The 131626-nt window shown below is 43.2% G+C and overlaps 3 protein-coding genes across 12 annotated transcripts; 1 reads left to right on the forward strand and 2 right to left on the reverse strand.

Moving 5' to 3' along the window:
• Positions 1–2224: 2224 nt before the first annotated feature.
• On the reverse strand, positions 2225–41101 carry CIP2A (cellular inhibitor of PP2A). Of its 6 annotated transcripts, none has more exons than XM_084843329.1 (21): positions 40623–41101; positions 37588–37735; positions 33959–34071; positions 32291–32385; positions 30247–30343; positions 28150–28272; positions 27733–27878; positions 24769–24844; positions 23567–23791; positions 21502–21661; positions 20585–20726; positions 17065–17164; positions 16119–16237; positions 15724–15916; positions 14984–15058; positions 14782–14892; positions 14046–14242; positions 12297–12410; positions 8057–8139; positions 5741–5880; positions 2225–3878 (listed from the first exon to the last, which is right to left on the reverse strand). In XM_084843329.1, exons 1-21 carry the CDS (start codon positions 40722–40724, stop codon positions 3708–3710), a joined length of 2730 nt encoding a protein of 909 aa, XP_084699455.1. In that variant the 5' UTR covers positions 40725–41101; the 3' UTR covers positions 2225–3707. The 6 variants fall into 6 exon arrangements, with proteins under 6 accessions (XP_084699455.1, XP_084699458.1, XP_084699459.1 ...); XM_084843332.1 differs by having other exon boundaries at positions 37575–37735; positions 40623–40823; XM_084843333.1 differs by having other exon boundaries at positions 37575–37735; positions 40334–40651.
• Positions 40797–61215, forward strand: LOC146349700 (uncharacterized). Of its 5 annotated transcripts, XR_014789059.1 has the most exons (8): positions 40797–41002; positions 47360–47430; positions 51514–51660; positions 53908–53966; positions 55601–55654; positions 56591–56647; positions 59224–59292; positions 59979–61210. XR_014789059.1 is itself a non-coding variant. In XM_084843337.1 (5 exons), the coding sequence occupies exons 1-4, from the start codon at positions 40878–40880 to the stop codon at positions 53949–53951; spliced, it is 387 nt and encodes a 128-aa protein (XP_084699463.1). In that variant the 5' UTR covers positions 40797–40877; the 3' UTR covers positions 53952–53966; positions 59979–61215. The 5 variants fall into 5 exon arrangements, 2 of the variants coding, with proteins under 2 accessions (XP_084699463.1, XP_084699464.1); XR_014789061.1 differs by lacking the exons at positions 56591–56647; positions 59224–59292 and having other exon boundaries at positions 59979–60316; XR_014789060.1 differs by lacking the exons at positions 55601–55654; positions 59224–59292 and having other exon boundaries at positions 59979–60315.
• LOC146349701 (SH2 domain-containing protein 1B-like) lies at positions 48506–60175 on the reverse strand. The gene is made up of 6 exons (XM_084843335.1): positions 60044–60175; positions 59206–59473; positions 57967–58284; positions 56609–56672; positions 55979–56153; positions 48506–50689 (listed from the first exon to the last, which is right to left on the reverse strand). Exons 3-6 carry the CDS (start codon positions 58098–58100, stop codon positions 50649–50651), a joined length of 414 nt encoding a protein of 137 aa, XP_084699461.1. The 5' UTR covers positions 58101–58284; positions 59206–59473; positions 60044–60175; the 3' UTR covers positions 48506–50648.
• Positions 61216–131626: the final 70411 nt, after the last annotated feature.

A 131626-nucleotide genomic window follows, 5' to 3' on the forward strand; every position in this document is an offset into this window, starting at 1 on the left:
AGACGAATCTGATCTCATTTTTTGATCAAGTAACCTCCCTTGTGGACCGTGGGAATGCTGTAGACATCATATACCTCGACTTCAGCAAAGCTTTCGACAAAGTGCCCCATGATATCCTGATGAGCAAACTAGCTCAAAGTGGGCTAGATGAAACAACGACCCAGTGGATCCACAGTTGGCTACAGAATCGGATTCAAAGAGTGTTTATCAATGGGACCTTCTCAAACTGGGGAGAGGTAACGAGTGGGGTACTGCAGGGCTCAGTCCTGGGCCTAGTGCTCTTCAACATTTTTATTAATGACTTGGAGGAGGTGCAGGGAATGCTGATCAAATTTGCAGATGACACAAAATTGGGCAGGAAAGCTAATACTCTGGAAGACAGAAACAAAATTCAAAGTGATCTGGATAGACTGGAGCGCTGGGCAGAAAACAACAGAATGACATTTAATAGGGATAAATGCCAAGTTCTGCACCTAGGAAAAAGAAACCAAATGCACACTTAAAAGATGGCAGATGCGTGGCTCAACAACACTACAAGCGAGAAGGATCTTGGAATTGTTGTTGATCCCAAGCTGAATATGAGCCAACAATGTGATGTGGCTGCAAAAAAGGCAAATGCTCTTTTGGGCTGCATTAATAGAAGCATAGCTTCCAAATCCCAGCAAGTACTAGTTCCCCTCTACTCAGCACTGGTTAGGCCTCATCTGAGTACTGTGTCCAGTTCTGGGCACCACACATTAAGAAGGATGCAGACAAACTGGAGAGGGTTCAGAGGAGGGCAACAAAGATAATCAGGGGACTGGAAACAAAGCCCTATGAAGAGAGCCTGAAGGAACTGGGCATGTTTAGCCTTGAGAAGAGAAGACTGAGGGGAGATACGATAGCGCTCTTCAAGTACTTGAAAGGTTGTCACAGAGAGGAAGGCCAGGATCTCTTCTTGATCATCCCAGAGTGCAGGACACGGAAGAATGGGCTCAAGTTACAGGAAGCCAGATTCCGGCTGAACATCAGGAAAAGCTTCCTGACTGTTAGAGCAATATGACAAGGGAACCAATTCCCTAGGGAGGTGGTGGGCTCTCCCACACTGGAGAGACGAGGCTGGACAGCCATCTGTCAGGGATGCTCTGACTTGGATTCCTGCATTGAGCAGGGGGTTGGACTCGATGGCCTTGCAGGCCCCTTCCAACCCTACTATTCTATGATTCTATTCTATGATTCTATGATAAATATCTATTTCCGTTACAAAACATTAGTTAGTGCCAGTCAACGGACTGAGGATTGGACTTCAAACTGAGAAAAACAGCTTTCAAAGCTCTGCTCAGTCATGAACTCATTGGTGTCTCTGGATTAAAAACAACATTTTACCTTAAAATCAATTTATGGCTTCAAGGTCATCGTTAATCTAATTCACCCCACCTTTTGCAACATCTTCCCCATGTATTTATCTCTCTTCTTAAATATCTCCAGAAACAGACATGTACCCATTTTTTTCCTCTATCTCCTGCTTAATTATCCATGTAGCTAGTTTCTCCAAATGCTAACTGTTTCTAATCTCTTTCTTATGCCTATTCTCACAAATAGCTGCTAGGCAGACATGAACTCTCATGATCGAATGCCTGCTCTCACTGAACGAATTATATTCATAGAAGTCTAGCATATCAGAGAGAAAGCAAGGCTAGAAAATCTCTCGCTCTTTCTCAGACATTTAGTTTTCTAAGCGCAGGAGCCTTTCAGGTAGATCCTGTACTTGTGGGAACAATCATGTCCAATCCTACCTACAATATGAAGTATAGTCCAGAAACAGATTTACCACCTCATCTGCTGTTTGTGAGAACTAGGCTTCAGTGACCATGAAGAACAGCTGTTCACATCATTCTTTAAAAAGAAAGCTTATTTTATCATCAGCACGTAACAAATGTAGCTTAAGAGAAAGTGGAATTTTTTATCATCCCATCATGTTTGTGTAAATCAAGCACTTGTGCTTTATAGCATATGTTAACTCTGGATTTGTGTGTGCTTATTTTTTATTTTCCTTGTGAGAGGCAAATGAAGACATCTACAACAAAATTAGAAAAGGACATCTATAAATATGAGCCTATAATAAATATTTCATTAAAATCTCAAAGGCCACTACTGAGCTGGAGACAACAGAAGAAACTTTCTGTAATGTAACTGATAGCATCAACTGCACATCATAAAAGCAGAAGATTGACATACAGAAGCTCCAAGTAAAATTTAAATATATTTATTGAGATTTTGGCTTATCACTGCATTCAAGCGGAAGTAGTATGAAAAGTTTTGAAATTTTAATGTCTCCAAACATTAATTTGTTTAATTAAAATGTACATGAGACATAAAGTATACTATATTTCAGCAAAATACATGCATTTGCCTTTATATCCCAAGTTAATTTTTTGAATGTATATTCTCATTAAAGTTAAGTACTTTAATAACAGACAAGTATAGGTTTAAAAATGTACAGAACTATATCTTTTCCTAAATGTAGCAAAATATAGGTATAAAATGAAGTTTCAAAACTTGAATCTCGATAGCGTCTTTATACAAAGAACTAACAGCGACAGCATGTGAACTCCAGATAAAACTGACAGGTATTTTTCGAAATCAGGCACAGCAATTCTATGGTCCCTGGGAGAGCATCCTCCCCTCCCGAGACTGTAGACACTGCTATGACCTCAGAAGGAGGGTCCAAATTCGGATCATTCCCCCTCCCTAACCCTCTTGCAGCTGCTGCAGAAAGCACTGCAATGACTGCTCTCCCAAAGTTGGAACAGCGACATCGGAGGAGCTCAGGGAGAGGAAAAAGGGGGATAGGAGGGACAGAGAAGAGGCCAAGATCCTGAAGCCTCTTTTTCACCCATCCCACCCATGACAAAGTAAGTCAGTTAGATGAACCGAAAGACTGTGTAAAGGAGGGAAGGGAGGTGTTTATGCCCCCATCTCCTGCTGGCAGGGGATGGGATAGACAGAGGGCTCCACACTTGGAGCCCTCTGTATATCAAATGGCAATCCCTTAGGATTGCGCTCTAAAGAGCTGAAAAGCAGTGAGCAGATCTAAATGGGATTCAACACTAGAACATAAAATGAAAAGCTAAGTAAATGTCTTTTTTCTGGAAACAGCATTTTGGAGCAACATGCTCTAATAGGCTGTCAATTTTAATTGCACAATTCCTTGAATACATATTGTTGTAAGTTAAGATCTGTCCAATACATTACTTTAAAATTTTATGTCTTGGTATACATAAAGGTTTTGTATATTTCCTCTCTAATCTCTGGGTTTATATGTTAGACACCTGGATTCTACAATACAAAATGTTATATACATGGAATTTAAAACATAAAAATCCATACTTATAAAATCAGCCCAGAAGAGGTGCACCACCCACCCTAATCCAACTCCTATCATCAGTGACAATATGTGCACCAAAAGAACCTCATTCTGCTCTTTTCCAAATTGTCAAAGAAATTCTTATTAAACCAGTAAACAAGACTCCCCACAGCACTGATAGCTATGTGGACATTAGTGTCAACATGAACAGAAGCTGGTTTGTATCCTGTAAAAAGGCACAAAATCTTCAAGAAGAAATCGTTATCTACAAAGTGGAATTTCTTTTACAAAACAATACTTAAAGCTCACATTAATTTAGGTTTGCTCTTTTTACTGCAATATAGTACTAAGTAATCAAATTCTACAGACTAAGATTAACAGCTTCTGTGCTTAGTTTACCACCACTCAAGCTGTGTATCATTGCTATCATATGAGAATGTTTGTTCAGCTCTTCTTGCTGGAGTTTGACTACGGCCTCCTTTTCTTCCAATCGTCCTTCCAGCTGTGACTTCTGAACTTCCAAAGAAGATGCCTAAAGATAAATATTGCATACGATTCAATCATCTTTCTCCAACATGCATACTTGCCATTGTCTAGCAAAGTGGGTGAAACCTTGGTTAAGGACATTTAATTGATATGACATCTAAATTGACAAACCACAGTTGCAATCGGACAGTAAGCCAGAATCAAAAACTATGTTCTGAAGCACTGTTAGTGCTAACTATATTTTAGGGCAGTGTCTCAATTGACAAACCATAGTTATGACCATTGCTCCCCCTCCAGAAGCTGCTGAACTGTGAAGATGGGTGTGAGCTTATGAACTGCGGAGAGGGCAGAAAACAAAAGTAAACAAGCAGCTTTAAACCACAGTTTGCTTGTTGTATATTTGGGTGGCTAGAACAAGCCATGGCTTGGTGTGATATCTGAACTGAGTTTATGGCTGTGTGTCTGCCTTAAGAAAAATACTAATACACATTATTAAATGATACAGAAAATATGTTTAATTAAAACACTGAAGCTGGAGAAAGGGTTTGGTACCAGCTGTTGGCTACAAGGCCAGAACAAACAAAGAAGATGCTGGCTAAGAGCATCACCTTGCTCAACTGATCCTTCACTCCATACAGAAGGATCTAAAACGTGAGATCACGTATCTGTACAACTGAGGCTTGTTAAGACAGACTGCCAGAAAAAGCATAGTTTTTCCAATAATCCCAGATGTGTTCAACCATAGGCAATGAAGATACACTTCAAGTTAAAATCCAAAGTAATAAATATATTTCAAGGAGCTCTAGGGGACATTTTTGCCTTAAGCTAGGTTTCAAGCAGAGAGATGAGGCCTCAGAACTTTTGCCTTCTATGGCATAGAACAAGGGCGAAAACCTATTCCAGTTGCTTCCAGTCCCATTCCTTGCTAGAAGACTGACAACACAATCCTATACATGTCTACGGACTGCTTTCTACCAACTTTGGTTGGTGGCCCAGCTACACCCCTATCTGGACAGGGATAATCTGGCTTCAGTTGTCTATGCTCTGATAACCTCCAACTTAGATTACTGCAATGTGCCCTACGTGGGGCTACCTTTGAAGATGGTTCAGGAGCTGCAGCTCGTGAAAAATGCAGTGGCCAGATTGATAACTGGGACTAGAAGGTCCGCACATTTAAGACCAACTCTGGCCCGCTTCCACTGGCTGCCTATATGCTTCCGAGCTCAATTCAAGGTGCTGGTTTTAACCTATAAAGCCCTACACAGCTTGGGACCACAATACCTGACGGCATGCCTCTCCTGAAATGAACCTACCCATACTCTACGTTCAACATCTAAAGTCCTCCCCTGACTGCCTCCTCCAAGGGAAGCTTGGAAGGTGGCAACAAGGGAGAGGGCCTTCTCAGTGGTTCCCCCCCCCCATCTGTGGAATGAGCTCTCCAATGAGGTCCACCTGGTGTCAACATTGTTATCTTTTCGGCACCAGGTTAAGTCCTCTCTCTTTTCCCAGGCATTTGGCAGCACATTATGAGTTTTAATTGGTCCAGGATGTGTCTCTAGTTATGACTGACTGTTCAAAGTTGTTTTTAGTTATATTTGTTTGTGTATCTTGTCTGTGTGCTTTGATGTAAATGGCTTTTATACTTTTTATATTGTATTTAATGTTTTAACTTCTGTAAACCACCCAGAGAGCTTCGGCTATGGGGCAGTATAGAAATATTATTATTATTACTCCTCAGAAGTAAGTCCTGTTGCGTTCAATGGACTCTTTTCCCAGGTAAGTGAGTGTAGGATTGAAATATGCATCTACACCATTTACTCAGTAATATTTGCAACTGTGGAGTCGAAACTCTTCATCCTTCAACATTTTTTTTTCTAAACATGGCATAAATTTCTAAAGAAAACTTACCTTAATGCTCAGTTCTTTTCTTGCCTGCTCCGTTTTACTCAGTTCTTTTCTGAGGATGTCTACAGTCTCTTCCATATCTTCTTTTTCCTTATGCCTGGCTTTCAGTTTTTCTTCCTGAACCTTCATCTTCTGTTGTAAACCTTTTGAAGAATTGTAAGAAAAAGCCATATGTTCTGCAAAAACACCTGAAGACTCTTAGACATCAACATTTCTCCCCAGCAAGTATTAAATATGTTATGCAGCACTGCCATCTACTGAACATTGCTAGATTGTGTTTTACAGTCTTTAGTGTTTGCCTGCCTAAGCAAAGATACATTCTGTAGTCTGCTGCAGAAACATATTTCAGATTGAGACATTTGATCTCAGAGGAGTAACTTGAAGCTTTCCCTTATCAACTTTTAAAGAATTGCTTCACCTGCCTGAACAATGAACATATAACGGAAGCTGCTTGCCCTGGACTAGCTACTGAAGCCACTAGTTGTTCACCATGACCTGGCTTGCGCATAATGGCAATTTGTGGGTTATTTAACCTACAAATTGCCAAAATCTAGCGGCAGTGAGCAAGCTGCCTCCGGCATGCTTGGCACTTCCACTTTCAATTAATAATCTATGATCGCCCCATTCATACGTTGTTAGTATGACACCCAAACTTTGGCACTTTGCGTTGTTTAGGGGTTAAACCCAGAGTTAACCCAACAGCATGGCAGCGTACTCAATCTCTCCCACTTGTCCCTGACAACCCATGAGTTAAATAACCCATTGGTTGTCGTGATGTGTGAACATGACCCATATGAACAGTACTGACTTGTAACTGCAATGGTTACTGCTGCTTCTCAGACCACGACCACGCACCTGCTGTCTTTGGGCCAGATGAGTGAGTGGTGTATTCACTTCTCACTTGCAATCTATGCTTGTGACTTATACACTGATGGTTTGATTGGGAAACTCCCAATTAAACAGCACAAAGTAACAGCACAAATGCACCATTACAGGCAGTTGCAGGTTTATTTTGAGGGTTTGCCTCTGGATACAGAACATGCTGTTCTTCAAACATGAGCAAATTCCCAATCAGCAAAGGAATCTGAATTGTAATCATATCAATTATGTTTCAGGGCTGTAATTATAACCTCCAAAGCAAAAATGGTTGGGGAATCCCATCTAAAGAAAGAAGTTACAATCTTTAAGCATGACCTGAACTGTGATGTAGTTTGAACTTGATACTTGCACAGCTTTTAGAATTTAGGGAGCAAAACTATGGAGACAGCTGGCAGCCTCTGAAGTTGGAGGCTGCCAAGTATACACTGCAGGGCAGCCGGAGCACGGAGGCGATCTTCGCCTCTGTACTCTGGCCGCCCTACATTTTTGCTAGATGGGTGATTTTGCCTGTCTAGCTGTAACACTTCTGAGAGGGAGGGAAGGAGGCTGGTGCGAGGATAGGAAGCTGCATAACAGCTTCCCTGGTCTCCTCCTCTCCACGGGACCACCCCCTTTTCCCTGTCTCTGCGCATGTCAGGGTTGCCTTTGAGAACATAGAGTGGCAGAGCAGTTCAGATTCTGAGGAAGAGCTGCAAAATGTGGAGGAGGAACTTTCCCAGGCTTCAGAGGCACAGCTGGATGGAGAGGGGCCCCCTTCTCACATCCCTGTGATAGATAACGAATAGGGGAAAGTGGGGACACGAGAACCTGAACTCTTAGATGTCAGGTGCAGATGCAGACACAAGCGGGAGATGGCAGGGGCACAGCTTAGGCAGTCTGCCCGATTAGCTCAGCGTCAACAGCTGCGTCTAGAGGTGTCACAGGAGAGAGGGAGATCTTCCCTTCCCACCCCTTAAGTTAGGATAGTTTGCCGCTTTTTCCCAAATGGTGGCCAACTTTCGTAGCTTCCCTTTGAACTCCTTGAAGGCTTTTCCTTTGTAGTCTGGGAGTCACTAGCAATTTGCATCTGTATACCTCATTAGAGTAAATGGATTAAAGCCATGGAAAAAAAGCCTCTTGTCTGTGTTTTGATTTGGCGTTTGGAGTTCTCAGCAGGGCAAAAAGGGAATCCTGACAGCGCTCCATTTCGAGCATGGAGATGTAGCCAGAACCGCTCTGGCTACAAGGGGGAGTGTAGTTTCTGGGGTCTGAGAGACTTAGATACTAGAAACCAAACAATCCTATGTCCCCCCAGATGCTGTCTAGGGGGCATAGGATTGCTCTCTCCAAGGCTTTTAAAATTAGAGTAGCAGGATAAATACATTTTCCAGTCTTGGTCTATAAAGCAAGATGCCCGATGAAGCTGATACAGGAAGTCAGAATTGTTTAGCTTTAACTTACCTGATATTTTTCCATCTTTATCTTGCAACTGTTTGTGCAATTCTTTTCGATGCTCTTCTGTTTCTAGCAACTGAGTGACCGTTCTAAAAAATTGAAAGGTACAAATATTAAAGTTCTTCCAAAGAACATTGGAGGAGCCTCTTTCCCCATGTCTTTACTGTGTCATACTACAGTGACATTTAAGAACATAAGAAGAGCCATGCTGAATCAGACTAAGGGTCCATTTAGACTAGCATTCTGTTCACACAGGGACCAACCAGCTACCTGTGGGAAGCGGACAAGTAGGACATGAGTGCAATAGCAACATCTCACTTGCATTCCCCAGCAACTGGTATACACAGGCATACTGCCTCTGATCAAAGAAGTAGTATACAGCCATCAAGACCAGTAGCCATCGATAGCCTTATCCTCCATGAATTTGCCTAATTCCCCCCTTTTTGTTATTAATATCTTATTTGATTTTTTTCCCTTTTCCAATACAAACAGTAAATTCTGCCCTTCTCCTCCCTTGTAGGTTTTCCCCTCCCTTTTTCATATTGTCCTGTATTTAAACAGTAAAACTTGAATAAATTAATAGCTACATAAAAATAAATAAAATAGTTGTATCAAGCACTTTTCTTTGCTGGCCTGAACTGGTTTTGTGGTGGACCACATTTGAGAAAATGTCCCCATATTAATAGGAATGTATTTTCTGTTATTGATTTGGTGTAATATACCTTTTCATGGGCAGCTAAGGTCAATAGATCTGAATCCAACTGTGTATATTTAGGGTTTTATTTGCATTCCAGTGTTGTAGAATAACATGCTTAGTTGTCTGTCTGGCCTTACTAAACCATGCAGCATGCTCCCTGCCAAGTTCCAATTGCCTGGAATGTATCCCACTAAGGCATGGTCAACTTTTACACTGGGTAGGATTCCAGGACCATGTTGATCCTGGTTAGGAAAGGCATAACTATTGGGCAACTCCTTAACATATGCACTAGATTAGCCTGCAGACTGTTAGACCCCCAACACATATCATCCTGGGGCATCCCCAGGCATTTGAATTATACTGGTGTCCAGTCTGCCCCATATGAAATCTGTATAAACTGAAGCCTGAGATTTAGATTAGATGGTTTGACAGATTTCAAATGGGAGCTTTTCAAATAGGGCTTTTCCAATGGGAGGGCTTCAGTTTAGTTTCTAACTGCTTTCTATTTAATCGGGGGGGGGGGGGGGACACACTCAAAATCCAGAGCAAGGTATCTCAAACCAAGCCATGCAGGAACTTGTTGGTCTTAGTTAAGTCTGTTACAGCCTGCACCATTTGAAGTAGGTCTGGAGCATCTGAGACAGCCAATGCATCTGGGCTGAATTTGTTAGCAACACTATGCTTAAGTCGTAGTTACTGCTATGCTGTTGTGGGAGGTAAGCCGAATTTATCTTGTAATACTCCAAAGGGGCTGAAAACATTTTATTTGGAGAGGAACTGTGATATGAGTCAAATGCCCTATTAAAGCTATCCAAACTAGTGGCTATCACAACATCTTGTAGTAGAGAATGCCATAGTTTAGCCAGGCACTCTGAGAAGTAGTAATCCTTTTATCTCTCCTAAATCATTCAGCTTCATGGGATGATCCCAGGTTCTAGTATTACAAGAGAGGGAGAAAAAAAGTCTCCCTATCCTCTTTCTCTGCACCATGCATAATATTGTACACCTCCATTATGTCTCCCACTATTCACTTTTCTATGCTAAACAGCCTCAAATGTTGTCACCTTTACTCACAGAGGAGTTGGTCCAGTATCTTAATAATTTTGGTGGCCTTTTTTGCACCAGTTCCTGCTCTACCATATCCTTTTTGAGGTGCGGTGGCCAGAACTATACAGCATTCCAAGTGTGGTCATACCACAGATTGTATAAAGGCGTTATGATATTGGCAATTTTCTTCTTAATTCCTTTCCTAATTATGCCCAACACAGAATTTACCTTTTTCACAGCAGTCACAAACTGGGTCAACATTTTCATTGAACTATCTACCACAACTCCAAGATCCTGATTCCTTGGTCAGTCACTCCTAACTTGGATCCCATCAGCATTTATGTAAGGTTGGGATTTTTTGCCCCAATGTGCACCAGTTTACATTTGCTTACAGTGAACCCTATTTGCCATTTAATGCCCATTCTTTCAGTTTGGAGAGATCCTTTTGGAACTCTTTGCAATCCCCCCCTTTTTTAAACCACCCTAAAAAATCTGATGTAACCAGCAAACCTGGTCACCTCACTGCTCACCCCTAAGTCCAGATCATTTATGAACAATTGAAAAGCACTGGTCCCAATACATATCCTTGTGAGAACCCACTATTTACATCCCTCCACTAGGAGAATTTACCATTTATTTCTATTTTCTGCTTATTGTTATTTAACCAGGTGCCAATCCACGAGAGGATCTGTCCTCTTATCCCATGGCTGCTAAATTTGCTCAGGAGTTTTTGGTTAGGGACTTGGTGAAAATAATTTGGAAGATCAAGTAAACAATGACTACCAGATTACCCTGTCCATACGTTTAATGACATGTAGCTAGTAAAACTGAGTGACAGGTAAGAAATTTGAAGTTTTCAATCATATACTTCCTGTATTCAGTTATCTTTCTTTATTTTTAGTCAAACAATGTTCCTTCATACAGTCACTGAAAACAGACATTTCACTACACAAGTAATAACAAAACACCCACTACAGGCATTTGCAAAGTAAAACCTAGTATTAGAATGTGCTATGTGAAAATACTGGCAAATTTGTTTTTGATTAATTCTATTTACACCATCCTGTAGATGGATATTTTTTCTTTATCTTGCTTGACATTCACACACTATGTAGTAGAAAAATCCCATAAAATAACCACAGATTGTATCTCTCAGTTTAACTGAAAAACAAGAATAAGGCATTCTTCCTACCCACCACCACCATTAACGTCAGCTGGGTTTTCCCCCTCCAATACCCATACCAGGAAATGCTGAATGTGTCTAATTCTGAGTTACCTATATGAACACAGAATTTCACTTGAAAAAATGTTTGTTTGGATAGGAGTCAGGGAATATACATCACTCATGGGATGGAGAAGGAAAATTCAATTTGAAATGACTACCTTACAACAGAGAAGTGAATGGATCCTGAATTCCCAGACTACTCTTTAAATTCCCACATATGCAAAAATCAGCTTCATGATTGGATCCTAGAACAATGTGTAAGAAAATTTACACTACTGTGAGACACACACACACACACACACTTCCTCCCACCACCCGGATTTCTTCTTTACAAAGCACCTATACCTATTCCCTAAGAACTAGTTTTGAATTTTGTATGCTGTTATAAAAGTAGTTTGGGTATTTTCTGAGGGACTTTCAGAAAATACGTAGTTACGTGAGAATGCCATTCTGGTTTACAGAATTGTACCTCCAATGCTGAATTAGACCAAATTTAAAAAATTGGCTTAGGAGAGTTCTCCATCTCATCCTACCCCTGCAGCCCCCTGCTCCCACTGAAAAGCTGAGGGGCTGTCCTGAACAGCATGGGATGATGTATTGGGGGAGGGGGCTGCAGGGGGAGGAGGCAAGTGCGCAAAATTGGGTGGAGGGACCTTGTGTCCACATCTGTGAGTTTCCTTTTGTTTACACAACTTAGGACCCAAGCCATTTAATTCTTAGTTGGTGTGGAGACAACTAATGCAGATAAAAGCTAAGTAATGACTATCACTTTACTGGACTAACTTGTGATGTTGTGTTTGTCTAAGTTTCACTGTTAGCCTTGAAAGTGCAGTATATATCTTAAGTATTCCTATATAAACATAAATTGGAAAGCTTAATGTTCATGTCCTTCCACAGTGTCAAAGGCACTGGTTAAATGAAAGGCTGAAACTTGGGTCAGAAGTGTTAAACAATCTTAAGACAACTTCAAAATGCCCTAAAAACATTACACTACAGATGCAGAATGAGCTTAATAGAGCAAAACAAAATTTGAAAGGTTGTAATAATTGAGAAGTTCACTTTTATTGCACGTCATTTGGCCCAGCTTGTTTATAATCTTTATGATTGTTCTTCAGAAAACTAACACCACACAACCTTTGAGGAAACTGAGATCAAACAATGAAGTACACACTTCAGAATATTTCCAAGTAGATTAAAATGCTACTTTAAGGAGTTTTGATTCAAACTGAAGCATTTAGTTGAAATGGCATCATTTAACTATATAAAAGTGAACTTACTTGTCATTCTGCTGCTTGAGTGATTCATTCAGCCTTTTACAGGTTTCAAGTTGTTTATTCAGTGAATTACACGTTAGCTGCAGATCGTTATATTGTTTTTCAATGGTTTCATGCCTAAAATGTTCAAAGTGTTATTAAATAGAATTAATGTTACACAGTTTTTCACAATGTAATATTTTGATAGCACGTGTTAACCTTCCAACTTTCAAAATTATAACATTGCAGTATTTGCTCACACATGTTTGGTGTTGTGTGTGCTGCAATTCAAGTACAACTTTCAGCATAAACCTCAAGAAATCCTGATTACAGATTTCAAAGATTTTTAAATATTTTAAGGTTAAATTCTAATCAATTCATTTCCTAGCAAACTAATTCTGCTTTTTCACATGGCTGTAGTAATATGAACCGCTGCACAGGAGGGACCAACTAAGTATAAGCTTATTTTCTGGCAGCCAATTGTCACCCATGAACATGTTACAGAGAGAAATGGTTTGCAGACCATGACAGCCCACTGTGGGTTAACGTACCCATGGGGGTTGTTGCGTTGTGGTGGGTGTCCATGGGTGTTCGGGCTTGCTGTGTCTTGCGAACCCAGGCAGCAGGAGTTGTTTGAGGGTTAATTAAATAACCCATGGCTTGTTTTAGGGTTATCCGAGGGTTGTCTCAAACATCTCCTGCCACCTAGGTTCACACTACAGAACAAGCCATGGCAAGCTGGGTGCCCGCAGGTGCCTGGCACGACACAACAACCCCCATGGGTAAATTAACTCACGGTGGGCATTCCTGATGTATGAACAGGCTCAGAGACTGCAGAACCCAATTTGAGATATCATTATACAAGTGTAACCTGCAATGAAATGATGTACCATATTCCTCCTAACAGGAGTGCTCCCGTTCACCTGCCTCCCCAGTTTTCCTTTTCCAACTGACGCATTACATTCCATGGCTACTGAGCATTCTCAGTCCTCACTGGGCAGGTTTTTTTTTTGTGGGGGGGTTGCACTCATATAGTTTTCAAAGATTACTGCAACATTTTCGGTTCCCTTGAGCATGTTGATACCTCATTTCTCAGTGGCACTGTTTTGGCTCCATTTCTATTGGCACTTAACTCCTGAGTTTGTGATTAAAGGAGTGATAAGATGGTTCCCACACCAAACAAGAGTACAGAAATTACTAAAATGATTCCTTTCTGAGATCAATCACTGACACCTAATTTGGCAAGTCAGACATTAATCTGAACATAGACATCAGTCTGAGTAATCTAACCTTATGAGAAAACTTTTTACTCACACTTCTGTGAGTCTTACTTTGAAAATCACATCAAGTTATGACCTAAACTCTCAAATTGTGGGTCAGGAGTCTGAGTTATCTGCTGCTTCTAAAATACTAGAAGTAGCTAGAACACCAGGCCCTTATCTAATACAAAAGTGCTTCTCCTAAGATGGATCATGCACCAGACTGGCGTTGTGCTCCGAATCCCAAAATCTGGCTTTTTACTGATGGATAAGGTAGTTTTCGTTTGGCAGCTCTCCCTACCCCCCACCCACACATAAACAAATTCTGTAAGCAAGGGGGGGGGGGGAATCAATCTCCCCATTTGTAAAATACATCAGTTTGGAGAATATGCATATTTGTATAATCTTTTCCGAATATAAATTAGGTGGGAGGCTTTGCTTTGGAGGAGGAGGAGGGAGGGATTTTCAAAACCCTACTTCCGTACACATCGTTCATAGCAGTGCAACATCTTACTTTTGAAGAAGGTCAATGGAAGATCTTTTCAGTATTTCATGTTCTTCTGCTATTGTCTGCAGCTTCCTATTATGTTGAAAGAGTTGTTCAATATCACTCTGCGCCCGTTCAGATTCTACCTGCTGTGCTTTCAGTAATGCCTCAAGATCTTCATTTTTTCTTTCGGCATCCTTCAACATGGAAGCAAGTGTCCTAGCCTTTTGTAAAAAATAGGGGAAATATCATTAGAGGCTTAAACATTTGCTTCACCATTCCATAATACATATAGGGGTTGTATCCAATGGTGTCTGTCTGCCAGGGGAACAGACGCTGCAAGTGAAACAGATTCCTCCCCCTGCAGCCCCCCATATCTGTTCTGGAGGCCCTCTGGAGCAGATCTGGGGTGTATGTGCAGATGTCTGCATGTGCAGAGCGCCCAAGATACATCCCTATTTGGTTTATGAGGCTTCTATATTAGATCAGTATCTTCCAAAAGGCACCGAGCCATTTTTAAATGAATTTTCTAAGGCCTGTTAAAAAGGCTTTAGAAACTTCAAGTACCCAGAATGTAAATCAATCTTAAAAGTAAGGATTGCAGCTATGCAAAAATTTAGCATCAGGAAAGTTGCACTGAAATATTTTTCCAATTAAGGATAACCTAGTCCAATACTGATGCATATTATGGTAAGCAATTTTGCATTAGTAGCAATGAACATGAAGCAAATAGCTCTTGTGTGAGGATTTCAGTTTTACCCACCTCTGACTCAGCTTGAGCTCTCTGGCAACGATACTGGGCAATAAGTCTATCAGCTTGAGCAAGAGCCAGTGCCTTTGCTTCCAAAAGGTCTTGCAACCTAGTTTCTTTGGACTGATAAGAAAATGGGAGCAAAATAATTTCACATACAAGTGTAGACAAAGCATGCACATGAAACAAATATGCATATAAAATATGTACTCACTGCTAATGCAGATAGTTTCTGCTCATACACATCCATTATTTCAGACACCCTTACATCTGTGACTGATTCCTTCATCTGTGGGAAATGTTGATAGCATGAGCTACAACAACATGCAAACCTGAAGTCAAAATTGTATCTACTTGGACAAATGAAAAGCTTGACAAGAGTAATAATGTATTACAATATTGGCAGATAACACAACATTTGTTAGCTTTCACATATTCAGAAAAGAATAGCATAATCAAGTTCAAGTCTGCTTTAATGGAACCCATATAATTATATTGATATCTCATAAAACAAATCCCTCATGTTCACCATAAATGAGTTATATTTCAAATGGAACTAAGTATTTCATATTTACTTATGTCATATACTGATGGCTCCTATGAAAAGCATATTGATTTCAAGGTACTGTAATTAGGAACAATCGTGTTCTGAAGTGTCCAGTTACACTTAATATACTTCATCTACTTGCAAGTAAGTCCCCCTGGTTTCAGTGGAGTTTGGCCAAATCCCTGGTTATTGTAGGTTCAAGTCCCATACTGAACTACTGCCTCCAACCTTCCTCACAGTTTACCTTGCATAGTCCCCATCACTCTTATGTGCCATGCTTCCTATAGAAACTGGTATGACTTGACCCCAGAAGCCTAAAACGTCAGGGATTGGAACACACTGTTGCATTTTATATAGAACAGAACAAAGATGCTTTTATCTTAAAACTATATGTTAAAACCATTAACCTCCAGGCCAGATTGGAGTTTCTGTATCAGGTCCTGAATGCTGAGAGTTGCAGCATCGTCATTTTGAGGGCAAACAATAGAGCACTTCATTGAGTTAACGGAGGTCATGGATGCTTGCATGTGACTCCTTTTAGATGCATGCTCTGCTTCCTGTTGTCTGTAAGAATTATTGGCTGCAATGCTTTCGCCAAGCCTGCATTAAGAATAGACACAAAAGAATAAACCAACAGGAAGGAATTGCAAATAACATACAAACATCAGTATTTTGAGAAAATGGGGGCAAAAACTGGCAGCAACAACAAAAGCCTGCAGTAGAATTTAAAAACAGCAATATGGAAAACAATTTACATATCTATGTCTATATGTACACATAAGAATAAATATAAGAAACTCACACTATAGCAGGGAAATCTGGCAATGGTGCTGCTTCAAACAGGATTCTAAGTCCTGCCTGGACTTGCTCTCTGTGGTCTGATGTTAAAGCAAAAGCCAAAGGTGTAACCAAACGTTGATCCTAGACACAAATTACTTGTCAGTTCAAACAAGCAATTATTTAAGGAAGCTAAACAGCAGCATACAAATGCATGTGCATAAGAAATATATGCAGTATACATTTTCATTTCATTTTCTGTATTTTATGATATTCAAGTACATCTACTGATCACTCCTAAGGAATGTATCTAGTGAAATGTTCTTCACCTTCACATTCTTTCATTCAGCCTTTTTAAAAATGTCTCCGGTACTTCTTGAGTTGAAGCAGATGCTGCATAAGGAAGGTATCAGATCTGCTAGATCTCATAGGAATTAAGACTTTGAATATCACCCCTGTATAGGTGTACTCCTATCCTGTAGAGTTGCACTTCTGTACTATAAAAATGATCTTTAATACAATTATTAATTTTAATTAATTGTGCTGGGTTCATAGAAGCATGAATGAAACTCCACTCATGCAGGAGGGCTTTCCTGGCTCTGCAAAAGCTATTCCTGAAGGGACATCTGGAATGGCATGTGGTAATTGGGGGCTTCAGTAGGATGGGGGATTGGTAGAACTCAAGGGCATGGTGCCTTTCTGTTTGCACAAAACCCCTTTAATCCAAAGCATTGTTGAGTACATTTCAGTTTATTAAATCTACAACTAAACTAGGATCTATTTGTATCTGATTTTCAAAGTGCTGAGTACAGAGAGGACGGTTAAATTACCTTTCCTAACCAAGTAAAAAGTAAATGCTTGCATGTTTTCAAATGTTATGATAAAGGTTAGTTTGATAATACTGTCAGTCACTACTACGGAACATGTGTACTGTTTGTTCAGAGGGATTTAAACAATGCAAAAAAACTCACCTGAAGAACTTTGTAAAAGTTGCCTTCCATGCTAGGAACTAGCTGTTTAAGCTTGCTCATAAGATCCAGTGTTTTTAAGATTACATCAGCAGCAAGCTTGCTGAAAAGAAAAGTAATGAAAAGAGACCATTTTATAGTTACTGTGTACATATACTGAAACTTCTAACACCGAAGAATTCATTTCTCATGACAAGTCTGAAAAAAGACAGGAATCCCTTTTTAAAACAGAAAGAAAATAAGACAATTTTTCTGAAAATGTAAGCTGTAAACTCTTATCCACAGAATACAGTCAGGGCCAGAAATATTGGAACAAGGATAACTGTTTTGGCAGTTGGCCTCTGTACACCACCACATTGAAGTTGAAAGGAAACACACCCAGAAGTCAGGACTTCCAGCTGTAATTCAAGGGGTTTGACAAAAATGGGGCACTACGCATTCAGGAAGGACAGCCAGTGGCATACACACACACCCATCGTTGGTGGCTCATCAGTAATGGAACAAACCAACATCATTTCAAACTTCAGGATTGCCTTTAATACCTGGATGAAAATCCTTTGCAGTCAATGACTGCCTGAAGTCTGGAACCCATGGACATGACCAAATGCTGAGTTTCCTCCCTCGAGATGCTTTGCCAGGCCTTTACTGCAGCTGCCTTCAGCTGCTGCTTGTTTGTGGGACTCTGCCTTCAGTCTTGTCTTCAGTAACTGAAAAGCATGCTCTATTGGGTTGAGATCAGGTGACTGACTTGGCCATTGAAGAACATCCCACTTCTTTGCCTTCAGAAACTCTTGGGTAGCTTTTGCTGTATGTTTTGGGTCATTATCCATCTGCAATATGAAGCAGTGCCCTATCAGTTTGGCAGCATTCGGTTGAATCTGAGCAGAAAATATAGCCCTATACACTTCAGAATTCATCCTGCTGCTTTTCTCAGCAGTCAGGTCATCAATAAACACCAGTGACCCGGTTCCATTGGCAGCCATACATGCCCAGGCCATAACACTGCCTCCACCATGTTTGACAGATGATGTGGTATGCTTTGGATCATGAGGTGTTCCTTTCCTTCTCCATACTTTTCTCTTCCCATCATTCTGGTACAAGTTAATCTGGGTTTCATCAGTCCAAAGAAGCTTATTCCAGAACTGGGCAGGCTTTTTTAGGTGTTTGCTGGCAAAGGCTAATCTGGCCTTTCTGTTCTCGAGCGTTACCAGTGGTTTACACCTTGTTGTGAAGCCTCTGTATTTACATTCATAAAGCCGTCTCTTGACTGTAGATGTTGACAATGACATGCCTACCTCCTCAAGAGCGTTCTTGACCTGGCTAGATGTTGTGAAAGGGTTCCTCTTCACCATGAGCAGAATTTTGCGGTCTTCCACTTTAGTTGTCTTCCATGGTCTTCCAGGCCTTTTGCTGTTGCTGAGCTTGCTAGTTAATTCTTTTTCAGGATGTTCCAAACTGTTGTGTTGGCCGCTCCCACTGTTTTTGCTCTCTCTCTGAGGGGTTTATTTTGTTTCCTCAGCCTAATGATGGCCTCCTTCACTTGCACGGACATCTCTTTGGACCTCATGTTGGGAGTTCCAGGGAACAGCTACCAAATGCAAATGTAACACTCAGAACCACCTCCAGGCCTTTTATCTGCTTGACTGGTCATGGGGTACCCAGGAAACAGGCCATACCTGGCCATGCAGCTGCTTGTCAGCCATTTGTTCCATTACTTATGAGTCACCAACGATGGGGTGGGGGTGTATGCCACTGGCTGTACTTCCGGAATGATTAGTGCCCCACTTTTGTCAAACCCCTTGAATTACAGCTGACAGTCCTGACTTCTGGGTGTGTTTCCTTTCAACTTCAATGTGGTGGTGTACAGAGGCCAACAGCCAAAACAGTTATCCTTGTTCCAATATTTCTGGCCTTGACTGTATAAAAGCTACAGCTAACAGATTGCATTACAGCTTTTACCTGGTAGCTTCAATTTTTTCCCCATTATATTTGTCAAGAAAATGACTATACAAGTGCAACAGTTATTAAAGAAGGCTTTAACTTCCTTAACTCTTCTCTATGAATGCAAATAGATTCAGATAATCACCAACCATGCTTTAGACATTTTAAAAACTTAAAAAAGTAGGAACTAACTACAAAGATCCTACCATATGCTAACCTTTAAAAACTTATGGAATGTGCATGAGCGGGCATGCTGCTTGCAGCATGCTCACCTCTTCGGCTTTTGCACACAACCCACAACAATCCATGGTTTAACCTGTGTGTTGTTTAGGGACTAAATGACCCAGCAGTCCAGGTTTGGATGTCATGCTTCGCAACCTACAAAGGAGCCAATCGTAGGCTGTGCAGTAAAAGTGGAGAGGCACTACAACCATCAGTTTTTAAGTGTGGTTATGTATAAATGAGGTCCTGTCTTCAGAAACAACCTTCACGATGCTTTCCGTTTTACCTAGCCTTTGGAATTCTCTGCAGAGAGAAATCCATGTAACCCTATTATTATTGTTCTTCTGATGACAAGGGAAGACCTCTTACCTATAAAAAGCCCTCCCTAGTTACTGACATTGATTTTTCTGCTTTTTAAATCTTTATCCTAGCTGGTATATTTTGAATTGTTTCTGTATTGAATCATTTATATCCTGCTTCCAAGGATACAAATCCTTCCAAAAACAGCCTACAAATAAAAATATAGTAATAATATAAGACCATGTCAAAACAAAAATTCATCAAGATGATTAAAACTGCAATGGGAGTTTCAAGCACTGAAATGAAACTAATGAAGCTATAAATTAAACTGCTTCTGCACTGGGCATCTTTAGAATAAATTTTTTTGCTCCAGGACTTTTTGCATTCAGAACCAAAACAAGCAACATTGCCTCTCTTTAACTTAGATTGGCTTGCGCACAAGGAGAAGGCTAAGAAATTGATTAAATAATGTTGTGTACTGTAGCCTTGTACAGGTATTATGCCTGAATAGGGAACGTATATAGGGAACATGGAGCTGCCCATGCTGATCCTACCCTCAACATCTCCATCCTTTCTGTCCCCACCCTTCCCACAGAGTGGGAAGGTATCAAAGGTGCTTGAACACAAGTAGAAGCCTCTGCACAATCAGGAACCCTGACAAAGTAGGGTTCCCAATCACACAGAGTCTTCTACATGCATTCATGTGAACACATGTAGAAACCCCCTTCAGACATCCCCATTCAATGCAGTGAAGCAAGGCCATCACACTCCGCCCTGTAGCCCATACATGTGTTGCTATTCCCTGCTTAGACCTAGTGCCTGAACAGGGCTAATCCATCTTACATACTAGGATGCCTTGAACAAAACATGTTCATCTCTTGCAAATAAATATTCATATAAATAGAAATGTCAGATTTCAAGGATAGCTTGTCAGCTACTAGGGCTCAATGACTATATACTGGGGGGTTTCTATTTCTGCAGAAAAAAAAATAAGTTTAGCCTTGCGACAATAGGAAACGTAAGGGAATGTGCTAGGGATTTAAAAAAAAATACCACTTACCTCAGTTCAGAGTCAATTACCTTTGCCCCAAAGCCAAAGTCAATCCCACTGCATGTAAATTGGTGCTCTATTAAAGATGTACATTTGGTAGCTGTTAGAACCTTAGTAACATGCATTTTTAGCATGTCATCTGCACAAAGCGGTATGTTCTGTTAAGGATATAGTCTCTGATTTATAAAGTTTCAGATTACGAGCAAGTTCACTAGTGAACATTGTTTACCTATGCTTACCTCATAATAGCTGGCAAGTGAAGAATGCTATTCTGTAACTGTTTTTCAGCAATTCAGATTAGGGCAATTTCTTCAAAAGACCCAGACAGTACTAAGCAGTTATCTAAGCTAGACTAATTGGCCTTAATTTGTGTCTGGATTCCAGATAAGTTCTTTTCACATACAGATAAAACCATGATATTCAGAGCAAGTTTACACTTTGTAGCCAATATTTTTGCTGAATGTACATCATGTGTCTTATAGTAAAGACCCAGAGCATGAAGTGCACACAGGATACAAGCCACAGGACGATGACTGTCTGATTTCCTGACATGTCTTTTTCATGTTTACAGACACATCTCTTCACGTGTATATTGTTTACCAGGGCAAACATCAGCCTTCATGCAGAAAATGTATCTGCCGTGTAAACTATAAGATAGCCCTCAGAGAAGCTTGATTAAGTAGGTTTCAACTTTCCAAACTCAGTTTTAAGAGTTACATTGTACAAAATGTAAACCCAGTGAAAGACCATATTTTATCCTAAACCATTTTAAGAGAGTGCCCTTTTGTATAGTTTGTATGTTTATCCAACACAGACTTGGGGTCTAAGTATTATTTAAATCAAATGCATTTAATCTAGTTTATTTCATACGTGTATGGTTTCATAGTAAGCATATCATGATAACAAAGAACTTGCACCAAGGATATTTATCAAGATATCAATGGCTTTGATCATTCTTTCACATTTCTTCTTTGCCAACGGGTCTTCTAGTACATGATCTGGGAAATGAAGATGGTCGAGAAGAACAGGCAGAAGAAGATCCACAAAGCGCTCAGACATAGCACTGTTGCCTGTATCAATAACATCCTATAGCAGAAACATTACACAATTGTTGGCATCCAAACCATGGATTAAGAAGTTATCCTACTCCCTTCTGCAAACCTGCTTTCTAAGTTCAAAGTCACTCAGCCTTCATCTCAGGTCCCATGACACACATGTCGTTCCATATATTCCAGATATGTCATATTCCAGATATGCTAGTATGTTTTAACTACTCTGTCTTTACTTAGAATTAGGAACTTAAGGGATTTTGTATCCGATTGCCATAGTTGGGAGTCAGGAAAGAATTTTTTTCCCACTCAGCACTTCCCCCTGCATTTAAATTAGTTAATAATTATTCATGAATGTTTTTAATACAAGAAATTACCAAAAAAAACCTATATAGGCAACTGAAGATACAAGAAGATGGAACAAGGAGGAAGACATGGAGGAAAGTGGAACAATAGGGAATAGCTATGTGAACTGGTTGGAATGAAAGGCTCTTTGTACCTTGGTCTCCTATCCCTCCTCCCATTTTTTTCACCCAGAACCTAGCCAGTCTACCTTTTTGTCATGGCATTCATTCTATAATTACACCCAGTTCCTCGATGCTGCGTTTAATCCCTGTGCTCTTCTCAGTTGTGCGTCTACTCCACTCACACTCCCTGGTGGCTTCTTCCTTATTCCTCTCATCCACGCTTCTCTCAAAGCGGCAGTTCCACTGCATTATTTCATAGCCACTAAATGGCAAGTGACAATAAGATTTGTCTCCAAAATTGATATTGCTGTTACCAGCATTTCTTCTTGCAGAAATTCCATGTCATTAATTTTAAGATGTAACTAAATTCTTATTAGACACTGACATAGCACTGACAACAGCATTAATGTAGCCCATAATCCTCAAAGGAAGAGGAATTGGAGCCAAAATACAAAGATGAAGTCTGGGTCTATTGAGCCTAATAGTGCAATCCTATGCACATTTACCTGGGAGTAAGTCCCACTGAACTCACAGGGACTTGCTTCCGAATAGATCTGCACATGATTTTCCTGTAAATTGCACAACATCTTTATTTCTTACATGGCACAGAAGTTAAGGAAGGCACCATAACTTTGAATGTCCATGCTTTTGAGATATTGAATGAATTTGTAAGAACATTAATTCTTTTCTTAAAATGAAATATTTTCAATTCTAGACTATAATTATGCATACAAATAATTCTATTGGTTTCTTATAAACAGATGCAATCCAGCAGTTATAAAACCAAGGATGTAACCTGTTATAAAACCTTAGGTCGTTAACAATAAATTTACAGATGAACACCAAGGTAAACCTGAAACACAGTAATTAAATTAAAAAGCCCATTAATGTTTTAAAACCTGAAAGCAGGATCTAAGATCATGTAAGTGAATTTATACTCATGCAAAGAGACTTTTCTCCCTCTCTCCTTACCTCTGCAATCCCAAGTTTCCCTGAAAATCTGCTCTGGAGGGTCAACCAACACCTGGAGCAGATTTTGAGCATGTGCAAGGTGTTGCCAGGGAAATCACCACCCCCCAAATTCTGCAGAAAATGCAGCTCCATCAGGGGAAACCTGCATTATTTTACCCAGATTTACAAAAGCATGTGAAAATCTAGAAATAACCTAATGCAATAGCCATTTTTTTTCTAAATAAAGTCAAATATGGAGCTTTGAGATATTACTTATAAAACATAGGAACATTCTTTATATTGGCTCCCATTTGTTGTTTTCATACAAAGCAACCAGCAACAACAAGGCTAGATTGGCTGCAAGCCAGGTGCTTAATATCTACAAAATGGCTAGGGCTAAAAGCGAAACAAGTTCCTTCTTTTGGAGACACAGTTATGATACTAGAGCAAGTAACCCATCTGCCCTATGGATGGATTAGCTGACTGAGAAGCCATTTCAAACCTATTCTAGAAGAATTGGGTACCTCAAATATCTCCCTGAACAGCTCTAAGGCAAGAGTCGAGCAGTTTTCAGATGCTTCCAAAGGCTGGTTTGACCAATGTACTAAGACAATAGATGGCTCTGAAGGCTTAGATCGAGTTGCAAGTCTTGTACTTCCACAACTTGCCGTATTTGGTTCCAATATTGCTTGACGCAAGACATGACGGAGTTCTGTTACTGAACAGAAGGCAAGTAGTAACTCTAACACCTGAGCAGGAAGTAGAAGAATACATGTTTTCTATTTTCACAAACAATATACTCTTTATGACAGTATCTGTTTCAGTTCCAACTGGAAAACTTCATTTCAGGGCCAAAATACTATAGTAATGAAAGTTTTAACAGATGGTTTATTTTACCTGTTTTTCCAAGAAATGTTACAGAGCTGAAAATGTTGGTTTGCTATTAGTTTAAAAAAGGAGTTGCACAAAACCCTACCTCCTTAGGGTACGAATGGAGTCTTCCATATAAAGCTGTCTTACACTGAAACATACCACTGATCCATTCAGCCTAGTATTGTCTACTCTGACTGGTAGCTGCTCTGCAAGATCTCAGTTTTCTTCCAACCCTGCCATCCAGGACACTTTAACTGGAGATATCAGGGACTGAGCCTGGAACCTTCTGCATTTGAAGCATGTGTTCTACTACTGACCTCTGGCCAGGCAATCCCTGTTATCAGAGGAATTTTGTATAACTGTACAGTGGACATAAAGTTCACTAAATATGGAGTTAAACATAGCATAATCTTCACAGCTGGACTTCAAATATTATCCAAGTAATAAATACATATTTGCTCAGCATTACAAAGGCTATATACCTTACTACACAATTTAGAATAGATGCAGTTATTTGCAGAACTACATTTATCTGTGGAAAAGGAAGGTATGATTTACTCTAACACACTGCTGATATTTATAGAAGTTTATTCTGCAAAGGTTTTAGAAGAAGTAAAACACTATAGTGGTTAAAGCACAACATTATGAAACACAGGCCTAATTGCCCAATACCTGTAGGTATGAATACTTATTACTATATTCCAAATATCACTATATTTATCACTATATTCCAAAGAATGGCATTGACTTAAATTCCTAAAGTTAAGGACAGAACTGGGGCTAGATGTCAGAATGATGGATGTCTAGATCCTATTAAGGTGTACCATTATGCAGCTGTTCATCTGTAAAGTACCTTTTCTGATGAATCTGCATCTCTTCCATGAAGGAGGCCTAGCACCTGATTGAGGCAAGATGTAAAATGTTCATACCTACATTGTTGAAAGAAAAAAAAATGTTTAGATTTCTTTTATTTTGGTGTAATATAATCAAAATGGGGATTTCTTAGTGATCTGAAAGCAGCATTATTCATCCTTCATTTTAAAATTTACAATAGTATACTTTTAATTAAGAATCTTCAATGAGTCATGATAGAGATGGGCTGATCCCAAGGCTCAAGGTGCCAGACAACACCAGTTCTGTTCAGATGATCATATTCAGGTTTCATGAGCTGAGATAGGAACAAGCCTTTTTGCTTCAGCAAGCAGGTCCTTCGCCTATCCCTTCATACAAGCCATGTTTAAAGCAGGAAGCCTCTGAACTATATAGTTTTGTGTTTTGACTGAACCAAAAAACTATCGCTCCCAACTTTGGAAAGCCAGGATATTAAACCAACTTCAAACTATGGTTAAATGTCCCGGCTTGTTCTAAAGCAGGTAACCTTTCCGAGATTGGATGGAATAATTATTATTGTAAGAGGCTTCCTAGTTTAATCGTGGCTTACACAACAGAGCAAAGTATGCAGGAAAAGGCCTGTTTATATCTTGGCTTTTTAACTCAAGATACGATTGTTTGAACATGGACACTGTTTTCAGGGACTATACACCAAGTGTGAATTAGTAAAATGGCACAAACACAACATATCAGTACTGCAAGTAGATATCACCAAATAAATGCTTGGGATCTGGGCATCAATGTGCAATAAGTCAAAAGCTAGTTCTTACACATTACTTAACAATGAATGATGTGAAGGCCTTGGGGGAAAAAAAAAAGCCATTAGGAAGAAAACATTTTCTTCCGTTTTTTTCCCCAAGGACCTTTTTGCTCACCCACCCCTAAAATTGAACAATTTTGGATTATGATTATTTTTGAATGATTAATAAAATGTTTAAGGAAAGGTGTTCATATATAACTACTCAGTCTTTACTCTGCCAAAATTATTTCTAAAAACTACCTAACAGTAAGATTTATCTAACACTTCAGAAGTAAAGTTTTTGGAAATGTTGAATCCATGGCGGAATAGTGTTTTTTAAAATCCTCTCTGTAAGATTGCCAGCATCGTTTTGAAATAAAGCTCCCAACTAGACCTCACCATTATGGAATGACGGCTGAACCTACACATTGCAGTTATACCGTTATCATAACTATTGGTGCCCATTGGTGTCATGTGTACCAATAGTTATAACGGTATGATAACAATACAACTGTTATGTGTAGATTCAGCCTACATCTGAGCAAAATAAACCCTCTAACCCTAAATAACTCAGTAGTTTTCTATGGCATAGGCATGGGACTGACACCACTGCTAGAGACAACTTTTAAAATGAACAAAAATTAAGATGGTAAAGGCACAACCCTATCAGGTTGCCACACACGCACTAGACTGAAGCCTCCAATCTCAAGTTTACTTTAAAATATTTTCAATTTTAATTATAATTTTATGAGCCAATCAAGTTATATGTAATACATTAATAAGTAATTAATACATTAATAAGTAATACATTATTTTATAATACATATAAAATAATGAAGTGATGTAAAGTGCTCTGTAAAGAGCACTAAAAAAGGCATATTTTTCTATTTATTATAAGTAATAATAGTAATAATTTCCCCAAAATGTCAATTTTTCCCATTTACATCGCTATTGGTAATACAATTCGAATTAACCAAGACGGCTCAATGAGCAGATGTTTATTTTATTTTATGCATTTCTGTTCTGCTCTTCAGCTAAAAAGGCTCCCAGAGCATATTTCATCAGACCAATAAAACAACAATAAAATGGTCCCTTCCTGCAGGGTTACAATTTAGATGACACAACACAAAAGGAAAAAAGAGATGGGTAGGGAGTAAGAAAGTGAACTCAAGCACCAGTTCTTAAAAGTTATAAAGTTCTTATAATGACCCACTTGAATGGAAACATTCGAAGGAGAGGAGCCAAATGCAACTAATCTCTCAGCAGAGCCAATGGAGTGGTCTCTCCCACTGCTTTACATTAAAAAATCCATACACCATCATTTCTTTAAAAGTCCATTTAAAAATCAATTTTTAAAACATGGTTCTGCCGCTTTTGAATACAGCTAGAGACTTGCTGTTGATTCCAGCGTTCTAGGAAGGAGCCATTATCAGAATAATAGCATAATTTCCTGTTCATTCCGCTCTTGTGAAATTTCAGATCCCGCAGTTGCTGAGGTAGGCAAAACCAAATATGTTTCACGTTTGTTGAATGGGCACTGCTGTTGTAAATTTACCTGCTGGTGGAAGGAGAATAAAGGTATTTCTTGACACATTTCTCTGGGCAGAGCATTTCATAAAGTGGGTGCCAACATTGAAAAAGCCAAGAAGCTGGACAGTCTATAGCTCTTGCCTCTATCCAGTGGCAACCCCCTGCAGTGAAGGGGTGGGGGCGGGGAGATGGAAAATGTCCACTCTTCAGGCCTTAGATGTTGCTGTTTCAACTATTTCAGGGAGAGAAGGGAATACCTATTCTAAGATGGTGACTTCCGCAACACATGCTTTCATCATCTTTCAATACACGGTGAAATTTGATAGAGCCCAGAAAGCATTGCTTTAGAAATCAGATCCAGACTGCTTGTTGTCAGTCACTGAAGGCAGGATGGCCATAATCCCAATTCCCTCACCATCCATAGGCTGGAAACTATGCATAGAGCTACAGGGGAGGACTGTAAAATGCAAGACAGAGCTTATGTTCTGTCATCTGTAAAGTGTTGAAGAAATGGTTGGGAAACTATGGCAACAAAATTCTCCAACATGCAGAGATTAGGACAGATAACATGTAGAAAAATGTACACAAGAATTAAGGAATATACTGGAGATCCCCAAAGAAGAATACGTATAGTTGAGTTCATTTTGTAAATCATACTTGGTAAGATAATCTGCAATCTTGGGATTCTTCAGGAGATCCATGAGCAGATCAACAGAATACTTTCTTGTTAGTGTTCCATCACCATTCACAAGTATGTTGAATATTAGCTGGAAAGTCTGATGAATGTTTCTGGAATGGAAAAGCTAAACAAACAAGCCAGGTTTACGATCATTTGAACTTTGCAGCCATCACATACCCAGCTATATCAAAGCAAACCTACAAACACAAAACATGGTAGTAATAAATATGATTCAATGGGGTTGTAAAAGATATGCATAGTAGAATGGATCCAGATTACTTTACTTGTACAGGATGCTTGTGTAATTCCACATCTTACCACAAATATTCTTATCTGCGAGATTAACATGCCTGATGAGGAAGCTTCTTTCAAAACGAAATAAAACACATCCTTACCTTTTCTCCAACTTCTTCATTTAATGTAAGGCTTGATAATACTGAAAGTGCAAATACGACCATCGTTAGGCTACTGTGGGCCAAGAAGCTGATCAGAGTGCGATAGAAACCCTTCACGTTAGGCTAGTACAGAGGAAAAAGAGAAAGCAGTCCAAGAAAAAATTGCATTTGAGAAGATCGCATACTAAGTCAATACATTCTGAGCCATAAAGTTTGACTAGAATATTAACCCCCTGTCAACAGAAAAATTGACTGCATCAATCTGGTTTGGAGGTCAAATGTACTCAAAGAATGCCACACAAATAGAATATCTGGTGGAAGGTATTAACCCTCACACTATTTGTAAGTAAAAATCACGCCTTCATTGAGAACTTTCCTTTTCCAATAAAACATATAGTTACACATGAATAATTGGGACCAATAATACCTCACAATGCAAAGTACAAAAATCTACAATAACAATATGTGGGTTCTCACCCCCGTTTCTAAAACATTAAAAAAACCCTGTGCCATTAGCATACATATAATCATAAGAGTTACATAAATATAAGTGCAATTAGCATGAGTTGTAAATTACCTATAACAAAAATAAAACTCACACCCTTCACAACCATAGCATATGCTACTCAAGCAGCCTATATACAATCACAGAGATGACACATGGCTCTGTTTTCCTAGTGTCAGCAGTAGTAGACCCTACCAGTTTTGACGCTGCCTCTCTTGATGTCCCAGGCAGGTTGGCTATGTTTCTAGATCAACCCAGGATTTGTCCAACTACAGACCAAGGTCTATGAGGAAGAGATGCTCTCTCCATAGTGCAGCCTTCCCTATCCTGGTGCTCTTCAGATGTGTTCTACTGCAACTCCCATAATCCCCATCCACCATGGCCATTGAGCATGCTGGCTGGGAATGATCGGAGTTGCAGTCCAACACATCTGAAGGGCACCAGGTTGAGAAAGGAAACCATAGTGCATTATTCAGCTTTCAAACAATAACCATTTAAAAAGCAATGTCAACTATGTCTTTACATACCACCATTGGCCATTGTTTGATCATGTGCTTGGAAGAGTATGTGGAGACCATCCGGCCACAGGTGTCCATGCTACTTTTAGTTTTATTATAATAAAGAATGGCACCAGGCTTGGAATTCTGGTCTGAGATTGCTGCATTGTTAGGCATTGAAGAGAGAATCACCGTCCTTACTTTCTTTGGCACGCAACTTACAAGTATCAGATCTGGTGTTTGTTGAAGTGACCAAAAACAGGAGTTCTATCCAAAAGTGCTGTGGAGAATTCTCTTTGGATACAACTCCTCTTTTCTTGATTTCTTTTTTGTTTCAAATTGGTGTTCTCTTCCTCTGGTTTCATTAACATAAGATTGTCTTAATAACGTAAGATAAACAAGATATGTCTTATCACCTATGCTAAGTTTCTAAACATGGAAGCAAAGCGCCCCAGATTAACTAAAGATTTTCTCCAAATTCCATTTTCTTCCATGTGCTTTGAAAGCAATTTTGTGCTCATGCCGCTACACAGAACCAAGACAAAAAAATCAACTTTCACTTAAAATCACTTAGGGCACAATCCTATCGAGATAGATGTCAGCCTCCGAACTTGGAAGCTGATGCCTACACAATGCAGGGTGAACAGAGCACCGAGGGGATCCTCTCCTCTGTGCTCCAGCCATCCTGCATTTGTGGCTAGATGCACATTTTCACACATCTAGCCATGGTTTTGGGAAGGGACCCAGAGACCCAACAGGAAGCCGTCTAAAGCGGCTTCTGCAGTCTCCTCCCCTCCCCACCCCTGAGACTGCCCTCCTTTCACCCTCTCCACGCTCCTTTTATGAGTGCAGAGAAGGCAGCAACATGGAAAGAACCACACTGGCTACAAGGGGGCGTGGAGTGTGGTTTCTGGAAACCAAGGTCGGATGGTTGACCTCGGTTTCCAGAAACTGTAAAATCCTATGGCAGTCTAGACAGTGTCTAGTATCCATAGGATTGCTCTCTTAAGATGTGAAGGCTTCAAATGCTCAAATAATGAGACTCCCCCATTCTTTCCTTCCATCAAAAAGCCTTCAATAAAGGAAGATTCCTACCAGTGACTTGATGTGTGCTTGAATGGATAGATTGTGTCGACACAGATTTGCCATAAGTCCTAGGCATGGTATAGTTAGCCCATCTTCTGTAGACTGACTAAAATAAAAGTCAAAATAAACAAATTGATTTGTTGTTTAAATGCATTTATAGAATTCAACATTTACTTTCTTGTATAAGCTGATTCTTTCAAGTTAATTGTTATTCCCTACTGAACCAAATATTGCTATATAGTTCAGTGGGATGGTTTCATATATAAGTAAATCAGCATATTATATTTACCATATGCCTAGATTCTGTCCCTTATTGAGCTTTGTGTAGCTCAGTGTAAAATAAAATGCTTTAAGGCAGTTTTACAGATACATACAACCCACTGAACTACCCAAAACACACACTATCCTGCCCATCCACGTACAGCTCTGTCAGAATGGCTTTAGTGTTGGGACTACAGAATAACTTGCTCAAGAATAAACATTATTAAGGCAAGTGGAATGCAAGGCCATGTGTAAATATCTTTATGATACGTGCTGAAAGAAAAAGGTTATTTGTACTATTTCATTTATTTTTTTCATTTATATGCTGCCACTCTGGCCTAGATAGGCTCTCAAAGCAGCACTGAAGCCCTAATCAATCAAGCATTGTGCAAGTTAAACTCCAGCTATTAAGACCCAATACCACAGTAGAACTATACTAAATGAGGGCACCTACATAGCATAAGAAGAAAGTTGGGCCTCATTTTGGGGCCTCTTGTGCAGAGTTGCCTTGCATATAGAGTTACCAGCTGAAAGATCAGCATCAGCAAGAAAATTTGGTTTACAGTTCTATGATAAAAAAGCTGATTGAGGGCCAGGCCAACCACTCTTCTTTTACTGTCTTTTGGAAAATGTCCTGAAAGTGCCTGATGAAGTCCTGTGCCTGAAACTAAAAAGGTCTGGGCATAGGCGAATCTGCATAGAAGACCACCAGGGAACATGTGCGCATGTGTGAATGTCTCCATATCTTATTCTTTAGAGTACACATGGCAAGAAATGCTTACTGTAAGATCAGGTCCCTGCCTCCGATCTTTCTGCTTTCATATCCCAATATACCTCTGTTGGAGGAGCTTTGGACCTACAGCTCCACCACCCTAAACTGTCAAAAAGCCTCCTTTTTTCCCCAACAAATCTGTCCTTTCTCCCTTACTGCAACTCCTGCCTGGAACTATATCTGAGAGGACCTCTCTCGCTTCCTTTGAATCCCTCCTCAAAACCTAGTTTTTTCCATGAGCCTTTGGCACAACCCCTTAGTCCCCATATGCAACTGCAACCAAGCCTAAGCACAAGTAACTGACAAATGCATTTTTTTCTCAGTTACCCTTCTTCTGTTGTCTCAATTGTGTTGAATTTCAGATAGTAAGCCCTGTCCTCTTGTGGTTTGTAACTGAGTGACTAAACATCTCACAAGATGCAGCACAAACCAAGGCATGTTTACTCAGAAGTAGGACCCACTGTGTTTAATGAGGTGTACCCCTTAGTTGATCCACATAGTGCAATTCTGTACAAGTCTACTCAAAAGCTCAATGAGATTTACTCCCAAGTAAGTGTGTAGAGAATTCTTGCCTTAGGGCACAATCCTATGGGGATAGGCAGCCGCCTCCAAACTTGGAGGCGACCGCCTATCCAATGCAGGGCAGGAGATGCATGGAGGGGATCGTTCCCCTCATGCTTCTCCTGCCCTGCATTTGTGGCTAGACAGCTGATTTTGGCTGTCTAGCCATGGGGAAGGCAGAGCGGGGGAGGAGGCTACCAGATGACACATAGGATGTGTTGTACCGGCATTTCCACCTTCCCCGCCCCAGAATGCCCTGTTTTAGCTGCTCCACGCTCCTCTTCTGAGCGGGGAGTGCGGGGCTGTTCCGTTCTGTGTTCTGCGAGGCAGTGCACAGGAGGGGAGAGGGAAGGTCAGTTCCCGGAAAACCACATATCCTATGGCTGTCTAGCTGCTGACTAGTGGCCATAGGATTGCTCCCTCTGTTAGCTAAATATTTAACCCTAAGAAGGTACTTACACCCGAAGCATAAGGAATGAAATTAAGTCATCAATATTAGCACTGGCATGGAACACTCTTGAATTGTAGGTCAATTTCTGTAGCAGTTGAATACTCTGAGAAACAAAAAGAAAACCAATTAAGATAACTGAGGATTCAATTCAATACCCACTTACTTGGGAGTAAGCCTCTCACTGAACTCAGTGGGACTTCTTTCTAAGTAGGCATGTACAGAATTGCACTGTAAAAGGCACAGCTTGCTGAACTCCAAGTTAAGAGGAAAATATTTATTTGCATTAGAACCATTTGTGCTCCATTTTCAGATCTAGAACTAGATTATATACAATTTCAAAACTGTACTAAAATCATAACATATAGTCTTATTTTTGTTCCATTTATAAAACAAAATAGTCATATTGGGATATTAAACCACTCAAGTGCAGATATGAAACAGAACAAATATTAGTATTAAACCAACTCAGGGTGCAATCCTATGGCTGCTAGACAGCATCTAGATGGCCATAGGATTTTTCAGTTTCTGGGCACCAAGCTCAGAGCTAGAGCTCTGAGCTCAGTTCCCATGAACCTCATTCCCCACCCCCTTGTAGGCAGCGTGGTTCATCCCCGGCACTGCATTCCGAAGAGCAGCACGGAGTAGGCAAAAAGAGGGCACTCCCAAGCGCCATCTAGCCGCAAAGGCAGGGTGGCTGGAGTGCAGAGGAGGGGATCCCCTCCATGCTCTGCCCACCCTGCATTGGATAGTCACCCGCCTCCAAGTTCGGAGGCAGCCAACTATCCCCTCAGTTTCTCCCAGGAAGCCTCGTCAATCAAGTTTTGGTTTTAATCAAACCTGAAAAAGGCAGTCGCTATGTGGTTGATATTAGTATGCACCCATTATTTTACATTAGGGATGCTGGAGAAATTTGAGATGGACTAAAATGAGCTCAGATTTCTAAGAAAATTACCTGCAGAATCCACTGCAGAGTGACCCCCTCAGGACATGCAGAGTCCGTGGACTTTCAGATGATTTTTTTTTTACTTTCCTGAAATGTATGCATATTTATTTGTAGGAAAATATGCAAGTTTCTGCTGAGGAAAAGTTGAATGGAATGGGGGATAATGTGCTAAATATTATGTACTAAGATAAATTATGTAAATTGTTACGAAACCTCTTAGGTAATTATTTGCATATTTTTCTTCATGATGAAAAAAAAATTCACATCCATCTGTGAGCAGATGACGGAACAAAAGGTGCCTGACAATCCGTGAAACACAGACGGAGCAGATTTTACACAGTCCATACATCCCTATTTTAGACCATGAAGAATGGAAAGCAAAAACGGCTGTATAGATGCAAATCTAGGCAGCCACCAATACATATTTTCAATTTAAGTCAATTAAGAGTATAAAATTACAGCTTCACATATTTGTTTGGAATCAGTAGAGTGGCTGGCACTGTACATTGTTTTGGTCACTACATTTGCATTTCAGCATGGTCTGAAGCCAAATGAAACAGCAACCTTGTTAAAGCTAAGCTGGTTTGAGTCAGCATAGTGCCTGGATGGGAGACCACCTGGAAATCCTATGAGTTCCAGGGAAGAAAGGTGAAACATAAATAATAGAAATAATAAATAAGCTTTATAAGAATAACTTTTGTTATGTAAAGCATTAAGCTTTACATTTTCTTACCTGTAGTAATACTGGATCAATAGGATTGACAGAACTTCGAAGAATCACACCTGCCAGAACACTACACAGATTGTAAGTATTCTGGAGGGCTTCTCTGGTCTCATTGTCTAGAACTAACATGCAAACACACATGTAATTAAAAATATGTGTGATCATTAACACGAGAAGTAAAATATCTAGCAAAGTGGGAATTAGAAAATATTTCAGAAATGATGAGCCTGAATAGCAATATATTTCCCCTCCCTACTATCAATTATATCTTAATCAGACCCCCTGAGCCTACATGTTTAATTTTCTTTAAATCTGTCAGGACACAAGGTAACTAAATTCAGCAAATCAAAGAAGTTCCAGTTGCTTCTGAATTTCAGCTCTTATACTTTTGAGGAAAGTTAATTTTAATCTTAGAACAAAAAACTAGTTTGATCTTTCATCCCTCCCACTTTGGGCTTCACATGTTCCCTCCAAGTCTGTTATATCTGCAAGGAACCACATGATGTTGCCACATTTCTAGGGATGAAGTACATACACTATGTCGCTGCATGCACACTAGTATTCAATTTGCCATGCCAATTTTGTATTTGTTACTATTCCTAGTTTTCTTGCAAGAACTAAGGTGTTATGTTCATGCCTGGCTCAATAGCATTACATTCTCATCCAAGGAAGTATTGTCCCGAAACTCATACAACTCTTTCAGATTACATTTTAGTGGGGTACCTGACAAATTTTATCATCCAGTTTTACTGGATGAGTTTCAGTTATAAATTTATTTATTTATTAGATTTATTAGCCGCCCATCTAGCTGGCTACCTGGCCACTCTAGGCTGCATACAATACAAATAACACACAATACAACAAATTTACATGATTAACTAAACAAAACATTGCTCTAAAAAACCCTAACCCACCCCAAACACCCGCCTGAACAGCCAGATTTTCAAAGCCCAGTGGAAGCTCAGCAAAGAGGGGGCATGGCGGAAGTCACTAGGGAGGGAATTCCACAGAGCGGTGGCCACCACAGAGAAGGCCCTCTCTCTAGCCCTCACCAGCCTAGCTGTCTCAGCTGATGGGACAGACAGAAGGCCATCCGAGGTTGATCTTCTAGAGCAGCATCCCTGGTGTTGCTGGAGGAGCTCCTTAAAAAAGACAGGGCCGGAACCGTATAGGGTTTTAAAGGTCAATACCAACACCTTGAATTGGGCCCAGAAAACAACTGGTAACCAGTGCAACTCCTTCAGCATTGGAGTGATGTGGTCTCCCCAATGGCTGCCTTTAATCAGGCGAGCCACCGCGTTCTACACCAGCTGGAACTTCCAAACCATCTTCAAGGGTAACTCCACACAGAGTGCATTACAGTAGTCTAGGTGAGATGAGACCCAGGTATGAACTACTGATGGGAGCAGATGGTTAGGGAGGTAGGGGTGCAGCCGCTGTATCAGATGGAGTTAGTACTACACTGCCCAGCTCACAGCTGACACCTGAGCCTCCATGGACAACTGGGAGTCCAAAATGACCCCCAGGCTGCGGACCTGGTCCTTCAGGGGCAGCTGCACCCCATTCAACACCAGGTCAACATCCCCCAACCTCCCCTTGTCTCCCACCAAAAGTACTTCGGTTTTATTGGGATTCAGTTTCAACTTATTCCTTCTCATCCACCCACTCATTGACTCCAGACACTTGGACAAGGTTTCTACAGCCAACCTGGGCGAGGATTTAAATGAGAGGTAGAGTTGCGTGTCATCCACATACTGGTGACACTGCAACCCAAACCTCCTGATGATAGCCCTCAGCGGCTTCACATAGATGTTAAATAACATCGGGGAAAGAATAGAACCCTGTGGCACCTTGCAAGTGAGCAGCCAAGGATCTGAAGTCATCTCCCCCAGAGCTACCCTCTGGTACCTGCCAGAGACGAAGGAACGGAACCACTGTAATACGGTACCCCCTATGCCCAATCCCTCCAGGCGGTCCAGGAGGATACCATGGTTGACGGTATCAAAAGCCACTGAGAGATCGAGGAGAACAAGGAAGGAGCATTCACCCCTCTCCAGAGATTTCCTCATTTCATTCACCAAGGTGAACAAGGCCGTTTCTGTTCCATGCCCAGGCCTGAAGCTTGATTGAAATGGATCCAGATAATCGGCTTTTTGCAAATATGCCTGCAACTGCAAAGCCACCATCCTTTCAATCACCTTGCCCCCAAATGGCAGATTCAAGACCGGGCGAAAGTTGTTCAAATCATGGGGATCCAAGGAGGGCTTCTTTAACAGTAGTCTTATTACTGCCTCCTTGAGAGCTGATGGCATCACTCCCTCCCGAAGGGAGGCATTCACCACCACCTTGATCCCATCCAGGAGTCTCTCCCTGAAACTCATAATGAGCCAAGATGGGCAAGGATCAAGTAAGCAGATAGTCGGCCTTAAAGATGGAAGCACCTTGTCATCTTCATCAGAAGGAAGAAGCTGAAACTGATCCCACACAACTGGTCTGCCACTGACTGCCCCTTGCTCACTAACTGTAGTCACACAGCACAGAATAGCACTCCTGATCCGGTTGATTTTATCCGCAAAGTGTTTTGCAAATTCATTGCAGGAGGCCTTAGAATTCTCCACTGGTTCCAGAACAACTGGACCAACCAGGTTCCAGACCATTTGGAACAGCCTCCTGGGACAGCACCCTGCGGACGTGATAGAGGCAGCATAAAAATTATTTTTTGTTGCTCTTATCACCACGTGATAGGCTGAGCTACAGCTCCAACCCATTTCCAATTGTCTTCGGAGCGAGATTTTCACCACCGGCACTCTAGCTGTGGCACCTCCCGCTTCTGAGCTCGCAACCGTGGGGTGAACCATGGTGCAATCTGAGTTTTGTTCAGGGGGAGAGGGTGTTTCGGAGCCACCCGATCTAATGCCCCAGTGATTGCAGCATTCCAGGCTGTACATCCCAAGGTGATGTACAAGATAAAAGAAACAGTACCAAAGTAATAACATTCAATAAAAAACAGCAATCACAAATAAAACCAGCAGCCTAAAAATTAAGGAAAGGCCAACAAGAACAAGTGGGTCTTCAGAGCTTTCCTGAAGACCTGTGAAAAAGGGGTCTAATAAATCCATGATGGAAACTCCTTCCAGATGGGTGGGGCTACTACTAAAAAGGTCTTCTCCTTTGTACTCACAAACCTAACTGCCACAGATGGCAGGCAAGTGAGAACGGCCATTGTTGATTACCTCAGTGTGCATACATAAGGATGTATGCACACTGAGTAAGGATGGGTAAGGATGAAGGCAGTCCTTTCAAATAACTTAGTCCCAAACCATTTAAGGCTGCAAAGGTTAAAACCAGCACTTTAAATTAGGTTTGGAAATGTACTGGCAACCAGTGCAGCTGGTGCAGTATTGGTGTCACATGAGCCAACTGCCCAGCTCCCACAAATATCCAGGCAGCTGCATTCTGCACCAATAGAAGTTTCCAAACACTCTTTAAAGACAGATCCACGTAGAGCACATTACAGTAGTCCATACAGTATAGAGCAAAATACAAAGGAAATCACACCCACACATATGCATTATACCACATTCTTCCCCTAGCTATGTAACATGAGGCATATGAACTCAATTACCTTCAGCGCTTACCTAGGTGAGAGAGCAAGCCTACCACATTCAGGGTTAAGGGAGGGCTTATATTTGGGTCTTCAATGAGTTCTACTAAACAGCTCAGACATTCGCTTGGTAAAATCTGGTTTGATGCAAAAAATTTTGTCAGCTTCAAGCCTGAGATGATCTGGAAGAATAAAAAATACTTTTAATAAATATAGCACGTACTAGCTGAAACTTAACAGTTTTAACACACACTCTGACCCAGATATTCCCTATGCACATGGGAACTCCAGAGAGTACTTAGTGCTCTTGTACAAAGTCTTAACCATTCACTGAAATGAAAGGGTCAGTTCCATGTGCACATACTATTAATTTTCTTTCTCAGTAAAACCAATAGAATTAGTGTTTAACAACACTCCTAATTTGCTTTTCTGGGGCTGCTACATTTAGATTGTTAAAATATATCATAGGCAAATGCCTTTTCTTTCTCTTTGATTTGCCTGCCTTCTGCTACTTTGCCTTTCTGACTGGTTTTTGCTTAAAGAAGCTTGGAATTATTTCCTTGTGCAACAGGATCATTGAGGAAATGGTCACTTTAAAACTACAACATGATGTACATTTGAGAGAAGCATATGATATATATGCCTGGCTTGCATATACTGACTATGGATTAAACAACTAATAGGGCCGTGCAGCAACGAGTGCACCTGCTGCACCCACTCACCACTACTTCCCACCCACTCACCACTTCCGCTTTGCATCCACTTTCATTAACAACCCAGGAATGCCCCCCCCCCCCCGATGTGCAAACCCAGAACTCTGGGTTGCTGAGGGACAAACTACCCAGAGTTTTAGCTCAACAACAAACCATGTACTCAAATAATGAGACTCCCCTATTCTTCCCTTCCATCAAAAATACTTCAATAAAGAAAACTTCTGAAACAATCCATGAATTGGTGTTAGGCATGAACCAGGGCATGCTAAGCTATTGTGTACATGTTTGATCAAACTTCTAAAAACAGCTTCTTCATACACATTGGGCTAGAAAACATGTTAAAAAATCCTCCAAAAATGTCCCAGTTAAACAACAGGAATTTTGAGAATGCACCTGAACATGGGACGCTTCTGCCTAGCTGCTTACACAATTGGGGTGTAGCAGCCATATCGGGGGTCAGACTATGTAGCCTCATGCAGTCTCATGCTTCATGTTCTTGCTGAGCTCTTTCTCCCTTGAATATATTGTTGTAAGCTGACGAGACACAGGAATTCCTTATCTTGTCAAAGGTCATACAATTGTATATCTTGTTCTCTGCTGTTCTCTTCTGTTCTCTCCTTATCATGGCTACCCTATAACCCAGTTCTTGTATTATAAACAATGGTGCTAAGAGAAGAAATGTTGAGGACTGCAACCCCACACTGGAGGGGGAGGAGGAGCCGTTTCATATGTGTCACAATGTCTATAAAACCAATGTGCTGATGTATTTCGGGGCTTCTGGCTCTTTGGAAATGATTCCAGCCTTAAGCCCGCGCGTTAAATAAAGAATCTCTTTTTCCTTCACTCCGTGGTCTCTCTGACTCTGAGTTCTGCAACAGGGGCTCTTAAGAAATAGCAGAAGGTGGATTTTTTCACCCAGTTCAGTCAAATTTACATGGAGAATTCTAATACTTGAATGCAAAGACAAGTTCAGAGAGCTAGAGGGTGTTCTATATGAAACTATGCATAATAAATGGCTTTTAAAATGTTTGTATCCTACATTTCAGTTAAAGCTGGAAACTATCAACATGGCATTCAATTTAAAATAGTCAGTATAATAAAATATGATCAGATCCAAGGAGTATGAGCTCATGAAGGCTCTGTTACTAGGATACTTGCCAAAGGGCAGCATCTACAAGCAATTCCTTCCATAGTTGTAAGTATTAAATGTTCACTACTCCCCACTTCCTTCCCAGGATGGGTCAGGGCTAGAATTAAGCAAAATGTGGCTCAGATAAAATAGTGAATACAGCTGCCTTTAAGACACCTATCCTGGCTTTAAACCTCAAAGGGGTCCACAAAACAACTTCACAAACACTTTTAAAATTCAAAAAACATTGTCAGAAACAAAACTGAAACAAGAAAACAAAAACACTCAGCAGCGAAACATAATTTCATAACTCAGATAACTTTCAATTGGAAATAAAATTCTTGCAACCGGATGAGTAGATATTAACAGAAAATAAGCAGGCAAGACTCCCTAGTGAGTGGATTCCACAACCCAAGTGCCACCACTGAAAAGACCTTGTCCCATGTCCCCACCTTCTGCACATCTGGCAGAGGAGGAATATGGAGCTGAGCCTTCATAGATGACCAAAGTGTACAGATTCAGATTTAGAGCCATAAGGGACAGAACTATTAACATTTAGGGGGAAGTGTGCAGTACAGTAAATTTATAGAGGGTTTAGACTACATTCCTGTATCACAGATGCTTGGCAAATAGAACTTCTTCCCTGTTTGTTAACAGGTCTATTGTGTGCCTCTGAGTTATAGAACCTGTAGATGTTTAAGGGGTGGAGCACTAACCCCATCACTACACCTCTACGGAATTTCCTCTTATCATGCAGTTAGAGAAGGAGCATCAATTTATGGTGCAATCCTGTCCGTGCGTATTCAGAAGTAAATCCGACTGTGCTCAGTGGGGGATTAGATCCAGATACGCGTGAACAGGACAGCAACATTTTATTTGTATATTGCTCTTCCATATGCGTCACTCTCAGTTCAAAACAAGGCATGCCAAAAACAAACCGTGCTGTGGGGCGGGGAGATAAACGCAAGCGAATCCTAACGGGAAGTGGCATTCAGAACAGCACAAAAGAGCTCTGCCAACGTCCAGGAAACAGCGACCAGTTGAACGCTCGAGGAAAGAGCTTTTAAAATTGTTGTTGTTCAGTCGTGTCCGACTCTTCGTGACCCCATGGACCATAGGACGCCAGGCCTTCCTTTCCTGCGCTCTCTCCCTCTCCCCCCGGCCCTACAGTATGAGGCCGGAGGCGAAAAGGGCGCCGAGCAGGCCCGTCCCACCGGCGTCTCTCACCTCCAGGCTCCGCTGCAACAGCGCCGCGTTGGGCTGGGTGCGCGCAGCCCGGTACTGAGAAGCCGCCAGGAGCAGCGACTTCATACAAGCCGACGCGTCCATCTCGCTGCGGCTCGCGACGGCGACGGCGACGGCGCTCGCCTTCGTCTCTCAAAAAATCGTATTTGGCGCCCTGGCCGCCATTTTGATGCTGTCACCCACTCCGAGAAAGCGGCACCGGCCGGAAGCCACCTCCGCTCCGCCGAACCCCGGTGCATGCTGGGAGCGAGCGAGCGGGAAGACGCAGGAGCGGGGGGAGGGGGTGCTCTGCTCTGCTCTGCTCTGCTCTGCTCTGCTCTGCGGAAAGCGTTCACTCTTGTGGGAAAGAAACCAAAGTACCCGTACGCTTCTCTAAGGAACGTTGGCTAGGTGTATAGGAGCAGCCGGCCAGCTGTGGGGTTCTAGTTAGCGTCGTCTGTGGTGAAAGCCATCGCTCGTGTGGTGAAAACTGCCCCGGCCACACGAAGCGTATCCTTGTCTCTCTCGAGTGGGGAAACCATAGAGATAAACAAACCGCGCACGGCCGTTGGTTGGGACAGGAGGCGGTTCGGAAACACGGTGCCGTAGAAGCGCCTCCTGTTCGGTTTTCGGAGCGGGAGAAGCCGCCCTGCGCGAGCGCTTCTCTTTTGTTTCGGTTCCTTCCTTGAGGCGGATATTTCCTCATGAAACCGCCGAGTACGGCTGGGCGACAGCTTCGCTGATCGGAGTTGATCAACGTTGACCGTCTACACGGGCGGGTTGGGGGATTCAGGGCGCGATCCTATGCTTATGCTTACCTGGGAGTAGGTTCCCTTGAATTTAATAGGGCGAAACTTCTGAGCTGTGCTAAATTTCGAACTGTGGTGCTGGAGAAGACTCTTAATGAGTCCCCTGGACTGCAAGGAGGTCAAATCAGTCCATCCTAAAGGAAATCAACCCTGACTGCCCATTGGAAGGACAGATACCGAAGCTGAAGCTCAAATATTTTGGCCACCTAATGCGAAGAGAAAACTCCCTGGAAAAGACCCTGATGCTGGGAAAGACTGAAGGCGAAAGAAGAAGGGGACGGCAGAGGATGAGATGGCTAGATAGCATCACCGATGCAATGAATATGAACTTGAGCACACTCCGGGATAGAGCGCAGGTCAGGAAGGCCTGGCATGCTATGGTCCATGGGGTCACGAAGAGTCGGACACGACTGAACGACTGAACAACAACAAACTTCTGAGCAGGGCTGGGCTAAGATACTTTGCTGCCTGAGACGGAGTATCAAATGGCGCCTCACCCCGCAACAAGCACCCAAACCAGGGTGCATCGCGACATAGTACCCAAAGCCAGGGAAGTTATTTGGACACATGAAGCAGAAAATCCCACAAGCACCTCTCCCCATACCTGGCAGTAAAAATATAATAATATCTAATTAACTAACAATTAGTTGCTCGCCCCAAATCCTCACCTTGCCTAATAGCAGGGCTAGCCCTGCTTCTAAGTTGATATGTGTAGGATTGTGCTGTTAGACTATCTGGGTCCATTGGGGAGTGTGATACTCAGGGAGCGAAGTATCGAAAAACCATGATGCGAAAGATGTGCCACCATAAAGAGTCTGTTGTGGTAACAGATTCTACAAACACAGTATTGTGAAACTAGAACCTAAAATACAGGAATGGTTTTCTCACTAAAGATAGTAATTTACTCACTTCTAGTGTTATGTAGCTTTATATATGCAATACCAGCCTTCCCCAATCTGGCGCTCTCCACATGTGTTGGACTACATCCCTTAGCCAGCATGGGCAATGGTTGGGGAAGGTTGTGCTATAGTAACTTTTCGAGGTGATCTTTATGCTTACTCTGATTGGGTCTTGTATTCTTTTGTGCTTTCCACAAAAGCGTGATATACCCATTGATACCTTGTGTTAGTCCCACTGTGTAACCCACGCACCCCATCCCAAATACCCATATATATATATATATATATATATATGTCTTCCTACTTCATGAATCTCCCATACATACCTGTCCAGACCCTAAGATCATCTTCAAGAGGTAAAGAGGTAAGGTAGGTGGCTACCAGGGAGAAAGCATTTTCTGCTGTGGCACCCCAGTTGTGGAATGAACTCCCTAGAGAGGTTCACCTGGCGCCTATGCTGTACTCTTTCCAGTGCCAGGTGAGGACCTTTTTATTTTTTCAGGCATTTGTAGCATTTTAGCATTCCTTTTTTTTTTTTTTTAGCTCTGCTGTCTTAAATCTACTCTTGTGTTTTAAATATCTGCACTGATTGTATTTCATTCTGCAGCTTTAATCTATTATATTTTATATTGTATTTTTTGTTGTATTTTTGTGGTTTTAATTTTGTGAACCGCCCAGAGAGCTTCGGCTATCGGGCAGTATAAAAATGAAATTAAAAAAATCTAAGGAGGTGTGCACTAGTCTAGAAAAGCTGATGCCAGAATAAATGTGTTAGTCCTTAAGGTACCACAGGACTCTTCATCACTTTTGCTACAGCAGACTAATGAAGAAAGAGACCATGTTCATTCCCATCCGCCAGGCCATGCACAATTATAATCTGATATCTTTATTACTATTTTCATCCAGAAACTGTATATTATCTATGCGTGGTAATCCTGTGTGGCCCAATACAAATATGATAGGTTCAGAATACTAATTTCTATAGGCTGACTAGAGGTCTGCAGGAGTTAAACTGGGGTCTACTGATAGATTTCTGGATGATTTGCAATAGATTCTAGCAAAGGTTTCTGACTTCCAATTGTTTAACAATAGCAACAACAAAGGGCTCCCCTCTTCCCCCAACATTAGGCTGTTAGAATCCTTAAGCACTTGTTAAACACCCCCCTTCCAACCCTGTGATTCTGTGATTGTGTTAACTGGCAGTGCTAAAACCCACTTGTTGTTCAGTCGTTAAGTTGTGTCCAACTCTTCGTGACCATAGCACGCCGGGCCTTCCTGTCCTCCGCTCTCTCCCGGAGTGTGCTCAAGTTCATATTCATTGCATCGGTGATGCTATCTAGCCATCTCATCTTCTGCCGTCCCCTTCTCCTTTTGCCTTCAATCTTTCCCAGCATCAGGGTCTTTTCCAGGGAGTTTTCTCTTCGCATTAGGTGGCCAAAATATTTGAGCTTCAGTATCTGTCCTTCCAATGAACAGTCAGGGTTGATTTCCTTTAGGATGGAATGATTTGATCTCCTTGCAGTCCAGGGGACTCGTAAGAGTCTTCTCCAGCACCACAGTTCGAAAGCATCAATTCTTCGGCGCTCAGCCTTCCTTATAGTCCAGCTCTCACAGCCATACATTACTACTGGGAAAACCATAGCTTTGATTAGACGGACCTTTGTTGGCAAGGTGATGTCTCTGCTTCTTACTATGCTGTCTAGTTGTGCCATAGCTTTCCTCCCAAGGAGCAAGCGTCTTTTAATTTCATGGCTACAGTGACCATCTGCGGTGATCTTGGAGCCCAAGAAAGTAAAATCTGTCATTGCTTCCATTTCTTCGCCTTCTATATGCCAGGAAGTAATGGGGCCCGATGCCATGATCTTAGTTTTTTTAATGTTGAGTTTCAAACCATCTTTTGCACTCTCCACTTTCACCTTCAACAAGAGGCTCTTGAGATCCTCTTCGCTTTCTGCCATGAGGGTGGTATCGTCTGCGTATCTGAGGTTGTTGATAATTCTCCCAGCATTCATAATTCCGACCTGTGATTCATCCAGCCCGGCGTTTCCCATGATGTACTCTGCATATAAATTAAATAAGCAGGGTGACAATATACAGCCTTGTTGTACTCCTTTCCCAATTTGGAACCAATTGGTTGTTCCATGTCCGGTTCTTACTGTTGCTTCTTGACCCTCATACAGGTTTCTCAGGAGACAGGTGAGGTGGTCTGGTACTCCCATCACTTTAAGAATTTGCCAGAGTTAGTTGTGAACCACACAATCAAAGGCTTTAGCATAGTCAATGAAGCAGAAATAGAAATTTGTCTGGAATTCTCTTGCTTTCTCCATGATCCAGCGAATGTTGGCGATTTGTTCTCTAGTTCCTCTGACTCTTCGAAACCCAACTTGTACTTCCGGTAGTTCTCGGTTCACATACTGCTGAAGCCTAGCTTGTAGGATTTGGAGCATCACCTTGCTGGTATGTGAAATGAGCGCAATTGTGCGGTAGTTTGAACACTCTTTGGCATTGCCCTTCTTTGGAATTGGAATGTAAACTGACCTTTTCCACTCTTCTGGCCACTGTTGAGTGTTCCAAATTTGTTGGCATATTGAGTGCAGCACTTCAACAGCATTATCTTTTAGGATTTTAAATAGCTCAGCTGGAATACTGTCATCTCTGCTAGCTTTGTTGTTAGTAATGCTTCCTAAGGCCCACTTGACTTCACTCTCTAGGATGTCTGGCTCAAGTTCAGTGACCGCACGATCATGGCTATCAGGGACGTTAAGATCTTTCCTGTATAGTTCTTCTGTGTATTTTTTCCACCTCTTCTTAATCGCATCTGCTTTTGTTATGTCCCTGCCTTCTTTGTCCTTTATCATGCCCGTCTTTGCACAAAACGTTCCCTTGATATCTCCGATTTTCTTGAAAAGATCTCTAATCTACCCATTCTATTGTTTTCCTTGATTTCTTTGCATTGTTCATTTAAGAAGGCCTTCTTGTCTCTCCTTGCTGTTCTCTGGAACTCTGCATTCAGTTGGATATATCTTCCCCTTTCTCCCTTGCTTTTCGCTTCCCTTCTTTCCCCTGCTACTTGTAAAGCCTCATCAGACAGCCACTTGGCTTTCTTGCATTTCTTTTTCTTTGGGATGGATTTAGTTGCTGCTTCCTGAACAATGTGACGGACCTCAGTCTATAGTTCCTCAGGCGCTCTGTCTATCAGGTCTAATCCCTTAAATCTATTCGTCACATCCACTGTATATTCATAAGGGATATGCTTTAGGTCATACCTGAATGGTTTAGTGGTTTTCCCTACGTTCTTCAATTGAAGCCGAAATTTTGCAAGAAGCAGCTCATGATCTGAGCCACAGTCAGCTCCAGGTCTTGTTTTTACTGACTGTACAGAGCTTCTCCATCTTTGGCTGCAAAGGACATAATGAATCTGATTTCGATATTGACCATCTGGTGACGTCCATGTGTAGAGTCGCCTCTTGTGCTGTTGGAAAAGAGTGTTTGCTATGATCAGCGTGTTCTCTTGGCAAAACTCTATTAGCCTTTGTCCTGCTTCATTTTGTACACCAAGGCCATGCTTGCCTGTTATCCCGGTGATTCCTTGACTTCCTACTTTAGCATTCCAATCCCCTATGATGAAGAGGACATCTTTTTTTGGTGTTAGTTCTAGAAGGTGTTGTAGGTCTTCATAGAACTGAGCAACCTCGTCCTCAGTGGTTGGGGCATAGACTTGAATTACTGTGATGTTGAATGGTTTGCCTTGGATTCGTACTGAGATCATTCTATCGTTTTTGAGATTGTGCCCCAGTACTGCTTTTCCCACCCTTTTGTTGACTATGAGTGCTACTCCATTTCTTCTCAGGGATTCTTGCCCACAGTAGTAGATACAATGGTCACCTGAATTAAATTTGCCCATGCCTGTCCATTTTAGTTCACTGATTCCCAAGATGTCGATGTTCAATCTTGTCATTTCATGTTTGACCACCTCCAACTTACCTTGATTCATTGATCTGACATTCCAGGTTCCTAAACAATATTGTTCTTTACAGCATCAGACTTTCTTTTCACCACCAGACACATCCACAGCTTAGTGTCCTTTCGGCTTTGGCCCAGCTGCTTTACTCTTTCTGGCGCTACTTGGAAATTCCCTCTGCTCTTCCCCAGTAGTATACTGGACACCTTCTGACCTGAGGGGCTCATCTTCCGGCATCATCTCTTTTAGCCTTGTGATACGTTCCATGGGGTTTTCTTGGCAAGAGTACTGGAGTGGGTTGCCATTTCCTTCTCCAGTGGACCACATTTTGTCAGAACTCTGCCATGACCTGTCCGTCTTGGGTGGCCCTGCATGACATAGCTTATGGCTTCGCTGAGTTACGCAAGCCCCTTCGCCACAAGAAGGCAGTGATCCATGAAGGGGAAAAGAAATGTGTGCATTTCTCCTAATAAGCATTTATCCATTTTTCCCAATGTACACATTTTTTGCAAATGATTCCTCCTAATACATGTTTTTGTGCACACTTTCCCCTAACATATATAGTTTTGTGTGCACTTTTCCCTATAATATTATTTTTTCATTTGCAAACTACATAGTAAAATTAAGCAATATTAATTGCATTCTGGTTCAAGAGGTGCGAATTTAGTAAGTTGACATTAAAATGCGAACCAAATGAATTTCTCACCCATACTTATTCTGGAGGAAACAGGTAGAGGCAGCCAGAATTGCTATCAACTGCTATTTCCTGTGTACTACAAATGTCTTATTAAAGGGATATAGTATCACTAATATAATCAACCAACATGAAAGTGTTAAATCCTGTGTAAGCTGGGTGCCAAGATATTTTCCATCAGCTTCTAACATGCTATGTAGTATCTGCAAAGTTTGGGTAAGCTGAAAAAGGAGCTCCTCTAGTAGAAAATGCCTGTGTCCTGATATCATTATGGTGTAGGTTTCCCCATCAGCAGTGACCAGTTATGTGAACTGTGGTCATCATCACCACAGAGTTATGATATCAGAAAACAGGATATGTTTTTCTATTTGTTACAGAGGGAAAGGCAGAGAACTTGACTTGAGGCTGAATTTTGGGCAGCAAACAGCAAAGGAGGGCAACAGAAATGGTGAGACGTCCAGAGACCCAGTCCTTTGAGGAAGATTTGAAGGAGTTTGGCATGTTTAGTCTGGAGAAGAGATAGTTAAGAGCTGATATGATTGCCATCTGCAAATATTTGAAAAGATGTCATACAGTCAATTGGGCAAATTTGTTTTCTGTTGCTCCAGAAGTTAGACTTTGAACTGATGTGTTTAAGTAACAAGAAAAAAGTATTAGACAAAACATTGATCTTGTTCGCACGTAACAACAGCCCATTGGTTTAAAAACTGATAGGTTGTCAGGGATGCACCTGCCTCTTCTGCTTTACAGCACAACCCACAATTAGCTCTTCAAAGACTGCTGGGTTGATTTTTAGGGGCTAAACAAGAGCAGATAACCCCTGCTTTGTTTCTGGGTTAACTGCTAGGTTGTTTAGTGGTCTGGGTTCGCACGTTATGCTGCACAAGGTATGAACGAGCCAATTTGGGTTGTGCACTAAAATGAGGCAGGTGTGCTGCAGGTAGCGTCCCCCACAGCCCTCTGGTTTTTAAACTGATTGGTTGTCGTTATGTGCGAACAGCCTCGTTAGGAAGAACTTCCTGATGGTATGAGCTATTCAACAGTGAAAGACACTGCCTTGAAAGGTGGCGGACTCTCCTTCATTAGAAGTTTTTAAGTGGAAGCTGGATGTCTGCCTATCATGAATGCTGTAGTAGTAGAATTCATGCATTATCAGGGTGTTAAACTAGATGACCTTTGATGTTCCTTCCAGTTTTATAAGTATAGTTCCACCCCAAAACCTCACAGTCTTAACATCTGGTTTTCTTGGATCACCATTCCAACCTCATACTAGTTTTTGTGAAGTGTGAAGCTTCATCATAAAAACAGGAAAAACTGGTGATTCTGAGGATCTTAAAATAATATATCTTCGCTGCATGAAATAATGTGCAAACTTTGGCATCCCAGTTCCTTTTCTACCACTAGGGATGTCTTTCCTGCAAACACAGTATAATATTATTTCTCTAAATGAAAAACAAGGTCAAGAAATTCAAATAGCTGAAAATCATCATAAACAGGAATGTTGAATGAATAAATCCAGTTGTATTTAAGGATAAAGTCCTTTATTTTAAGGATTTATATTTCGCATTGCAACAGGCCACCCAGGTTTTCAGGGTGTCTTACAACAAATTTAAAATTACAATTAAAAAAAAAATCAAACACAGACCACCACAATTTAAAAGAGCAACATAAAAGCAGTCAGCAAACATAAAACACAAAGCAGCATAAAAGTAGTCAGCGGAATCAAAACACGTCAGATTTAAAAGCATGGAAAAAGAAAAAGGTCTTTGCTTGGCATTGAAAGGACGTCAAAGTAGGTAAGTGGCCAAAGTGGCCAGACAAGCCACCCTGTGTTATGTGTGTCCATGCATTTTGTTTATGTGTGTGCACATGCACTCAAGCAACAGAGCTTTCTTCCTGACCCACAATTCTACTGTGTCACATCACAAGTGGCTTTTTAAACTTGGGAGGAGGTTTAGCAAGCTTCTTGTCAGGTAACACAGAGGGGCTACAGGCTGAGTGAGTTGGGTAAAGGCCATATTGTGCAAGTGGATCACAAATGCACAATACTGTTAGAGTTCTATAGGAGCAGATAATGGATTTGGCTATTTGTGAGGCTCAGATTGTGAGGGTCTTACTATAGTCCTTTCATGTATTTAAGCATGTACCTCGTGGTTTATTTATGTTCTGCTAAGTTTTAAAAAGTCTTGAATAACTGCATCTAATACAACCAAAGAGCGCAAATTAGAGTAATCTAGACTATGTATAAAATTATTATTTTTTCATTTTTCTGGAACAACTTCCCCTTTTATCGTTATAATGACACTAACTGATTTAGTATCGGTAGCACGGTAACTATACTAAGGGAGGAGAGGCAGAATTTTGCTGTAGAACAAAAATGGCCTGTTTCCTTGGTCTCTCCCTAGGTACAGTCATGTCAATGAACTAGTGAAACTGACTAGACTAGATTGTAAGTTGCTCCTTGTTTAGCTAAGTAAGCTCTCAAAGGAAACTTTGCACTAAGCGCTTGGTGTTAATGCACCTTTTTCCCCCTGTTGTGGGGTGGAGAATGAAAAAACAAACCTTTGAAAACAGTTCCCAGAATGCATCATTAATGTAGAGCAGGAAAACATAAAATAGCCACTTGCAACAATCACACTTAAAATGTGTGCATTGCTGTAGCATTCCAGAGCACAGCTTGAAGTCCTGTGGAAATTAGGGAAGCCTCTGACTTAACCCATAAAGATGTATGAACCAAGCACAATGACAACTCTAAAATACTCTCTCTGAGAACCTATTAAAAACATTATACTTTGTGATAATGAAATCTTGTATAATTTTTCACATATATCATCAGGATCAAATGATATAGTTTAGACAATGTTATAATTTAATAGTATGTATACAGCTTTCAGTCTACTGACAGGTACTAAGCTGCTATCCAAGAGAAGAGTTTGTGAAAAGCTTTACAATGTAAAGTTTACATATTCTACAACATAGTGTCAGCAGTAATGTGTAGAACTTTAGTCTGCATTCTGGGTTATGTTAAAACCTACACCCAAATTATTTCAATGGGACTTAGGTATGTTTAACATTTCAGCCATAATCCTACTGTGTTTACCTTACTGGTTCCAACAGTAGTTGTGCAGTAAATCCCTAAATAAACTAGTGAGTATATTTTTAAAATCCAGCAGACATTTTTATTCAGTTGCAAACATGAAATGGCTAAAGATGTGTCACTACTGATGAAGCAAGTTCACCTAACAAGTCCTAATATATTCTGTTAAAATGGAAATATAACTGTACTGTGGCACCTTAAAGGCTAACAAATTTATTGTGGCATAAGCTTTTCTGCAGCAGAGCCCACTTCATCAAGTACATGAAATGGCTACTTAAATGGATAGACACATAGATATAAATATATACACCCTGAGTACAGAAGGATTTTCTTTAAAAAATAGGGGGTTATTTGTTTTTACAAAGTGAGGCAAATGAACCAAGCAAGCAAGTGGTAGCATTAGGTGTGTCACAGTACTATTCACAGCATAAATTAACTGAGAATCCAATCAAATGAACAGAAGATCCAATCAGCATGGATGTGACCCACTGAAAAGACTAATTCCCATACTAAAATGGAGCAAATTGAGACAAAGCAAGTCATGAGAAATCAATGGTCTCTCAGCCAGATCACTCAGGCAAGACATCAACATAATCATTGTCTTCAGTTTCTGGGGGAGGAAAGGTAAATTTGATTATTTTTCTTATTCTTGCGTAGAGGAAGTGCACTTCCAGGCAAATCTGTTATTGCACCATTGTTCTACCTCATTCATAGTATTCTATGGGACTTCAGTCTTCCATTCATAGCCCTCCTATGCTTTTCCCTCACTTCCATCTTTTTTCTAATCATGGAAAATCTGTTAAGTAAGAAAAGATGGAATAGCTGCACAGTGCCTTCTGATCTGGACCCCACTCTCGGGAAGCACCCCAAAAGAATATTTTATTGGCAGGCTCAAAGTAGAAGATGTGATAGTTTGTACTGGAATAATTACTGTTGACTGAAACTGAACATTGCAGAATGAGAAGGTATACAACACAATGAAATATTCCACACAGTGAAGAGGCTGGGACTACACATCACATGGACACTTGTGTCCTAAGATGCCAATGCTCAGTGGACTCTGCAAAGCAGCATTAGGATAGGTACATATACCAATACCCTGTGTAAGAGGAAGAGAATAAAAAATGTTTGGGGGGTTGGTGGTGGGTTTTGTTTGTTTTTTTACAAGCGAGGTAAGTCAAACGAGATAGCAGTACGTGTGAACTTTGCTATTGGATGGATTAAAAATATAATAAAATTATAAAAATGAGAGAGAGATCTGCCATGGAGAAGCAGTGGTTGGGATGCTTATCCCTTCCACCACTAGCTTTTACTCCTGGAGGTTGCCCCCTCTTGATGCTTTCTTTAGAGAAAAGAGCAATTGAGGTTTTTAGACACATGATGTCAGTATAATGTGTAATTCCAGCTAAGGTCTCTGTAACCCTTATATTCCAGACTTCCTTGCCAGTCTTCCACAGTCAGTAGTTCGTGCTTTCCTGTTCCAGCAGCTGTATGTATCTTTTCCAGCCCTACAGATTCCCTACAGATTCCCTACCGAAAGTGGCTCACCTGGGGCCTGCATTGTGGTCTTTTCTGCTCCAGGTGAAGACCTTTTTTTTCTTTTCCCAGTCTTTTAAACCTTTCAGTTTAAAAAATGTATTAGTGCGTTTTTCGCTCTTTGCACAGCTGCTGGCTTTTATCTTGGTCACTACTTTGGTTTTATTCTGTTTTAAACTTATGGTTTTATATTATGTTTTACTACGCTATTGTATTTCATGGTTTGAAGCTTTGTCTTGTAAACCGCCTAGAGAGCTTCAGCTAATGGGTGGTATAGAAACATAATAAATAAACAACCTTTGCCTCTCTTTACTATTATAAAACAGTGCCTAAATAGGTTATTTTCCAACGAAAAAAACTAATGGAATCATTTATGATGATGTACCCCATACTTTTGAGTGCCAATTTGTAATATAGAATTCCATTTTTTTGTAAGAAAATGGGTGATTGATTATCAGCAATTAACTGCCTTCACTTGCTTGCTGCTAACAGTTCTACTAGGAACAGAAGCAATATGATACAGCCTAAGGAATAGCATGCTGTAATAATACAACTAGACTTAAAACAGCTGCTTCTCTCAGACTTGCAGTAAATATGAAGCAACATTATATTGTCATACTGTTAGTCTATCTAGCTCAGCATTAGCTTTCTGACTGGCACCTCAATATCTCAGACACAGTTCTTCCCTAGCCCTTGTTATTTGATATCCTGTAACTGGAAATACCAAGGATTGAACCCAGGAATGCAAAGGATGTGCTTGATCACTTATCAGTGGTCCCATGCACAGCTTCCCCCCCCCCTCAAATTCTCACGTTCAAACTCATTTTGCACTCATGCTATCCTGAACATCTGATCTGTTACCTAGGTTTGATCCTGTGGGTACCTGCTTCCCACAGGACCATATTCACCTTTCTGGCCAGCTATGGGACCCAGAAATGGGATTGAGGGAGCAATCCTGTGGCCCCCAGGCAGTGTCTGAGGGTCCATAGAATACTTGGGTTTCCCAGCTCCAAGGTCAGAGACAGTGCTCAGAGATCTAACCTCCTCCCCCTTGTATCTGGTGCGGAAATAACCGCGCTGGCCACCTCTCCAAAGTCAGAAACCCGACCTCAGACAGGGGGAAAGGGGGTGTTTGGGTGGGTGGGGAGGGAAGGAAGGAGAATGGGGAGGCCAGGCTATGAGCTCTCCTGAGGCCTCTCCGGCCTCCTTCCCTCCCCTTCTGAAGCGCCCCAGCAAAATGGGCTGAAAAGCCTGTCTAACAAGTGCAGGAGGACAGGAAGGCGAAAATGGCCTTCACTGCTCCTCCCGCCCTGCATAGGATGATTGTAAATCTCTGAGTTCAGGGGCTTACAGTCATTGAGGGCGCAACCTATAGGATTATGACTTGAACTATCTTTTCACTCCTACATATTCTAGCTGCTTCTCAAGTTATGTTTGTGTAATACACAAGTTTCTTGCAAGTCTGTCAAAGGTAAACTCTTTCCTTCAGAGGAAGGGAGCCTTTGGATCTAACCTAATATTTATAACCTATGTATGAATAAAGGTAGATAGATCTTGATATAGAAAGTTAAGTATAAATAAAGCATTTATTTTAATTATGGATATAGATTTGGACTCAAAGAGCCTATAGTGTGAGTGGAAGGCATTTCTGCTCATGCAAAGGAGGCTTTCCAATTTTAGTTAATTTTTGCCTTCCAACTGGAGCCAGTAGCACCACACTGCTTGCCTTTGGGAGGACCCCCCCCCCCCAAGGCCGGATTACAATAAAATCTATCAGATTGCAAATTAAACATAGTACTTTAAAAGATTTCTATGCAATAAGATTGAAAGCATATAAATAAGCCAAATTTAACTTACAGAGTTATAGTCAAAGTAACTATATAACATCAAAGCAATGTTATAAGCTGGGATTTACAATAGATTTACAAAGAATAATACACAGTAGCCAGTTAGGATTATAGTTACTCAGTTTTGTCTGATTTCTTACACTCTTGTATAATTAGATACTTCAGCCGTTATGGCATAATCCCACAGTTTTTTAATCTATTCCTTTATATTAGGTATGTTTGATTGCTTCTAATATTTTGTGTAAGGGACTATAGCAGCCACAGTCTGCTAGACTGACACAAATATAAAGGGGACTATCTTATTGAATATTTGAAGATTCATCCATGCTTTTATCTTCTAGTCTTTTTGGCTAATGAACAAACCCACCACATATAGTAGAAATCACCTCACTTATTTTTACTTTTCCAGCAGATTGAGAAACAAACATTTTATGATTTTTTACAGGTGGAATATACTGCCTTGTTGTCATTTCAAAACAATTCTCCTGAATATTCATATTCAAGGTAAATTTTAAATCTTAGATATTCCCATACTGACATTTCATTATTAGCTCCAAGGCCTTGAGCTTAATGAATAGTAACAGAACAGAAAAAGCCACTCAAGATTGTCAAATGCTTTTTCAGCATCTAAAAAAACCAAAAGTGTTTCTTCTTTAGTTTGATTAATTAAACTAATTAAGCTGCAATCGTATACTCACTTAACCCTGAAAATATGTATAGGATTGCCCTTTATGGCTACAATCCTATACACACTTACCTGAGAGTAAGTCCCATTGATTTTAATGGGATGTAATTCAGAATGAGCATGCATAGTATTTATTTATTTATTTATTTATTAAATTTATTAATCGCCCATCTGACTGGTCACCCAGCCACTCTGGGCGATGTACAACCCACCATAAACAATTTAAAACAGTAAAATTTTACCATAAATTTTTTTAAAAAAAAATACCCTAACCCACCCCAAATGCCTGCCTGAACAACCACGTTTTTAATGCACGACGGAAGCTCATTAAAGAGGGGGCATGACGGAGTTCCCTAGGGAGGGAGTTCCACAGAGTGGGGGCCACCACAGAGAAGGCCCTCTCCCTCGTCCCCACCAGTCTAGCTGTCCTGGCTGATGGGACAGAGAGAAGGCCATCCGAGGCTGATCTTGTTAAGCGGCCTGTCTGGTGTTGCTGGAGGCGCTCCTTAAGATAGGCTGGGCCGGAACCATATAGGGTTTTAAAGGTCAAAACCAACACCTTGAATTTGGCCCGGAAAACAACTGGTTTGTTGTGCTATAAAAGTACATAAAAGTATTATTTTCATTATGGATCCTCCTATTCATAAAAACGGCCTCTGAGTGAATATATTTATGTAATATTTCATTCAGATAATTTGTCAATATTGCTATAAACATTTTATAATAATTATTTAAGAACTATATTATTCCGTAAGTTGATACAAACTATGCAGCTTTTAAACTATATAAACTATAAACGTTTTAACTATAAAAAGTTATTTTAGGGCACAATCCTATGCATGTTGAGACAGAAAAAAATTCCTACAACTTCCAGCATTCCCCAGCTAGCAAGCTGGGAATTGTAAGACTTTTTTTCTGTCTAAACATGCATAGGATTGCACCATTAGATAGTGCTGTGACCCAGTTCAGTTGATTAATTGGATAAATTTAGATCAATTAACTTATTGATTACGTCTTTATAAATGTGCATATGAACTTTGAACAAAAAACATCTTGTTTGTAGATTATATGCATACATTTCATAGCAGATACCATTTTGGAAGAAGCATTCCCTCGTATATGTGAGAGAAAGGGGATTGCTCTAAGATGGTGTATGCCACACTTGGTTTTTGTGTGTATTTGTATAAAAAATAACAATAAAACAATCTGCTGCTTGATTAAAAAGATGTTCCTTTTTAATTACCCAAAAAGTTTTAAATTGTGTAATGACTGAAGCTCATAAAGGCTTCAGTACTTTTTCCAAATTAGCCCTAATGATTTTTAAAGCATTTTCAAATTCTTTGGAAATTTCTGAGGGGCATGTCTGTTAATGCATGTTTTCTAATAGTTTATACTTTTGTTGTATGATTTTATAATGTATTCTATTACATTTTAATTCCACTCTTCCTCTGAGAAACTCTATGGTGAGTCCCCATCCCTGATTTTATCCTTGAAGCTGTCCTCTGAGGTACGTTAGGCTGAAAGATAATTACTCGTCCATGTCATGTGAACTTCATGGTTGGGTGGGGATTTGAACCCAGATCTCCCCAATGCTAGTCAAGTACTCTTAACTACTTCATCATGCTAACCTTAGTTCATCATTTTCTATTAAGAAAGGCAATTTTATTTCTAAGCAAGACTCTACTGAAAACTTTAGACATCTCCCATATAACTGATCATTGCTTTTATTTGTTTTAAATACAAAAACAAATCCCTGTGTTCTTTCCTGTATGACAGAATCATTATGTAGTATTCATCATATGTCATGTGTATTTGTACATACACCTCTTACCAGGAATCAGATATGTTCCGTCTCTAGATGCATAGACATTCTGATATCCTTCATGATATGTAGATCTATTTACAGGATAACGCAAGTTGATTACTAGCCCCTGATTTGGTTTTTCATAGGTAGTAATTATATCCTTTAAAGTTTGGAAGTCCTGTTTTGGAGTGCCTTCAGAAGTCTGCAAAATGAGTAGATTGATGCTAAATATCATTACATTATAAAATGTATAAATAATAATTCTTTCCCACCCCAAGGGAACAGATACATTTCAGAGAAAATTATAACAAGCACAGCACTGTGAAAATGCAGCTGTCACATAATAGTTTTTTTTTGGGGGGGTTAACACCTAAAAACTGACCCTTTGCACAGTTCTAAGGTAGTCAGAATTCAGGCTATCAGGAGTGGGCTGCCACCAAGATTTAGAATGAGTAGATACCTGAAAATAAACTCATCCAAAGTCATTTTAGTTTTTAAAATAGTTAAATGAAAAGGGTTATGCAACATAGCATACAAGTCTCAAAATATTTGGTTAAATGTATTTTTCTGTGAATTTTAGGTGGTAGCATAAGGAATAAATTAGCAGGAGCATACTTATTAAATTATTTTACTTAACAGACATAGGCATTTTCTTACCTGGATCATAAAATGCCCATTATGTTTCCTGAAGATTCGGTAAGTGTAGATCCGCTGTTCATAACTGGTTTTTAGAATGGAAAACATTAATAAATGCTATGTTTATTATTTGTGAGATTGCTGGGATATTCATATATGTTGAAGAATCATACTGATTTAGGTCTGTGGGTTAGGACATAAAAACTCATCCAGTTCATACAGGGAGAAATGGCTGTGTAGGCTACCAGGGAAGTGGTTCTTACCTGTTTTCACTTTATGCTAGAGATGGTCTGTAATTGCCGCTGGTAAATTCCCCATTACCTCTAGTAAAGATAATCTAACGACTGCTATATTTAGTTTTGCAGTTTTCTAGAAAAGTGCACATGAACTGTCTTCTTAGGGTAGCTGGGCTTGGTAGCAATCCCTATTGCCATCTGCTGAATCAAATAAGGAGTCCTGAACAGATATGAGAAGAAAAACCTTGAATGCAAGGTAGCACTATCTTTGCCTAGTTATGTACTTCCATTCATTAGGATATATCGTTAGTGTCCTTTTTCTACAATGTGAAAATTGACAAATTAGAACAGCCACTTTAGAGAAAAGCCATAATTCAATACAGCAGAATAAGTGTAGCTAATTTTCCAATAGTATTTACAGGTATGAGCTTCTTTATACTGATCAAGATCAATGGTCCATTGAGATCAATATTGGCTACAATTGCCATGATCCAAAATACCTTCAGGCTGTGGTCTCGCATATCTAAAAAGGTGCTGCTCCTACACTACATATGCATTGGAGAAGAGCTCGTAGAGACTGGTATGCTATCATATGAGTGAGGTATGAATCCATCAGCAACCCAGCTGGAGAACGTATCTCTAAGATTTCCATCAAACCTTTTGTGTAGAGAGGGTTTAAGTTCCATTGACCATGAATCTGTAAGGAGGCTGTTGATTTAGCTTGGAGATGTAACATGGTGGATTTTTTTTAACGTATTCCTATTAAAATATCATATATAGTACTATATATTTATGTAATATTTATCTCACTTTTCAGTCTGGGCCTGACGTAAAATGCATCTTATAATAAAAACAGAATCGGTTTCATGCAGACACATTCACACCTGGGACTATATATGTATATGGGACTATATATGGAAAAACTTTTTCCCACCCATTCTTTTAAAAATGCCTTCCTTAAAATCCCCAACAGTTCGGGCCCAATCCATAGAAAGCTAGTCATCCTTATGAGCCGTTTATATCAACCTTGGCTTATGTTTGACATCTTTAACTGAGGCAAAACTAAGTTTCACTGGATTGGAGCCATTCTTTCCAAAAGCAAGAAGCAAGATAACCAGTTTACATAAAAAGGGAAATACTTACAAAACACAAAGGCACAAGACTCCTGGTATGCTCTCGCTGTCTCGTATTAGAAAACTTCCATTTTTTCCTTTTTTGCTTAGTAATTCTTCACAGTGGTCTTTAGTTATATTTCCATGGAAACACTGCATTTCCATTTACCTATAAAACTGTTTGTAGATTAATTGTTAAGATTCAGGTGAAAATTCTTAAGATTCAGGTTGATCCGTTCTCTGCTGAACTGCAACTGAACTGTTGAGCTAAGGATGTTGAAATTAACACGGCTTTCTGGAGGCTTTTCAGCTGTTATGTCAGTTGTACACAGCGTGATTGTTTTTTCCCCTATGCAAAACATAGGAAGAAAGCACAGGAAACTCAAACTGACAGATGGATTAGTCGTCACCTAACCACTTAAAACAAAAACCTTAAGATTTTTTTTACTAGATGCTTTTTTTAAAAGTTGTCGCAGGTGGGGGAATGAAACTTAGCCTAATTAAGTTATTACAATTCATTTATTGCCCTATTTTCCTTCCCCCACAACATAGATGTTTGGCACTACGAGAACAAATGGTCAGTTCTTGAAATGGAGGGATGTAAGCAGTGTAGTCCCACAATAATTTGTACTGGGACCAGTGCTTTTTACAATCTTCACACATGATTTGGAATTAAGGATGTGCAGCGAGGTGGCCAAGTTTGCTGATGATACCAAATTATTTACGGTGGTTAAAATAAAAAGGGATTGTGAAGAGCTCCAAAAGGATCAGTCCAAACTGGGAAAAAGGGCATTAAAATGGCAAATATGGTTCAATGCAAGTGATGCACATTGGGGCCAAAAGGTCCTAACATCACATATGAACTGATGGGTTCTGAACTGGTGGTGACTAAACAACCAATATTTTGTGGTAGGTAGCTGGATGAAAATGTTGAAACAGTATGTGGTACCTGCATAAAAGGCAAATTTTATGTTGGGGATCATTAGGAAAGGAATCAAAAATAAAATTGCTAGTATTATGCCTATATTCAAATTATGATGCCACACTTGGAATAATATCTATGGTTCTAGTCACTGCACCTCAAAAAGGATATTGTAGAGCTGAAAAGGGTATGGAAAAGAGCAACCAAAATTATCAAATGGCTGGAGTAATTTCCTCTATGAGGAAAGGTTACAACATTGGGCCTTCTTTAGCTTTAAAAAAGGCAAGTAACAGGAGACATGACAGAGGTGTGCAAAATTATTTATTTTTTATTGCATTTATATCCCACCTTTTTTCCTCTTGCAAGGAACCCAGCACAGCTTACATTATCGTCCTCCTTTCCATTTTATCCTCACAACAACAGCCACCCTGTGAGGTAGGTTGGGCTGAGAGTCTATGACTGGCCTAAAGTCGCCCAGTGAGCTTCCATGGCCAAGTGGGGACTAGAATCCGGATCTCCAGCTCCCCGTCCAATGCTCTAGCCACTACACCACGTTGGCTTTCAAATTATGTGTGGTGTGGCAAAAGCAGGTACAACCCAGGATCATCCAATGAAGCTGGGTAGTGGAAATAATAATAACAAGAACAACATTCAGGACTGATAAAAGAAAGTACTTAACACAGTGCATAGTCAAAATACTGAATTCTGTATCATAGAATCATAGAATAGTAGCGTTGGAAGGGGCCTACAAGGCCATCGAGTTCAACCCCCTGCTCAATGCAGGAATCCAAGTCAGGACTGCATTTATATCCCACCTTTTTTCCTATCCCAAGACATAGTTATGGGCACTAGCTTGGATGACTTTAAAAGGCAATGATTAGACAAATTTATCGAGGATAAGCCTATCAATAGCTACTAGTCATGATGGCTATATGCTACCTCCAGTATCAAAAGCTGTGTGCTTCTGAATATCAGTTGCTGGGGAATATGAGTGGGAAAATGCTATTGTGCTCACATAGGCTTGTAGACTTCCCATAGGCATCTGGTTAGTCATTATGTGAACAGAATGCTGGACTAGACAGGCCTTTGGTCTAATCGAGTGCACCTTTTCTTATGTGCAGTCCAATCCAGCACTCGAACATATCAGTGCATCTTCGCTACATGGATCCAAGCAAGAGGAACTGACCTTCAGCACCCTGTGGTTTGTGATGTTCCAAATCCAGAAGGAGATCCACCAACAGAAAGCTGCTTCTATACATGGATTGTCTCTGCTGCATTGGGGCACTAAACAAAATACTGTTCAGCCAGGGTTAAACTCAGTGATCTAGAGCAAGTAATTTTCTGACAGCCCCAGTTCCCCTGTGGTAAAATAATGACTCATCTAAAATGTAAGAATAATATTACATTTCTAAACTGGATAATCACAAGGTCTCACTGTAATACAGTGGATATACGATGTCAAGGAGTACGGCTCATTCTTGCACTGTTATTTATTGCAATCTGTAGTAATTTTCCATGTTTATACCTTCTCCTGAACTCTTGCTGGCATGAATAACAGAGATGTAAAGCTGCATGGGAGGAGATATTAATAGACTGGGTCTGGGATCCTGTGACATTTCACCTGGAAGACCTCCACCCTCAATAAGCCACTTCCCATTTTGTACTGTATAAAAGACTTTCTCTTCCTCTAGAGACCCAATGTCACTGGCCATTATGCAGATCCCTATCCTCATCTCAGATCTATTTATATGCTTAGGAACCACCCCGCCTCATGCTAAAACAAGGGACTCAGCAGGCCTGACATTAAAGATCACATTTCCACATAGAGGCCCACCATTTAGTGGGCATCTTGACAACAAAGCCATGACAATGGACTACAGATGAATAGGACTTAAGGAAGGAAGGCACAGGTGAGTCTGACCCTTGCTCACTACAGTGAGTGGTGTACTCACTGCAGGGAGAGACATACGTGCACCTGCCTATCAGATGTTTGGCACCGTCAGCTTTGACAGCACTGATCACCTTTTAGGGGCAAGAATGTGGCTAGCATAAGTCTGCCCACCCTGAAGCAGGTCAATACCATCAAAGCTGACTATGCAGACCACCTGTTTTTGGAAGTGTGTGGGAACCTGTTCCAGCACTCACTGACCCAGATACTGATTATAAGGAAGTACACTTTTATACTTGTAGCGGCCAAATTAGCAGGTTACCTTACAGATCTGCATTGAGCAGGGGCTTGGACTATAAGATGACCTCCAAGGGCCCTTCCAACTATATAATTCCACTCTTCTTGGTTAAAAGCTAGCTTACAATCCTGGCTTGTTTGGGCACAATAAATTATCTTTGTCCTTGGTTCCGATGTCATGCTATGTTATCCCTGCCTAGTTTGTTTTACACTCTCATGCAAAGGGAGGAGTGAAGCTGAAGTGAATGTGCTGTGTGTTTGAGCAAGCCAGGATTCCTGGCTTCTCGTTACATCTGTTTCCCACCTTCCAGCTGAGCAGAGCAAGCTGCTCCAGCTGGTCCAGGGACTACAGAAGCAAGCAAGCTCCCAGAGACCGAGCGACCAGAGTGAGCAAACGGGGAGCAAACAGGAGTTGGCCAGGGGAGGTCAAGGGGGAGGCCCCTAACATTTTTTTTCATTTTTTATTTTATTTTATTTTTTAACTAACTTTTCCCCATTTATTTGTCTTGTAACACACACTTCCACACCAGTGGGACTCTGCTTTTAACCTCTACTGAATAGAGGAGCAGGCACAGGCTAGTCTAGAACAATCATAAAGCTAGACACAAAAAGGGAAAAGAGGCAATGGAAGGTCAGGACTCTCCAGTGGTGGTGACCTGACCTGCAAGGTGTGTGCAATGTTTGTTTTCTTGCCTGAGAACAACATGGCCTACACCTGCAACAAGTGCAAGTTGATCACGAAGAAAAAGTAAGAGGACTGGAGTGGCGACTGTTGACCCTCCGGGGAATAAGAGAACATGAAGAGTTCTTGGACAGAATGGGGGAACTACAGCAGCAAAGTGAAGACCAGAAGCTTGAAGAGCAACAGCAAGCTGAGGCAGAAGTGGGAAATGCTGAGGTGAGGAAAAATGCAGTAGAGGATACTCCTTGGAAAAGGGTGACAGTTAGGAGAAGAAGAACTAGACGCCACTCTGCACCAGTGGAAGCAGTGGAGCTGTGGAACCAATTCCAGGTACTTGCGGATGAGACTGGAGGACAGCCTGCAGAGGAAGAATCAGAGGGGAACCTACATGAGAGTGAGCAAGAGGCTGAAGGTCCGTCAAACAGAGGCGATGAAACCCAGGCCTACAACAAGAAGAAGAGTGGTAGTAGTGGGAGACTCCTTGCTGCGTGGGATCGAGACCCAAGTATGTCACGAAGACCCATGGACTCACCAGGTATGTTGTCTCCTGGGAGGACGAATTAGAGACGTGACTGAAAGGTTGCCTGCACTCATAAAGCCCACTGACAGGTATCCCTTTCTTCTCATCCATGTGGGAACAAATGATACCGCCAAGCGGAGCTACGAAGAGATCACGTCAGACTTTGAAGCTTTGGGAAGGAAACTCAAGAACTTTGGAGCCCAGATAGTTTTCTCATCCATCCTTCCAGTAGTTAAAGGGATAGAAAGGGAACGAAAAATACTCCGGGTGAATGACTGGCTACGAAGGTGGTGCCGACGTGAGAGATTTGGATCCCGGGACCACGGGCTATACTTCCTGGAAGATGGGCTGTTGGCAAGGGACGAGTTGCACCTCACAAAGGATGGGAAGAATGTGTTTGGCCACAGCATGAAGAACTTCATCAGGAGGGCTTTAAACTGAATCCTATGGGGAAGGGAGATGTAATGTTGGGGTTAACAATGGACGTAGGCGCATGCACTGCAACGGAGAGAACAGCTCTGATAGCGCCCAATAATAGTCTTCAGACACATGTAGGAAGAAAGCCAGACTACGAAGCACATGGTCTTCGATGTCTATATACTAATGCCCAGAGTATGGGAAACAAACAGAATGAACTTGAACTCTTAATACAGGAGGGAAACTGAGTTATACCTATCACCTGACTTGATAGGTATAACTGAGACTTGGTGGGATGACTCTCATGACTGGAATTCAGCAATTGAAGGATATAACTTGTTCAAAAAGAACAGGAGGAACAGAAAGGGAGGTGGGGTTGCACTGTATGTGAAAAATACATATCTCTGCACAGAAATACAGGAGGATGAGCTTGGTAACCCCATCGAGAGCATCTGGATCAAAATAAATGGAACAAAGAATAAAAGGAACCTGGTGGTCAGAGTCTACTACCAGCAACCCAACCAAGGAGAAGACGAGGATGAAACTTTTGAAAAGCAAATAGCCAATGTTTTAAGGAAGCATGATGTAGTAGTAATGAGGGACTTCAATTTCCCCGATAGTTGTTGGGAGACACATTCTGCAAAACATGGCCCCTCCAGGAAATTCCTGACTTGTGTGGTGGATAACTTCCTCCTACAGAAAGTAGAGGAAGGAACTAGAGGATTGGCTATCCTTGACTTGATCCTAACCAACAGAGATGACTTAGTGGATAAAGAAGCAGTTACAGGAATTCTGGGGGAAAGCGACCATGTTGTACTTGAGTTCTTGGTTCTAAGGGAGGCAAAAGCCGAGTGTAGTCAAACGTGTACCCTGGATTTTAGGAAAGCTGATTTTAAGAAACTCAGAACAATGATCAGTAAGGTCCCATGGCAAGCGACGCTAATGAGAAAAGGAGTCCAAGATGGGTGGGAGCTTTTAAAAAAGGAAATTCTCAAGGCACCATCACAATTCCAACAAGAAGAAAAGGTGGAAGACAACAGAAGAAGCTAATGTGGCTTCACAAAAAGCTTAGGGATTACCTGAAAACAAAAAAGGACACATATAGGAAGTGGAAAGAAGGCCAAGTAACAAAGGAAGAGTACAGGCAGGTAGCACAGAATTGCAGGGATGGCGTCAGGAAGGCTAAAGCTGAGAACGAGCTGAGGTTAGCGAGGGATGCTAAAAACAACAAAAAGGCTTTCTTCAGGTACGTGCATAGTAAAAGGCAGAGGAAAGAAATGGTTGTTCAGCTATTAAATAAGGATGGCAAAACGATAACAGATGACAAAGAAAAGGAAGAGGTGCTCAGTTCCTATTTTGGCTCAGTCTTCTCCCAAAAGAGGGTCTATGACCCCTCTGGCAAAAATGAAATACAGGCTGAAGGGGCAGGATTGCAGCTTGAGATCAATAGGCATATGGTCAAGGAATACCTAATGACTTTGAATGAGTTCAAATATTCCAGGGCTAGATGAACTGCATCCTAGAGTCATAAAGGAACTGGCAGAAGAACTCTCAGAACCGCTGTCTATTCTCTTTGAGAAATCATGGAGGATGGGGGAAGTGCCAGATGACTGGAGGAGGGCTAATGTTGTCCCTATCTTCAAAAAGGGTAAAAAGGAGGAACCTGGGAACTACAGACCAGTCAGTCTGACATCAATGCCTGGGAAAATTCTGGAGCAGATGATAAAGCAATCCATCTGGAAGCACCTTGAAAACAGTGCAGTGATTACTCAAAGCCAACATGGATTTGTCAAAAACAAGTCCTGTGTCAAGGGCTCCTTGGAGGGCTCTCAGTCTAATCCAGTAGCCAAGTCCAGACACAGACAAAGGGATTCTTTTCAAAGCTTTATTCTTCTTTTACAACTTAACAGCTCTACAGGTAGCAACTAGATCTGAGCAGCAGCATCCCTATGCCCTAAGTTAGAACAGTTGGTCCCTGTTTGAAGGGCAATTACTGGCAGACCCCTGAATATAAGGACTAGGGAGAATCCCTCCCCTTTTCCCTTGGATCCTCTGGGCGCAAACATTCCTTGAGCGCGAACCATTTGGCGCCGCTCTCTGCGTCTGCGCTGCGCATCTCCCCCAGTCTGCTATCTGTGCTGAGTCACTCCCTGGACTGCTTTCTAAACTAGGAATGTGGGTGGGAGGAAGCTCCATCAGCTGTTGGTCCTGGGAAAACAGGAGCGCGCTCCTCTCCCGAAGGAGCGACTGCTCTTCCTCAGCATCAGAACTACTCTGGGATTCTATGGGCTCAGTGTCCACCCTGACATCCTGCCAGACAAATCTGATCTCATTTTTTGATCAAGTAACCTCCCTTGTAGACCGTGGGAATGCTGTAGACATCATATACCTCGACTGCAGCAAAGCTTTCGACAAAGTGCCCCATGATATCCTGATGAGCAAACTAGCTCAAAGTGGGCTAGATGAAACAACGATCCGGTGGATCCACAATTGGCTATAGAATCGGACTCCAAGAGTGCTTATTATCAATGGGACCTTCTCAAACTAGGGAGAGGTAACGAGTGGGGTACCGCAGGGCTCCGTCCTGGGCCTAGTGCTCTTCAACGTTTGTATTAATGACTTGGAGGAGGTGCAGGGAATGCTGATCAGATTTGCAGATGACACCAAATTGGGCGGGATAGCTAATACTTTGGAAGACAGAAACAAAATTCAAAGTGTTCTGGATAGACTGAAGCGCTGGGCAGAAAACAACAGAATGACATTTAATAGGGATAAATGCCAAGTTCTGCACCTAGGAAAAAGAAACCAAATGCACAGTTACAAGATGGGGGATATGTGGCTCAACAACACTACAAGCAAGAAAGATCTTGGAATTGTTGTCGATCCCAAGCTGAATATGAGCCAACAATGTGATGTGGCTGCAAAAAAGGCAAATGCTCTTTTGGGCTGCATTAATTGAAGCATACCTTCCAAATCCCGGAAAGTACTAGTTCCCCTCTACTCAGCACTGGTTAGGCCTCATCTGGAGTACTGTGTCCAGTTCTGGGCACCACATTTTAAGAAGGATGCAGACAAACTGGAGAGGGTTCAGAGGAGGGCAACAAAGATGATCAGGGGACTGGAAAGAAAGCCCTATGAAGAGAGACTGAAAGAACTGGGCATGTTTAGCCTTGAGAAGAGAAGACTGAGGGGAGATATGATAACTCTCTTCAAGTACTTGAAAGGTTGTCACAGAGAAGAAGGCCAGGATCTCTTCTTAATCATCCCAGAGTGTAGGACATCCAAGAATGGGCTCAAGTTACAGGAAGCCAGATTCCGGCTGAACATCAGGAAAAACTTCCTGACTGTTAGAGCAATACGACAAGGGAACCAATTCCCTAGGGAGGTAGTGGGCTCTCTGACACTGGAGGCATTCAAGACGAGGCTGGAGTCTGGACAGCCATCTGTCAGGGATGCTCTGACTTGGATTCCTTCATTGAGCAGGGGGTTGGACTCGATGGCCTTGTAGGCCCCTTCCAACCCTACTATGCTATGATTCTATGTGCAAATGTGGCCAGTGTGAGGAAATGTAGGTACATTTTGAAAGCATCGAGTTCTTTTGTCGTTATCCCTTGATATTAGAAAGAGCTGACAGAAGTTGGGCAGAATGTAGGTTCTGTGTTAAAATGACCTAATACATTGGATTTTAAAATATGAAATTCAGATGCAGATCCTCAGCTTTATGTGTGACTGATTCTGCAGTAATGTGTGATGCAGCCTGAACATGCAGCTGATACCTCCCTTCAAAAGCAGGGTGTCGTTGCCCTCTAATCTCTCCCACCCACTCTTACCCTACTTTCTGCTTGCTAAGTGTAAAGAACCCCCAGTAAGCCTTAAAGCAGGGTACAGAACCTTAGCACTGGGGCCTAAATCTAAGCTGCCTGGGATCCCAATTTGGGCCGCTGGGCTTCCTCAGATGGTCACACCCCCTTTCCCGAAGCCACCAATTGTTGGGTGGTTTCCTCACTTTTGTGCAGTTTTCCCCCATATTGAAATGTCTCTCCTAAGGTTTAGTTACTGGCAGTGAAAGCTTTAAGCTACTTTTGCTGGTTTATTTATTACATTTATAGGCAGCATACATAATCCTCTTCCTCTCCATTTTATCCTCACAACAACAACCCTGTGAGGTAGGCTGGGCTGAGAGTCTGTGACTGGCTCAGAGTCACCCAGTGAGCTTCCATGGCTGAGGGGGGACAAGAACCTGGTTCTCCCAGCCCAGCACTCTAACCACTACGCCTCACTTGGCTCTCAATTTTTGTGGTATTTTTGCCTCTTGCCTTTGGCTCCACCCCCTTTAACTGTGTCCTTGTCCACCACTGGAATGCAGCCCCAAGAGCTTCTCTGAAATGTAATTTAGCCCGGAAAGAGGTCCAACACCCCTGCATCCACGGCTGTGTCCACAGCAGTATCCACGGCATCTGCCCCTGAATTTCTTTTTCTTTCTGGGCCACATGGCAACAGCAAGGGGTGCCATTTTGCATTGCTTCAAGTCCTGCAGCTTTGTGGTTCTTCCTCACACTTGTCGGGAATACCTAAAACAGCTGCTGTGACAGAAGTAGTTGGTGAGGGAGGGTAGCTGTTATAAGAGATGAGTCATAGAGTGTCACACACATCAACCAACAGTTAAATAACTGGCAAGTTTCCTTTTGGCTTCCTTGTCTATCACAGAGGAAGCACAATCCAAGCAGCTCTTATCACTTCACATGACTATATGTTTCAGGATCTTTATATTCCTTGCACTAAACTAGGAACCATGAAACATCCTTCCCTCCCCCAACACTCTTCCTTCTTGGCCCTCGCCACCCCCAACTGCTGCTGTGCCAGTGAATTGCTGCTGACTTGGGGGCTGTTCACATGTCATGTTAACCCATGGTGGGTGACTAGCCATGCAGGGTGGGCTGTCGTGCCAGCAGTGAGAATAAAGCCACAATTTTTCTTTAAAACAAGAAAAGGAATGTGTTGAGTTCCCCCTGGGCTCCTAGGAGTGCAATTTTGCATTCAAACAAGGCATGCACTCCCCTCACACCTTGTTTTAAATGGAAGGTGCTACTTTTTTTCCCTCACCACCGATGCTGCCGAAATTCAGCAGCAATTCAGTGGTGGCTATTTTGACAGGGGGTGCATCCCTTGGTGGGTTCCAGGGAGTGGAAATTGATGCATGGGTCCTCGGAAGTCGCCTACCCTAGAAGTTGTTCTAGCCTATTGGTACTACTCTGGCCTCCATGGCCCCTATGGGCTCTTCTGACTTCTCAAGGAGCCTCCTCCCTGCCATAGCATAATAGGAGGGACCATAACTCAGTGGTAGAGTATATCCTTTGCATGCAGAAGGTCCTAATTTCAGTCCCTGTCATGCAGTTAAAAGAATAAGGTAGCAAGTGATAGGAAATACCTCTTCCTGGTAAAGCTGCTTCCAATCAGAGTAGACCAGGGGTGTTGAATTTCAAGCCTACAGGCCAAATTCAGCCTACCTGGGGTCCCAATCCATCAGTCTGGGGTTCTGTAGATGGCTACGCCCCTTGCCCTGGCCTGATCCCCTTTCCCTGACCACTGATTGTTTGGTGGTCTCCTGGCTTTTGTGCATTTTCCCCCCATCCTAAAAAGTTGAAATGCCTCTCCCAGGGCTTAGTACTGCCAGGAAGAGCTCCAAGCTAAAAAAATGTTGGCATTTTTGTTATTTTGGCTCTGCTCCTCTTTTGCATTTGGCCCCACCCTCCACTTGAGCGTTCCCCCAAAACTGGATTTGGCCCTTGGGCTGAAAGAGGTCCGACACCCCTGGAGTAGACAAGAGAGGGTACATGGACCAATGATCTGACTCTGTATAAGGCAGCTTCCTGTTATAACTGCCTGTGTCTGATGGGCCATCTATAAAAATCCGCTAATGCAGAATGCAGCAGTTGAGTTACTGAAGAACAGGGACACAGTACACTTGTCAGCCTGCACTGGCTTCTGCTTCATTTGCACTCTCAGTTCAAGTGGTTGAGGTTTATTGCTAAAGTTCTGAGTGTACCACTGGAATTTGGGGATTCCAGACTCCCATCTCTGCTCCTTGCATCTGATACTCATGTACTGCTATAAGCAGACCAAGGTTCAGTTGACACCAGGTGTCAGAGTTTGTGTGCTGCAACTTTGCCTGCCATGATGGTTCATCAGAAAGCAAATATGAAGTGATTTCTCTGAACTCTGAACCCTTCATCTGCTTTTTCATCTTTCTAGCTTCCTGTTTTGTTCAATTTATGTACATTTTTAACATAAACCTTTCCCAGAGTGTGCTGATGTAGCCATTCTTGCTCTTATGCACTGTTCTCTGTTTCTTCCCCACTCCCCCCCCCTTTGGGGGGGGCGGGGGAAATAGAAACTACAAAATATGAAAGATGGGACTGTACTGTTGCTAGCTCCTGGTCCAATCACACATGGCAGATACGTTCAAAATCTCAGGCATGCTGACATTTTATCATGTCCCCCTCGCTGAAGACCATCTAGTCCAGGTGCAGGCAGACTCCAGGCTTCTGGGATCTCCTTTCTTCTTTTTTTACAAGAACTTCAGGATCCACCAATGGTAATTCAATATAGTAGCTTGTGGGGTGGAGCTACTTTTGCATTATGCACCATAATTGCAAAATGGTGACTCGGGGGGGGGGGGGAGATACCTAGTGTACCTGTTGTATTGTGCCACACACTGCGATGACCTGCATATGCAAGTGCAAATCTACATGCGAGTTAGTACAGATCAGGGATTCTAATAGCCTTTTAGGGAGTGGGGAGGAAGTTTTGCTATTGGTAGTGACACTCTGCCATCCATCCAATGATCTATTGCAGAATATCCAGTCATCTACCAGTTAATCCCGATCTACCTTCTGTCCACCCCTTGTCTAGTCAGCGGGAAGTTCATCAGAGACAGGGCTGTGCAATGTGCTTGGCCTAAGGAAGACTTCTACCAATTTTGGGTGTTCTTTAGCCTGGGGTAGGCAACGTGGTGCCTTCCAGGCATTTTGGACTCCAACTCCTACCAGCCCCAGCCAGCCAGCATAGCCAATGTTGAGAGATTATGGGAGTTGTAGTCCAAAATATCTGGAGGGCACTGGGTTGCCTTACCTTGCTTTAACCAATAGAAAGAAAAGATCACTTCATGTTTTCTGAGGTTGATACAGCAAAACTTGTCTATGCCAAGGCAGAACTATAGATTACATGAGTAGCCCATGTAACCAAATGGGTCATGTCACATTAGAATAGTTTTAATAAGCCTGGGTGAAAATAGAGGACAGACAGAGAGAGAGAGAGAGGGACAGTCATACAGCCAACTTTAATATTAGATACCCATGTCCGTATTAGTCAATATTGGGCTTTTCTACACAAGGCTATTAATCGCTGCATCTACTTTTGGTTTGGTTGCAGAATTGAGATTGGAGCACTACATGAAAGGTGTTTCCTGCTTTTCAATTATGTAACCTCTAGGTGGCACTGTCTCCAGCATCCCTAATGCAGAGGCCTTTAGCAGGTAAGTAACCAAGGGAGTTACCTGCTAACGATCCAGCAAAGGAGATCGTTACCTTGTCGTGGTGCTGGAGTTTGAGCACCTCAGTGACGTCATGAGCTAAACCGTGAAGGGGCACCCAAGACGGGAAGGTCATGGCAGAGAGGTCAGACTAAATACGATCCCTGGGGAAGGAAACGGCAACCCACCCCAGTATTCTTGCCATGAAAACTAAATGGATCAGTACAACCAGAGATATGTCGGTATACCATCAGAAGATGGGACTCCCAGGTCGGAAGATGGTCAAAATGCTACTGGGGAGGAACAGAGGATAAGTTCAACTAGCCCCAGATGTGCTGACGCAGCTAGCTCAAAGCCGAAAGGACGGCTAGCAGCCGATGGTGCTGGTGGTGAATGACGAATCCGATGTTCTAGAGATCAACACACCATAGGAACCTGGAATGTAAGATCTATGAGCCAGGGCAAATTGGATGTGGTTATCAGGGAGATGTCAAGATTAAATAGAGACATTTTGGGTGTCAGTGAACTGAAATGGACTGGAATGGGCCACTTCACATCAAATGACCACCAGATCTACTACTGTGCACAAGAGGGCCACCGAAGAAATGGAGTAGCCTTCATAATTAAATAAAGTGGCTAAAGCAGTGCTTGGATACAATCCAAAAAATGACAGAATGATCTCAATTCGAATTCAGGGTAAGCCATTTAACATCACAGTGATTCAAATATACGCCCCAACCACGGATGCTGAAGAAGCAGAAGTAGATCAGTTCTATGAGGATCTGCAGCACCTACTGGATAGTACTCCAAACAAAGATGTTATTTTCATTACAGGAGACTGGAATGCTAAGGTGGGTAGTCAAACGACACCTGGAATTACAGGCAAGCATGGTCTGGGAGAACAAAATGAAGCAGGACATAGGCTGATAGAATTTTGCCAAGACAACTCACTGTGCATAACAAACACTCTCTCCCAACAACCTAAGAGATGACTTTATACATGGACTTCACCAGACGGTCGACACCAAAATCAGATTGACTACATCCTTTGTAGCCAAAGGTGGAGGACATCTATGCAGTCGGTAAAAACAAGACCTGGAGCTGATTGTAGTTCAGATCACGATTATTCAGATTATGGCAACCAGCTTGATTGAGAACTGGCAAACAGAGGGAGAAAACGTGGAGGCAGTGACAGACTTTGTCTTTCTAGGCGCAAAGATTACTGCAGACGCTGACTGCAGCCAGGAAATCAGAAGACCTTTACTTCTTGGGAGGACAGCAATGACAAATCTTGATAAAATAGTTAAGAGCAGAGACATCACACTGACAACAAAGGTCTGCATAGTTAAAGCAATGGTATTCCACGTAGTAACGTATGGCTGCGAGAGCTGGACCATAAGGAAGGCTGAGTGAAGGAAGAAGATGCTTTTGAACTGTGGTGCTGGAGGAAAATTCTGAGAGTGCCTTGGACTGCAAGAAGATCAAACCAGTCCATACTCCAGGAAATAAAGCCAGACTGCTCACTTGAGGGAATGATATTCAAGGCAAAACTGAAGTACTTTGGCCACATCATGAGAAGACAGGATACCCTGGAGAAGATGCTGATGCTAGGGAAAGTGGAAGGCAAAAGGAAGAGGGGCCAACAAAGGCAAGGTGGATGGATGATATTCTGGAGGTGACAGACTCGACCTTGGGTTGGAAGCTCTGGCGTGGGCTGGTCCATGAAGTCACGAAGAGTTGGAAGTGACTGACCGAATAAACAACAACAAGGTGGCACTGTGGTATAATGGCGTAGTGCAAATACACAAGTGGAAAAAGCATTTTCTTTTGTCTTCACAAATAATACTGCATTTCCCCCTGCTCTATAAAAACTCACTGAAAGCGCTCCAAGGAAAACTGGAGGATTACAACATCATCTAAAGAACCTGTAAACAACCATGAGTAGGGACTGACGAGTACACAATCAATGCCTCGTGTAGAAAAGTTAATTGATACAGCATGTTTAATTTGTCAAGTGCTTTAAAATATTTTGCTGACTATGTTATATTATATTATCCTTACAGCATCCTCATGAGATAGGTAATTATAATTCCCAAAACTGAAAGCAGAGAGATAGTGACTTGTCCAGCGCTGCTTGGGTCTCTTCACAGCTGGGCAAGAGGTCTCAACTCTCTTAGGCCCAAACTCTGTTATGTACAAACATGTGTAACTACAGTCCATTTTGAACAGGAACAACTACTTTGAGGGGGCAATTGGGAGCAGAGGAGAGGTTGATTGGCATTTCCCCATTTCAACATACACATACAGTCACACCAGTGACACCTGTGATGGAATTTAAATTGGGGGATGCACTCATTTATAACCCCATGGGGTATGAAAAAGATTAAGTCCCCATTCCCATCACTTCTCCACTTCCAGTCAACCCTTCTGGAACCATCTTTTCCAGTTCAAAATGGTCATATTTACCATTGCAAACATGACACTAGAAGAACACTAAGGTCTTCCTCAGAGGCCCTGTTCTAGGTGCCCTGCTGTCTGAAGTGAGGTGGGTGGCCATGGGACAGAGGGTCTTTGGGGCTGTGGCACCTCACTTGTGGCAAACACCTTTTTATTTTGCTGGGTGCTTAACCTCTTGAGACAGGAGACGCATTTACGCTCCATCCAGTTAAGTTGTTTCTCTTCCCTGAACAGATGTGCGTGTGACTCACCTGACCAAGAGAGAAAACAGCGGCTAGGTGGACAGACCCCACTCAGCAACAGATGTGTAAATCCCAGCTGAGTTTTCTGGGCTTCAAGAATTAATTGATATGGGTTGTGTGGTCCCTGAAACACTCCTTAAATTAAATAACACAAAGTGGTACCACAAATATATATTTATTGTTCAAACAGTGCTAGAGAATAACAAATCTTTGAAATGATAAAACAAGCAGAACACATTACTACATACAATGCTATTAGGAAGATTAGAAGCATAATAGAAATAGTGGCTAGAATATCTCTTAGCAGAATTAAAGTTCTCTTCCTCTCAACCAACAAAGCAGTCATCATAAGTTACCTATCTGGCAGGCATGGTTCACAGAGCTTAGGTAATCATGTTTGGTAGGCTTCTCTTTCTGCCAGGATCTCTCTCCTAAACAGGTCAAACCTTACCTTTTCTAACCCCTATGTTGATTATTCCCCTTCATGGATCACTGCCTTGTGGCGAAGGGGCTTGCGTAACTCAGTGAAGCCATAAGCTATGCCATGCAGGGCCACCCAAGACGGACAGGTCATGGCAGAGAGTTCTGACAAAATGTGGTCCACTGGAGAAGGAAATGGCAACCCACTCCAGTATTCTTGCCAAGAAAACCCCATGGAAGGTATCACAAGGCTAAAAGATATGATGCCGGAAGATGAACCCCTCAGGTTGGAAGGTGTCCAATATACTACTGGGGAACAGCAGAGGGTATTTCCAAGTAGCGCCAGAAAGAGTGAAGCGGCTGGGCCAAAGCCGAAAGGACACTCAGCTGTGGATGTGTCTGGTGGTGAAAAGAAAATCCGATGCTGTAAAGAACAATATTGTTTAGGAACTTGGAATGTCAGATCAATGAATCAAGGTAAGCTAGAGGTGGTCAAACATGAGATGGCAAGATTGAACGTCGACATCTTGGGAATCGGCGAACTAAAATGGACAGGCATGGGCAAATTTAATTCAGGTGACCATCATATCTACTACTGTGGGCAAGAATCCCTTAGAAGAAATGGAGTAGCACTCATAGTCAACAAAAGGGTGGGAAAAGCAGTACTGGGGTACAATCTTAAAAACGATAGAATGATCTCAGTACGAATCCAAGGCAAACCATTCAACATCACAGTAATTCAAGTCTATGCCCCAACCACTGATGCCGAAGAAGCTGAGGTTGATCGGTTCTATGAAGACCTACAACACCTTCTAGAACTAACACCAAAAAAAGATGTCCTCTTCATCATAGGGGATTGGAATGCTAAAGTAAGAAGTCAAGAAATCACCAGGATAACAGGCAGGCATGGCCTTGGTGTACAAAATGAAGCAGGACGAAAGCTAATAGAGTTTTGCCAAGAGAACACGCTGATCATAGCAAACACTCTTTTCCAACAGCACAAGAGGTGACTGTACACATGGACATCACCAGATGGTCAGTATCGAAATCAGATTGATTATGTCCTTTGCAGTCAAAGATGGAGAAGCTCTATACAGTCAGTAAAAACAAGACCTGGAGCTGACTGTGGCTCAGATCATGAGCTTCTTGTTGCAAAATTTCAGCTTAAATTGAAGAACGTAGGGGAAACCACTAAACCATTCAGGTATGACCTAAATCATATCCCTTATGAATATACAGTGGAAGTGAGGAATAGATTTAAGGGATTAGACCTGATAGACAGAGTGCCTGAGGAACTATGGACGGAAGTCCGTAACATTGTTCAGGAGTCAGCAACTCAATCCATCCCAAAGAAAAAGAAATGCAAGAAAGCTAAGTGGCTGTCTGATGAGGCTTTACAAGTAGCAGGGGAAAGAAGGGAAGCGAAAAGCAAGGGAGAAAGGGGAAGATATATCCAACTGAATGCAGAGTTCCAGAGAATAGCAAGGAGAGACAAGAAGGCCTTCTTAAATGAACAATGCAAAGAAATCGAGGAAAACAACAGAATGGGAAAGACTAGAGATCTCTTCAAGAAAATTGGAGATCTCAGGGGAACGTTTTGTGCAAAGACGGGCATGATAAAGGACAAGGAAGGCAGGGACCTAACAGAAGCAGATGAGATTAAGAAGAGGTGGCAAGAATACACAGAAGAACTATACAGGAAAGATCTGAATGTCCCTGATAGCCATGATAGTGCGGTCACTGAACTTGAGCCGGACATCCTAGAGAGTGAAGTCAAGTGGGCCTTAGGAAGCATTACTAACAACAAAGCTAGCAGAGATGACAGTATTCCAGCTGAGCTATTTAAAATCCTAAAAGATGATGCTGTTCAAGTGCTGCACTCAATATGCCAACAAATTTGGAACACTCAACAATGGCCGCAAGGCTGGAAAAGGTCAGTTTACATTCCAATTCCAAAGAAGGGCAACGCCAAAGAGTGTTCAAACTACCGCACAATTGCGCTCATTTCACATGCCAGCAAGGTGATGCTCAAAATCCTACAAGCTAGGCTTCAGCAGTATGCGAACCGAGAACTACCGGAAGTACAAGCTGGGTTCCGAAGAGGCAGAGGAACTAGAGATCAAATCGCCAATGTTTGCTGGATGATGGAGAAAGCAAGAGAATTCCAGAAAAACGTCTATTTCTGCTTCATTGACTATGCTAAAGCCTTTGATTGTGTGGATCACAACAAAATGTGGCAAATTCTTAAAGTGATGGGAGTACCAGACCACCTCACCTGTCTCCTGAGAAACCTGTACGAGGGTCAAGAAGCAACAGTAAGAACCAGACATGGAACAACCGATTGGTTCAAAATTGGGAAAGGAGTACGACAAGGCTGCATATTGTCACCCTGCTTATTTAACTTATATGCAGAGTACATCATGAGAAATGCTGGGTTGGATGAATCAGAGGTCGGAATTAAGATTGCTGGGAGAATTATCAACAACCTCCGATATGCAGACGATACCACCCTAATGGCAGAAAGCGAAGAGGATCTCAAGAGCCTCTTGTTGAGGGTGAAAGAGGAGAGTGCAAAAGCTGGTTTGAAACTCAACATTAAAAAAACGAAGATCATGGCATCTGGCCCCATCACTTCCTGGCATATAGAAGGGGAAGAAATGGAAGCAGTGACAGATTTTACTTTCTTGGGCTCCAAGATCACCGCAGACGGTGACTGTAGCCATGAAATTAAAAGACGCTTGCTCCTGGGGAGGAAAGCTATGGCCAACCTAGACAGCATAGTAAGAAGCAGAGACATCACCTTGCCGACAAAGGTCCGTCTAATCAAAGCTATGGTTTTCCCAGTAGTAATGTATGGCTGTGAGAGCTGGACTATAAGGAAGGCTGAGAATTGATGCTTTCTAACTGTGGTGCTGGAGAAGACTCTTACGAGTCCCCTGGACTGCAAGGAGGTCAAATCAGTCCATCCTAAAGGAAATCAACCCTGAGTGCTCATTGGAAGGACAGATACCGAAGGTGAAGCTCCAATATTTTGGCCACCTAATGCGAAGAGAAGACTCCCTGGAAAAGACCCTGATGCTGGGAAAGACTGAAGGCAAAAGGAGAAGGGGACGGCAGAGGATGAGATGGCTAGATAGCATCACCGATGCAATGAATATGAACTTGAGCACACTCCGGGATAGAGCGCAGGACAGGAAGGCCTGGAATGCTATGGTCCATGGGGTCATGAAGAGTCGGACACGACTGAACGACTGAACAACATGTTGATTATTTCATTCCAAGTTTTGGACCTGGTCATACCACTACTCCCAGTTCTACCATCTAACCTAGCAATAGCTCTAGTTCTTTTGCCTTAAGAACACATCTGTGCATCTTGACCTTTTTGGACTGAGTCATATTTTCTACTCCTGACCTTACTGAGGGCCTCTCTCTAATGCAGTCAGGGTTACTTGTGACTTCGGAAGCACCTTAGCGAAGATCTCTCTCCTAAACTAAGCAGTTTTCGCTTTGGTAGAGGTGGTTAACCTCTTTCCCCCATTTCCAAAAATACTTTCCAGTACTCACAGGTGTGTTTCCACACTATTGGCTTCACCTCTTGTCCAACTTTGTTGCAATGTTTCCCCAATCTCATTTTCTCTCTCACATGTTTCTGTGTCCTAAAACACCCAGTTTATCATCATTGTACTGTGCTGTTTCCACGGAGCCCTAATCGCGTTATTCTCTTGATGGCTGGGTGGAGTCTTTTTGGAGCGGGTTGGGTCTGCTTGTTCTTGTTCAGTCGTTCAGTCGTGTCCGACTCTTCGTGACCCCATGGACCATAGCACGCCAGGCCTTCCTGTCCTGCGCACTCTCCCGGAGTGTGCTCAGGTTCATATTCATTGCATCGGTGATGCTATCTAGCCATCTCATCCTCTGCCGTCCCCTTCTCCTATTGCCTTCAGTCTTTCCCAGCATCAGGGTCTTTTCCAGGGAGTTTTCTCTTCGCATTAGGTGGCCAAAATATTTGAGCTTCACCTTCGGTATCTGTCCTTCCAATGGGCAGTCAGGGTTGATTTCCTTTAGGATCGACTGATTTGACCTCCTTGCTTACCCCGTCTGCTTTCCCACCTCCTCCTCTTTCCAATTCCCCCCTCCCTCGCCCCCTCTGCTCGGCTGAAGTTTCCTGCTCTGGCCAGTGTCCTCCTTGTCTTCCCAGCCCTTTTATTTTGATTTAGAGAAGGAGCGAAAAATCAAAGAGCTGTGTCTGGAGCATCCCCCCCCCCTTCCTTGTTGCCCCTGAAACGGGGATTTAAACCACAGTTGTGCATCAACGAAGTGGCAAAAAAGCAAAGTGCTGTGTCTGGAGCATCCCTCCCCCAGTTAAACTTCTTTCTCGCCCCTAAAACAAGGATTTACGCTGCAATTGTGCATTAACGAAGGGACGAAAAAGCAAAGTGTTGTGGCCAGTCTCCTCCCTGCCTTCCCAGCCCTTTTGTTTTCCTTTAGAGAAGGAGTGAAAAATCACAGCTCTGTCTCTGGAGCTTCCCACACCCCTTTAAACTTTCTTTCTTGCCCCTAAAATGGGTGCTTATGTGTGCATCTTTTCATCTCTGCCTGACTGCTCCCTCCAGGATCATCTCCCCCTCTCCTTCACACAACTTCAGTGTTCCAGCCTCCTCGGCCATGTTTCCAGGACAAAGGAAGGAGAAGCTAATGGAGGAGTATGGGATTTTTTAAAAGGAATCAGTTTTGCTGTGAAGAGAGGCTTCCCCGGTCTCCTCCCCTCCTCCTCCCCCCCCCCCCGTTCTCCTTTCCCCTGAAAGTCCAGATGCACCTGCATTTCAGGAGAAAGCCTCATTGAGCACAATGGGAGTTACTTCCGAGTAGACACACATATTCAAAGTAGACATACAGTTTTATTGGATGAGTTTCAGTTATTGAGGCCTGAGGATGCAGACAAGGTGCATGGCCAAGTCCGATCGACCACTTATGTGCTTGACCCTTGCCCGTCATGGCTTATTAAATCAAACAAGGAGGAGATGTCTGGCTGGGTCGAGGAAGTTGTAAATTCCTCCTTGAGAGAGGGAGTAGTGCCAGTCTCTTTAAAAGAGGTAGTAATCAGACCACTTCTGAAAAAGCCTAACCTGAACCCAGAGGATGTTAACAATTATAGGCCAGTGGCCAACATCCCCTTCCTGGGCAAGGTGCTTGAGCTGTTGGTTGCAGAACAGCTTCAGGCGCACTTGAATAAAACAGATTATCTAGATCCATTTCAATCTGGCTTCAAGCCTGCTTTTGGAACAGAAACTGCCTTGGTCACCCTGTGGGATGACCTCTACTGGGAGAGGGACAGGGGGAGTGTGACCTTGTTGATTCTCCTGGACCTCTCAGCGGCTTTCGATACCATCAACCATGGTATCCTTCTGGATAGGTTGTCTGGGTTGGGAGTTGGAGGCACTGCACTACAGTGGTTCCGCTCCTACTTGGATGGCCGATTCCAGAAGGTGGTGCTGGGGGATTATTGCTCTGTGCCATGGCAATTGTGCCATGGGGTTCCACAGGGCTCTATTTTATCCCCCATGCTGTTTAACATCTACATGAAACTGCTGGGGGAGGTTATCCGGAGGTGTGGGCTGAGGTGCCATCAATATGCGGATGACACCCAGCTCTACCTCTCTTTCTCATCAAATCCAGGTGAGGCAGTGGCTGTTCTGAATCAGCACTTGGGCACGGTAATGGACTGGATGAGGGCCAATAAACTGAAACTCAATCCAGACGAGATGGGGGTACTGTTAGTGGGTGGTTCATCTGCCTGGCTTGGTGATATTCAACCTGTTCTGGAGGGGATTGCACTCCCCCTAAAGGATCACGTTCGTAGTTTGGAGGTGCTCTTGTATCCAGAACTGTCACTTGAGGCACAGGTGAACTCAGTGGCACGGAGCACTTTTTATCAGCTTAGGCTGGTATACCAACTACGCCCTTATCTGGACAGAGAGAGCCTAGTTACAGTTATCCATGCTCTGATAACTTCTCGTCTGGATTACTGCAATGCGTTATATGTGGGGCTCCTTTTGAAAACGGTCCGGAAACTTCAGCTGGTTCAAAATAGGGCAGCAAGATTGTTAACAGGGACTGGCCAGTGAGCTCATATTATGCCAGTACTTTTCCAGCTGCACTGGTTGCCAGTCTATTTCCGGGCCTGATTCAAAGTGCTGGTATTAACATTTAAAGCCCTTAACGGCTTGGGGCCAGGTTACCTGAAGGATCGCCTCCTCCCATATGTGCCTGCCCAGACCTTAAGATCATCCTCAGCAGCCCTTCTCAGTGAGCCCCTGCCGAAGGAAGTGAGGTGGGTGGCTACTGGAAGGAGGGCTTTTTCTGCTGTGGCACCCTGGCTGTGAAATGAGCTCCCTAGTGAGGTTTGCCTGGCACCTGCACTGTATTCTTTCCGGCGCCAGGTGAAGGCAGTTTTATTTTCCCAGGCATTTTAGCATTTTAGCTTTCTAGACTTTTAGCTTTGCTGTTTTAAATCTGTATTTTAAATCCCTGAGCTGCTGCTAGGTTTTATTCTGGTTGTATTGTTATACTGTGGTTTTAATGTTCTATATGTTCTATATTGTTTTATTGTGTGCTGTTTGGTTTTAATTTTTGTGAACAGCCCAGAGAGCTTCGCCTATTGGGCGGTATAGAAATGAAATGAATGAATGAATGAATAAATATGCTTGTGCTGCAAGGGGGGGGGGGGAGAACACAAAGAGGGAAACTAGCCTCCATTTTAACCCAGAAGACCTCATTGACCACAAAGGGAGTTACTTCTGAGGAGACAGTAATGAGTTTGTTGTGGGAAAGAGAGTGAAACCAGTCCAGCCTCCATTTTAATGCACAGGATCTCTGTATGCTGGAAAGCATGTATAGTGTGGAATCTGGGATCAGATTTTGCACTCCAGCTAAGCTGAAGTTTCTGCACAGTTCTTAAAGGCAACCTTCATATTGGGTGCATTTCAGCAACAGAAAGGCAACCAAGGTAGTTGGATTTAAAAGACAGTGGAATAAATCCAGGGGAGCTGCTACAATCGATTGCAATGGAAAGGCCAGCATCTGCTGCAGGACACTAGCGGAGAACATTTGAGAGCCCTGTTTGTGTAAATATCCAGATGATTCTATGATCAAAGCCAGCCTTCCGGCAGCAACGGAAACTCAATATGACATCTACGTTCTTGAGGTTATAAAAACTGTGCTGGTTTTGAGAGGGGAAAAGTGGTTTTGAATAGAGAAAACCTCTTGTCTGCTAACGCAGTTGCTAAAGCCATTTCCATCAGTGAGCTGTCAACATCCTTGTTGTATAGTTTCCTCTCCCCCCACTCCCCTGCGAGTCTGATTAAGTTCTTAGAGTTCATCCGTGCCTGTTTTACTCCATGCTGGGCACCCGCGTGAAGCTGCAGCCAGGAGTTATTTTCCTGCCTGGTGAAAAATAAGCAAAGCCTGTCACATTGGTTTTTCATGCTGAAACGATTTGGCAAATTGTGTTGCCTCACTCAGGAAACTCTGCTACAGGCTCCTTCATGATCCTTTGTCAAACAAAGTGTTACTCAGACAGTTACTCCTCACCACCCCATAAGAATCATAAGGCTGTTCTGTATAAGACAATGAGCAAATAAAAATGTACGTTGCTTGGCAGTTTCTCCTCAGATGCAGATGTCTTGGAATGTGTGGGATATATCCCTTTTCAGGATCCTTAATGAAATGGGATTTTTTTTGTCACTCTCAACCTTCACAAGAGTTTGAGGGAACGGGGATCTTTTGGGATCATGTGTGGCATGTTCCCCATCCATCTGGAAAAACCCAAGTCATAGGAGAAAACTGTTTTGATTGTGTGGCCATTTTTTGTCCTTCAATAGTCGATATTTCTCCCCATTCCCCCTGGCCCAGGTATGTTTTATGGGTTTAGTGTTCCTCCAGCTCGATAGCCATGGCTTTTCCTGCCTGCTTTCCTCTGTCCTTTACAGCTGTCATCTTCTTCTTGCTCTGAGACCCACCTGGAGCCAGGGTAGAAGGACAGATGCCAGGGCAAGGTTGGGGGTGGACAGGAGAAGCTACAGCTGCTGCATGTCCCACTTCCTGAAATTGTAAGGACAGAGTGGCAGTGCCCGAGCTGCCACATGCAACCAAGCCTGGCCCAAGATATTTTGGTGCCTGAGGTGAAGGATAAGATGGCACCCTCCTCCCCCATTCCATGTACAGAGCTGAATGGACAGGCAGTTCAATATTACTTCAACATTGGTGACAGAAGGTGGGAAGTGGTGGGCTCTCCCACACTGGAGTCATTCAAGACAAGTCTGGACAGCGATTTGTCAGGGATGCTCTGACTTGGATTCCTGCATTGAGCAGGGGTTTGGACTCGATGGTCTTACATCCAATGGTCTTACATCTTACACCCTTCCAACCCAAGTGTTCTATGATTCTATGAGAACAGTGTCCTCCGCTGCACCTGACAGAGGTAGGCGAGCATAGGGGCACATAGAGCAGCTGTATGGGACATACAGCTCTGTCATCCTTGCTGCCACTCTGTGCCCCCCAGCATCTGCTGCGTTAGGCAGCCGCCTCACTCTGCCTAGGGGTAGGGCTGTCCCTACCTGCAACCTGATCTTTTATTCTCTTATTCTCTTGCTCTCTGCTTGTGGTAATCCAGGGTATGGAAAGGAGAGCCAGCTTTTGTTTACTGGCCTCGCTCCTTTGCTTTTCATATGGGCCAGGCATGAAGAACTTAAGAACATAAGAAGAGCCATGCTGGATCAGACCAAGGGTCCATCTAGTCCAGCATTCTGTTCACACAGTGGCCAACCGGCTGTCGACCAGGAACTCACAAGTAGGACACAAGTGCAACAGCATCCTCCCACCCATGTTCCCCAGCAATTGGTGTACATAGGCTCACTGCCTCTGGTACTGGAGGTAGCACATAGCCATCAGGACCAGTAGCCATTGATAGCCTTCTCCTCCAGGAATTTGTGCAACCCCCTCTCAAGCTAATCCCATAGCTTAACTATGCACTGTGTGAAGAAGTACTCCATGACATTACCCCCAGCGCTTTATCTCAATGCCAGGGAAAGCTTCACCTGCTTGATTTCAGCATACTGTGCTCCAAGCTATAGGTGGGCAACTTGTGGCCCTCCAGATATGTTGGCCTACAACCCCTATTATCCCTCACCATTGGCTAAGCTCGCTAAGGCTGATGGGAGTTGTAGACCAAAATATCTGGAAGGCCACAAGTTGCCCACCCCTCTTCCAAGCCCTAGTACAGGTGCCAAGCCTCCCAAAAAATATCAACCCAAGTACAGAATATGGAGATAGGCAAGAATGTAAGAACAGCCCTGGTGGATTGGGCCAAAGGCTCGTCTAGTTCAGCATCCTTGAATATACAAAAGCTGCCTTATATTCAGGGCCAGTGTCAAGGGTAGGCATGGACGGGCACCTGTGGAAGGCCCACACCCCAGCAGGGGCCCACTGGCCCCTTGCAGTTGCTCTTCCTCTCCACCATCACAACCTGTTTGTTCACCTGCCTCTCGCTTGGCCCCAGCAACAGTGGTGGTGAAAGGAGGAGCAGCAGATGCCATGTTCTGCTTGCTCACTGGCTCTCTGCCTGTCAAACAAGCAAGTGGTAGCAATGATGAGAAAGAGGCAGAGGAGCTGGCAGCTGGTGATGGATGATGGTGGTGAGAAGGTAGACCCACAGGGGAAGGGGGCCCATTGAGGGTGTCCTCAAAAAACCTGGAGCCGACACGGAGTTCATCAGACCATTCATGCTCAGACTTGTGTGCACAAACTGGCAGCAGCTCCCCAAAGGTTCAGTCAGTCAGAAATGCATTCTTAGCCACAGAAGGTTTTTTTTCTTTCTTTTTACCTGGAGATGTCAAGGACTGAAATTTGATTAGCCTCAAATCATGTACTCTGTACCACAGTGGCCAGTCGGATGCTTTCAGGAAGTTGTGTGCATGCAGGGATGATTATGTTTTGAGCCTGCATAAGCTAGGTAATTGTAGTATTATTATTATTGTTATATTGTTATTGTTGTTATTATTACTACATTTATATCCCACCTTTTTTCCTCTTGCAGGAACCTAAGGCTTACATGATCCTCCTCCTCTGCATTTTATGTAAGTTAGGCTGAGAGTCAGTGACTGGCCCAAATTCACCCAATGAGCTTCAAGGTCTAGTGGGGACTGGAACCCAGATCTCTCCAGTCCAACACTCTAAGTACCGCATCACACTGGCTCTCATTTTAGACCCTGGACTTTATTATTATCTGAAGGGGGCCTTTTAGATGTTCATGTATATTACTTCCGTTGTTGAAGCACACAACTAACATTTGTTTTCCCCCTCTCAAAGCACCATTCAATGCGTTAAACTGGTCTCTACTTTCTTTCCCTGTTACAGCCACAACACTGTTTGCCAACTCTGATTTAAAAGAAAAGCAAAACAGCTCTCTGAGTATGTTCTGTTTTGCATCTTAAACTCTCATAATTCATAGTGCCAACATGACTACAGGAATAAAATGCAGTTTGCTTCTGCACTTGCCACTCTCTGGGTGGTCATTTGCCCTCCCCCTCCCACCCGGGCTGCAGGGCCCTGGACTTTGGTCCCTAGCTGCTCCATGGCTTGCAAGTCTAGAATTCTATCTTCCCACTTAGTGCAATACATGTGACTAAGAATCCCAGACCACATGCTCCTCTTTTATGGTTCATGCACGTGGGCTGAGCTAGTCTGTCTCTGATGCAATGTGGTTATTGTCCAATGTTGCTTGTTGAATTGTGAAAAAGGGGAATTATTTCATCTGCTTCCTCATTTACTCTTGGAGGAAGTACCGAAATAGAAGCCTTGCATGATCTTAACCTACGCATGTTTGTTGAGAGATACAGTCTATTGAATTCAGTGGCAACTTGCAACCAAACAACATGTGATGTTAGCTACTTTTGTTCTGGACAGACACTAGTAGTGGGCCCCAATCCAGAATGTGCTCCCAATCAGGATTGGGGCCATGGCTAGGGATGTACGGATTCTGTTAAATCTGTTCCATCTGTGTTTTGTGGATCGTCAGGCATCTTCCACTCCATCATCCGCTCATTGACGGATTCGGATTTTTCCATCCTTTGGAAAAGAACACAAAAATATCCGCCACAATTTACAGAACTTTCAATGGCACATAACATGTTTTGTTTTGTTTTAGCTCAGCTTACAATCAATCAGCAGAGCACACACTCAAAAAAAGATTGCTGTACAGTAGAGGCTGAAGAGAGATCAGAGATGCATAAAAGGTTGTTGTTTTAATGGTGTATATATTCGTGTACTTGCCAGCAACATCCATATTTTTGTATGACTAAATTTGTGTACAGTTCTGGGAAGTAAAAAACTGGTCTGCACATCTGTGCCACTTGGAATCCATGTGACTCAGTCCGCTGCAGAATCCATGGGTCAGATTCATAGAAATCTATGAGTTTTGGACTTCAGCTCTCTGCATTCCTGACTATTGGCCATGCTGGCAGGGGCTTCTGGGAGTTGATGTCTCAAACATCGAGAGATCTATCTTCTGCCACCCCTGCCCTAAGGTGCTGTTTGCAGTAAACAGCACTGGGTGGAGTGGGGGTGCGGGAGCCAGAAATGAGGTGTTTTCAGCAGAAAACCAGCATGGGCCCTTGATCTGAATCAGGAACTTGTTCCAGATCTGGCCCAGGAGGATACATTTTGATGGTGGTGTGCTGCTTATAGAATTGCTTTCTTAGAAAAATTCAGCTGGCACTTCCAACACCAAGCAAAGACTTCTTTGGGTCTCTCAGAATTTGTAAGTTCTTTGTCTTATCCTATTTTAACAGATGATTTATTCGTTTCATTATGATTACTTTGTTTTGTTTCATTGTGCCATTTTTTTAGCATCAGTTTTATGGTGATTTGTATTTTATTGCAAACCACGCTGGAAAGAACAATGACATATATGGAAAACAAACAATAAAAATAGCACATTTATTGGACTGGGGTGGGGGGAACGTGAACAATTTCTGCTTACTTCAGTGTCAATTCTGTCCCCAAATTCACTCAAGCAACAGCATTGCAGGGTATAATAAAATTGGCTACAGCATTAACTTTTGTCTGGTCATCTTTCAGTCAGTAAGGGAACACTGCAACCCCTCAGATCACTTCACTACTAATCTCAGATTTCAAAGGGACACTACAATTAGGTCTGGACCTTAGGGCCAACAGTTTAGGGCTCCAAAACACCCCCCCCCTTAAATGACCACCCAGAGAGCAGCAGGCAATGAGGGCATCAGAGCAGCAGAAGCAAACTCCATTTTATTCCTGTAGTCATGCTGGTGCTTATGATTTAAGTCAGTTTAAAATGTGAAAGCTGCACATGCTCAGAGTATTCCTTTAAAAAAAAATCTGGATTGGCAAAGAAGGTTTTGTTTGTTTGTTGCTCTAGCAGATCAGGAATGCAGAAGCTGTGAAGCATGGGGTGTGTGTGCGGAGAGAAGAGCCGTGGTAGTTGTGCGCTTCACAACTGAAACAATGCACATGGCAGCTGAGGCTGGTGGCTCCTATGTCAGTGGGGCAGTGAATCCACTCTAGGTTTCAGTCGGAACCAGTCAGGACTCTAAAGGAGCTATCCAAGGTGATGAACCCTATCCCCCAAATGGATTCAGCTACCACTGGAGGAGCTACCAGCCCCCACTGCCACCCAGCGGCTACAGGATGAAATTGCAGAATTAGAACTTATCAAGATGTCTGGGTTTATTCCTTAGTTTGGGGCTAAACTAGGATGATGGTTTCCTGTCCCACTGCAGATGTTACCTAGGTCAGCCATGCTAAGATGACTGTGTTATCACCAAATGGTGCTACTGTGAATGGTCAGTGTGGTTAGTTTACAAACATTTCAACTTTAATTGAATGGTGACAGGCTGCAGTTTTTTTTATTTCATGATATCCAACCACACTGTTTACTCTTCCCGCCTTGTATGTCCTTTGGAAAGACTGATACTCGTTCTTGAAACTTTTGAGGGCCCTCTAGGTGGCACTGTAACTCTGCCTAATGCAAAGAAACACAGCGTGGGAGCTTGATCAGTTTTAAAACGTTTCTCTTCCCCAGTACATAAAGGCTTCACAGCCACGCAGTGATATGCCTGCTGCTCTTTTTTTAAGGTTACAGATTGGCCAAGTGCTACAATAGTTTCATGTATATATTATTAATAAGATGTTGTGCCATGATCCTTGTGTATGCTTGACGGATCGTTTGTCAGTGATGCATGAGTGATGAATAATGACATAGCAGTTGGTGCGTAAATAAACAGGCAAATCAGTTCAAGGAAATATGCACCAAAAAAAAGGGACTTAATTCTTTCTTTTCACTCGCTGCAATCTAAATCACCAAACCTCCACTGCGCTGAGCAGTAGAGTTCATAGCCATACGTTTTATTTGACATATTGGCGGAGCTGTCTTCTGGTGCTGAATACAGGGGGAAATGATATTCTTCACATTCCAGAGGCTCTCTTAATATCATGTTCCGTATTTATAAGTCTGTCTGTCTGCACAGCGGGTTTACCTCCGGAATCTGCCCCAGGTGGAAGATGCTGAGAAGGGGGAAACAGTCGGTGCGTTTGGGCAATGGTGTAATCTCACATCAGAGGGAGGTGCTCAAATGTAGCTTCCCCTTAGGAATGGTAGTGGGGGAAAGCACAGAAAGGCTGTTTGGGGGGAGGGTTCATGGCAGCATTCCTAGGTCCCAGTGGTGGCTACTTGGAGCTGGAGGGGCAGGGCAGCAAAATGCAGGTGGAGCCAACGAGTTGCAGTTGTTGTTGTTTATTCGGTCAGTCGCTTCCGACTCTTCATGACTTCATGGACCAGCCCACGCCAGAACTTCCTGTCGGCTGTCGCCACCCCCAGCTCCCCCAAGGTCAAGTCCATCACCTCCAGAATATCATCCATCCATCTTGCCCTTGGTCGGCCCCTCTTCCTTTTGCCTTCCACTTTCCCTAGCATCAGCATCTTCTCCAGGGTATCCTGTCTTCTCATTATGTAGCCAAAGGCGGAGCCAACTACAGCTTGAGTTCAAAGCAGAGGGGAGTGGGAACTCATATGGGGCATTCTAGTTGTTAGAAGGATAAAATAAGGAGGAAAAATATTTGGCTTAAGGATGAGTTTCTTGCTTTTTTTCACATTTTTTAAAACTATCAATATTAAATGACAGCCTGCAGCAGGATAAACTCCTATTTGCTCTGTGTGAAGCTTGGCAACTTTGGACTTCAGAAGGGCTTTGCAAACTTCCCTTTTCATTGCTCCAGTTTTGTTTTGTTTTAATGTTAACGTTGAGTTTTGATTTAACCTCAAATCTCCTACAAATTGGACAGAAACATGTTTTACTTAACTTGGAGCGCTGACCATTCATAGCCCAGAGGATTTCTGAGCATTTAAGGGTTTCTCAGCTCTGCCTGTGGCTGCTCTTTCCAACAAGTCTGCCATATTAAAACGTCTCTCAATCAAAGGACTTTTAAAGAGGATAAATGCAACCTGAAATAAGCCCATCCATCCTTACTGGTATTTGCTGTGAGGGAGGGTTCCTTTTGGGGGCAATGAGCAGGGCTTACTTTTTGCATATCTCTTGGCTTCCCCAAGGGGTTCCTCATTCAGCATTTGCCTCAAACTAAGGTGACATGTCTGATATCCCCTCAGGATTCTCTAGAACTTGGTTGTCTCGTTATGAAAAGATGCTGAAATAAGCATGTGGTGGGACCATTCCCTTTGGACTTTGTTCTCTCGTTTTCTTTCTTCTGTTCGGAGGGTCCAGTACATAATGGGAGACTATCCCTAACATTATTCACACAGTTTTACTCCCATATGCATTTTTAAATGTTTACAGAGGACAGTCCTCGTTTGAAGAGCTGTGAGAGCACCATCCTCTATTTGAAGGTGTCCTCTGTTTGAAGGGCCGCCCTGTCCAATTCTACTTTAAAGATAAAGAACCATAAAAACTGTTTTGCCCGTCAGCCGTCAGCACTGGGACAGCACAGATGACCAGGCAGGTACACAGGTCACAGTCTTCCACACTGTACTGTTTTTCTATTTACATTACAATAATAATTTCTAAATGTGCGTCTATACGTATTAATTAGCATATGCAAATGTTATGCAAATCACTGCCCTCTTTTGTCCCATTTTTGGGTGACACATTTCCTGTGTTTGGGCAATTAATAAGTTGCTCCCTACACTGGGAGGGCTGCAGGCTCCCCACACCTGTTCTAGGCTCTCAGGTCTGCAGTGGAACTAGATATTTTCTAAGCCACACCTTGCTCCAGTTTAACCAGTCCAGTCAGCAGGTTCACAGCTCTGTCCTCCTCCTCCCCTCTTTCAGGTAGGCCCCAGTTTTTCGGGACCTCCATGTGAAATGTAAGACTTTGTAGATCTACCTTGGCTTCCCTACTCACACAATCTTTCACCCACAGATTCAACAGCCAGACAAATGGCTGATAGTGAGCGTGGGGAAGTATAAATGTTATTTGTCCCTCATGCATCCCATTCCCCTAAAGTATATAGTCAAAAGCTTTACTAAAAGTAGGGGTGTACGAACCCCACTCACCAGACCGCCTGAGGGTCTGCTGGGGGGGAGGCGATCCATTCCTCCCCCCAGAATCCTCCCCAGCCAGCTCTGCTCTGTAGCAAGTCCGCGGAGCCACCAGCCAGGTCCATCTGCAGCCAGACTTCCGCCCACTGCCAGTCTGCAGACGCAAATGGCATCTGGCATAGCAGACGCCATTTGCGTCCCTGCTCTTTTCATTATAGGCTACGTAAAGATTTACGTAGTCTATCATGAAAAGAGCAGGGACACAAATGGCATCCGCTACGCCGGACGCCATTTGCATCCGCAGACCGGCAGCAGACGGCTGCAGACTCAACGGACGGACCCGGACTTGGCCGGCGGCAGGTAGGGTCCATCCAGGCAAACTTCACGGGGTGGCAGATGGGGGTTGGTCCATTCCAGCACAGACTCGGGGGGGGGGTGGATTCTAAAGAATTCATCCTCATTGGAGTCCGTGATGGAATTCTCCGCCACCCCTAACTAAAAGACAGGCTGGGCAGGGGAAAGGGGATGCATCTGGGGCAATCTGCCCTGTTGGATGCCATGGAACTTTGCCTCTGGGGAAGGAGAGGAAGTTCTTCTTGGGAATATTGCAAACTTGTCTGCAAGTTCCTGGAATGGGGCAGTGTTGCAGTTAGATAGTTCAAGGGAATTTTGATCACAGCTAGCCCTAGGATCTCTATAGCCTACAGTGTGGTTTCCTGTGATTTCTTCCTCCCCCCCCACCCCTCCTTCCTCCTCCTCTCTCTCTCTCTCTCTCAGTGTCCACCATTGCTGGGAGCACACATGTTTGCTCTCTTGCTCCTGCCTGTGTAATGGAGCACAAAATAGACTGAACAAACTTCTTTTTGAAACTCTATGCTGTACCTGCATTTTTTTTATGCAAGATGGTTTATGAGTAAAACCATTTTATCTTTTCTTCATTAAAGAATGGTGTGGTCTTCTTTTATCATCATAAAATAGCCTTGTGTCCTTGTGTGCATAAGAGAATGGTAAACACTCATTCTCTTTTGGCTTTTTGTTTTCTCTGTTGATTGCCTTTCTAACAGGAGACATCATTACTAAATAATCCCATCAGTTCTGTGGGTGGAGGTCTCCCCAGTGCCATGGCAGAAAGTTCCACTATGGCCACTGTGCTACCTGCTGTGCTCCATGGGTAGTTAAGCTGAAAACCAAGTATTTGAGGGGTATGACAGGGAAGATCCTGGATGTCCTGGATCCAAAGCTCCCTGGTTCCCCCAGAAAGGCTGAACAAGTCCCACTAATTGTTTGCTACATTTATATTCTCCCTATACTCCAAGAAGCTCAAGGTGGTGTACATGATCCTTGTCCTCTCCATTTTATCCTCACAAGGACCCTGTGAGGTAGGTTAGTCTGAGAATCAGCAACTGACCCAAAGTCACCCAGTGAGCTTCATGGCTGAGTAGAGTCTAGAACCAGGATCTCCCAAGTCCCAGCCCACCACATTGGCTCTTCCACTAGTGTCAATGGGATGAAAACCTTTTAAAAGGAGGATTTAAAGGATAGGGTATAGAAAATTCATCCCCCCCCCTCCACCCCGCCCCATCTGCCCTAAGTGACATGAATTGAAAGGGCTTAGAAACTGACAGGGAACTGACGGAGAACTGATCGTGTTTAGGAACTGACAGCGCTTAGGAACAGACAGGGCTTGGGAATTGACAGGCAACTGACAGGGCTTGGGAACTGACAGGGCTTAGAAAGTGGTGTAGTCTCTGCCATGGACTCTCCCCCCAACCCTCCACCCCAGCCTTAAGATTGCTCTGACAAGTGCCAAAAAAGCTCTGCACTGTGATAGGTTTGAGGTTAGTGTGTCCTGAAGGGGCAGTCTGTTGCTGCTGCTCCTGTGCCTTCATTGGCCATGTCCCTGCAAAGGCAGCATCCAGCTGGTTCATCTCATCCTTACTCAAAGTTTAGAAGAAAAACGTGGCTTGAACATGGCTTGCGGGCTTGACCATCCGGCTGCCATGGGGCTTCCTTTTCCTAGTGAGTCGAGAGGAGGAGCTGCCACTGCCACCCCACCCTCAGTAAAAAATAAAAGGCGGGCTGGCAGGGCAGGGCAGGGCAGCAGCCCCCACCCCCAGAAAGCACCATTTTGGGGGCCCTGCAAACCTAGCAGTGCCTCTGACCCCACTCTTTAGCCAACAAAGTTCCCAGAGCAACTTACATAAAAGCAATGCAAGCAATAACAAAACATAACGATTGATAAAACAAAAAGCCAAGCAAATCATTGCAATAGAAAGCAGCTTTACAGCCAAGATATAAAATGCTGATTTTAAATCCAGCATAAAATACATATAGCATTAATTATGAGCATCCTATTCATTTCCATCAGAGCAGTTAGCTATGCATTGTGCATTGTAAGCCATACTCCAGGTTTTGTATGTTTCCTGAGAGTTTAACTGATTCCATTTTGCTTGGTTTGATTCTCACAAATAGAAACAGTCAGCATTTAAAGCCCCCTTTTTTACAGACCAACTTTTCCAGGATTTCCATAATATCATCAGTAAATTAATTGAGACATAAATCACAAGCCATGAAAGTGACCGCCAAAATTTTATGAATAAGTGAGGAAGCAAAAAAGAAAGACAGACAGAAAAAAAGAAAAGACCAAAAAAGGTGAATTGCAAGATTTATAATTAAGTATATAACAGAGAAGTCCTATAATTCCTAGGAGAGCATCCCAGGGACCATAGGATATTTCAGACTCCCCTCTCAAGGCCGTAGACACTCTGACAACCTTGGGGGGAAGAGTGCAACATTGGATCCCTCCCCTGCCCCCCCCCCCACCACCTTGCAGCTGTCACAGTGCTCTCTGCTTTCTGAGGTTGCAAAAGTGAACTCAGATCTCAGAGAGAATGAAATGGGGTGTTCTGGTGGGTGGCAAAGTGAGGGGACTGGCCAGGATCTGCAGAATCCTATGGCCTCTCCATCACCTATCCCTGCCCACCACAGAAGACATCCCCATCCTCCTCCTGCCCTGCTGGCAAGAGCCCAGCAGGGCATAGGATTTTTGGAAACCCCCAAACTCAGAGGCGTCTGTCTAAAGGGCAGCAATCCCATAGGATTGTGCCTGAAGAGAATTTTGTGTTTATTTCCTGCTTAGGCTTGAAGAGCAACATTCATATAATGAACTCGATTTAAGAAATTACATCCCTAACTATACAAAAAGATCATACTTTTTCTTTTGTTTGAATGCAGATGTTTACTGGCTTTGGCTGATTTTGAATCTCGATGGATCCTCGTGTAGCAACCACTGTGCAGGTTTGTACACTCAGCCATGTGTAGTCTTCTGCTGCTTCTGTGGTTCAAAGTGTGTAAGGGCGGAATGAATGAATGAATAAATAAATAAATAAATAAATGGTTCACTATAGCACTCCACACAGATGGCTATTCCTCTACTAAGCAGATATACATCCTCATTACCAAAGAAAATCTATGTATATAAAGGCCCATTTCTAATGTTTTGTTGCACTCTTCTGAGATTCTAAAGATTGCCCCAAACATTCTGAGCAATGGCCTTTCTTGAGATCTACATATGTCTTTGGGTGAAACTACGTGTTACTTTAAAAATGTAGCTGGCAGCTACATCTTTTCTTTACTCATCTTGTTTTACTCAAAAGTAAGCACAGGAGACCCAATCCTGTTTGAGACCCTAGCATGGAAGCTATGCCCCCCACTCTGCCACCCACTCTGTTCACAATCCATATGCAGCCCCCACAACACCTGCAGATCACACTGCTGAAAAGTGATTCATTCAAACAAAGGGATCACTTTTCAGTACCACCTTTTGGCAATGTAAATTGCAGGCGCAGGTCCTCAATTTGGATTGGGACCACAGCAAGAGGCAAAGGGTTAAAGCCTCTCTACATCACACACTAGGGTGCCGATTTGAATAGGCCCCACTGCACTTTTGAGTAAAAAGAAAGAAAAGTAACATGTAGTTTGACACTTATTCGGGGACACCATTAAAACAACTTTCCGAATATGCTATTTAACTTTTTCAGTGTTCTGTCACACTTTAGTGTGACCAGAAAACAGGTTGGTTCTCATTTACTAGGCTCACCTGGCACAAGGAAGAGCCTTCACCCCCACACCAGCGGGGTGTTCCAATGCTAAAATGCTACTAGCAGGCATGAAATCATGCCATGCTATGGAGCGTGGAAATTTGACAGTTTAACACCATTTTTCAAAATCCCATTTCCACTTTCTAAAAAACAGAAAAAAGGAGCCCTACAAACTTGCTATCACTGTGTCTTTCAGACTTTGATCTGATGTTTATCAAAGCAAGTAAGCAGTGCTGATGAAATAATGCTCCCACTGTGATACCATCAGGAGTGTGTCTCTAACAGCCCCATGAGAACATATATAGCTATCTAATTAAAGCTTATTTTTAAGCTATCAAACAGGCACATTTGTTCCTAACAGCAGCTAGCCACTGATGAATCTGAAAGTGCATGACTTCAAAATGAATTATGCGCTATAGGCAGTGAAAGGGACAGAGGAACATCCATTCCCATTTCACAGCTGTTGTTGTTCAGTCGTTCAGTTGTGTCCGACTCTTCGTGACCCCATGGACCATAGCACGCCAGGCCTTCCTGTCCTGCGCTCTCTCCCGGAGCATGCTCAAGTTCATATTCATTGCATCCGTGATGCTATCTAGCCATCTCATCCTCTGCCGTCCCCTTCTCCTTTTGCCCTCAGTCTTTCCCAGCATCAGGGTCCTCTCCAGGGAGTTTTCTCTTCGCATTAGGTGGCCAAAATATTGGAGCTTCAGCTTCATTATCTGTCCTTCCAATGAGCACTCAGGGTTGATTTCCTTTAGGATGGACTGATTTGACCTCCTTGCAGTCCAGGGGACTCGTAAGAGTCTTCTCCAGCACCACAGTTCGAAAGCATCAATTCTTCGGCGCTCAGCCTTCCTTATGGTCCAGCTCTCACAGCCATACATTACTACTGGGAAAACCATAGCTTTGATTAGACGGACCTTTGTCGGCAAGGTGATGTCTCTGCTTCTTACTATGCTGTCTAGGTTGGCCATAGCTTTCCTCCCCAGGAGCAAGCGTCTTTTAATTTCATGGCTACAGTCACCGTCTGCGGTGATCTTGGAGCCCAAGAAAGTAAAATCTGTCACTGCTTCCATTTCTTCCCCTTCTATATGCCAGGAAGTGATGGGGCCAGATGCCATGATCTTCGTTTTTTTAATGTTGAGTTTCAAACCAGCTTTTGCACTCTCCTCTTTCACCCTCAACAAGAGGCTCTTGAGATCCTCTTCGCTTTCTGCCATTAGGGTGGTATCGTCTGCATATCGGAGGTTGTTGATAATTCTCCCAGCAATCTTAATTCCGACCTCTGATTCATCCAACCCAGCATTTCTCATGATGTACTCTGCATATAAGTTAAATAAGCAGGGTGACAATATGCAGCCTTGTCGTACTCCTTTCCCAATTTTGAACCAATCGGTTGTTCCATGTCTGGTTCTTACTGTTGCTTCTTGACCCTCGTACAGGTTTCTCAGGAGACAGGTAAGGTGGTCTGGTACTCCCATCACTTTAATAATTTGCCACAGTTTGTTGTGATCCACACAATCAAAGGCTTTAGCATAGTCAATGAAGCAGGAATAGACATTTTTCTGGAATTCTCTTGCTTTCTCCATGATGCAGCGAATGTTGGCGATTTGATCTCTAGTTCCTCTGCCTCTTCGAAACCCAGCTTGTACTTCCGGTAGTTCTCGGTTCGCATACTGCTGAAGCCTAGCTTGTAGGATTTTGAGCATCACCTTGCTGGCATGTGAAATGAGCGCAATTGTGCGGTAGTTTGAACACTCTTTGGCGTTGCCCTTCTTTGGAATTGGAATGTAAACTGACCTTTTCCAGTCTTGTGGCCACTGTTGAGTGTTCCAGATTTGTTGGCATATTGAATGCAGCACTTTAACAGCATCATCTTTTAGGATTTTAAATAGCTCGGCTGGAATACTGTCATCTCTGCTAGCTTTGTTGTTACTAATGCTTCCTAAGGCCCACTTGACTTCACTCTCTAGGATGTCCGGCTCAAGTTCAGTGACCGCACTATCATGGCTATCAGGGACATTCAGATCTTTCCTGTATAGTTCTTCTGTGTATTCTTGCCACCTCTTCTTAATCTCATCTGCTTCTGTTAGGTCCCTGCCTTCCTTGTCCTTTATCATGCCCGTCTTTGCACAAAACGTTCCCTTGAGATCTCCAATTTTCTTGAAGAGATCTCTAGTCTTTCCCATTCTGTTGTTTTCCTCGATTTCTTTGCATTGTTCATTTAAGAAGGCCTTCTTGTCTCTCCTTGCTATTCTCTGGAACTCTGCATTCAGTTGGGTATATCTTCCCCTTTCTCCCTTGCTTTTCGCTTCCCTTCTTTCCTCAGCTACTTGTAAAGCCTCCTCAGACAGCCACTTTGCTTTCTTGCATTTCTTTTTCTTTGGGATGGATTTAGTTGCTGCCTCCTGAACAATGTTACGGATCTCCGTCCATAGTTCCTCAGGCACTCTGTCTATCAGGTCTAATCCCTGAAATCTATTCCTCACCTCCACTGTATATTCATCAGGGATATGATTTAGGTCATACCTGAATGGTTTAGTGGTTTTCCCGACGTTCTTCAATTTAAGACGAAATTTTGCAACAAGAAGCTCATGATCTGAGCCACAGTCAGCTCCAGGTCTTGTTTTTACTGACTGAATGGAGCTTCTCCATCTTTGGCTGCAAAGGACATAATCAATCTGATTTCGATATTGACCATCTGGTGACGTCCATGTGTAGAGTCGCCTCTTGTGCTGTTGGAAAAGAGTGTTTGCTATGATCAGCATGTTCTCTTGGCAAAACTCTATTAGCTTTTGTCCTGCTTCATTTTGTACACCAAGGCCATGCCTGCCTGTTATCCCGGTGATTTCTTGATTTCCTACTTTAGCATTCCAATCCCCTATGATGAAGAGGACATCTTTTTTTGGTGTTAGTTCTAGAAGGTGTTGTAGGTCTTCATAGAACCGATCAACCTCAGCTTCTTCGGCCTCAGTGGTTGGGGCATAGACTTGAATTACTGTGATGTTGAATGGTTTGCCTTGGATTCGTACTGAGATCATTCTATCATTTTTAAGATTGTACCCCAGTACTGCTTTTCCCACCCTTTTGTTGACTATGAGTGCTACTCCATTTCTTCTAAGGGATTCTTGCCCACAATAGTAGATATGATGGTCACCTGAATTAAATTCGCCCATGCCTGTCCATTTTAGTTCGCTGATTCCCAAGATGTCGATGTTCAATCTTGCCATCTCATGTTTGACCACCTCCAGCTTACCTTGATTCATTGATCTGACATTCCAGGTTCCTAAACAATATTGTTCTTTACAGCATCGGATTTTCTTTTCACCACCAGACACATCCACAGCTGAGTGTCCTTTCGGCTTTGGCCCAGCCACTTCACTCTTTCTGGCGCTACTTGGAAATACCCCCTGCTCTTCCCCAGTAGCATATTGGACACCTTCCGACCTGAGGGGCTCATCTTCCGGCGTCATCTCTTTTAGCCTTGTGATACGTTCCATGGGGTTTTCTTGGCAAGAATACTGGAGTGGGTTGCCATTTCCTTCTCCAGTGGACCACATTTTGTCAGAACTCTCTGCCATGACCTGTCCGTCTTGGGTGGCCCTGCACGGCATAGCTTATGGCTTCACTGAGTTACGCAAGCCCCTTCGCCACAACAAGGCAGTGATCCATGAAGGGGATTTCACAGCTACAGCTTGCTTAAACTCAGGCTTCAATCCAGGAAAGGTTACTTTACATTCCAGTGCCTTTGAAATGAGTGGGGCTTATATTAGTCACAGCTAACTTTCTCCCACTGATCTAACTGGAATTTAAGAGCAACTATATTTTTGTCGCGATTGGGGCTCCTGTCTCTGGCATGTGACCACATCTGCATGTCTTATTTTGAAGATAAGGCTCATGGGTCCACTCAAAAGAACTATGGTTTAGTGGGAAGTGTATGGAAGTTCAGACAGCTACATCCTCTTCACTCTGAAAGGGGGGGGGGATTTCCATATAATTTGTATTTATGCTTCCCTATTTGAACTGATAGGAAGTTGCCTTATACCAGGTCAGAAAATGTGTCCACCTAGCCCCGCATTCCACAGTCTCAGGCAAAGATAAATCTTTCCATCACCTGGCTGCTACCTGGCCCTTCCTAATGGAGACATCAGGGATTGAACTTTGGACTTTCTACATGGAACCATTGAAGTATAGTCCCTCCCCATAACAAATACAATGAAATGGAGGGGCAGCTCTCTTCTCCCCATTCACAGAGGCTTGTCCAGTATTATTTGTCTTTATATCACACAGACTGCTCTTGCTGATGTGTCTCCTTTAAATGATGATGATCTCCTTATATGAAGAGATTATTACATGCAGAGGACAGAATTGAGCCACTTGCCACAACCAAGTTTTTTAAAAATGGCTGCCATAAAACTGCTGTTAGGACAGACTGAGATAACCACCAACTATATGGTAGTCACCCAAAAATTACCACACAGAGAAGTGGTTATCTGTTGCCACCAACAATATGGCGAGCACAGCCTTAAAATGTTTTGGAAGGCTGTACATTAGCCCTGGGAGGGGATTGGGCCACAGTTTTCAAAAAGGAGGGAGAAAGGAGATGTCCGCTGTCAGCATGCGGCCCTTGAGAGATTACCTCTGAGGAAATGTGGTCTTGAGGGGAAATAGTTCGCCTGCTCCTGTTCTAGATTATAAGCCCCTCCAGGTAGGGTAGGGTCCTCTCATTCTTTGAAAAGTACCATGCCATGTGCATGGATGGTGCTATGTTGTTGTTGTCATCTTCTTGTTCCTACTACAACTACTACTACTAAAAAAGAGTTTTGCAGTGTGAGGAATGCACTTTGAGTTCTCTTTTTATAGGTTGTGTGTAGGTGTCACTGGATTCAAACTCTGAGTGTGGATAAATAACAATCCCACTGGAATAAGCTTCTTGGATAATATAATCTGCCCGATTTAGTCACAGCTATATGTGTCTCTGAGAAAAACCCCTTTCTGGAAATGCAATCCTTCTCCAGCTAGCCTGGCTATTGCTACTATGACTGTGGCTGCCTGACCATCAAGGATACCTACCTACTGTCACTGATAATACCAGGGACATCATTAGTAACAAGCAATATCAGCCTTCCCCAACTGAGTGCCCTCCAGATGTCTTGGACTAAACCTCCCATCATCCACAGCCAAAACAACTACAGTACAAATTCTCTGGCCCACCTCTAGTACTTTTGCTGTTTCATTCTCTCTATTGCTTTTTTTACAGGATCAGCCTGCCCCTAGCATTCTAGCCAAGGATGACTGTCTCTGCATTCATTCATTCATTCATTCATTCATTATTACATTTCTATTCCTCCTTTTTTCCTCTTGCAAGGAATTCAAGGTGGTGTACATAGTCCTCCTCCTTGTCATTTATCCCTCACAACAACCCTGTGAGGTAGGTGAAGCTGAGTCAGTCAGCTGAGCCCAAAGTCACCCAGTAAGCTTCATGGTCGAATGGGGACTAGAACCCAGATCTCCCAAGTCCCAGTCTGACACTCTAACCATTACACCACACTGGCTCTCTGACTTATGTTTTACGGTGTGATGAATGTGAACAAGACTATTCCCTTGTCCCACACAGTAGTGTAGTGGCAAATTCAGAAGTGCAGGGTCCCTTCATGACAGCCACAGCCACGCCCCCTCACAACCACGCCCCCTTCTAAGATTGTACAACCTTGTAAGATATACAGCCTTCAACTGGGATCCAAAAACCCTGCAGCTGAGAGTAAGACAGTGGTATTTCAATTGGATGTCTGAGAAAAAAATGCAGCGGTGTTAATCTTTTTCACTCACTCACTCACTCACTCATTCACTCAAACACAAACATTTTAGGTTTTCAAAATATGATACTCTGTGGAAGCTTCACCCTCTCAACTCAGCCCCCATGGACAAATCCCTTCTCATTTAAACAGCCCCCATGCACACTCCCTTAGCGCCCCAACATTACCCATTAGCCTTTCCTAAGCTCCTTCATTATGGGGATCTCTACATCTCAAGTTTACTGCGCATTCATGGTTGCTCGCTCACTGAATTGTGCAGGTCCATTACACAACGTCGTCATTGTCCAGTCATTATTCCACTATTTCCTCCCACCTATTTCGTATTTTCCTCAAATGGAAAAAATGGGGTATTTTTTCCAGCCCACGGAACAGGAGCGGCATGACCTCCATAGTTCTCCCATAGCGGAAGAAACCGATCTGTCTACCTGCTGTGGGCGTTTGTTTTCAGTTGTTGGGGGTGTGGGCAGGATGAGGAAGGAAGGCGCAAGGGCAAGAATCGCTTGCCTCTGCATCTCCTGCCTCTGCATTTCTCAGTTGGAGGGAGAAGAGGGTAAACTGCCTCCCTGAAACGAACGGAGACACATCTGATCCCCCACCCCACCAAGCTCAGAAGCAACGTCCTCTGTTGTTTCAGAGCACCCTATTAAGCAGCACAGAATTGCAGGGATGGCATCTGGAAGGCTGAAGCTGAGAATGAGCTGAGGTTAGCGAGGGATGCTAAAAGCAACAAAAAAGGCTTTCTTCAGATATGTGCATAGTAAAAGACAGAGGAAAGAAATGGTGGTTCAACTATTAAATAAGGATGGCAAAATGATAACAGATGACAAAGAAAAGGCAGAAGTGCTCAGTTCCTACTTTGGCTCAGTCTTCTCCCAAAAGAAGGTCTATGACCCCCCTGGCAAAGGCGAAGTACAGGCTGAAGGGGCAGGATTGCAGCTGGAGATAGATAGGCATATGGTCAAGGAACACCTAACTACTTAGAATGAGTTCAAATCTCCAGGGCCAGAGGAACTGCATCCTAGAGTCATAAAGGAACTGGCAGAAGAACTCTCAGAACCAGTGCCTATTCTCTTTGAGAAATCATGGAGGACGGGTGAAGTGCCAGATGACTGGAGGAAGGCTAATGTTGTCCCTATCTTCAAAAAGGGTAAAAAGGAGGAACCTGGGAATTACAGACCAGTCAGTCTGACATCAATGCCTGGGAAAATTCTGGAGCAGATGAGAAAGCAATCCATCTGGAAGCACCTTGAAAACAATGCAGTGATTACTCAAAAGCTACATGGATTTGTCAAGAACAAATCCTGCCAGACGAATCTGATCTCATTTTTTGATCAGGTAACATCCCTTGTGGACTGTGGGAATGCTGTGGACATCATATACCGCGACTTCAGCAAAGCTTTCGACAAAGTGCCCCATGATATCCTGATGAGCAAACTAGCTCAAAGTGGGCTAGATGAAACAACGATCCGGTGGATCTACAGTTGGCTACAGAATCGGACTCAAGGAGTGCTTATCAATGGGATCTTCTCAACCTGGGGTGAGGTAATGAGAGGGGTACCACAGGGCTCAGTCCTAGGCCCAGTGCTCTTCAACATTTTTATTAATGACTTGGAAGGGGAGGTGCAGGGAATGCTGATCAAATTTGCAAATGACACAAAATTGAGCAGGATAGCTAATACCTTGGAAGACAGATACAAAATTCAAAGTGATCTTAATAGACTGGAGCGCTGGGCTGAAAACAACAGAATGACATTTAATAGGGATAAATGCCAAGTTCTGCACCTAGGGAAAAGGAACCAAATGCACAGTTACAAGATGGGAGATGCTTAGCTCAACAACACTACAAGCGAGAAGGATCTTGGAATTCTTGTAGATCACAAGCTAATATGAGCCAACAATGTGATGTGGCTGCAAAAAAGGCCAATGCCATTTTGGGCTGCATTAATAGAAGCATAACTTCCAAATCCCGGGAAGTACTAGTCCCCCTCTGCTCAGCACTGATTAGGCCTCATCTGGAGTAGGGATGTCAGAGAATTCCACCATGGAACTCGGTGAGGCTGAATGCCAGTGTATTCGGCCCCCCGAAATCCGTGGTGGAACGAAGCCACCGCCCCCCCCGAAAGGCGCGCTAAATGGAGCACTTACCTGCTGCCGTCCGCGCTGACTTGCGAATGGCGGCCGCATCTGCTGCTGCCATTCGCTTCTTCATCATTGCCGTGATAGGCTACGTAAATAATTACGTAGCCTATCATGGCTAACGCAGGGACGCCATTTGCATCCCTGCGGAAGCTGTGATAGGCTACGTAAGTATTTACGTAGCCTATCACAGCAAGCAAAAAAAAATAAAACAGCAGACGCAAATGGCGGCAGCTACGGCGGCCACCATTTGCCTTCCCTTTTTTTCGCTGTTTTAGCCTACGTAAATATTTACGTAGGCTATTACGGTGGGAAAAAAAGGGAATGCAAATGGCATAGTGGGCGCTATTTTCATTCCCCCTTTTTTTTGCTGTAATAGCCTACATAAATATTTACATAGGCTAAAACGGTGAAAAAAAGGGAACGCAAATGGCGGCCGCCATAGCCGCCGCCATTTGTGTCAGCTGTTGTTGTTTTTTTTGCTTGCCGTGATAGGTTACGTAAATATCTACGACACCTATCACAGCAAAATACAGGGACGCAAACAGTGGCGGCTATGGCAGCTGCCATTTGCGTCCTTGCAGGCTGCCCAGTGGCTGGATGTCCAACTGCAGGCGGCCCCGGCCGGCGGCTCCGTAGAATCTCTGCGGAGCGGAGCTGGCCAGACAGAATTTCAGGGGGGGGAGGGACAGAGCGCCTCCCCCCACCGCGAATGTCACCCTTCGAAAAGGTAAGTGACTTTCATACATCCCTAATCTGGAGTACTGTGACCATTTCTGGGCACTGCACTTTAAGAAGGATACAGACAAACTCGAGAGGGTTCAGAGGAGGGCAACAAAGATGATCAGGGGACTGGAAACAAAGCCCTGTGAAGAGAGACTGAAAGAACTGGGCACGTTTAGCCTTGAGAAGAAAAGACTGAGGGGAGATATGATAGCGCTCTTCAAGTACTTGAAAGGTTGTCACAGAGAGGAAGAACAGGATCTCTTTTTGATCATCCCAGAGTGCAGGACACGGAAAAATGGGCTCAAGTTACAGGAAGCCAGATTCCGGCTGAACATCAGGAGAAACTTCCTGACTGTTAGATAGGGATGTACGAAAGTCACTTACCTTTTTGCGGATTCTGTTCATGGGGGGCGGGGAGGCGTTCCGTCCCTCCCCCCAGAATCCTCAATGGGGGGGGAGGTGATCCAGTCCTCCCCCCCCCCCCGGAATCCTCGACGGCTGGCTGTGCTCCGCGGCAGCTCCGCGGAGCAGCTGGTCAGGCCCAGGCCCTGGGTAAAAAAAATAATAATGCATACACAAATGGCGGCGGCTATGGCCGCCGCCATTTGCGTTCCTTATTTTTCGCCGTCTTAGTCTACGTCAATATTTACGTAGACTAAGATGAAGAAAAGAAAGGGGAACGCAAATAGCTTTTTTAAAAAAAACCCAGGCGTGATAGGCTACGTAAGTCTTTACGTAGCCTATCACGTCTGGGGTGGGGGGGGGGAAGGACACAGACTGCAAATGGCAGCGGTGGCAGCTGGTCGGAAGACCAGCTGCCGCCGCTAGAGCCACCGCCATCTGGAACATCTGCCCCAGGTAAGTCTCATCCCAGGGGGGATCCGCGGGGGGCAGGGGGGTGGCAGGCCATTCCGCGATGGATTTCTGGGGGCCGAATGCACTGGCATTTGGCCTCACCGAGATCCGTCGTGGAATTCTGCTTACTGTAGAAATTAATGTTCAGGAATTAACAGTGCAATCCAATGGGTGTTTATTTCGAATTAAATTTACAGAGATCTTGGGAAGGCAGCTAAGGCTGCAGTCCTATACGCACTTTTCTGGGAGAAAGCCCAGTTGGCCATTGAACATAGTGGGACTGACTTCTGAGTAAACATGCATAGGATTGTGTGATAAATCCTAAAAAGTGCACAAACCAGCCACCTGCCCTGCCCCATAAGTAAATAATGGTGGCAGCACACACACACCCACACCCCACTCCACCTGCTGAAGGGGTGGCCGGTATTGCAGAAGACAAGGGCAGCGCCAGGCACACAGGCATGGGGCAGGGAGAGGCGGAGAAGCCAAGAGCTGAGGAGGAGAAGGGGGGCGAGAGGAGGCTGCAGAGCTCCCTCAGGCTCCCTCTCTCACTCCCATTGTCTGGCCAGCAGCCAAGAGGCAGCCGCCCGCACTCCCTCTGCTCCCTCCTCCTTCCCTAGCAGACTGCGACCTGGCTGGGGGCTGGCTTCAGAAAAAGTGCAGGAGCAACGCCCCAGCGCAACCCGCCGCCATTACACCACTGGTCCCACAGTAATGTCATTCTATTTGGGAAGTTTTGCTTTAAAAAAAACAGCAACTTTTATTTAGTCTTTTTTAAAGGCTGCATACCCGCCCTCTCTTGTGGACGAGTGTGAGTGTTCTCTGGTTTATTCAAGCCATCAAAGTATGTATCTTTCTCTGGCAAAAAGGCTGGCCCTTTGCTCCCCAATGCATGATGCGAAGAAAGGATTGTGACGCTATGGAATTATGCTACCACAAGATGTAGTGAGAGCCACCAGTTCAGACCACTGTAAAAGGGAATTAGACAAATTCATGAAGGCTATCAGTGGCTACTAGTCAGGATGGGGATATATATATATTTATACACACACACACACACAAACACACTTCAGTATCAGAGATAATTCGCTTGTGAATAACAGTTGCTGGGGAACAGGAGTGGTAGGATGCTGTTAGCAACGGTAAGAACAGACCACGGAACAACGGACTGGTTTAAGATTGGGAAAGGAATACGGCAGGGTTGTATACTCTCACCTTACCTATTCAACCTGTACGCAGAACACATCATGCGACATGCTGGGCTTGATGAAGCCAAGGCTGGAGTTAAAATCGCTGGAAGAAATATTAACAATTTCAGATATGCAGATGATACCACTTTGATGGCTGAAAGCGAGGAGGAGCTGAGGAACCTCATGACGAAGGTGAACGAAGAAAGTGCAAAAGCTGGGTTGCAGTTAAACCTCAAAAAAACCAGGATTATGGCAACCACCTTGATTGGGAACTGGCAAATAGAGGGAGAAAATGTGGAGGCAGTGACAGACTTTGTCTTTCTAGGCGCAAAGATTACTGCAGATGCTGACTGCAGCCAGGAAATCAGAAGACGTTTACTTCTTGGGAGGACAGCAATGACAAATCTTGATAAAATAGTGAAGAGCAGAGACATCACACTGACAACAAAGGTCCACATAGTTAAAGCAATGGTATTCCCCGTAGTAACTTATGGCTGCGAGAGCTGGACCATAAGGAAGGCTGAGTGAAGGAAGATAGATGCTTTTGAACTGTGGTGCTGGAGGAAAATTCTGAGAGTGCCTTGAACTGCAAGAAGATCAACCCAGTCCATACTCCAGGAAATAAAGCCAGACTGCTCACTTGAGGGAATGATATTAAAGGCAAAACTGAAGTACTTTGGCCACATCATGAGAAGACACAATACCCTGGAGAAGATGCTGATGCTAGGGAAAGTGGAAGGCAAAAGGAAGAGGGGCCAACCAAGGGCAAGATGGATGGATGATATACTGGAGGTGACGGACTCGACCTTGGGGGAGCTGGGGATGGCAATGGCCGACAGGAAGCTCTGGCGTGGGCTGGTCCATGAAGTCACGAAGAGTCAGAAGCGACTGACCGAATAAACAACAACAACCTGCATCTGGTTAGCCACTGTGTGAGCACAATGCTGGATGAGATGGACCTTTGGTCTGATCCAGCACAGCTCTTCTTATGTTCTTAGGATATCAGGCTACTGGATTCAGAGTTTGCAAGGATATGGAGATAAGGGCCTGGAATAAGAGTTTTTATTGCTTGGAAAGGCTCTCTTTCATTACCACACTGTAATATTTGAACCGAAACTTGAATTACTTTCCATCTAAGGACCAAACAAAACATTATGCTAATTGTATGAATGTGATTGTGTATGTTTTTTTTTATTATGTAAATAGCAGCTGTGTGGGAATCTGAGCAGACTTAGGATGGTGGGGGTGGGGAGGAGAGTTTAATTGTCCCTTCCTCTATGCAGCACATACATATATAACAAAAACATGCACCATAATTGCATTCATCCAATTAATGTCATGTCCAGTTTGGCCCTAAACTACTTCCTTTCCTGGTGGGTAATGGTGAGCCTCCACAATAGGTTCAAGGGGACAACCCACAGATCAGATGCTCAACCAAGTGCTAATGTACCAGTATTCACGGGCACTGCTGTACCAGATTTTTTAAATTATTATTTTATATATATATATATATATATATATATATATATATATATATATATATATAAACATTCTAGACTGCCACTCCTGATACCTGTTTAATAGCACAGCTCCTGATAAGGGCGGAAGCTGAAACATTTAGCTTAAGTATATTTTTGAATACTCTGGTTTTAGTCTTTCTATCTTTCACTCACTCACACACACACACACACACACTGACCAATTTTATGGAGAGAATACACTAGTATATTATTATGCTAACAGAAACTAATCAAATTAATCAGTTTACAGTAGTTGGCAAACAGCTTTATTAATATATAACTTATGGTACACTCAGGTCACCCTTTTACAATGTTATTATTACACATGGCCATGTGTGATGACAAACCAGCTGGAGGATTTCTGGTGCTGATTGTCTCTGGGCAAATGATTGTTACATCTATTACCTAATTAGCCAGTGCATTAGCACTGGCTTTTGTGTGTGCATATAGTATTTTTTTTTCAGTGTGTACTAGTTACACAAGGCAAATTGGAAAGACATTATCCCATGCACTATCCTAATTAAAAGGCTTTCTATAACCCAAACACTGTAATTGCTATATGCACACAATGTGGTTTCAATGATTATACAGAAAAAATATTTTTATCCATAACATGGGGCCTGAAGTGACACAACTTGCTCTGCTCATATAGAAAATTCAAATGTATAATGCTTATCGTATGACAACGAACCAGGTTATAATGAAGTTAATCCTAGGTTTATTATTAGTACATTTCTAACTATTTTGTTTTAACTCTCAATCTACTAATCACTATGTCTCTAGTTTTCCTTAGATAATCAGTTTATGTATGAGATTTTGTAGCCAAAAGCCCACTTTGCTAGGTGCAGTATCTTGAAAGAATTAATTTAACTCATCCTCAAGTCCCGTGACTGTTAAGTTTCCCCAGTAGTCTTTGGTGGGTGACTGTATTGGATTTGAATTCAGAAGAATAGCAGTCAGTCAGGTTTGAATTTAAAGAGTCATATATTTAATGGCATAAGTATACTGATTTGCTAGAGCAGTTGGCAATTTTTATGGTTTTAGAGTTGGTTCTCATAGCTGTATTCACAAACAGAAGCTACTAAGAGATGCTACTAACAGAAGCTAAAACAATGCACAGTAGTTGCTTTGCACAGTAGCTGTACGGTTTTTAGGGATGTACGAATCCCTTACCTTGTTCTGGTGGCGGCGTCTGCTGGAGGGGGGGAGGTGCTTCGTCCCTTCCCCTGGAATCCTCCCTGGCCGGCTCTGCTCTGCGGCAAATCCGCAGAGCCGCCGGCCGGGGCTGCCCGCAGCCGGACATCCGGCTGCTGGGCTGCACAGGGACGCAAATGGCGGCCGCCGTAGCGGCCGCCATTTGCGTCTGTGTCTTTAGCTGTGATAGGCTACGTAAATATATATGTAGCCTATCATGGCTAAAGACACGGATGCAAATGGCAGCAGCTACAGCGGCCGCCATTTGCATTCCTTCCTATTGCTGTGATAGGCTACGTATATATTTACGTAGCCTATCACGGCAAAAGACAGGGGCGCAAATGGCAGCCGCTATGCCATTTGCGCCCTGTCTTTTGCCGTGATAGGCTACGTAAATATATATGTAGCCTATCATGGCTAAAGACACGGATGCAAATGGCGGCGGCTACGCCATTTGCGTCCCTGCTCTGAGCCATGATGAGCTAAGAAGATACTTGCGTAGCCTATCACAGCTTGCCAGGGACGCAAATGGCGGCCGTTGTAGCGGCCGCCATTTGCAGCCGCAGCCCGGCAGCGGCTGGAGCTGCCAGAGCTGCCGCTGCCACCGCCGCCGCCGCAGCCGGGTAGGCTCCGTTTCGCGGGGCTTTCGCAGGGTGGTGGGGCAGGTTGCTCTGTTCCGCCATGGATTCCAGGGGGCAAATTTACTGGAATTCGGCCTCCCTGGGATCCATGGCGGAATTCTCTAACATCCCTAATGGTTTGTACCTTTTAGCTGATAAGGGATGCTTTTTCCTATGCTGTGAGAAACTTTCTTTGCTGCCAAGAAGAAAGGCCCCTCTTTCTCTTCCTGGGTGAAAGGAGGGGTGTGTGTGTATCTTCTGACAGTCTGTCGAGATAGGCCCTATAAAATCCTGAGCAGATTGGCCTGCTCCCTGTTCTCTCCTGAGAAGGGGAAGGTGCGCCACCTGCTCAGGAAACCAGCCTTGGGACCATGCCCGTCACTTCTTTGGGAACTGGAGTGTCTGCAGCTCAGAGCTGGAGGGGCGTGTGTAAGCTTTCATTTGTTTTTTAATATCTGCATCCATTTTCCATCAATAAACTATCATTCTTTCTTGCAAGTGGACTTGAGTCACATTGGAACCTTCAAATCTGTTTTGTGTGTGGGTCCTGGTTGGGCCAGGCCCCAGATTTAAGGCAGTGACTTAGGGCACAATCCTATGGGGATAGCCACCTCTGAACTTGGAGGCGGCCAACTAGGGTGGGTGGAGCGTGGAGGGGATCTTCTCCTCTGCCCTCTGGCCACCCTGCATTTGCGGCCAGACAGTCAATTTCGGCTGTCTAACCAGGGCGTGTCGGAGCAGGGGGTGGGAGGCCGGATGGTACATAGGAAGCATTGTACCGGTGCTTCTGTAGTCCCCTCCCTGCCCCCAGGAACACCTGCTTTTTGGCCACTTCAAACTGCTCTTAAGAGCGCAGAGCCGGGGACAAACTCTGTCTCCTACAAGGTGGTGGGGGCAGGTGGATGGGGAGTCGGATTTCTGGGCACAGAACCTGGACTGTCAGCTCCAAGCTCGGTTCCCATACACTGAAAAATCCTACGGCCATATAGACACTGTCTAACAGCCATAGGACAGCGCCCTTAGCCAAATATGTTTGAAAAACCATGCTAGGCTTATTTGCACGTGCTTGGTGGGGATTATGATATTAACTCTGGATCCCACAGCTTTGAAGGAATGAAATAGTTTTGCCTTCTGTCAAAACTTTTCAGAGCAGAACCAAGTGGTTTTGCCTCTTCATCTTTTTTTATTGCAAAATTCCCAATTACAGTTACAAATTGGGATGGACAAATCTGTCAGTTTTGCTTTCTCCTGCATCTGAATCTTTTAAATACCAAGTTCTTGCCAACTCGTTTATGAAGAAATTTCTGAATATTTGTACATTCTTATAAAAAAAATTGAACTAAATTCTCAGCCATCTACCCCTGCCCAATTCAAAGGTACAACTATTTCCAGGATGTAGAGGACCATATTCATGACAGCTGCCATGTAGCTGTCAAAGATGAGGAGCCTATTAGAAAAAAGAGGTGTCAACCCTGGCTCAATGCCACAAACTTGGCTGAATGTGCAGGGATTCACACCCAGACTTTTAAGAGCTAAGGATGCTAAGCTAGGGATGTTCGGATTGTGTAAAATCTATTCCATCTGTGTTCCGCAGGTTGTCAGGCACTTTTTTGTTCCATCATCCGCCCATTGACAGAATCGGATTGTTTTTTAGTTTATGAATTTGTGCAACTTTGCTCATGCAAAAATGCACAAATTCCCACAAAATGTGCAAGATCTCCCCCAGATGTGAATGTTCATGTTTAGCCTATGGGGGGAATGGGCATTTTTGGCCAGGTGTTTTCTTCCCCCCCGTATAATTCTATGATGAAATTTGTACAAAATTCCCAAAGGTTAGAAAAACGGTCTGCCAGTCTGCAGAATCTGCCTGACAGGGGGAAAGCCGGTCTGCCGCAGAATCCACGGGACAGAGTCATGAAAATCTGAATGCATTTGGTTGTGTTGCAGATTTCTCTGACATCCCTACTCTAAACCCTCTGCCTGGATGGACAATCCTTTGTTTTTTACTGGTTTAACCTCAAAAATTTACAATAGCAGTAGCTGTATTTTGTTAATATTTATTACAAGATTTTACAAATTCCAATTTTCAGTAAAACCCCTTATACTAATAAGTCTTTTCCTACTTTCTTTAAACTGTTCCCCTCTGTCATTTTGATAAAGTTCTCCTCTTGAAAGTAAATATGACTTCACTGTGCTCACAAGTACATTAAGTTTAACAGCATTGTGATTACTTTTTTCAAGACATTCACCAATAGCTCAGATGGAGCACACCAACTTGTGTGGGAACATCCTTAGTTGGACATTTTCTATGAACCCTGACTTTTAGTGCTGTTTTCCCATTCCTGATTCACGGTTAGTTTTAGTCACATACATCCCCCCCCCCTTTTTTTACTTCCTTGTGTGAATTTCAGGTTCTAAATCTCCAATGAGACCAAGCATGTGAAGCTTCATTACTATTTAGAAAGCAACCCAATTGCACACGTATACTTGATGAATGGAGTTGCAAGTTCTGCTCAAAGTGTTATTACAAAACAGATCAGCTTCATATCAGAGATGCTGAAGTTTTTATCACCCTTCCATTTCAAGTAACAGGTCCCTTGTCACAAAGGCTTCATAATCTGAACAGAGGGCATCTTTTAGATTGACTAAATGATTTATAAAACCCGTGTCATGACTTGAGAATATATATGTAAATCAGAAATGTTTTCTTGAAGTGGAAATTGCTGCTGCCTCTGCTGCTCTAATGAATGAGAGCTGTATATTCTAAGGAGAAATCATCTAAATTCATAAACCCTGCATATACTTTCATGGGAATTGCATTATGTTAATGAAGACTATTATTGATTCATAATCCTACCTAATTAAATTTGAGCAATGGCTCTACACATGAAAACATATGCAGTTCAATTTCCTGTATGACTCAGGGAGCTTTTATTCCAGGCAAAACAAGGAACACTGAACTGGTTGAAGGTGGCGAGGAATTTTCACCTCCTTTACTATCTGCTTGAGCATCTTTAAGGAAGAATCTGAGGCCTACACCCTCCTCCCTCCAGTTACACTGTGAAACTGTGGTTCCAGATGCGTGAATTGTTGAGCATGGAACCATGACATTTCTTGAATCTTGAAAGGAAAACATTGATTTGTGCAATCAGTTCCTCAGTATTTATGCTTCCCCCTGCCCCCTTTACACCACAGGTCTACCATACTTAGATAAATCCAAGTGGTGATGCTTCCCAAGCATTAACTGTGCAATCATAGGTGCTTTCAAGACGATTAGAAATCTCTGGATTTTGTTTGTGGTACTGCACTCACCTTTACCCCAACCCATTGTCAACGGCGCAAAATCCCCTTCCCACATAATGGATGGGGAGTTCTCCAGCAGTGGTAACAAGGGCCACATGGCCATGAAAGAATATGAGTTGCTAGTGTATTAAACTAAATAGGGAGATTCGTCCAGCAGCAGGCCCAGTCTTTTTAGCCTGTCACGATAGCGCTGTTTCCACAAAACAGCAGGGCCTTCCTGCTGGAAGAGGGGATAGATTTGTTTGTGTTCCTCCTCTATTGATGGGCACTCCAAACTTGTAAAAGAACCCATTAAATGGTGCGGACAAGGGGAAGCGTTGTGTTGCTCATCAGCAGTGATGTCATAAGCACTGTCCACAAGGCCTGTGACATTTGCAGTGACATAGGGCATCTCTACACCTGCAATGTATCACACATTCATGACTGGCCGCTCACAGAAGTTTGCAGGTCCATTACACGATGTCGTAATCCTCCAGTGATTCTCCCACCATTTCCCCTTGCCTATCCCGTGTTATCCCCAAATAGAAAAAGTGCATGATTTTTTCAGTCTGCGCAACAGGAGCACAATGGCCTGCCTGCCTGCGTACTTCTTCTGTAGCACGAAAAGCCGCTTTGTTTGGGGTTGTTGGGGGCACAGTCATGATGATGATGGCAGTGACGTTGGGGTGGTAGGCATGTCGGTATACTGACCTGCCAGCTTGCTGCCATGCTAGCTTGCTGCTATGCTGTGACTAAATGCAATGCACCAACTTTTGCTCCCAACTTCGGCTGTTTACTCCACAACACAGAATGGCCAGCATACCAGTTCGCCAGGAAACTGGTGCCTAGGGGGTGGGGGGGTGCAGTTCAGTGGAGGTTACTGTCCACCCACATTGCATGTCAATCACAACCAAACCACCAGTAATCTGTGAAGGGAGGGAAAGGGGCAGGAATCAGGGAGGAAAATTCACGACACCCCTAGTGTGTGTAATGGCTTTTCATGGAAAAGTAGCCACCCTGTGAAAAGATAAGGAACGGAATATAAAGAGATAGAAACAACCGTGTAAAGGAGCCCAATCTAATCCCACAATGAAACTGGATGGAAAAAGCTCTGGTATTGATGCGGATTTCTGCCGCCGTGTGATGAACCCAAGGACATCTCTCACACTGAGGTATCCCATCTAGCATGCCTTGATAATGGCAATGGACACTAGCTTGGTTGGACTGTGTGTGTGTGATCCACATTTTCCAACTTCAAAGTAATCTTGTTTGAATGGCTACGATGATACAATGTTGTTGTTTATTCGGTCAGTCGCTTCTGACTCTTCGTGACTTCATGGACCAGCCCACGCTCCACGCCAGAGCTTCCTGACGGCCGTTGCCACCCCCAGCTCCCCCAAGGTCGAGTCTGTCACCTCCAGAATATCATCCATCCATCTTGCCCTTAGTCGGCCACTCTTCCTTTTGCCTTCCATTTTCCCTAGCATCAGCATCTTCTCCAGGGTATCCTGTCTTCTCATGATGTGACCAAAGTACTTCAGTTTTGCCTTTAATATCATTCCCTCAAGTGAGCAGTCTGGCTTTATTTCCTGGAGTATGGCCTGGTTTGATCTTCTTGCAGTCCAAGGCACTCTCAGAATTTTCCTCCAGCACCACAGTTCAAAAGCATCTATCTTTCTTCGCTCAGCCTTCCTTATGGTCCAGCTCTCGCAGCCATAGATTACTATGGGGAATACCATTGCTTTAACTATGCGGACCTTTGTTGTCAGTGTGAAGTCTCTGCTCTTCACTATTTTATCAAGATTTGTCATTGCTCTCCTCCCAAGAAGTAAACGTCTTCTGATTTCCTGGCTGCAGTCAGCTTCTGCAGTAATATTTCCGCCTAGAAAGACAAAGTCTGTCACTGCCTCCACATTTTCTCCCTCTATTTGCCAGTTCTCAATCAAGCTGGTTGCCATAATCTTGGGGTTTTTTGAGGTTTTTTAACTGCAACCCAGCTTTTGCACTTTCTTCGTTCACCTTCGTCATGAGGTTCCTCAGCTCCTCCTCGCTTTCAACCATCAAAGTGGTATCATCTGCATATCTGAGATTGTTAATGTTTCTTCCAGCGATTTTAACTCCAGCCTTGGCTTCATCAAGCCCAGCACATCGCATGATGTGTTCCTCAGGAGGCAGACAAGATGACTTGGTATCCCTATACCACCAAGAACTTGCCACAATTTGTGATGATCCACACAGTCAAAGGCTTACGATGATACAATATCCCTGCAATAAAAGTGCTTCCTTGATATCTGAACCTGATGAAGCAAATTTATTACATGAAAAGTGAACTGCTGAAAAGTATTTATTTTTAAGAAATGGCTTCTGCAATTACTGTACATTCAAGAGCTATCTGTGGTTGGGAAAACCCATCCTTAGGATATAGACTTGAGGAAAATACAAATAAATACCAAATCTCCTAGCAGCAGCAATGACATTCAGTCACTATCAGCCTAAGCCAGTGAGGTGACAAAGGCTATTTGTATCATGTTACCAATCCTCCTGAGCCACACAGGACTTCTATGGTGCTTCTCTTAATCCTGTTACCATAATCCAATTTATTGCTTTATAATGAATTGTGACTTTATAAGAATGTATGAGGCTGAACTAGAGGTGGGGGGATACAAGATGCAAAACAACCCCACCCCAACACAGCTAGATTTTGATATATGGCTTTGAATGAACCCCCGTTCCATTTAACATTAAGTCTGCCCTCACCCCTCTCTCTTTTTTTTAATACCTACTCATATCTTTTTCTTTCTAAGATATAAAGAAGTATAGAGCTTGCTTTCCTTTCTTGTTTCACTTTCAGAAGTAATTTGCAAACTTTGTTTTTCTCCATACTACTTAAACAAAATGTTGAAACTTCCCAATCTAAGCTAATGGTGGTGGCTCCAACATGGTGCCCGCGGACATCTCTTCTGACACCTGCCAGGCTTCCTGCCCCTCCTGATTGTTTTCAAAAATATATTATTCATCTTTATTAACTGGATTGCTAGCATGTTCGGGCAGGCAGAAAATATAACATCTTTTAAATACCTCCTGAAAACACACCTTTTCACAGAGGCTTTTCCTGGGCTGAAACTGCTGCTGGATTTTACTTTGGTTTTATGTAGTACCTTTAAAAGTTTTTATTATGTCTTGTTAAGTTGTATGTTATGGTTTTAATTGTGAACTAGGCAGACAGCCTTGGTATAAAAATTTAATATAAATAAATAAATAAATGTTGCAAAGTGAGGTGTTGGCTTCCAGCACCATCCTTATTTCCAAGAATGCTTCTCAGCCCCAGAAGCATTCTTTGAAAATGAAAATAGTGGGCAGCTGCAGTCCACCATGCCCAACCACCTAGAAAAATGGGGGATGGTAGAGAGAAGGGTGGCGGGGGGAGCTAGAGGGGGTGTATTGCCTTTATGTGTGGAAGAATTCGATCCAGATTCAGTCATATCTAGAACAGATCCATTGAAATCAATGGAACTTGAGTTAGGGCTTCACCACACCAGGCTTTTTACCCCGCAGTTTACCGGGGCTTCTGCTTCCAGATTCTTTGCAAGATAGATCAGCTCCTTTAAACAGGCAGACATGTGCTTTGAATCAAAGACTTCTTCTCTTGGTAAATTCTATATGTTTCATTATACAGCCATTAGATGGCACTGCCAAAATATTGCTTTATCTTCGATACTTTTGAAAGCAGGATAAAGGGGGGAAAGCGCGAGAGACATCCTGGAGGTTGATGATATCGTGTAAAGGACCTGAAAACTTCCATGAGTGGCCAGTCATGTCTGTGCAATAATTCACTGGTGCAAAAATGCTCTTAGTCATGACTTACTTGTCCCATTTTCAAAGAGTTCAGATCCCACCTCTGCCTTCTAGTTAGGTTCTTGGGCACATTACTTTTCTTTTAGTCTCACCAGTTTGTCTTCTGGGAAATGGGTATTTTGTGCCTGGCCATAGCCAGCATGACAGCCATTTTGAGAGAGGGTAAGCCTCCTGTGGCAGCCATTATGTGAGAGCACCCATGACACTCTCGCAAAATTCCAAGTGTGCCCACTGACCCAAAAAGGTTGGGGACCCCTGGTTACGTGATAAGTTAGATTCTGTTTCCACATTGCTAAGTTGCTGTGATACTAACTACTAATGCCCAGTCCGCTAGGATGTTATCAAGAGCAAGCCCTATTTACATGAAGGGAGCACAAATTGTGTTCTTGAGCTGCTCCCATTCATTTCCATGGGCCTGCACAGGAGAATATCCCAATGAAGTATTGCCCAAGACAATATATGCCAAACTTCATCTTGCATTCCATAATAATGGACAAATAAGCAGTCCAGCCACAGATATATATCTGCCTGGGAGGTAAAATATCTTCAAGGTTAGAAGGCCTTTCATATTGTGTGGAGAATGGTGACACTTAAATATAGATGACCATCACACTTGCTTTTAGCAGTCCAAATAGATTATACAACCAAGGGGTTAAGTTAAGATTAAAGAGCACAAGATTTGGAGATGTTACCCTAAATCACTCCAGTTAAGAATAATGAAGGTTTAAATTGGCTTAGCATCAAGACTGACAACTGAGGTTAAGAAAATAGGTCACCAGGATGTTGTGTTTCTACTAGCAAGGGAAGGCGTGTCAATGAAGGTGGCTAACCTTTACATTTATCTCCTTAATTATTTCACTTTAACCCTCCACACAGCTTCACTGTGCTTAACAAAGAGTGCAGCAGCTGTCAGATACAATGATTGCCATTTGCACAACAGGGGCTCCTTGCCTTTAGCAGCTGTGTAACTGGCAGCAAGCAACATGAGAGGCTTTTCCTGGCAGATACAATGACAGAAAAACTGTCATGGGCCACCCTTAGCAGAGTATGATGGCCGTCTCAGGAAGCAGATGTTGGGGAACGCTAAGTAGCAGTGCAATGTTGTGGGAGAGAGCTGTGTGGGCCCTATGGCCTGCACTGCACTCCTTAAGCTAGCTTGTTGCCCCCAAGTGTGGTGGGGCTGTACCAGTCCAGTCAGCTTCTGAATGTGGAATGGTGAGGGAAACCATTTTGTCCTTCACCTCAGGCATCAAAATGTCTTGGGCTGGCCCTGTAGCCCAGTTCGTTTTGCCTGTTTGTGAAACTGCTCGTAAAAGGTGCCAGCTTTGCCTGTTTGTGAATGTAAAAGGTGCCAACCCTTTCAAACCACATCATGGCAAGCTCCCCCAAGTGGGGGGAAATATTTCTTTATTTTTATCAATTTATTATATTCTATATTGCCCAATAGCTCAAGCCATCCAGGTGGTTCACAAAAATATCAAATGGACTGAACCTCCTCAATTGTAGCTAAATACTAAATGACACTAAGGTCAGTACCTTTTTGTTACTGTCAGTGCTCTTGTGCCTGTAACACTGTATGACAGGCAGAAATTCATCTTTTTGCCTGCCCTGGTGATGCAATGGAGGAAAGCCACACCTGTTTAATTTCTGCCTGTTGTGTAAGTTTTAAGGTTTTTCAGTGAAAAAAATGGTAATGCTACTAAGGAGCTGAACAGCCCCTGGGCTGGAGGCTGAGGCATTTGTGGGTGAGGTCAACTGCTGGGATCCCTAGTAGGTAAAGATTGTTTTATAAATTATAAAAACCAGTAAAATCAGTTTTTAAAAAAAGGTTCAAGGAAGAGTGGCTTTTAGAGGACAAAGTGCAGACACGGAGATAAAAAATGGTTAGAGTTGACGCAGCATCTGCACTTCTGGCTTACTAAAAATATGAAAGCCACCCTTCGCCATGACTCTCTGGGTACAGAGCATCATTCTAACCCTTTCTGTCTCTGTGTTCAAAGCCGTACATACTTTGTGCTGGAACCAATGTTAGTCCAGAAGTGTCAGTCAGGACTGCAATGGAGTATGACTCGAATCTTTTTCTATCTCTACGAGAGCAGGGCAGGAACCCCTGCAGTGAGATCCTGTTCGGCAGGCAGGGAAAAAGGAACCGAGGGAGGAGGCCTCTGCCTGTGTCTCTCACTCCAATATCTATGCATAGATTGGACTCGATGGCCTTGTAGGCCCCTTCCAACCCTACTATTCTATGATTCTAGCATGACTGCAGCTCTTCTACTCAGTGGTATTGCTCCTTGGTCTCCAACAGATGGCAGTCAATAATCTTTAAACCCACAAGGTGGGTTTGGGCCGGGGAGTGTGGGTGCTAACAAATAGCATCAACTAGGAAGGGGAAGCATAATTATGGGCATCGCAGTGGGCAGGGAGGGGGAATTTAACCCTTTCCTTCTTGCTGCGATCCTGAGGAAAACCTTTCCTCTGAAGCTGGTGTTTACATTCGGACTAAATCCTCCCTTGGCAACAAAATACTTTTAGTATTAAAAGTTTTAAAACACACCAGCATAATAATCTAGTCTAAAAGCCAACAAAAATAAAAGCATAAAAAGCATGACTGAATTAAAATATTTTCAAACTTGTTCCCCAAATCAGTATTTTACTATAAATAAACTCATACATCACAAAATGCCATACGCCTCCACTGACCTCCTTCCAAGGGAAATCAAATCCGGGTAAGGGCTGTGTTGCTGGAACTTCTAACAGCTCAGAGACATGTGGGTTAGTGTAACAGTATGAATCCAACCTGATTAGTCCAGTTTTTCAGAGAAGATATTGGAAGCTCAGTCAACATATTCGGAATCTAACTCCACTGCGGCTGACAGAGCTGGACAGTGTTCAAGCCAGTGGGTGAGAAGGGATGCAAATTCACTGACTTAAGTACAAGGATTGATTTGAGGAAGGCCTGCAGAGAAATCAGTTCAAGTCTGAGGCTGCAAATCCCATGCACACTTGCCTGCGAGTAAGCCTTGTGCAACACAGTGGGACTTGTGTCCGAATAATCATGCATAGAATTTTGCTGCAACTATATTAAAGAATTACCAATGCTATCAAATGGGGTTTCAAACATTTGAGTCATTACTCACAGGTGATACCTGATTTCAGCCTTCCCCAATATGACACTCTCCAGATGTGTTGGACTACAACTCCCACCATCCCCAGCCAGCATGACGCATTTACATGCATTTTACAATGCATTTACAACTGCTTGCTGTGCCTTCCCTACAGGTTAGTTAGTTAATTGCTTGCTTGAAGGCATTTTACTCTACGAATTATCCCATCTATGTAGATAAATGTGTTAAAACATCCTTTTCTCTCCCTGCAAGTTTCCTAGATGCAGTCCTGGTAAGATATTTTACATTGGAAGGACGGATATTTCATGGAATGTAAAGGAAATTCTACAAGTGATGTGACAGGCCTTTTTTTTTCTCAGAAGCTTTTCTCAGAAGATTGTGTGAGCTGCATCTGAGTTCTTGGGTAGAAGGAAGGAATTAATCAGAAATCATCTTTAAGCATGGTGCATGGATGACAAAATCTCCTGTGATATTTGAGGCATACATTCCAAGAACCTGTTGGGGCAAAATATTAACATCGGCTCGTACCTGCTTTTTTAGAACCATGTGATTGACTGTGTTAGTAGTAGTTCTTCTTCATGGTATCTGTACAGGGACATATATGGAAATCCAATACCTGTCCAGCTCACCTTTAGAACTTTCTAGAATTAGAACCTAGCCATTATTGGTGATAGGGTCTACCTCCCAGGTCCAATGCACATTCCCAAATGGGTGGGGTGGACCCCATACCTATATTTGTGCTCAGTTCTTCTACTGTTGTAGTGGTAGCATTGAGAGAAATGTCTTGGATTATTTCCAAGGGCTTTTCTACATGAGGCATTTGTCATGTGTTCATCATTCCCTACTCACAGTTGTTCACAGATTCTTTCGATGACAATGTGACCCTCCAGTTTCACTTCTGTATCTAACCAACACTTTCAGTGAGTATTTTTAGAGCAGGGAAAAATGCGTAATTTAATTCTGAAACTGAAAGAAAGCATGATTTCCTCTTGTGTATTTGCACTATTCTGCTGTACCACAGTGCCACCTAGAAATTATGTAGTGGAAGAGCAGGAAAGGAAATGCTTCTCATGTAGTGCTCAGATCTCAATTCTCTGATGAAATCAAAAGTAGATGCAGTGGAATTCATATAACAGCCAAGTAACAGCCTCGTGTAGCTCCAAGTGTGCTGTGTGTGTTCTTATTTCTTTGCTCTCTTGGGTTTGTTTTTTTTAGTATCCTCTACTGAATGTTTTGAATTTTTACTTCTCTCCAGCCATACAGCTTATAGCACAGTGGTCTTCCTTCATGAGATGCAGTCCAACACATTTGGAAGACACCAGGTTGGGGAAGGCTGATCTACAGAAAAACACACATTTTTACAGGATAGATTGATTGTTCCTCTGGTAACTCATTTTGTTTGAGAGGTACCATGTTGAATAAATACTCCTCCAAAGTAAGGACTGTGATTGACGCAGGCATGTTAAAAATACAAAGTCACAGTATGGTGTTTCATTTTATCCTATATTTAAACCTGAACTACTAGGAAAAATGTGTTTTTGCACACACAACACACACACACACAAATGACTTGCAATCCCTGCAAAGATACTTTATTCAAAAGCAGACCCAAAGATCCCATGCTGTTTCTTGGCAGGAGGGACTACAGGTTAATTGTGCAATCCTCCACATGTTTTCTAATTGGAAGTAAGCCCCATTGAAGCTCAGTGGAAATTACTCCCATGCAAACTTGCTGAAGAATCAGCAACATCTTTTGGAGAAACAAAGTTGGGGTGAACCGTTTCACAAAACCGTTTCTCCTCAGATGATTGGGCCTGTTTGATTCTCCCCAGCCTGCATATATAGCAATTGTGACTAATAGCCATTGATAGCCCTATCCTACATGATTTCCCCCCTTAATACTTATGATCCACATAGCCTCCTTCATCCAAAACAGACACAGGGGGCTCCTTCACATGGAACTTTTGTCCTGCTGTTGGGAGTGTTCACTCACAGACGTTTGTGGGCCCTTTTCATGACGTCGTTAACCTCCAGGGCACATCCAGAGGTATTTCCTGGTTTTTCTGTCTCAAATTGATCTGGAACTAATGAACCATTTTTAAAACTCAGAATGTAACATGATTAAAACAGGCACTAGATGGCGCTGTTTCACTGAGATCTATGGAACATTAAAAATTAAAAGCTTCCCCTCTCAGCAATCACGTGGTCACTGTCTGGGAGCCTGCGATAAATGTGGAAAGGCTCCAGAACGGGAGGACTGCAGGGATTTTCTTTAGTCTAAAGGCAGCCATAGACACCCCTGGAACATTGTGAGATATCAGTATAAAGTCAGGCCTCTTCCTGCATTAATTGCTTGAAGGCGGTCCATTCCTCTGGCATCATTCTCAATGTTGTGCGGCTTCCTTGGCCCGCTGCACTCACACACACACACACACACACACACATACACACCATGACATCCATGCATTGAGCTTTTTTCCTCCATACACAGGATTGCATCCTAGACAGCTGTGCCCAGTTCAGAGTAATGCTTACACAACCTGCAGAAAAGGCTCCTGATTTCAAAAGCTGGACCTATATGATCTGGGTTATCTATTAGATTTAGAGTGAACCTGTTTGACATCATTGCATCACTAGTCCAACCAAAGTCTCTCATGTCAAAAAGGGGGGCAGGATTTCTCTCAATGGAAAATGTGTATATGCAAAATTACTTAGAAGCCCATGCTGAAAGTGTTGTTCGAAGTACTGGAAAAATGTTGTGGTTTCTCCACAGGAAGTCTGTGACGCTATTCATAATGAGAACAAGTCTTTTAGCTGCAGGTGATACCATGTCAGTATTGTTTTGATAGACACCTTTATCTTCAAATACAGTTATATGCTATTTAATACTAAGGTCATGGTTCATTTTTAGGGTTGCCAACTGATTAAAGAAAAATAATTCGTTAACTGATTAAATTTGCATATTAGTAAAAAAAATCCAATCATTCTGAAGTAAAGAGCAAGCATTTTTTGTTTCTAGATATGATGCTCATTTGATATAGCTGGCATCATTTTAGAAGACAAATTTCCTTCTGTGTGAGATAGAAGAGCACATGACTCTTTTAAGATGGCACTTGCACATGCAGTTTTAGGATTACGTGTGTTAAAAATTAATGTTTTTTTTAAAAATGGTCTGCTGTGCATTTACTTGGAATCGCTTTTTACTCTTATGAAAAGGTTCTTCGAGACCAATCCTATGGCCCCTAGACAGTGTCCAGGGGGAGGGGGGGGATAGGATTTTTCAGATTCCTGGATCTGAGGCTGGAGAGAGCGCTCCAACCTCAGACCCAGGAGTCTGAGCTCCCTGCCCCCTCTCAGTAGGTGCGGAGAGAACTGTGCTGGCTGCCTCTGCGAGCGCACAAATGCAAGCTCAGAGGGAGAGGGGACATGCTGGTGGGTGGGCAGGAAGGGGAGGGGATGGCTTACACCATATTCCCAGCCTCCTTCCCTCCCCTTCCCAGACACTCAGCTAAGCGGACAAAAACGCCTGTCTAGCTAAATTGCTGAGCGGGAGGCGTGCTGGGGAATATGGGCAGGAGGGTGCTGTTGCACTCGTGCCTGGCCTGTGGTTTCCTGGTCAGCAGCTGGTTGGCCACTGTGTGTACAGAATACTGTACTAGATGGACCCTTGGTCTGAACCAGCATGCCTCTTCTTATGTTCTTATGTCATGCCTACGGTGGCCATTTTAAGAATGTTTCTGGATCTTTCTTATTGTTGACTGTTTAAAATTGTTTTAGATATATGTGTGTGTCTCTGTGTGTGCTGTTTGTTTATATGTCTGTATGTAACTGGTTTTATAATGCATTTTAATGGTTTTTAATCTTTGTAAACCACCCAGAGAGCTTTGGCTATTGGGCGGTATAGACATGGAATGAATGAATGATTGAATGAATGAGTCCCACATGGCAGCCATTTTGTGAGAGTGCCCACAATACTTTCAAATTCCAAATGCGGCCCTCTGATCCAAAAAGGGTTGTGCCCTCTGTTCTTGTTCAAATTTCACTGTACCATGGACTGACTAGGTGACCCTAGCAACACACTCTCTCTCAGTCACAAACTCGCTAGGAGGCATTAGGCAAGCCACTGTCTCTCAGCCTCAGTTACCCATTTGCAATGTGGGGGATAATAAATACTGACCTACCTTATGGAGATATTGTAATGATTACTGAGATATAAGAGTAACCATTCCCACTTTTCTTCCCTGTTCAGGTACCCGAGAAAGCTTTGCTCCACATTTCTTCAAACTAAGGGGGTGCAGAGAAGGGATTCCTCTGTTGCAGCATCTACGTCATGAAAGAGGTTCCAGTGGTGCACTCACTTGATAGCTTTTGTTGCCTACTGAAAATATAGTTTTGTTTTGTTTTGTTTTTGCAAGGTGTTCTACAGGGCCACATATCTGCCTGACTTGGAGTTGGTTTCTGTTGCTGCTGAATTGCATTATGTTTTTTAATGTACCTTTGGAATTGTTTTCATGTTATTTGATGATTTAATCCATTTTATATCATATGCTGTCTTGAACATCTCTCTTTTGGAAAGGTGATTCAGAAATGCAGTATGTGAAGCATTCCAACATTTTAAATGTGCTATATAAACATGTACTTGGAGCAACAGAAGGAATAGTATGTGAAATTCAGTAAGAAAGGTCAGTCTGACATTTCACAACCTCTTAACTCAAATGTATGGACAAAGCACTATCAAAACCAACATCCAGCCAATATGAAGAAAGCTTGGCTGGTGTAATAGACATCAAACAAATGTCAATGTTTTATAGTGTATACTTCTGTATCTTCTTCACATGAGGAAGTTACATTCTAACCACCTTACATACTAGTTGTATTCCTTCTGGCGCCAGGTGAAGACCTTTTTATTCCCCCAGTATTTCAGCATTTTAGCTTCCTAGTCTTTTAGCTTTGGTGTTTTAAATCTGTACTTTAAATCTCTGCATTGCTGCTAGGTTTTATTCTGGGTGTACTGTTATATTGTGGTTTTAAGCTTTCATATTTTATATTGTTTTATGCTGCGCTCTGTGGTTTTAATTTTTGTGAACTGCCCAGAGAGCTTCAGCTATTGGGCAGTATAGAAATAAATAAATAAATAAAGTTGGCAAGATGACACTTTCCACAATCCAAGTTCATCTAAAGCCAGAGTACAGACCCTTGTTCAGCCCAAGGGCCAAATTCCATTTTGGAGAAGATCTTGGGCTGCATTTGGCCCTTGGGCTGAACAAGGGCTGAAGGCAAAAGGGCTGGGGGCCAAAAATGCCAGCATATTTTAGCTTGAAGTTCTCACTGCCAGCATCTAAACCTTAAAAGAGGTACTTCAAACTTTTAGAATGGGGAAAAACTGCACAAAACCTGGGAAACCACCAAACATGATTTGGGAAAGGGGGCAGTGGAAAGGACATGACCTTCTGGGAACTCTGGAGGACCCTACTGGGACCCCTGAAGGGCTGGATTTGGTCCCTGGGCCTGAGGTTCTGCACCCCTTATCTAAAGGAACTATGGAGGAAACTAAAACATCAACGTTTTTAATTCTGAATGTTGTTTAAACACCTGTTGAAAGAGGACAGAGGCCTCCTGATTTGGCAGCCATATAAAGAACTGTTCAATTAACCACTTTTATTAAGTTATTTTTCCCTTTTGCTTTCATTTGAATATTTTTTTGTCTGTTTTTTGTTTGTATGTTTGTTTTGTTTTCTCTGAGTTGGTCCTGAGGTGGGATCACTCAGGTGGTGGGGGTTATTGGAGGGTGGGGAGAGGGAGGGTTGGTGGGGGAAAAGGACTGTAAGAAAAAGAAACGGAAATTCATGCAGCAGTGTCCAGGGCTGTGTTTCCACCAGTGATACTCCAACCTGCCTGTGCTATGGGGTCTCTGTGGTTCCATGACGTCGTGGCCATTCAGCCCCAGTGTTGCATTTTACCACTGAAAAACTACTTCTTCTGAGACTGCGTATAGTCCGACTTTTCCTGGTTATGGCGGCTCCATTACTGACCTGTTTCCACAATCACACTGGGTTCACTGTCTTAGGCCTGCCCATGGAGCGTGTAGTCCAGCCTTTGTGGGTGTGTTGCTCTGAACTCAGTGACCCAACCCTTGCCCTCCCTGTTTTCCAGAAGTTTCATTATCATTTTGGAGCAGGATGCCGAGGGACCAAGTTTTAAAACATCATTGAAAATAAGCACTAGCACACAGCCCATGACCCCAGTCAAGGGGTGTTTTCTCCCATTGTGTTGAATGAGGCTTGCCCTCTCAATGATCACAGAAATGACAGACAAACCCCTCAATTGACAGGGCACATATCTAAGCCCTCATTTCCTTAAATGCGATTAAGCGCGATCTCGAGGCTTCGATCCATTGCCTTAGGACGTAACTCATTCACAGCTTCCAAATAGAGATCCTGTGCATTAAAATGGGAACTGGTTTTGGTCTCTATCTCACAACTAACCCATTTAGTGTCTTCTCAGAAGTAACTCCCATTGTGGTGGATGAGGCTGAGATTCCCCCTCAATTGAAATGGCACACATTAAAGCCCAAAATGCGTTTAAGCGACCAAGTGAGGCTCCAATGAATTGCCTTAGGATGAAAGGGGGCTGGATTCTGTCTTTGTCTTTACTACTCTTTCCCACAACAAACCCATTATTGTTTCCTCAGAAGTAACTCCCATTGTGCTGAATGAGGCTTGCCTTTGAATGCCTAAATCAGAACTTACAGAGATTCCCCCTCAATTGAAATGGCACACTTTTAAGCCCAATTCCTTAAATGCGATTAAATGCGATCCATTTGCCTTAGGACGGAACTCCTTCACAGCTTCCAGATAGAGATTCTGTGTGTTAAACTGGGGGTTGGTGTTGCTCTCTTTCCCACAACAAACCCATTACTATCTTGTCAGAAGTAACTCCCACTGTGGTCAATGAGGTCTTCTGGGTTAAAATGGGGGCTAGTTTCCCTCTTTGTGTTCTCCCCCCCCTTTCCCAGCACAAGCATATGTGTGTCTACTCAGAAGTAATTCCCATTGTGCTCAATGAGGCTTGCTCCTAAAATGCAGATGCATCTGAACTTTCAAGGGAAAGGAGAAAGGGAAAGCCTTTTTAAAAATCCTGTACTCCTCCATTAGCTTCTCCTTCTGTTGTCCTGGAAACATGGCCGAAGAGGCAAGAACACTGAAGCTGTGTGAAGGAGAGGGGGAGATGATCCTGGAGGAAGCAGTCAGGCAGAGATGAAAAAATGCACACATAAGCACCCATTTTAGGGGCAAGAAAGAAAGTTTAAAGGGGTGTGGGAAGCTCCAGATACAGCGCTGTGATTTTTCACCACTTCATTAATGTACAATTGCACTTTAAATCCCCGTTTCAGGGGCAACAAGGAAGGTTTGGGGGGGGGGATGCTCCAGACACAGTGCTTTGATTTTTTGCTCCTTCTCTAAAGCAAAACAAAAGGGCTGGGAAGTAGGGATGTTGGAGAATTCCGCCACCGACTCCAGTGAGGTCGGATTCTTTAGAATCCAACCCCCCGGAGTCTGTGGCAGAACGGGGCAATCCCCCCGCCACCCCGCAGAATCCCCCCGGGATGGAGCCTACCTAGCAGCGGCTCCAGCAGTGGCGGCTCCGGGTCATCTTCTGGCCACTGCCGGGCTGCGGCCACAAATGGCAGCCGCTACACTAGCCGCCATTTGCGTCCCTGCCAAGCCGTGATAGGCTATGCCATTTGCACCCCTGTTCTTTGCCGTGATAGGCTACGTAAGTATCTATGTAGCCTATCACAGCAAAAGGCAGGAAAGCAAATGGGGTAGCGGCTGCCACTTGTGTCCCTGCCTTTTGCCGTGCTAGGCTACGTAGATACTTACGTAGCCTATCACAGCTTGGCAGGGACGCAAATGGCGGCTGGCGTAGCGGCTGCCATTTGCGGCCACAGCCCGGCAGCGGCCGGAAGTCTGGCTGTGGCTGGCCCCAGCCAGCGGCTCCACGGCCTTGCCATGGAGCGGAGCCGGCTGGGCAGGATTCCGGGGGGAGGGACAGATTGCCTCCCCCCCACCGCGGATGCCCCTGACCGGAGCAAGGTAAGGGATTTGTACATCCCTACTGGGAAGGCAAGGAGGAGACTGGCCAGAGCGGGAAACTTCAGTGCAGCAAAGGGGGCGACGGAGGGGGGAATCGGAAATGGGAGGAGACAGGAAAACAGACAGGGTAAGCAGACCCAACCCACTCCAAAATGGCTCCACCCAGCCATCAAGAGAATAACACAATTAGGGCTCCATGGAAACAGTGCAGCCTGCCAAGGTACGACAATGATAGACTGGGTCCTTTTTGGACATGGAAACACATGAGATAGAAAATGCGCTTAGGGAAACAGCGCAACACTGTTGGAAAAGAAGCGATGGCGTTAGTGTGGAAACACACCACAGGATTTGAGAATCTTTATTCATGTTTAATCAATATTTTAATCAAAGCTTAGAGATGACTAGGGATGTACGAAAGTCCCTTACCTTTTACGAAAGTTGATTCATGGTGGGGGGGAGGCGCTCTGTCCCTCCCCCTGAAATTCTGGCCGGGGGGGAGGCGTCCCATCCCTCCCCCCCCAAATTCTGGCTGGGGGGGAGGCGCCCCGTCCCTTCCCCCCCGAAATTCTGGCCGGGAGGGAGGCGCCCCATCCCTCCCGCCGCGAATCTTGTCCTGCCGGGACTGCAAAAGGCGGCAGCCGTAGCCACCGCCGTTTGCGTCCTTGCAGTCAGCCGTGATAGGCTACATAAATGTTTACATAGCCTATCACGGCTGAGTTAAAACAAACAAACAAACTGTATGTACAAACTGCATGTACGCAAATGGCAGCGCCCATGGGCGCTGCCATTTGCGTTCCTTATTTTGGCATGTCTAGTCTACGTAAACATTTACGTAGACTACGGCGAAAATAAGGGGAACGCAAATAGCATAGCGTCTATGCTATTTGCGTTCCCCTTATTTTCGCCGTAGTCTATGTAATTGTTTACGTAGACTAGATGTGCCAAAATAAGGAACGCAAATGGCGGCACCCATGGGCGCCACCATTTGCGTACGCGCGGTTTGTTTGTTTTTAACTCAGCCGTGATAGGCTACGTAAACATTTAGGTAGCCTATCACGGTATTTTTTAAAAATCTAGCCGTCATAGGCTACGTAAATCTTTACGTAGCCTATCACGTTTGTTTTTTTTTACTTGGAAATGGCGGTGGCAGCCGCCGCCGCCACCAAGGACATTCACACAAGGTAAGTCCCATCCCGGGGGGGGGGGCGGGGGGGCAGACCGTTTCGCCACCGATTTCGGGGGGCCAAATGCGCTGGCATTTGGCCTCCCCGAGATTCGTGGCGAAATTCTCTGACATCCCTAGAGATGACCTGAAAACAAAAAAGCACACATATAGGAAGTGGAAGGAAGGCCAAGCTACAAAGGAAGAGTACAGGCAGGTAGCACAGAATTGCAGGGATGGCGTCAGGAAGGTCAAAGCTGAGAACGAGCTGAGGTTAGCAAGGGATGCGAAAAGCCACAAAAAGCTTTCTTCAGCTACGTGCATAGTAAAAGACAGAGGAAAGAAATGGTTGTTCAACTATTAAATAAGGATGGCAAAATGATAACAGATGACAAAGAAAAGGCAGAACTGCTCAATTCCTAATATGGCTCAGTCTTCTCCCAAAAGAGGGTCTATGACCCCCCTGGCAAAGGCAAAGTACAGGCTGAAGGGGCATGATTGCAGCTGGAGATCAATAAGCATATGGTCAAGGAACACCTAATTACTTTGAATGAGTTCAAATCTCCAGGGCCAGATGAACTGCATCCTAGAGTCATAAAGGAACTGGCAGAAGAACTCTCAGAACCGCTGTCTATTCTCTTTGAGAAATCATGGAGGACGGGTGAAGTGCCAGATGACTGGACAAGGGCTAATGTTGTCCCTATCTTCAAAAAGGGTTAAAAGGAGGAACCTGGGAACTACAGACCAGTCAGTCTGACATCAATGCCTGGGAAAATTCTGGAGCAGATGATAAAGCAATCCATCTGGAAGCACCTTGAAAACAATGCAGTGATTACTCGAAGCCAACATGGATTTGTCAAGAACAAGTCCTGCCAGACAAATCTGATCTCATTTTTTGATCAAGTCACCTCCCTTGTAGACCGTGGGAATGCTGTAGACATCATATACCTCGACTTCAGCAAAGCTTTCGACAAAGTGCCCCATGATATCCTGATGAGCAAACTAGCTCAAAGTGGGCTAGATGAAACAACGATCCAGTGGATCCACAGTTGGCTACAGAATCGGACTCCAAGAGTGCTTATCAATGGGACCTTCTCAAACTGGGGAGAGGTAACGAGTTGGGTACTGCAGGGCTCTGTCCTGGGCCCTGTGCTCTTCAACATTTTTATTAATGACTTGGAGGAGGAGGTGCAGGGAATGCTGATCAAATTTGCAGATGACACAAAATTGGGCAGGAGAGCTAATACTTTGCAAGACAGAAACAAAATTCAAAGTGATCTAGATAGACTGGAGCGCTGGGTAGAAAACAACAGAATGACATTTAATAGGGATAAATGCCAAGTTCTGCACCTAGGAAAAAGAAACCAAATGCATACTTAAAAGACGGTGGATGTGTGGCTCAACAACACTACAAGCGAGAAAGATCTTGGAATTGTTCTCGATCCCAAGCTGAATATGAGCCAACAATGTGATGGGGCTGCAAAAAAGGCCAATGCTCTTTTGGGCTGCATTAACAGATGTATAGCTTCCAAATCCCGGGAAGTACTAGTTCCCCTCTACTCAGCACTGGTTAGGCCTCATCTGGAGTACTGTGTCCAGTTCTGGGCACCACACTTTAAGAAGGATGCAGACAAACTGGAGAGGGTTCAGAGGAGGGCAACAAAGATGATCAGGGGACTGGAAACAAAGCCCTATGAAAAGAGACTGAAGGAACTGGGCATGTTTAGCCTTGAGAAGAGAAGACTGAGGGGAGATACGATAGCGCACTTCAAGTACTTGAAAGGTTGTCACAGAGAGGAAGGCCAGGATCTCTTCTTGATCATCCCAGAGTGCAGGACACGGAAGAATGGGCTCAAGTTACAGGAAGCCAGATTCCGTCTGAACATCAGGAAAAACGTCCTGACTGTTAGAGCAATACGACAATGGAACCAATTCCCTAGGGAGGTGGTGGGCTCTCCCACACTGGAAGCATTCAAGACGAGGCTGGACAGCTATCTGTCAGGGATGCTCTGACTTGGATTCCTGCATTGAGCAGGGGGTTGGACTCGACGGCCTTGTAGGCCCCTTCCATCCCTACTATTCTATGATTCTATGAATACAAAGACACGGACTAGCAGTCATTGTTGATTTCTTGATGTATTGTTCTTTTGTGATATGAAACTAAAAACTAATAAAGAAGTATTAAGAAAAAAACATTTTTAATTCTGAGAGGAAGCAATGCCTCCCTCACACATTTGAAAATATGGTTTTGTAAATAGTTTTCATTAAATTTCACATATGTGTCTTTAAAGATACTGCCCAAACTTGAAGTTCCAGGCTCAGGTACAAGTTTAACTTTCCAAGGGCTTGTAATTTTCATCTCAAAGATCAGGTGAACATTAGGGGTCCTGAATTCCTCTTTAGCTTTGATTAAAATCTGACCTGGAGAAGATCTTCTACCTATCCATCACAGTCATCCCCCAAACCCTCTCCTGCTCAGTCCCAAATCCTCTGTGTTTGGGGTGGGTATAAGTTAGGAACTGGGATTCCTACACTTCAATGCAACATTTTAAGACTGCTATAACACAGCCATCCTTCATTGGATTATAATGAAATCTAGTGAGATGATACGCCTAACCAGTTAGATGCTCCTTGCCAAATCTCATACTGATAGGACCAATCATATTCATTTTAGGATGAATAGAAGTTTCAGGCTTTAAAAAGATAGGATGCTGGAGGAGCCTGCCTTACAGTACTATCCTCTTTTTGTCTGCTCCATTGGAGTCAATGGAAACTCCCTCCCCTTTTTTTTAACCCTGGCGAGATTAATAATAATAAAGGCGAGATTAATAATAATAATAATAATAATAATAATAATTCACCAAACATTTCATTTGGCCCTCAGAAGTAAGTCCTGTTGCGTTAAATGGCACTTATTCCCAGCAGGTAAATGGGTATAGGACTGCAGCATAAATTATATCATCATACCTGCAGCTGTATGATATAAACATCTGTCTGCAGTGCACACAAGAACAAGCACACATTCATGGATAGCATGAGTGAGATGTGGCAGGATCATGCTGGCTAGCCATGCCCCTGATGTCAATGCTTCCCTTTACCCATGCCCCCACTGTCCACTGTCAGGGTTCCCCTTATGACCTGGACCACCTGAGCAACTCCTTAAGGATCTCTTGCCTCCTTAAGAGTCCCACCTTCCTTCCTTTACCTCCCCTTTTCCAGTAATGTGGGGTTTAGGCAATGGGTGTGGGGTGATTGACACTCTAGACACAGGGTTTAACCACAACAGTTTACTGTTAAATTAAAGCAAGCAAATCCCAACTAAAGGTAATTTACACAATAGAACTGAGTGATACAAAAGGCATTAAGAGAAAATAAAAGTTGCAAAATGAAAGTTCCTTTATCCTAGCTGTACTTACACTATGCCAGACTGCTTCTTCCTGCTCCCACTTCAGGCTGTGGTCTCCCCGACTCTGCTCTTACTGGCTCTCTCATCCTCCTTTTATACCCTCCTTCCTCAAAACTGAAAGTACTGTTTCAAAACTGAAGAAATGACACTTAACTGGATAAATGAAACTACTCCTCAGGGATACCCCCTCCCAGCAAAAAACTCCAGGCCTCTAGGCCTAAAATTCTTCCTTGCATCTGTAGGCCTCAAACTTTCACATCCAGACATTCAGTTGAACTTATTGGGTGAGTTTACACAGCAGAACAGCTCACTCTGAATGCCTGGCTTACTGTGGCTTGTTGTGTCATGTGAACCTGGGCAACATGGCTTGTTGAAAATGGGCAGCAACAATAACAGGCCATGGCTTATTTGAGGGTTGCTGCCCACTCCAACAAGCCAATCTGCCCAGGTTTGCATGACAAGCAACCCACGCTGGTAAGGATAATTAAGACAATTCCACCAGAACACAACCAGTACATACGGCAGGGAAAATAAACCACTGTGGCATATTTCACCTGCCGTGATCATGTGAACCTGGTCATTGATTGGGTTTGCATGTCATGATAAGCCACAGTGGGTTTTGAGCTTTGTTAGTGTCAGCATGGCTTACTGTGACATCTGAACCTGGCACAGGCAATTCAGCGTAGGTTGTTTTTCCTGAACAAGCCACCTTGAGAACCCATGGCTTGTAGGGTTGCTGAGGATAGCTTGTTCTCAGGGTGGCTTTTTGTGACATCCGAACCCAGCAGCATGGCTTGTGTCAAGCATCTACAGAGCCACTTGGCAGGAGCAGCAAAAAAGCTCATGCTACTCTCTGTGATTTCGTCCGTGCTGCCTCCAGTCTCCCTTGCCAGTGACTGCCCCTCCACCAGTGCCAAAACAGCACCTTGGAAGGACTGCCACTTGTTTGCCACCTTTATTTTGTAAAAAAATTGGTGCTTCGGGAGTATGCAGATGGGGTCATATTCCTCCAACCCATTTTTCACAAGAGTGCAGAACTGCCTGTCTGCGATGTGTAGTCTTGCCTTATTAATTTCCTTGTATGTTTCAGCAGTCAAAGGGAGCACCAAAGTGGAGTAGGTAACAAGGAAATTGACAAGGTGAGACTGCCTATAGGCTAATCTGCACATGCTTGTGAAGACATGGGGAAAATAATAGTAAGAGAAAGAGGAATCCATTTGCACAATTCAGAGGCACTGAAAAAGCAAATAAAATGTGGGAGAAGTAAGTGCTCTAAAAAGGAGCATCAAATAGGGGAGGTACACAATAATTCCCACTTGGCAATGTCATCCTTTCACTATTAAGCCTTGAACTCACATTTGTCAGTGTTCTTCCCCCTTTCAACACTTCACCGAATCTCTAGAAAGTCCAGAAATGGGAGTTATTGGCTCCCCCCCCCCTTTTTGTGGCTCGTTTTTGGAACAGTTACTGCCAGGGTAACTGTGCTTGTGCAAATGTCCCCAGCAGTTAAAAAAAAAAAAAAAACAGCAGAAGTCTGCTACATGGGACCAATCCTCCTTCTATGGTTATATATATATAAAAAACACCTAATAGGGAAATGTGCACAAATTGAAATTTGTGTAACGGAGGGGGAATTTGTGCGAATTGAAAG

The sequence above is a fragment of the Heloderma suspectum genome, chromosome 3 (assembly GCF_057233095.1).
Source record: "Heloderma suspectum isolate Gila_16-S chromosome 3, 16-S_ref, whole genome shotgun sequence".
Lineage (NCBI taxonomy): Eukaryota > Metazoa > Chordata > Lepidosauria > Squamata > Helodermatidae > Heloderma > Heloderma suspectum.

Coding starts and splice junctions, on each gene's coding strand:
- LOC146349700 (XM_084843337.1), top strand. CDS start 40,878: ATGCTGGGAGCGAGCGAGCGGGAAGACGCAGGAGCGGGGGGAGGGGGT. Junction 47,431..51,513: donor AAAGGAGGGCAACAGAAATG/GTGAGACGTCCA, acceptor CTTATATTCCAG/ACTTCCTTGCCAGTCTTCCA. Junction 51,661..53,907: donor TGTGGTCTTTTCTGCTCCAG/GTGAAGACCTTT, acceptor GATTTTTTACAG/GTGGAATATACTGCCTTGTT.
- CIP2A (XM_084843329.1), bottom strand. CDS start 40,724: ATGGACGCGTCGGCTTGTATGAAGTCGCTGCTCCTGGCGGCTTCTCAG. Junction 24,845..27,732: donor ATTGCAGATTATCTTACCAA/GTATGATTTACA, acceptor TCAACAATGTAG/GTATGAACATTTTACATCTT. Junction 15,059..15,723: donor AACTCCAATCTGGCCTGGAG/GTTAATGGTTTT, acceptor CATTTCCCACAG/ATGAAGGAATCAGTCACAGA.
- LOC146349701 (XM_084843335.1), bottom strand. CDS start 58,100: ATGGAAATGCAGTGTTTCCATGGAAATATAACTAAAGACCACTGTGAA. Junction 56,673..57,966: donor GTCTTGTGCCTTTGTGTTTT/GTAAGTATTTCC, acceptor TCTAAAAACCAG/TTATGAACAGCGGATCTACA. Junction 56,154..56,608: donor ATGGGCATTTTATGATCCAG/GTAAGAAAATGC, acceptor CTCATTTTGCAG/ACTTCTGAAGGCACTCCAAA.